The sequence below is a fragment of the Eulemur rufifrons genome, chromosome 3 (genome assembly GCF_041146395.1).
Source record: "Eulemur rufifrons isolate Redbay chromosome 3, OSU_ERuf_1, whole genome shotgun sequence".
NCBI classification, from domain to species: Eukaryota; Metazoa; Chordata; class Mammalia; order Primates; family Lemuridae; genus Eulemur; species Eulemur rufifrons.
In genome coordinates this window covers 76229786-76373964 of record NC_090985.1, presented here as the reverse complement: position 1 = coordinate 76373964, position 144179 = coordinate 76229786, and the positions used below count along the sequence as shown (strand labels likewise).

General features: G+C 37.8%; 1 protein-coding gene and 1 pseudogene across 1 annotated transcript; one reads left to right on the top strand and one right to left on the bottom strand.

The window, feature by feature from the left end:
* Positions 1–31882: 31882 nt before the first annotated feature.
* On the top strand, positions 31883–32001 carry LOC138382005 (5S ribosomal RNA; annotated as a pseudogene).
* A 13277-nt stretch (positions 32002–45278) lies between these two features.
* Positions 45279–142932, bottom strand: MRPS28 (mitochondrial ribosomal protein S28). The gene is made up of 3 exons (XM_069465512.1): positions 142683–142932; positions 120344–120525; positions 45279–45658 (listed from the first exon to the last, which is right to left on the bottom strand). Exons 1-3 carry the CDS (start codon positions 142881–142883, stop codon positions 45490–45492), a joined length of 552 nt encoding a protein of 183 aa, XP_069321613.1. The 5' UTR covers positions 142884–142932; the 3' UTR covers positions 45279–45489.
* Between the last annotated feature and the right edge of the window lie 1247 nt (positions 142933–144179).

Sequence of the window (144179 nt, the reverse complement as noted above, 5' to 3'; positions counted from 1 at the left end):
ACCCCCGGAAAACTCCCTTCACCAAATGCTAGGCAGGTGGGCACCATGGCCACAGCTCCAGGGGCCTACTTGGAACATTATATTCAAAATCATCATCATCAAAAAAAGAGAGAGAGTATTTTGGCAGCCCAAAACATAGACTCTCATCAAGTTTAATACAGAGTTATCACAGAGACAGGCTTTATTTCAATTCTCGGTTGGCCATATTCTGATCTCTTTGAGGCCTTTTTGGCACCCATTGATAACACGCGTAGTGTTTCACCTGGAATTGCCTTCCTTACGCTGAATTCGTTGCACCAAGAAGGCTAATTTACAGATCAACATTTTCTTAAGCATGAAGATGATTTTAAAATAATAGTAACTAGGGCTTTGGCTTATACTGTGCTTATTCCAACAAAGAGCAATGCACATCTTTCATAATCATTATCTGGCACTAACTGATATGCAAATCCCCCTGCCACCCCCGGAGTGCACAGAACTGCATGCTGACAGCTGTGAGTCATCAGACATTAATGTGGACTTAATTTGAACTGGTGCTGGAGGTAGTGGGCACAACCCAAATTAGACATGTGGTGGGCGTTTAACCACAATATTACCAATTCCCATTCTGACATCTGACAGCCCTTAATAATTAACTGCATGTAAATGGTCAAACCTTCCCTCCCTGTTGGACCAGTTTCCAGCTATACCAGTCTCTGGATTGTAATTGCTAGTTGGGGCTGTCGATTGCGCTTGAGACAAATCATAGGCAAAAGATCAGACACTTTGGGAGCCCTGTGTTCTCTGATCTATCTGCCTTTTATTTGGACTGGAAGGTCTCCTCAGCAGCTCCCATATGCTTCCCCCTTAGAAAGATATAATATTCACTCTGGATAATAGGGAAATTGATTATGTTTTGAGGCCCAATTGGAGGTTTCTGTGATAGGACTTGTAGTGCTCTTTAGAACACACCAAGTAAGCATGTTGCCCCAAACTCTCACTTTACCTCACCTCTTCTGAGTCCTCATTTTTATCTCTCTTCTCTTCCTCCTCTTTCAAAAATACCTTATTCAGACTTGAGCCCCAGAGTCACAGGCTGCACTTCTTTTGGATTCTCCATTGAACAATGATTAGAGAGCTCTGAAAATCAAAGGGAAATGTCTCATGAAAGAAGTGACCAAACCCAGAACTATAAACCCAATATCTCTTGAAAAAAAATGATACCAACTTCAAACTTGGAAGCTCATAAGCAAAACATTCTACTGTTTCTGCTCAGCCAAGCTGAAGTCCTAGAGCTGGGTTCATCTTTCTTGAACAACACAAACATTCAATTGATGACTGAGGAGAGTATGACTGTCCACAAAAAGATCATTATACCTATTAGTAAAGGAAACCTTGACTGAAGATGGGTGCAGCCCACATTCTGTAGCCCATATTTCACATAGGAATTAATGATACAATTACATTTGCAATCAAATTTTATACAATGTGCATAGAAAAAAATGACTTTTACTTTTGCATTATGGATAAAAAAGCATTTACTAAGCAAATAAATGATATAAAACTGCTGATAGAATTTGTAAAACAAGTAGAAGCAGGAAGTTTCCCATGTTGTGAAGTTCTTTGATGTGCCATTTAAGTACAATTGATATGGTGATTATGAAGTTTGTTCTCATTTTAGTAAAATAGATCCCTCCAAAACTCATCCTAAATAATATTTTATTACTCTAATTGGATGCTTTCCAAAGCATTAAATTTGTACTTGTTTTTTAAAATTCAGGTTGGATTTGCCCAAGTTAGGCTACAGCAATAAGGTTTTATTGTGGAGCTGGAGGATCTGTCACACCAGCTGCTAGGAAATACAGTAAGGAGCCTGATGCTATGTGTTAAGCAGTAAATAAGTAAACAATTAACATGGCTGTCAGGCCGTGCCTGTGTTCTTAATCCTGTATTCCCCTCACAGGCTGAGTAAGCATGCTTGAAGTGTCAGCCCAGTTATAACCTAATGGAATAAAAATGAGTTAAGAGGGAACAGGAGCAAGAAACAAAACTGCATTAAAGAGAGAGAAAAAAAGAAAGAAATGTTCTCTAAAAATCATCGTGTATATTTGTACTCAGAATGCAGGAAGCAAACAGATGTGAGGGCCCTTGGAACTTAAAATATGGCTGTGTCCTGGTCATCTCTCTGTCACAGAAAAAGAATAAGCCCTTTCAAAGCCCTGGTCTGAAGGAAGAGCTAACATCAAACAGCCTCAGAATAACCAGGAGATTAAAGCCTGAAGCTATTCAACTTCCTGCCTCCTAACTAACTAATCTCCTTAGAGATGGAAGAAGATGAGGGGCCGCCATTGTACCAGAAAAGCTTTCCAGATCAGAAGCAGCAGCGGTGTGGTCTATCGGCAGGAGCACAGAACCAGGAGTGAAAGGACTTGTGCTGCTGCCCATCCAAGGTCAGCTCCCCTGGGACCCGGGGCAGGCCCACACATGTCCCCTCTCTAGAGGTTAATGCTGACCATCTCCCCACATGGCTGCCCTGCCAGTACACCTGACACAATGAGAAGCACAAGAAAGGCTTTCTGGCAGAGGAAGAGCTTGGCCTCACTTCAAGGGCTCCTTGCAGCCAGTACCTCCTAACTGTTCTCCTGACCACTTGTGTGGCCAAGGGCACCTCTAACATTTGCGTGTTCCCTGACTCCTAACCATTCCCCAGGCTGCATCGATAACTGCTAGTTTCTAAGCGCTCCCGGGTCCTGCCAGCTTCTGGGTCTGGCTCTCCCTTTGTTCCATTCCTAGCCTTGGCAGTCCCTAGTCCTGGCCTCAGATATCCGCCATAATTCACGGTCTTGGAATGGCAACACTACTTTAACTAGAAACCTTAAAGTATTTTGGAAAATGAGTGAGAGCAGATATGAGAGGGTAAAGCCACTTCCACAAACCAGTAATGCTGACCACAGCCCCAGCCTTCTGTTATTTGATGAAACTTAGGAGAAACTTTTCAGAAATTTTTAATACCACTTCTCCCCACCCTCCTGCCAAAAAAATCAGGTATATTTCTCATTCAGTCTTACGTTCATAAACATAGTTGACCAGCTTATGAAACTGGGAATATTGTTAAAATTTAAACTAAAAAATGAAGTATGTGTAAATACCTTGCAGTGCCCTCAAATACTCACCGTATCACAAAAAGTAAATTACACTATTATCAGTATTAATATACTCAAATCCATCCAAAAGGTACTAGTCTACTTAATGAAAAAATAATGATTTTTAAAAGCAAATACGTCATCAAAATCTAGCAGTACTAATCTAAGGTAAACTTACTGTTGGAACCATGAGAATAATTATATTCTGCCTTCTACATATATTGTATAGTTAAGATATCCTGACCTTTCTGTCTACCATCCCCCAACTGATTCCATGCAAAGTCATAATATTATTTCTACCTATTGTTCCTCCAAAGAATAAGAGATACATAACTTGAACAGTAATGCAGAGATTACAAATATCCGCTAAGCAACTTTTAGCACAAGGTGGTACAATGCATGCCTGTCAACTGATGAATGGATGAATAAATGAATGAAGGAAGGAAAGAAGGAACAGATAAATAAATGAAGACTCAGCTCTTGTGATTGTTGCTGAGAAAATTCTAAATCAGAATCTGGTCGATTTTTCTCACATCTGGTAGCTCAGAAGACTTTCCTCAGTCTAAGGTGGCATTTAAATGACAGTCCAGAAATGTTTTCAAAGTGAAAAGAAACATATGATTCAGGTTCTTCTTAAAAGTCAAACTGGTTTGACCAGGTTGGTTCTTCTCCTCCTGTGCACTTGACTGCTGGGCTCCTTGGTGCTGGGACTGATTAGGAGGTGTGAGCCATCGTACTGGAGCCACTTTTGGTCACAGTGCCCCCGAGGGCAGCCAGGCTGTTTCTCTAGGCAACCAAAAACTCAAAGAACTCAAGGAGGCAAACTCTTGATTCTATTGCAATACTTTCAGAAACAACAGAAGGCTTGTCTTGAAAATGTCTTTGGTACTCAATTGTATTATTATTATTATCATTAAAACTTAAGATTCAGTGGCTCCGAGGAGAGCCACTGAATGATCAAGATCCCCACTTCCCACCTCATAAGCGTCATTTATGAACCCAAGAAAGCAAGGAGGGAGCTCAGAGCATGTATTCATTTTATTAGACACCCTGAACCAGAGACTGGTAGCATGGGGTAGTGGAAAGAGTGCCTCAACGCTAAATGAAGACACTCACGGAAACTCTTCCAACTCTTCGTCATCAGCCAGATCTGTGAGATATACGATAGTTCCTGCTTTCCACCAATTCCCATTTGTGGCTCTGTTTATTCCTTCTGCATAATAAACAATTAGATTTCACTTCTAGTACTTTTGCCCACAGATTCAAAGATTTCCACCAACATACAGATGAAAACAACAGCACAAGCACTAGCCAAATATAGTTAAGATTATACCTTAAAATAATACAATTTCTAAATTGTGTATAAGAGGCACATTTTGGCTATAAGTGGATTACATTACCCCGCTGTATCCCTAATAGAGGGTAGTTGCAAAAATTCTTAGATCATCAGAGCTGGTTTGGAATCCCAGTTCTAGGACTCACTATGTGATCTTGGCTAAGTTATTTAACTACTGTATACCTTAGTTTCTTCATTAATAAAATGGAGATAAAGCCTAATAAAATGGAGATAATGTAAAAGTATGTATAAGGATTAAATGAAAAATGTATAGGAAGAGCAAAGAGTAATATTGGTACATGATAGGCATTTAATTAATACTACTTACTATGGTAAGTATACTGAAGGCTTTGAAAAGAATCAAGTATGAAGCAGATATAAGATACTGGTAATATCATCAGCTTAGGTTTGGGGAGCAAGCAGTGGGAAAGGGTTGCAGTTCTGAATTTAAAAACAATCATATAAGTATTAATAATAACATAGGGATACGCAGATAAATCAAAGAAACAGAACAGTCCAGAAATAGATCTACATACATATAATCATCAATTGATTTCCAAACCAAGGTGCTAAGTCAATCCAGTGGAGAAAGATAGGTATTTTTAATAAATACTTGTTGGAACAGCTGAAAATCTATGTGGAGAAAAATAAACTTTGATCCCTATTTCATTCCATACACAAAAATTAATTTGAGATGGATCATACACCAAAATATAAAACCAATAACCATAAAGTATCCAAAAGAAAACATAGAATATCTTTACAATCTTGAGGTAGATGAATATTTCTCAGACTGGATACAAAAACACTAACAAAAAAATTATAAGTCAGACAATAGGAAAATTAAAAATTTCTGCTCCTTAAAAGGCACCCTTATGAAAATGAACAGACAAGTCACAGAGTAGGAACAGTAATTGCATACATAAATCCAATAAAAGAATTATATCTAGAATGTATAATAAACTCCTATAAATTATCAATAAAAAAGGCAAACAATACTTTAAAAATGGACAAAAGACTTGAACATCACAAAACAAAAATATCATTGGCCAAGAAATACATGTAAAAATGTACAACATCAATATTCATCAGGGAATTGCAAACTAAAATCACAACGAGATACCATTTCATACCCACTAGAATGGCTAAAATAAAAAAGGCTGACAACACTATTTGTTGTTGAAAATATAGAATACTTGAAACTCTCATACCCTGTAAGTAGAAATGCAAAATGTTACAACCACTTTGGAGACTGTTTGGGAGTTTCTTATAATGTTAAACTTACTTCTGACCCTATGAACTAGCAATTTCACTCTTAGATATTTACCCAAGAGAAATGAAAGCATATGGTTCCCAAAACAGCCTTATTATAATAGGCAAACAGTCCTCCCAAATGTCTGTTAATAAGGAGAACGAACAGGAGAAGGATAAATTGTGATACAGTCATACAATGGAACACTACTCACAAAAGAACAAACTACCGATACACACAGCAGTGTGGATGAATCTTAACAACATCACGTTAAGGAAAAGAAGCCAGATACAAAAGGGTACACGCCATCTGATTCCATTGATACGAAATCCAAGAACAGGCAAAATGAATCTCTGGTGACAGAATTCAGCAAGCGGTGGTTGTGTTGGGAATGAGTGCATGGGGAAGGCTGGAAAGAAGCATGAGGGAACTTTCTAGAACAATAGAAATGTTCTATACCTTATTTTGGATGGTGGTGGCATGAATGAACACAATTGTCAAAACTCATCAAATTGAGCGCTGAAGATCTGTATATGTTAATATGTGTTAATTATACCTCAACTGAACATACACAAGGCCAGGTGACTCAGTTCTTCGCCCTCACAAAGTTTGCAACAGAGTTATAGACAAAAGGTATTGCCCCATTTAGATTATTAGAGAAATTAAATTATATTTAGAAAGTATTTGTGTAGTCTAATTCCTTCAAACACAACATGTCTCCAGTGAAGCCAGTAAAATCCATGATCTGCACAAGGATTTCAAAGCATAAAGACTCTCTTTGGACTTTCCTTCCCTCCGATTTCCAGTGGGTGACTGCAAAGGACTCGGCAGGTGGTTGAGAAGGGGGTCACACTCCTCTGGCAAAGAGCCCTGGATTATTAAGTTCTTCCTCCTCAGCCTTGTTCACCTTCACTGTTTATTGTTTTGTCTTGTTTATCTGCGGCTGCCAGCCCAAGGCAGGCTCTTGTCCTCTTTGTATTCCCCTCGGGGATTAGGCCTCACTCAACACTCCATAATGTTTTCATGACTGATTCTAGAGCCCTCCCAATATGGCTAACGAAAACAGCAACCCTCTCCAACGCTCGCACTCTTAATCCTGGGACCAGAAAGCAAAAATCCAAATTATTTTTTCCCTCTCTGTTTTATTCTCAATGTTAGCTTTCGAGGTTTGCCTCCTAGGGCAATCATGCTTTTTAATTTGTGATGTTCTAATTGATAGTGACGTTGGCCGAAGCTTCAAAACCAGTCAACAGAAACCATTCCTGGCTCCCCGGGACAACGGGTAGAGGGAAGTGTCCTGACACAGTTCAGAAAAACTCAGTGGGGTGCAGGGAGGGAGAAGCCAAGAACAAGTCCTTTATTCGGGGCATTGTTTCCATTTCTAAACTATTCTATCTTGTGTCCTCTTTTCACTCACAAATGGAATATTGTTCCCTTTCTCTCTGCCAACAGACCCAGAGGGGAGTGGAGAGGGGGAGTTTAAGAAGTGGAACAGGGAAAGGGTATACGAAATGGTTTGTTTTATGAGTTAAATACATAGAAACGAGAGAGGGAAAAAGACCTGCTTGGTTACATTGTTCCACCCTCATTTAGAACAGATTAAATCTCCTGGAGCAGCTGGAGATAGTTTGCAAGGAAAGAGCTAGCACGTCGAGCTCCCCCCAACCTTGCTTGTGTGCTCCCCATTCCGCAAAAGCACTTAATATGTGTGATTAAAGGTAGAAAACGACCTAATTGATAATCCTCTGGAAGCACCATTCGGTGTTTGTGCAGGTGCTGCTGCCGTTCCACCCCTGATTCCTTAAAGTCAGCGGGGCCTTCCCACTCGGAGACGAAATTCCCGTCTTGCCTTCCACGTTGCAGTCTTTTAGAGAGGGAATCCTTGGAGTTTTGTAGTCATCTGACTTCCACAACATCCATATCAGGGCATGTTTCAGGGGCCAGATCAAGTACCACCTTGTTCACCAGTCCGCTGACCACCTCTCTTGTCTGCACCCCTTGGAAATTCTCTTGCTTTTCTTTCTCACTGTCCCTGTGCTCTACTCCCTTACAGCACTCAGAATTTTTAAGCTTGTCAAGCTCCTTTTCTTCCTACAACACCCAGGTGAAGGACCGACTTATTGGTGAAGTAGTTATCATCTCCTCTGGTTAGCCTGGCCGGTGATTTCATCACGCTTCATGTGTACTTCCGTAAAGCAATTATTTCTTGTATTGTAGGCAGTTATTAGCTCCTTTGTCTCTGAGCTCCAGGAGGGCAGCAACAATGTCCTACCTCCTTGTATATTCAAAATGATCCCTTACGCATAGAATAAAACAGAAAATAAACACATGTTCACTGAATTTCACTATTTAGAGGTCACTATGGACCTTCTGTGTATTTTTACCATTAGCATGAAAGTGGAGAAGTCAGAAACGATACTACAATGAGTACAAGAGTGAGAGGTATGAAGAAAGTAGCAGTGGTAAGTGTGGACAACTCTTTTGAGTAATTTGATTACAAACAAAGAAATAGAAATAGAAGAATAAATGGGGGTAGAAAAAGGAATCACGATAAAAGTAAGGGCTTGGGGATTTTTGAGAACTGAGCACACCTCTGGGCGATGAAGAGGAGCCAGGGGAGAGGGAGAAACTGAAGACAAAAGAGAGAAGTCAGGTAAAAAGGTCAGAGTCTGGAGGGAGGCAGGAGCCGCAGGGATAAAGAGTGCAGATGGACAGTACATTTGGGACAAGAATGAAACGCCACCCATTCTGGGATAACAGGGCACAGGAGAGGGGGAAGAAATGAAGAGGAGGAAAGAAGAGGAGATTAATGAAAATACAACTAGGTGGAAATAAGTAAGGGAGAGTTTCATCCTGAAGTTTCGTCTTCTCAATAAAGCGGCTTCTCCTGGAGTAGGGCTCGTGGAGGGAGGAAGGGCTGGGGGAGCCGGTGGCAGGAAGAGAATTGTGCAGCAGCCACACCGCTTTGTAAAGTTCCTGCTACGCCCCTTCTCAGCTATCCTCACCTGAAGTGCTCCCCCAGTCCGTATTAACTGAGCAAATATTTGATACAACAGGAAGAGCTAAACTAGCAAAACAGACAAAATTAAGAACTGAAATCAATAGATTCAGACTGAACCAGTAATGAAGTAAAGTAAGGAAAAGTCACCGTGAGGTCGCACTTGTTACACTGGCTGTCCTAAGGCATAAGCAGCTCTCCGGGACAGCCCTTCGGAAGCTGTCCATACTTCCAAGTCAGTCACCAACCAGCTGACTTAAAATCGACTGAGGAAAAGCTATCTAACCCTCTGCTATACTAGGTCCTATAGTAGGCCTGGGAGGGAAGGGGTCTTCTGACCTCAAATAGTACATGGAATAGTGACGACCCAGTGGCAGGTGTCTTTCCACTCATTCAACAAAGTCCAGGTGCTACCACGGGCCAAGCGTCTTGCCCTTGGTGCTGTAGTCATACACAGTATGTGCCGAGACAGATATGAAGCAAATACCAATAACTTAATTATAAACTTTATAAATGCTACAGAGAAAAAGCTGGAATGCTAAGAGAACATATAATAGACCTAGCCAGAGGGAGCAGAGAAATTCTCCCTAAGGAGTCAAAGGATATTGAGGAATTATCTAGGCCAGGTGGTGGGAAGGACCTTCCAAGCAGTGAGAAATCTGTGCTGAAGGCCCTGAAGCAGTAGAGAATGGGGCATTTGAGAAATTCAGAGGACGCCAGAGTGGGTGGCACCCCCACAACAAGGGGAATAACACGGCAGGGTGAGGATGGAGAGGCTGGTAGAATTGACCTCAGGGAGCGCTCAGGAAGCCACATTAAGGAGTTTTGTTTTTGTTATCCTAAGAGCAAGAAAACTGATGGGTTTAGACAGATTCAATTTGCACTTTGAAGAGATACCCTTTTGCAGAGTGGAGAATGGACTGTGGGGCGGGCATCAGGACTGGATGCTGAGAGATCAGTCAGGAGAGTATGGTGGAGGTTCAGGGTGAGAGAGGAGTGTGGCTTGGAGCGGGGCGTGGCACGGGGGTGGAGAGCAGCAGATGGATTGGGAAGGGGTTCAGGAGGGAGAACAGACAGGAGTAGAGATCAGGACATGGGGGAGGAGGGAGGAGCAGAGTCACCAAACAGCAAATGAGTGGGCAGGATGCCATCAACTAAGAAACATGAAAGGAGGACCTCCTTCTCCAGCCGGGAAGTGGACGAGAACCAACACGAACATCTCGTGCTTGGTCCCTCCTCCAGCCCTGGAAGCACAGTGAGAACGCAGCTCCCTCGGTACAAACGCTCCCAGTAGCTTGGTCTGTGGCAATCGAAAGACTGGGCAATTTTGGCTCGCACGTGTCCTCGTGTGCTATCTGACAGGGTTTTAGTCTTTCCTTCCTTCTCTCCCTGCCCAATATCTCAGTCTGACAACAGGAACAAATAGAACTCTGTGATTTGATTTTTTTTTTTCTGAGTTCTCAACAAGCCTCTTTACATAATCTTCAACAATAACCGGCCTTTGAGTGTCTGTGCACAGGCTGTACTCAACGCTTGGAGACACTGATCTTCCATGCTGAGATGAAAAGATAAGCATTTAGTCTATAGATAAAGCATTAGGCAGCGAACACAGCGTTGGCAACTTTTAATGCCCTCTGTTCAGCCATTAACAGTGCCAGGCCTCCGGAACTGCCTGGGCTATCTTAATCCCATTCACCTACTGTAGCTGTTTACTCTTGGCCCTGAGTTTGACACCTAACACAGCATGGAACAGACATACCACCAACTTCTGCTCTCTTTAAGAGGGCAAAACAGGGATTCAAAATTCAAAAGGAGCAGCAGGTCAGATTCTAATCCTAAGAAGGAAATATTCCTGCTGTGTGAAAACATCAGGGCAGCAGTAGACACTTCATTCGCCCCACCTAAGAAATCAGCACAGCCTCAACCCTATGCCTGAGTCTGCAGGAGGTTAGTGCTGGGTCCTTGTGGGTGCCCTAAACCAGCACTTGGCCATGGAATTCCAAGAGCAGACACAGTGAAAAGAGTCCGATGACTCATTTTCTAGTCTCAGTCCTGGTACTAATTAGCCAAGTGACCTTGAACAAGTTATTGGGCCTCAATTGTCTCGTGTTTCCTCAATTGGGATGGAACAGAGTGGAATATCTCAAAGTTCAGTTCAGCCTTCATTGCCTTGGCAGAGTCTAAATTACATCTAGATCCATATGTTGCCTTGGGGAGGGGGTCTCATTTTATGAATCATCTCTTGCTTCCCAGCTATATTGCCTAGGCAGAGGAGTCACTACTATTTCATGATGTAGAGTTCATGAAGGGTGAAATGAGAAGGGAGGAATGTCTGCTTATAATTTATCATTTCTGTCTTGACAAGGGCAAGGCCCTCTGTCTGCTTTGTTCATCATCGTACAATGCCTGTCACATAGTAGGTGTTCAGTAAGGACTTGTTTGAATGAATGAGTAAATGTTCAGTAACAGATTGCTCTATAGGGAAAGTACGAGGCTCTCCTTCTCTCATAAAAGGCAAGGTGAAGCCTTAATGAAAACTAAAATTTCAGCAAGGAGAAAAGAATTCTTTATTTTCATGGAGAGCCTATGTTCCTGGACCACAAAGTACCAATTCTATTTGCAGAACACGAAGCACTGTCTTGGTGTAGAGCTCTATGCTCCTCAAACTGGGGTCTAAAGCAGAAATGTGTTGCAATTATGTGAAATTTTCATGAACATCAGTTTTTCTGGATAAAATAAAACTATTATTTTCATGTTATGTTCATGTATGTAACACCTACAAAAATGTAAGTGTTATGAAGTAGAATGCAAAATTGGCATGACTTTGAAAAATAAGAAGTTGAGACTTCGAGGTCTTGTGGAACAGTACAGTGGAGATAGCAGGGGACTGGTGTGAGACCAGGCGTCCACTCCAGCCAGCCGGCGATCTGACTTTGCAAGAGTCACTTTACCTCCGGCTTCTGCTTCCTCACTTGTGAGAATGGGCTTGTCTCTAATACTTCTTCCAATCTTAAAATGCTCTGATGATGATTCCACAGGAAATAATGAAAACTGCTCTCTCTTATCAAAGGAATAAAGACTACTCTTATCTGGTTGTAGCTCTGACATATTTTATCATCGCTCTGACTTCCTCTCCATCCTCAGCAATGACTTTTACTAACGATAGAAGAAGGTAGGAAATCTCTAAGACCGGATACTCTAAGATACTGCATTTTCCATTTCCTCCTCTCTCCCCCTCCCTCCCTCCCCTCTTTCTCTCTTCCCACATATATGATATTATATGTAACATATAATTATGTATTTATATAAAATAACATTACAGTATACAAATATATGGTATATATAAATTCTTCCAGTAACCCAGCTAACTTCTTTGGCTACCACTTCAGCAGAGACCTCTTTTCTCCCATCACCAGCATAGTTCTTGGAATATTGCTTCCTGACTGTCTTGCACGCTTACCACTCTACGAAAGGTCCTCACTTCCTTTTGCTAAATGCGAACAGTTTGATCCTGTGGTTTCTGGGGCAATCCTCATAGTCCTCCTACTTCCCTTAGCACGCCTCTCTACAGAGCCTTGGGCAAATTGAGAACAGCATCTGTATTTGTGGAACTGAATTCCTGAATGTCCAAGTGTTGTTTTATGCTCAATGTTATTGCAAAGTAACCCTACTCCTCTTACTGAAAAGCTTTCTGTTCAGGAGAGATAACCCACTTTGGCCAAATTGAACTTAGAATAAGACAAAAATGGCTGAAGCAAAACAAATCTACTCCCTTTTCCTCCCCCACCAAAGAAAAACCCTCTAGGGATGATAAACTTTCACAAATTCAGCTAATAGCTTCTCTGTATCCCAGTATCTGTCTATCCCAGTTGAATCCTAACCATGCTTCAAGGCCCCTCTCAAGCACCTGCTCTTACATAAAGCACTGCAATTGGAAATATCCTCATCCTCTCTGCTGTGGGAGCTATGTGTACTTGGGACTCTTCTGGAGCTCATCTCCCTCATGGAGTGTATTACAGATATTGACAATCCTACTCAAAAATAAGCTCCTTGAAGGGCAGGGTCACTTTATTTTCTTTTCTATATGTACTAAAGCACCTAAGAGACACCTATAAGTATTAAATTAATGGCTGATCACTATGGTTTCCAAAGGATGTTTCAGTGTCAGACCCTGGTGAAAATGTAATCACTGTTTTTCTAGAAGAGTCTCATATCTACTATCAAAACAAATTTAGTCTAATAGATCTTTTTGAGTCATCTCTTTGATTTTGAGGAAGACCATTATGAGTAATTACAGAACTGCCATGAAGTGCTACGATAATCCCCAACTGTCAGAGTTTACTGGTCCTAAAACACTCACCCATTCAACAAATATTTGTTGAGCACCTACTATGTACCAATCACTATTCTGAACACTGGAGATACAGCAGTGACTAAAACAAAGTAAAAAAAAATTTCTTCCCCCATGAAACTTGCATTCCAGAGAAGGGGAAATAGATAATCAACAAAGTAAATAACCATGTGATATAATAGGTCATAAGTGCAATGGAGAGAACTAAAAAAAGAAAGGGCATGGGGAATGTGGCTGAAACATAACAAAACTCCTCCCTCCTCCTTAGGACTCTTTGAGAAGGTGACACTCTGAGGAAGTGAGGAGAGCATGGCCAAGTGCAGGAGGGGAGAGAACCCAGTGAATGCCAAGGCCCTGAGGGCAGTGGGCCGGGTCAATCTAAGGAAAAACAAGGCCAGAGTGGCTGGAATGGAGAAATTGATGGAGAAAATAGTAGGAGTGAGGTTTGGGAGCTAAGGGGGTGGTGCTCAGGGCACATTGGGCAGGGTCTTTCCAGCCTTTCTAGGGATCTTGGTGTTGACTCTGAGTGAGATGGAGCATTTTGAACTGAGCGAGGAAGGACACAATTTGACTTTGGTTTTAAAGTGATCACTGTGGCTTCTGTGTTGAGAAAGTCTATCAGGGAGCAGAGGCAGAAACAGGGAGACCACTTAGGAGGTTCTCGCAGTCATCCAGGTGAGAGATGATGAGGGACTAGTCCAAGGTGATAGAAGTAGAGGTGGTGGGAAGTGGTTGGATACTGGATCCGTTTTGAAGATAGAGCCCAAAGGATTTACTGTGATATCAGAAATGGGGCGTACATGACAGAGAGGGGTCAAGGGTGACTCCAAGATGCTTGGCCTGAGCAAGTGGCCAAATGGAGTGGAGACAGAAGGCTGTAGGAGGTTGGAGGTGAAGGGAATCAGAAGTTCATTTTAGGAGACACTAAGTTTTGTGATGCTGACTGGACATAATAATAGAGTGGATATTAAGTAGATGGTTGTATGTATACATGTCTAGAGTTCTGAAAAAATTCAGACTAAAAATCCAAATTTGATATTAAAGCCATGAGGCCCTATAAGGTCACTTAAGAAGTAAACGTAGAAAAGAGAAGATATTAGGTGTTAAGGACTGAATCCTGGCTCCTCCAACTTTAAGTTGTAGGGGAACTGAGCGATGAAAACATGCTTGCGTATCTTTAACCTATTTCTAAATTATATTCTCCAACTCTCTAACATTCAAGAGGCTCTTGTAGAGCAATCCTTGTGGGCTCCTTTTGCACTAAGTCAACAGCTTCTATAACTGGCAGCTCCTTAGCTATATTTTTTCTAGGAAGTCATCTCAGAACCAGCTACTAAAATTGTCTATTGGGTTTATGGGCCCTATATGTTAATCCCACCTTCTCTCTTTTGCTTTTGAGGAAAAGGGTAGGAGGAATAGAGAGGGGGCATTACTTAATCCCTTCAATCATATTTCCCAGAGTAAAGCTGTTCTGCAATGCTCAACTACAAGATGCATGTTTGAACACCAAGATATGTAAGTTATCTTATCCTGGCAATTAAGACACTGTTCACTTTTATTTAGAAAGATATAAACAGGAAGCGTATACCATTGGCTGGATTCTTCACAGATTACATGGAAACCTTGAGTCCTGAAACCAGCCAAGCCAGAAATTCTCTTATTTCAAAGGAGTCCTTCTAAAATTTATTTTTTCATGTGTTTATGCCTGACTTTTGAGGTTTTAGCATCATGTAATTTTTTTAAATATGAAAATTATATTAAATAAAAGTTTAAGCTATTGTTCGACTGCTGCCAAATCCAGCCCCACCACACGCTGGGAGGAGAGAGAAGTGGGAAGCAAATGGTAGTTCTCTTTATTTTTGAAGTATGAATAGTTAAAATGTTAGTTCATTTGATGAACAAACACTATTATCTGGAAAGACATCATAGGGAATGTAGATTTTCTTTTTGAAAAAAGGGGAAATTTGATACCATGGGTTAAGTGCTTCCTAATTTTCTTTTTCACAAACCTGAACTTTGTGTTATTAACCTTATTGTACCTCTCAGAATTTCTCAAACTTCTAAACAAAGGGTTAGAAAGTACACAACTACAAAAGGCTCCAAATCCTTTTTGTGTCAGAACACAATACCAGCTGTTGGTCCAATTACATAGAAATATTCCTTCTTCTCTTTGAGTTGCAGAAAGAACACAATCATGTTTCTTAGCTTGCACCTATGTTCATCAGGCAGCTCTAGCTTCATTTTAAGCAACTTAGTAATAACAAATGAGACACCTGCAGATACCTGACTCAATTTCTAGATTGATAAAGATTGAGACTTTGAAAAGTTTGAGTGCTTATTGAGAAAGGGGAAAGAAAAGAATTCCAAAGTTCTGACACTTCGGAATTTCAAAACATAGTCCATAAATTTATAGATGTCTGAAGACTTCTGTGCCTCCAGACCTTGGAATGAATAAGCCAGTACAAGCAAATGGAATCCCATTCCTTTGGGAAGGTGTATGGGAGTAGCACCAGCTTAGAAAAACAGAGATCTGAGTTTGAAGACTAGCTCCATCACTTTTACTCCTTATATGTCCAAGGGCAAGTTACCTTATCTCTTTAAGCTTTTAGCTTCCTTGTCCAGAAAAGAAGATAATAAATGCCTTCCTCGTTGGATTATTGTGAATATTAACCAAGATAACTTAGGTAAGCACCTAAAACAGGGCTGGTGCTCAACAAATGTGATACCCCCAAACAGCAGTGCAGAAAAATAAACTCAGCTGCAGTTACTGGAGAAAGAAGATATTTTGAGTGTGTTTTGAAATAGACATCATCTATTAGAGGGAAAATTCTTTTGTCAAGTGATTAGATTTGTATCATCCTTTCTCAGAGCAAGAAAAGCCTTGAGGGTTTTTTTTTTTTTTTTTTTTAGAGACAGGATCTTGCTCTGTCACTCAGGCTGAAGTGCAGCGGTGCAATCATAGTTTGCTGTAACCTCAAACTCCTGGGCTTAAGTGATCCTCCCACCGCAGACTCCACCCCACCACACACACCTCTACCATCACCCCTACCCCCATAGCTAGGATTACAGGCCTGCGCCACCATGCCCAGCTAATTTTTTATTTTTTATTTATTTATTTATTTATTTTTTTTTGGAGAGACCAGTCTCACTGTATTGCCCAGGCTAGTCTCAACTCATGTGATCCTCCTACCTCAGTCTCCCAAAATACTGGGATTACAGGAGTGAGCCCCCATGCCCAGTCATTTTTTCCTTTTAAGTTAGATCTCAAATAAAAAATTTTCCATGTATTTGCAAAATCAAATATTAGAATCAATTTTGGAAACATCCATCAGTTACCCTTGTAATTGAACTAAGCCAAATGAAATCTTAATGTCAGAATTTCATTTTTGAAGCTGTATTTCCATTCACATAAATTCTTTTCCTCTTTGTATGGTTCAGGAATAACCAAGTTCTTCTGATTTCTATATTGTTGTAATCTCTAGAGAAACTCAGATATTCTTTTTCTCATATTTGTTGGACCATAACCAATAGTGGCCTGATGTGCTCTATGTACTTCTAGCATAACTTTCCATGTAATCCTTGTGGTCAGTTCTTAATTTGCATTTCCCAGATATTTTCCATAAAATATCAAACTGCCTCTCAATTCCTAATGACATACACAGACAACCTGACCCAAATCTAACATGTCTAGAACTCATGGTCTTTACCCAGCCTCCTCTGGATTGGGATTTCACAAACTAAGCAAAATCAGGCCTTGATTCTTCTTGGATAGAAAATCAGAGGGAAAAAAAGATGTAAACTGAATTATTTAGTGGATGATAATCTTTCCTGCAATCAGCACTGAACCAACCACCCCTTGTAGTCTGAGGTTTAACTGGAGGGCATGCATTGGAAGGGCATGTAAAACTAAGGTGCTATTAGTTTTTCCTATTAAAACACTTCATTTATCTAACATTCTGAGGAATGAAGAATTCTACTTATATATTTCACAATCAACTAAAGCTTATTCCCCTAAGTGCTAAAATTTTCTATTTTAAATAAAAATCTTTGTAAAAATTACTATCTACTCACTTGCCTTTCTAAACACAGTGCAATCAGCATAATTTCACCTTGTCTTAAGGATGCAAGTTGATTATTATTGTCATTTATATGGTGATATATTGATGACTTCAAGATCTTTTGTGCTGAAGAAGAAAGTTTGCTCACACACGAAAAGGTTCCATCTGACTATTTGTTTTTACAATTATTTGGCACTGCCTTTTTGAGGTCTTAAACTTTCTTTTAGGTAATCAGTTACAGTCAGTACTCTACCTTTCCTATTCTAATGATATATTGTGAGATGGATAAAATAAAAATACTATTAGAACTGTGTTTCAAAAAAAAGCAAATGGGCTCTGAGTAGAAGCCTCTGGGACTCTCCTAATAATAAGGCATATAACTGTACGTGCATGGCCCTCTAAGGCTTTTATTTTTTTAATGTTTTCTAATTCGATAGTTGTGTATCTAAGAGTGAAGGTTGGAGTCATTTGAGTGAGGTGCTACCTCACCAGAGCATTTCCTTACAAAAGAACATGAAGTATCTAGTTTTTGTCATCTCCCAGGCAGTTTTATGACAAGTCCCACTCTCCTGTTTTTATTAATGGGAACAAAATCAGAAGGAAAAAGGACAAGTGAAGTGACTTATTTAAGACCAGCAATAATAATGGTAGAATCAGACCCCAAAATTCCACCTTATAACTTTTCTGATCAATTCAGTAAACTCAGAATAATCTACTTACAGGACTTGTACTCACCTGGAATTTCAAATGAGCAAGTTTTATACATTGAATGCTATCACGATGCTATATTTACTGATATCTCTAAATGATTAGCTTTCATAAATGGAGGGACTGAAGGAATCCTCACAGAAAGAGAGGATAGAGCTTAATCAGTTGCCTTAAGGGACAAGTTGCCTCACGGTGCCTTTCTCTGCCACTTGGAATTTGGTGATCTGAACCGGGTTTAGGCTTTTAAAAAATGAAAGTTACTTCCAATCATGCGGCCCCTTAACAATATGTAACAAATGAAAGGAGATAGGTGTTTCTCGTCAGGTGTCTATAATCCTACCTTATACATACAAGGCATTGAATTGATTTATTTGATTTTTAGGACAGTAAAATCCTGCATACAGATCAACAGCCCTTCTAGCCTAAATCTTCGGAGCACAACGTTTTTTGTTAGAAGTGAAGTGGTATCTATGACTAACAGATTTGGTAGGCTTTATTTTATTTTTTTTTTAAGCGGAAGCGTGAACCACATAGGCCATGCAGGGGAGTACGTAAAGGCATTATCAGCCCAGAAGTTTCTGCTTTACTGTTGGACACTCTGATGTGGGAGCTCTGGGCTGTGGGTGGGCGGGAGGACCCCGGGTTACAGGAGTGGGAGGGTGGCCGAAAGCAAGGGAACCGCTGACTGCCCTGCTGTGACCCTCCCAGGCTGAGGGGAGTACTATCAGAGGGTCTCATTGTACCCAGCCCCACACTAAACTGCACATATTGGACAGAGAGAATTGGTTAACTCCTTGTTGTCCACAAGGAATAAGGTAGCATCTTCTGAACTATTAGTTTCACTCAGTGCAATTATTTATCTCTTACATTAAATTTTGTTCAAGTCCCTTACAATTTGCAAAAGATAGATATCTGGATATGGGCAGGCAAGCAAAAAAAAAAAAAAACCCTCAAATTTCATTTTGCTGCCCTTGATCATTCAGTGAAGTCTTCTGAAAGCTAATGTGGCACAGAAAGACAGAAAAATGTGAAATTAAGACAGTGCTTTCATCTGTCAAGCTTTCGGGGTTTCCCAGCCCGGAATTTACCTGGCTTTAATAGTTTTTAAGGGGTTGGCTTTTATTGTGAACCCAAATCCCGCCCCACCTCCCCGAACGCACACGCATACACGCAGGCACACGCACATACACACTGAGTTATACAACGCTGCCAAAACAGACAAGGAAGGGAAGTCGAGATTAACAGCAGCGAGCAGGGTGACGATTTCAGCTAGTTGTGTTTACACAGCGTTTTCCTCCAAGAACCGCAGAGCCCTACGCAGATGCTATCTCACTAATCCTCAATGGGGCTTTCTCAAAGCGCCTTTATCCCGGCTCTGTCAATGGAGAAAGTGAGGCCGGGCCGACAGAGGTGGTTAAGTCCTCGGTAAAGCTGGAAACATAACCCCGGGCTCCTGACGCGCGGGCCATTGTCCTTGGCGCTCCACCACGCCACCTTCCTGTCAGGTGTCTGGCTAGCGGGTTAGCCGATCCGCCGGTCAGGGCGCCTCCTGCCTACGTGCAGCGGCTGAGCCGTGGAATGTGGCTTTTCCTTGTCGAGGCTCAAATTTTTAAGTAAGAGATTCAGATTTTGGCTTTAAGTGGAGACAACTCGCTCTGGTCACAAGGCAGGGTGGGCGGCCTGGGCCCACCTGTCAGGATCCAAGCGGGGCCGGGACCCCGTGGGGTGCGAGGTCGCTGAGGGGGAAGCCGCGCCCTCGTCGGGGGAGGCAAGTGCAGGGACGCGCGAAAGGGAAAACCCATCCTCATTTGTTAAAAAAAAAATAAATAAATCTTTGTTACACTCTCAAATGCCACTGGCACATTCCTTAAAAGAGAGAGAGGATAAGATGTGAGAGAGGAGGAAGGAGAGTGAAGAAGAGAGGAGAAGAGAGGGGAGGGGGAGGGGAGGGAGGGGGAGGGGAGAAGAGGGGGGAGGGAAGGGAAGAAGAGGAGAGAAGAAGAGAGAGGAGGGGAGGGGAGGGGAGGGGGAGGGGAGGGAGGGGAGGAGAAGGGAGAGAAAAAAGGGGAAAACGGAGACAGAAGAGGGTTCTGAGAAGTGACGGGCGCTTGAACTTGGCCCCCGGAGGACGGGCGTCCTTCCGCAGCTCGCCCCGGGGGGCGCGCGGGGGCGCCCCCGCTTTCCCACGCCGTCAGGGGGGAGGAGGTGGCGGCCCCGGCTTTGTGGCGCTGGTTTTTCACACAAGCGTCCGGCTCGCGGCCGCTCGCGCGGAGCCTCCCCCTCTCCGCCCCGGCGCGGGCGCCCGGCCTCCCGGCTCAGCCCGCCGCCGAGCAGACGGCGCGCCGCGGTAATTGGGCACAGGGGCCTTTTTCAGAGTCGCTCAGTCGGTAAATGAAACGTCAGCTCCCCTGTGATCCCGCGTGTGTGGGGCGGCGGCGGCTGCCGAGCCGGGGCGCGGGGCCGGCCGCAGCCGCTGCTCTTTCCCAGCCCCGGGCCCCGCGCGGCCGCGGCCTCCGACCGATGCCCTCCCCGGGGCGCCGCGGGGGCTCCTGCCCCCCACCAGAGGCTCCTGCGGTCTCCCGCCCTGGTGCAGCTCGTCTGCAACCCAGAGGTCTAGACGAAACCGTGGGGGAGCACCCGAAACAGTCTTCTAGATCAGACCTAGGGAGATAACTAAACTAAATTCATCTTGTTAATTACTAGATTTCTCCCTCTTATTGTATGTGCAAGTCCAAGGGGACTTTGCCCCCATTCAATCAGACGCTGACCCCTGCCTCTAAAGTCCTGTCATCCGAAGCCATCTGAGCAGGAGCACTGATCAACCCAGCCTGCTCTGGCCTGGACCACTTCTCCCGGTTCAGGGATCAGTAAGTCGCCAAACACTTCCCGATTTATTCCCGCAGGAGGCCCTGAGAAATGGCTTCCTTCCCCACTGCCTTTCTTCTCCTCCAGAGAGGGAGCTTGAGCTCTTGGGAAAGACGGGTCCTTGCCCCTCTCAGCCTCGCTCATTCCTCCCCGCTAACCGGGTCCCCGCTAGCTGCTGTGACAGCTGGATTTTCCCACCTGTGCGGTGACCCGGGAAACAGGGCGGCAAGTAGGCCTGGGGGACTCCCGGCTCACCCAGGTGGAGGTCCCTGCAGACCTGTGCTACCTAAGGACAAGTACAGAGCAGCGCCACTTGCTTGATGCTTACCCTGTGCCTTCATGATTATCTTATTTGCTCCTTACAAAAGTCTATTTTGTGGGTAGTCAGAGAAGCTTAGGGAGATTCAGACACTTGCCCAAACCACACAGCCGCTACGTGGCAGGTCTGTCTGACTCCATGTTCTCGAGGGTTCCTCAGTCTGGGGGTAGATCAAGTCGGATCGATATTGTGTGGTAAACAGCGGCGCAAGTGACAGAAGGGCAGTGGGGAACTGAGAAGGCATTTTACTCTTTGTTAGAGACTGTAATAGTTTAGAAATCCAGTTTGCAGAAGCGACATTCCCATTCTACTGGAGGGACTCTGCGTTAGCTTTTACATCTGAGAGACTTCCTCACAGGCGTGAGATTTCAACCAGCGTCAGACAATGCTCACCAATTTGAGACCCCCAGCTGTCATTCCTCACTCCTGGGACTTAGATTCAGACTCTGTGTAAAACTCCTGCTACGGGAAAGGCTAAAAAGGCCATACAGCTCCAGAATTCAAATCTCTGGGAGCTTCGACAGCAGCAAACAATTAGGTATTGATTCATGAGTTGATATTCATGGAAATGGGGTAGGAGTAAAATGAGGAGAATGAAAGTGATGCCCTTGTTGCTGCTATAAGAATAGTTTTATATTTTTAGAACAGGTGACTTAATATTCATTATTGTGCATATATCATAAAGTGAAAATTGATGGCCTCTTCAGGGTCTAATGCCAGGAGACCATCTTCAAGATGAAATTGTATCGCAAGGCCTTCTGACACTTCAAAAATAGACTTATTTCAGGAAAGCCAAAGAAGAGCCACTTCATAGAGAATTGTATTTGAGAAAGATTCCCTTGTAACTGGAAACTATTTGTACAAATATTTTTTCGGGGTTAGAATCGTTTATTTAATAGAGCAACTTCAGTTCAAGCTAACATCAGTGGAATGCCATTTTGATATGGTTTTTCATTTATTTCAAAAAGAAGTCCAGAGAAGCTGGATTAATCAGGAAGCTGATTATGTTTCTCTATATGTGAAAAAAGAATAATCCTATTGAGAAGGCTTACCTTGGTCAAGCCTATGGCCAACAGAAGCAATGTCACTTTCTAGTGACATCTGTGTAGGGTTGGTTGGTTGTGGTAAGGAGCTAGGAACGGGGACTGCCAAGTTCTAATAAAATTCCTCTCACACCTCAATCTTGCAAAAGAAAAACGATGCACTGGACTCAGAGTGGCCAAGCACAACAAGAAGTGACAGCCACAGAACCGGCCTAAAGAATTGCCTCCTTCTTCCAATAAATCCTTCAGTCATTTACATCATAGTATGAATTTGTTTTCCTTTTAAATGATGAATGGAATCAATACATTTTTTCCATAGTTTATTCTTTTACAAATCACTAAATGTTTCGTAGTAGATAGTGTTTCTTTTCATGGTCCATGGCCCCTCTGAAAGCCTGTTATTAGATCACTGGAAGGTTCGATGGGATGGAGCAAGAGGTGAAAGTAGGGATAATTCTGGTTAATTGGGCCTGGCTTCCTGGACCGCAGGCCTGGGGTTGGAATGGGGAATTGATGGCAAGAGGATTAGGGCTTCAAAACTTCAGTACTGAAGGCACTTAGTGCTCAGTAGGGAGGGGAAATAAGATTTCAGCAGATGGAGAAGGGGCACAGAAAGAGAATCGGTAACCAGACTTAATTTGCTTTATGGTTTAAACAGATTAGGTCCTAGGTACTGGCAGCCACCTCATATGCTGACCCCAGGACATGGCCCACTCGGGAGGAAGGCTCATGTGGACCATCATAACACTATTAAGTCAGAAATAGATGTTAATAAACTGCGATTACTGCATATGACTGAGACGACTATTGCTCAGAAAGAATTAAGACACTGAATGCTAACTTATAACAATTCAACTTTCCTAGGTTCCTGGGCTATCTACAACTCCTAGGTTTATACATTTATCCTTTGTTTCAGCAGATAAGCCATATTAAGCCACATTTACTAAAAAACTTGGGCTTTATATTTTTCATTTTAAATTTTTTATTTTTAATTATTATGGGCACATAATAGTTGCATATATTTGTAGGGTACATGCGATGTTTTGACTCAGGCATGCAATGTGTATTAAACAAATCAAGGTAATTGGGGCATCCATCATTTATTTCTTGACCAACAACTACGGAGTAATTACCTAAAAAATTTTTTATTATGGTGAAATATACATATATACACAACATCATGAAATTTACAACTTCAACCATTTTTAAGTGTATAATTCAGTGGCATTAAGTGTATTCATGTTGTCGTGCAACCATCACCACCATCCATCATCAGACTTTTTCACCCTGTACAGAAACTCTACCCATTAAACAATAACTCCCCATTCTCCCCTCCCACTGGCCTTCGGGAACCACTGTTCAACTTTCTTTCTGTGTGTATTTGACTGCCTGAGTACCTTTTATAAGTAGAATCAATACAATAGGTATCCTTTTGTGACTGGCTTATTTCACTTGGCATAATGTCTTCAAGGTTCATCCATGTTATAGCATGTGTCAGAATTTAATTTTTAGAGGCTGCATCATACTCCAATGTATGTATATACATTTCATTTATCCATCATTAGAAGTAAGTACTTTTTAATAAGCACAGCAGTACTTACACCTAAAAATGACACTGTCCTTCAGAACAGAGCAATTCAGAAGTTATACCCTTACTCAGTGATGACTTACATCACGGGCTGAATTGTGTGCCCCCCAAATTCATAAGTTGAATTCCTAATTCCCAGGACCTCAGAATGTGGCTATGTTTGGAGATAGGACTCTTCAAGAGGTGATTAATTAAAAATGAGGCCATTAGGGTGGGTCTTGAACTAATCTGACTGGTGTCCTTTTAAGAAGAGGAAATTTGGACACACAAAGAGACACCAGGGATGCTCACGGATCAAAGGCCACGTGAAGACACAGTGGGAAGGTGGCCATCTGCAAACCAAGGAGGGAGGCCTCGGGAGAAACCAAACCTGCTGATACCCTGATCTTGGACTTTATGCCTCCAAAACTGCAAGAAAATAAATTCCTGTTCTTTAAGCCACCCAGTCTGTGGGATTTTTGTTATGGCAGCCCTAGCAAACTAATATAACCTAATACAAAAAAAAAAAAAGAAAAACATTTTGGGTGCTTTTGCTGGAATTGGCTCAGAATCCATTCAAGCCCATGCAGCCACTTCAGCCCTGTCATTTTACAGTCACAAACCGTGCTCAGCTCGATCACTGGCTTTTTTCATCATATTTGGCTTTAAATGGCTTTTGACTCTTTAACAAAAAATTAAATCCTCTCTTAAAGGATAAAATGCCTTCTACTGAGAATATACAATGGAATACTCTGCCAACTTTGAAGACAATTTTGAAAGGAAATTGCTTTGAGCAATAGCGGCAGAGTTGAAAAAAAGTATTTTGTCTACCATGGTAACTTGCACTGAAGAAGACAACACTCATTAAAATAAATATGCTCCATTATATTTGCTAAAGAATCCATCACTTTACTTTATATTACTGCCTCTTCTATCTAAATTTAATGTGTGTGCATTTTGGAACTTGCCTCCCACTTTTTTCCCCCCTGCAACAGCTCAAACTCTTCAAAGAGCTCTATGACCTGACTTTAAACCAAAGCTGCAGAGCCTTCTGTTTCCATAATCCGCAGCTGGGTTGCTTTGATACTTTGGTCAAAAGGATGAGCTTTCAGTGGGGCTCAGGTTCACAGGCAAGCTTCAGTGCAGCCCTCTGTCCCCTGCCCTCAGCCGGAGCAAGGAAAGGTGAGGGTCATAAGGAAAAGACTGCATGACATGGAGAAGGGAGCAAGTCCGAGGAAGAACTGAGTGGGAATTGCGGACCTCAAGTCATTATAAGCACTTGGTGGAGGCTTAACTTTTGTCAGATACTTTCCAAAAAGCTTTCAACTACATTATCTTGAGAAGTTATTTTAGAAAGAAGAGGTAGGAAGAGGAATCATGGTCACTGTCATAATTGTGTCAACCTCCAATTTTATCGAGGGTCCTTGTCTACAAACATCCCACTGGAAAAATTTCAAAAATGACACTGACTAGGAATCTCATCTATTTTTCTAAAAAACAAAGTCATATTCCTCACTGGGCTGAGCTCCTGAGGACAGGGTCTGTGCCGTCACTGTCTTTACATATTCAGCACAGTCCAGGGCACCTAGCAGGTGCTCTAACTGTTGGAGGGACGACCTATAGCTTTTCACCAGGGTTTCCTTTCCTGTGATTCCAACGTCCACTATCCTCTGCTGTGCTGCTCATTTCTGTCCCATTTCCACCTATTTCCCCTCATTCTCTAGTCCTCATGTTGAAGTTCAGATTTTTAGTAAAACGTCGTTCATGGCCAGAACAGCTTTCATCTTCACAACAGCTCTGAATTTGAATTTGTAAGGTGGATTGGGGGCTACAAAAAGGAAATGGATGCTGTGTAAGCCTGAGTTTGAGTCCAGTGCAAATGGCCTTGGACTGGGACTGAAGCTCTCTGCCCTCCCCTTGTGGACCACTTCTCCAGCAGGGAAAGAATGGCATCATAGCCAAAGGAACCAGCCATCATAGCTCCTTTAATCTTTGATGTTACTGGATTCTAAGGTACCCCTTCAGACTGCAGATGGCTCATAAAATTAGGTTAATGCAAGAGAACTCTTTGAGTTAAGAAAAAGAAAATCTATTACATGACGACAATCACTTTAATCAAAATGAGACAAAAAACCCAAAATGGGCCGGGCACGGTGGCTCACGCCTGTAATCCTAGCACTCTGGGAGGCCAAGGCGGGTGGATCGCTCAAGGTCAGGAGTTTGAGACCAGCCTGAGCAAGAGTGAGACCCCGTCTCTACTAAAAATAGAAAGAAATTATATGGACAACTAAAATATATATATACAAAAAATTAGCCGGGCATGGTGGCGCATGCCTGTAGTCCCAGCTACTCGGGAGGCTGAGGCAGTAGGATCGCTTAAGTCCAGGAGTTTGAGGTTGCTGTGAGCTAGGCTGACGCCATGGCACTCATTCTAGCCCGGGCAACAAAGCGAGACTCTGTCTCAAAAAAAAAAAAAAAAAAGAAAAACCCAAAATGTCCGTGAAAAGACCTGATTTGTCTTCCCCTGTCCTGGAGCTCCATGGCTGGTATGAAGTCGAAACAACTTGTCCCATTGTCCAACCCCAAAAACATGCCTTATACAAAAACTATTATGTGTGGGCAGGGACCAAGAATGATACCCCACACCGTGGAAGTAGTTTGAACTCCTTATTCTTAGGAAAATATTTTTCCAGTGAGCCTTACTGTTCTAGCAGGACACTGTGTGGGCTTGCAGGTGGGGGCGCCGCTCCCTTTGTGGACACCAAAGCCCTGAGGAACTTCTTAACCGTGCCTGAACTTGGCAATCATGCCTACTGGGAATGAGCTTTCTTTTCTGAGAACCGAGGAATGCAATATGCACAATTTACCTTTTTTCTCAGGAGCTATTTTATTCCTCATTAATGCCGAAAGAAAGGGCTTATAAGGGCCCTTGACATGTAAACGTCTAATTAGAAAACTTTCAAAGCTGACACCATGTAAAACGTTCACATTTTATTTAAAAGAGAAGAAAAAGAAAAAAAGAATTTATTGTTATACTGCTAAAGAAGTCCTCCAATAAAATGAGCTTCTTATTTGTACATTCCACTTAAGCTCAGCTAAGCCTGTTGCTCTCATGCATTAAGTCAAATGTTCTCATTAGGAACAGTCCTTCCTGCTGGCATTTATTCTCACTCTTATTGTCTTTGAGCCTGACATCAGCACTTTTATGCAGATAGATTATTTGAGAGGTCATCCTGGTGAGGAGGGGGGAGGGGGACGGGGAGGAGCAAGCTGGCAAAGGGGGAAACACGACTGTGGGAAACTGGCTTGATTCTGCTGGGACCACCTGAGAGGCCCGCAGATGCCTTCCAGAATTGTCCCTTGAAAGGCAGGAAGCAGGTCCATGGATCCATCAGCTCCCTCCGCATTGGTCAAAAGTCACCCTCAGGAGTGTTGACTTCCTGATCTATGCATATACTTGGGCCAAACCAGCCGTCCTCAGTATCTGTGATGCCCCAGTATAGAAAGCAAAAATATGTGATGTGTTAGTTATCTACTGCTGCAGGAAAAAAATCACCCCAAAACTTAGTGGCCTAAAACCACAAACAATTACTATTTCACAGTTTCTGTGAGTCAGGACTGCAGGAGCAGCTGGGAAACTCTCACTCAAGATCACTCATAACGTTGCAGTCAAGATGTGTCAGCCCGAAATTCACCCAAAGGCTTGACTGGGGCTGGTGGATCTGCTTCTAAGTTGGCCGATGCACAAGGCTGACAGCAGAAGACCTCAGTTCCTCACTGGCCATTGCTAGTAGGCCTTATTTACTGTCACGTGGGCCTCTCCATGGGGCTGTCTGAGTGTCCTTACTGCATGGCAGCTAGCCTCTGCAGGAACAAATGATCCAAGAGAGAGCAAGGCAGAAGCCACAATGTCTTTTGTGACCTAGCCAATAGTATGTATGCTACTGGTCACACAGACCAACCCTGATGCAGTGTGGTAAGGGACTACACAGGAATGGGAATGGCAGAAAGTGGAAATAATTGGGGCCATCATGGGGGCTGGCTACCACCACATGTGGTGTGTGCTTAAGGAGGCACTATCAGCACAAAATGTACCGAAACTTACACGGAACTGTCGACCCCAACATGGCTGAGATAACACATGAGGCCACAAGGATATAGGTCACAGTATTCCAGATGCCTGTTTGACCTATGCCTCTGTCAGGCCTCCCACCACTCAGACGCAATCATTTCCTTGGTTCCTCAAGTTGAACGAACACAGGAGAATGTGCAATTAAACAAAGGTCTCAGAAAGTACTGATGTGCAAAGCTGATCTAGAATTCTAAAATTACAAGCACAATAGATGATCTGAAAATGGCATACATCTTGTATTGATTAAATCATTCAGAAAGTTTATTTCTTAGTTTTCTTTTACTCTCAAGCTGCAGTGGACAGGCTACAGAAGCCAACAACACACAACTGTCTGACTTTTAATAGGGGAATAGAACAGGTCAGATGCTCCAGCTTTATGTAACAGAACAGACATCCCCCCAAAGGAAACAAATCTGTGTTAAATATTGTCAAAATACAAAATATATAGAAATGAATCTCTAAGTATAAAGGTTTTATGTGGGAATAATATACAAGAAGTAGTATTGCAATCCAGGACATACACACAGACTAGGGTGGCCTCTCTAATAAGTCTGGGAAACAAAGGAAAAGGTTAGAGTCTGTTGGAGAAAGAGAAGGTTGTGCAAGTTGTTTTGAAAGAAAGTTTATTAGCACTAGCAGCATTTTATAAGAGCTGGTGAGTTCTGGTTGGCAAGTGTCAGTAGTTGCTAGGTAAGATTTATAATCTTGGAGTTACAGTTAGGCCCTTGTAATTTTTGACTGGGCTTGTGAGACGGTTTTTGAAACACGCAATTGTTCTTGTATAAGTGACTATCTGTCCTTGTGCTGCTAGCTGCAGTTTGGAAAGTGTTCTTGTGATAGTTCCTGTCATCAGGCAAATCATGCATGGGAGCCCTCCTGTCATGGCCTTCCCTGGCTCCATTTGCTAGAGTTTGACACAAGTGACTCTATTTGGAATAGTACAACTCTCACAACATGAATGTTAATCAAGTGAATTCATTACAAGGACAAGATTCATTTTGGTTTAAGTCCAGTTAACATTGCAACAGACTCCTTCAGACTGTCAGGGCCTTAGAGGATGTTGAACATACGCCTCAAATCATGACCGCAGGGTGACTGCTTGGGCTCCAGCTCCAGTCCCTGACTCCACTTTCCAAGCAAGGGCAGGACACAAGGTAGGAGTAATGTGTATATCAGGGAGGAGAAACCCCAGAACCAGCCAGCACACTTCACATCAATTTTTTAAATCAGAACAGTGGCATATGGTCATTCCAAGTTGCCAGAGAAGATGGGGAGTTTTTTTCTTTTTTTTTAAAGCTGGGCATCAAAATTTGGTTCTGTTAATAAGAGAAAAGGGGATGTTAAATGTTGGTTGATTGCATGAAACCCAGGGTTTGTTTTTTTTGTTGTTGTTGTTTTTCAAGACAGGGTCTTATTCTGTTGCCTCCATTAAAGTGCAGTGGCATCATCCTAGCTCACTGCAACCTCAAACTCCTGGACTCAAGCGATCCTCCTGCCTCAGCCTCCCGAGTAGCTGGGACTACTGGTGCATGCCACACACCCTGCTAATTTTTCTATTTTTTGGAGAGACTGGGTGTCACTCTTGCTGAGGCTGGTCTTGAACTCTTGGCCTTAAGCAATTCTCCCACTTTGATGTTGCAAAGTGCTAGGATTACAGGTATAAGCCACCACACCTGGCCTAATCCAGAGTTTTTTAGCCTAGTCTATGGGTGGAAATGCTTTTTTTTACTCCCATCCGCAAGGCCAAAAGAATCAAAGAGACCTTGAGCCCCCAGACCACCAGCCATTGGTTAGCTCTGTACTTGCTGTGTGAAAAAAAGAAACCCCTCTGTGGCTTTACCCACTGCTGCTGGGTTTTCTAGTCCATGCAGTGGAACTCGGTCCTTCACGGATACAGCTCACAAAAATATTTTTAGATCATTTTGTTGCATTGATTGTTAAATTTAAACATTTTTCATTATCTTCAAATCAGTGGTTGAAAGGTTGCCAAATTTGTAAAAACCATCACTATTGATCTTCTTCTGAAAAACTAATTGCCCCACGATAACGCTGACACTTCTGAACATTGGTGGTTTTTTCCAGTCCCTTCAATTGGCCAAGCTCTCACGCACCTTTGAGTCTTCATGTATGACAGGCCCTCTGTCAAGATGCCACCTTCTGTCCCTACCCCACCCCCAATTTCCCTGACATCTCCCTGCAGAGGCTTTCTCTGACTCCTCCGCTCTCAACCAAGTCACTCAGTTACTTTCTCAGCAAACAACCTTTTTCTTCTGGAGCTTACCAAATTTACACGTACATGTTTCCTTTGAAGGGTATGTGCGTAGTATCTGTTCCCACACTGAACTGTGAGCTCTGTGACGTCAGGGGCTGTGTTGGTTGTGTTCATACCTGTCCTCCTGGTGCCCAGAAGAGAAGAGTGCCAGGTAGAATGTTATGTTCACACTGCCCTTCAAGGATCCCCTGCAAAGTCCAAGTGGAGTGCTCTTGTTCCAAGGATATGCAGAATTTAGAAACTATTAGAGACGATGTCCATACTGGATTCTACTAATTGAAATGTTTAAGCTTTTCTATTTGTTTCTTATTTTTTATTATTTCTCATTGCAAGCCCCTGGGGAACGGGAATGTGTCCAGGGATGGCGAGCTCTACAAAGCAGTCTGGGCAAACTTCCAAGCTGCCCAGGCAATCAATAGTTTCCAGGGGTGACAGGCCAGGTTCTAAAAACTCTCTTAGTCACCCTAAACAGGAGAAAAATACTGATTGTCCACAGTTAAAGGTGAGAATCTCTTAAAGCTTTCTCATATAATTTTTTAAGGCCTGCATTTCGAAGAGGTAAATACAGACTGGAACATGTCTGTTTATACTCTGGTGGCAAAGCAGGCATCTGGAGAGCATTTAACTGTGGTGATACTTTGCTCCCAAGTGAAGGTTTTGTTTGTTACAACATAACATGAAGTTATTTGGTTTTCAGAAAGGCACCATTCTCCTTCTGAGTTCTACATAAAACTGAAGGCAAGGTTTCAAGACAAGCTATTTTGAGGATATTAAAACATGTACCAACCCAAATGAAAAGAGCAGGAAAAACTGGAAAGAAATCCAACAAGTCATAAGAAAATTTGAAAATATAATGCCTGCTTGGAAAATTTATTACTGTTTGCTGCTTAGTCTATGTCCTTCCTTTAAGCACCTACTGCAGTGGAAATGCCCAGTAATGACTCCTGCCTGTCCGGAAGTCTTGTTAGTCTGCCCTGTCTGGGGCTGAAAGACAGGAGGCAGGACGTGGGTGAGAGAGATGGGAAGGCCGAGGTCAGCCGGAAGCTACATTTCCAGGCACAGCTACACACTGGGGGGCTGAGTAGTCTTAATAAAAGCAGGTGGGCCAGAGACAAGGGATCTGGAATGTTCGGGTGCTTATATATCCAGACTACTCCAGTGTCAAAAGAGTCAGGTGGAAGGAATTTTAGTGAATAAATAAATCTCTGACTCAACAGTGATTTAATTCAAGGTAGTGATTTTATAAGCTGCTCCATTTTCTACTAGAATTAGGATATAATAAGTAAGATTTATAATTCTCAAACCATTTAATGCTCTCTGTTCTTTGAGAGCATTATATCTTTATGTAAAATGTATTTAATAAATAGATAAATGAATTACTAAATAAAATGAATTTAAAATACTATATGAGGAGGGATAAAAGTCATCTTGTCTATCAGTTACTCATTATTTGAGAGATACCTACTTTAAGAGGGGGAACCAGTATTTATATATGTTTTTTCCTGGTTTTTAATGTAACCTCAATATACCTAAAACTACTGTAAGAAAATATATTTTTAAAAATTGATAATACTTCTCAGTGCCTATTAGACAAGAATTTTTGAAAGGTTACTGGTAAGTTATCCACCACAGAGGTAATCCATGATAAAGAATTGACCAGAAAACATCAGGGACATAGAATTAATAAACTAATAATTAATAGTTAATTAAACTAAATTAATAATACAGATTGTATAGTTTCATACTTTCTATATCCCTGCAATAAGGGCAAAAGGCTTAGATTCAGAGAGGAGATGTTGCCTTTGCCAGGGACAGAAATATTTTCGAACACTATTCCTATTGGGAAAAAACCCAATGGGGTCTACAGCCACACCACCCTGAACATCCCCAATCTCTTCTGATCTCAGAAGCTAAGCAGGGTCGGGCCCGGTTAGTACTTGGATGAGAGACTGCCTGGGAATACCGGGTGCTGTAGGCTTAAGAATTAAAATTAAGGCCGGGTGCAGTGGCTCACACCTGTAATCCTAGCACTCTGGGAGGCCGAGGCAGGAGGATCACTCAAGGTCAGGAGTTCGAGACCAGCCTGAGCAAGAGCAAGACCCCGTCTCTACTAAAAATAGAAAGAAATTAGCTGGACAACTAAAAATATATATAGAAAAAATTAGCCGGGCATGGTGGCGCATGCCTGTACTCCCGGCTACTCGGGAGGCTGAAGTAGGAAGATCGCTTATGCCCAGGAGTTTGAGGTTGCTGTGAGCTAGGCTGATGCCACAGCACTCTAGCCCGGGCAACAGAGTGAGACTCTGTCTCAAAATAAATAAATAAATTAAAGAAAAAAGAATTAAAATTAAAAATAATTAAAATAAAGAATGAAGTATTTAAAAAAAAAAAGAAAAACAATGGTGCCAGAATACCCAACAAGAGGTCATGACCTTATATGTAAATTCACTTTCAAGTCCACCAAAACAAGGTGTGCTGTGGCCCACTCGATCTACTTCCTGGGGAATCAGACTTGTAAAGCTGAACTTGAGGTCAGAAAAATGAGTAATACCCAGCATACAGCCTCTATCAGTGCCAATAAAGTGTACATGACCGTTCAAAAATCTTTCTATTGTTGTTGCTGTTTTAACTACAACTTGGAATGGACATAGCACAGATCAGTTCTACTTCTCTGTTCTGAAGTCCTAATAGCTAAGTAAATGAATACATCCTTCGATTTTTCCCGTGAAAATATACATAGGAATTCTGCCCCATACTGGAACTTGGAGTCTAACTGGACTTCTTTCATAGCTTGCATTACTTGTATTTTCATCTTTAGGTAAATAGAGTGTTTCGCTGGTCACGTATGTCACAGCTTAATCTATGGGGCGTGGGCCAGAAGAAACACAGATGGAACTAATGACAGTTTTACTATGCGGACAGTGTGATACTCACTCTGTTTGAGTGACATTGTTTTGTGTATATACATGGAGGAAAGCTTAACAAGCCGTCATTTACTATGACAATGGGGGCGTATGAGTGGTTCTCAAACCAAAGAGCAGAGATTATCTCTTTGTGAGGACAAATTTGATTAAGAGGCATTCCTTGTGCACTTTTTGTGGTACTGAACAGGGAGCCGGATGCTTAGTGTCAATGCAACCATCTTTTCAGTACCCTTGAGGAAAAAGCTGCCTGCTGACACTTGGGTAAACAACATCTACCAGTGACAGAAGGAAACGTACTCAGGCAGCAAAGCAATGGGCATTGAAAGGCCATGAGACCTGTATGCAATTCATAAAAGAACCAGAATGCTCAACAAGAGAGTGGAATCCTGTGCCCTCCCCCTCTTCAGTTTCCTTAAACTCCCCATAGCCTTTAGACTCCAGGAATTCTTCCCAGGTTGCAATGACTATAGTGAACACTCTAATGTTTCTGCCAACAGAGAAGTAAAAGAGCGCGGTTAACACAAAACCATGAGACATCCTTTAAAGTAACACACGTTCGCTCCTCCGTCCCTGCCTGCAGGCCAGCAAAATGCCAGACATGGAGATACAGGTCTAGCAAGCAGCTCTTTGCTAGAAAATTACTGGGAGAGATGAACCAGACTCAGATGAATACTTGAAATCTGGATACACAAAACCTGTTCATGTAGTGTAATCTTTTAATTTTTTTCTTTTTTTTTCCTTTTTTTCTTTTCTTCTTTTTAAAAAAGAAAAGGGAAATCTTTTCATTTCTGTTCAAAGCCACTAAAACAAAATGGGGTGAACCATCACTTAGATACTCAGAAGCCTGGAGATGGAGTGGAGGAGGGGACTGCGGAAGAGAGGAGGAAAGAAATGGGAGGAAACCAGGGGATTATTTGTACCAATCTCACTGCTGAAAATGTCTGCTTCCTACTCTGGGGATCAGAGTTTGCAAAACATTTTATCTTTCTCTGTTGACAAAGGATCTTGTAAAATGATGGTCACTGAATCAACTAAATTACATTCAACAAACATTGATGGGTATTCTCTATATCTTTGACGCTGTGCTAGATACAAAAAATGAGCAAAACCCAATCCCCGCTGTTGAGACTTCTACAGTTTATTAAGAAAGTATACAATAACTCCCTAGGAGATGGAGCTACCAAGTACTAATTGGCTTCAAAGCAGAAGTAATCCATTAATTCAACTATCTGTCTATCCATATATACTTACTTAGATACTTAAGGCTCTAGGAGATTGTATCAGGACACTCTTAAAGTTGATTTTTTAAAAAATCCAAGTTTTTTCTTATTAGTTTTGTCTTCTCTTCTAAAACCTTTAATTTCAGTGATAGACTGGGATTAAATTAACAACTTTTAACATCTGAAACCCAGCTGCGCTTATGGAAATAAGGGACAAAAGGCTTTGAAATAGAAAATAGATATCCCAAAACTCATCGTTCTACAATTCTACGAAATTGCCCTAAACCCTTTTTCAGACTACTGTAAAACAAGCTTATAAATTAGAAACAGAAAAGTACACCGATACCAATATAGGTGACAGTTGACAATAGAGAAAAGAGATGGAAAATATTGAAAGCAAACAGAAGAAAAGAAGAATAGTTATTGAGAGTCATCTAATATATAGGCAAAAAGCTCCCTCAGTTAGATTAAGAGCAACCAGTTAGACAAGCATGGGAATTACAGGAAGAAGCAGCTACACTGACATAGTACAAACTATTAGTTGATAGCAAGGGAGCTTGTAGGAAACAAGTCAAAAAATTCCAAGAGCACAGTGGTCAGAGCACAGCTAGCAGCTCTACCCACCTTAATAATCCCTGGGAAATCACATCATCATGAAATTGTTTTTCATAATGGTGGCCCTGAGTCATCAGGGAAAACTTTAAATCCTGTTCACTATTCTCTATTTTAAAAAGCAGGAAATGTTTTGGGGCCAGGAGACTACGTAATGCCGTTTAGAGTTTTTATAGGCAAGCTTTGGTTGTGTAGACGTTTTACATATTCCCTAGGAACTGAAATCTCTCTGATTAATCAGGGGTTTACAATGTTCTTGACCAGTAAAATGCTCTTTTAAAAATTTTCTCTAATACCTATTGACCATGTTAACATGTCATTAGAAAAAATATATTTTCCATATATTCCCACAATTATTTTAAAACACTAAACTTGGCTTATTCTGGGGAAAGCATTTTGAGTAGAATTTATGTAGATGGAGAGGCAATAGGGAGGAAGCTGACAGCATAGAAAGAGCATGAAGAGTACGTGGCGACGTGGCACGCTCGCTAATGCTACCTAGGGCTGACTGCACAGAGGTTTGCTGGTGGAAGGCAGACAGAGGCAGGACCCCGCAGGTGAGTCGTGGGGTTGGGAGAATAGAAGAAAAAGTGGCCCCCAGGCCTCCATCTGTCGTTCTTCAATAGTTGGGAAGATGACAGTGTTTTGTCCCAATAGGCATGTCCCGTTCAGGCCCCCCACGTCTGTGGATAGTCCCTGTGTCTTTCACGTGGAGGAAGATGGCACTTCTCTCTGCTGTCAGCTGTCGCCTTTATTGGTATCAAGGTGCTTTTCTGTTTCTAATTTACAAGCGTGTTGTGAAGTAGTCTGAAAAAGGGTTTGAGGGCAATTTTGCAGAATTGTGGAACGATGAATTTTCAGATATCTATTTTCTGTTTCAAATAGGAAATACACTTGACAAACAGACTCTTACAGAGGTGGGAGAGAGAATGCTTAGCTTTCTCTGGGCTCCACTTTCCTGGGCCTTGACTGGGAGCTGTATAAATAGGCTTGAGTGTGCTGTTTGAGAGAGCACCCAGGAAGAGCAAAAGCTGGTCTCTGTCTTGGGTTCTAGAGTCCCATAAGGATGAGCAAGGCTTATCTAATTAACTAGAGTTCTTAGTGACAGGCGAGTTCTGTGTCTGTGTCCCTTTAATAACCATGGAACTTTGGTAGAGTCTTCTCGCACCCGGCACCCTCTTGTCCAGTGGTCACCCAATCCACGTTGCAAACATCCATGACTGATAACTTCCTACCTCGCGAGACAGTCTTAGGAAATTATTTAGAAGATACTCATGTTAAATTAATTCATCTTACATGAATAAGACTTTAATTTCTGGCTTAATGGAGGATCCAACTTCATAATCACTCTCCTTGCTCTTTATGGAATAATGTCTTTTCTGGTTTTTCTAGTTCTTGCTTCTACACCTATCAGTAACATTAAAGTTAGATTATGTGGAGGCTGATGATAATGTGCAGTTGGTAGATTTTCTACAACTTTTTCTGGTCCATCAGTCACTTTGAATTTTGTTAATACCTGTACCAGAGGGTGAGTGGGAAAAGGAAAGGTGTTAACAAAGATTCAAATGACTAATGAACCAGAGAATTTTTTTTTTTTAGACAAAATTATAGGCATGGGATTATCTTAAATTGTCATCTATTTTGTGGCTCTATTTTAAAAATTTACTAGTATATTGGGCATCACTAAATATATCTAAAAGACAGTTATGCAGCAACATAACTCAGACTTAGCATTATTTCTGACCAATAAAGCTTGCAGCATTTACCCACAATCCTTGTCTCGGCTGTCTGCTTGAGTGGAATTCCCACTCCTTTTGGTATGGTTTTGGGAGTTGGGACATCATCTTTATCTACTGGCTTCTGTGGTATTGACTGCATCTAAAATGAAAGATTCTGCATTTAAATGTTGCCTGGAAAAAACACAATATCTTGCTTTCTTTTATTCATTCATTTAAAGTAATTATTGCTATCACAGTTTCATGTGCATTTTTCCCAAACCATAATGATTTGAGACTTATAGAGTATGGTAAAACAGTTGGATTGTTTTGTCAGGGAGGCAATTTTGTGAAGCAAATGGTAGTAATCTGAGCCACTTTTTGGTTTCAAAAGACTTCATTTGTTCACAGGACAATTTTAGGCTCCGTACAATTTCTTACCTGGAGGCTGAGAGCCTATGTTCAAAATCCCACTTCCCACCTCCCACATGCAGAGTGCAGGTATGAGTACTTAAAATAAGACACAGTCTTCTGCAGAGTTTTCCTTTCCTACCTCCTTTGGCTCAGCGTGTCTCTGAATTCTTTGTAATTAGTTTAAAAGAAACATGGAAAAAAAAGTTATAGTCTTTTGAAATAAACTACATGTTTCCCTTAGGAATTTATACTAAAATGTGTATTTATTTTTAAAAACCAAATGATATGAATATAAGAAATGCAATACTGCGTCAGCCCAATGGTCTAACCAGCCTGTGGTTTCAGAGTTTCATAGTACTCCATTAATGCTGGCCTCAGAAGTTTTGGGATGTATTTCAAACTTCCTGGTTTCCTTTAATACTCAAAGTTGGATTTACCATTCATAGATTCATCTAAACTTTTCCTGAACTTATTTATATCTTTAGCTTATATGAATGATAGAAATAATGAGTCCCACAATGGCAGGGTACTATGCCCCGTCTACCATGAGACTATAAAAAAGGTGTTACTATAGGGGAATGAAGACTTGTGATGGATTACTCAATCTATCAAGTTGTTCTTGTGGTCAACTATTCACATCCCTTCCATATGCAAAACTCTTTCACCCTCATCCTGTGAGCACCTTCTCACACACACACACACACACACACACAGCCTCATCTAATCATGGCATCTGTGGAAAGTCCAGGATCTTGTGATCCACATCAGGTCCAATTGCTGCTACTTTAATCCAGAGACCTATGAACTGAATAGAAAGTATCTACCTCCAACATACCTTTGGTAGGCAGCTTCTAAGCTGGGCTGCAATGGTGCCTCACCTCCTGGTATTTGTGAGCTTGTCTTACGTAACTTGCTTCCTACCAACAGAATATGTCACATCAGGCTGGGCGCGGTGGCTCACGCCTGTAATCCTAGCACTCTGGGAGGCCGAGGTGGGCGGATCGTTTGAGCTCAGGAGTTCGAGACCAGCCTGAGCAAGAGCGAGACCCCACCTCTACCAAAAATAGAAAGAAATTATATGGACAGCTAAAAATATATATAGAAAAAAATTAGCCGGGCATGGTGGCGCATGCCTGTAGTCCCAGCTACTCGGGAGGCTGAGACAGGAGGATCGCCTGAGCTCAGGAGTTTGAGGTTGCTGTGAGCTAGGCTGACGCCACGGCACTCACTCTAGCCTGGGCAACAGAGTGAGACTCTGTCTCAAAAAAAAAAAAAAAAAAAAAGAATATGTCACATCTGAGATTAGGTTACATAAGATAGTGACTTTTGCTGGCTCTGATTAAGCAAGGTGCCATGTAGAGGAGGCTCACGTGGCAAGGAACTGAAGGTGGCTTCTGGTCAATTACCAACAAGGAATTGAAGCCCTCAGTCTAACAGCCTTCAAAGAACTGAATCCTGGCAACCATGCAGGTGAGCTTGGGAGTGCATCCTTCCCCAGCCAAACTTCAGATGAGCCCCCATCCCTGACTGACAACTTGAATGAAGCCTTATTACAGATCCTGAATCAGAGAACCTAGTTAAGCTGTGCCTGGAGCCCTGACTCACAGAAACTATGTGGTAATAAATACATGTTGTTTTAAACTACTAAATTTTGGGGATAATTTGTTACTTAACAATAGATAATTAATTGGCAAGAGACAATCAGTACATCTAATGTACAATGGTGAAAAAAGGACAAGATAACGGCAGTAAATACTCCAATCTGAAAAAGTAAATAGGCACACAGCAATCACTGGCCCACAGCAATTCTGAAACCCTATTAGGTAAGTGTCATGGGAATCCCTGTTATGAACTAGTTGGGTCCCTCTACCCTAAGGTAGGAATGTTCCTTGATTAGACCCACTTCTGCTTCACAGAGGTAGCTCTCAAATCCATTTGTCTCCATTTTTCTTGGCTTTGTCTTCTCAGAGGCCTTTCCCATTCCATCATCCTTCTTGCTCCTTTGTGAAGTGAACACTGGAGAATATAGCGTTGTTGTTGCTGAGCTGTTTCTTTCAGAGCCCTTCTTGCCTGTAGAGAGTTGAGGTCCAAGGTCCTTTTACACCATGGACAGTCTCAGACTCTTTTAGCCTAGACCAGAAGCACTTTTGTCAATATGTGTCTTTCAAAAACACTGTGTGCTTTCTATTTATGTGATTCCCATGAACTTCATATCCCAAAAAGCACATCCATGATCCTTGTTGAGATAAACCTTTTCCTGTCTCAACTTAATTACCACAAATTTGGGCATATTCAGGCTTCTGGGAGACTTTGCCCATAAGATTTCTGGAAAGTTCTTTTGTCCATCTGAAAGAGTCTATGAGACACACCTTTGTTCTTTCAGAAGTCTTAACGACAGATGTTACTGCTACATCCTAGACTTGATCTTTACCCTGAGGCCATGTCTTACTGACAGCACCATGGATTTCACTTTTGCTTGAGGCGTGATCTTTTCTGAGTTCATCTATTTCTTTAGTACCTTATTAAATGCAGCTTATGATTTCAACATTCCACCTAAAACTTCTTGCCCAAATCTTTGTTAATTAGGTACATTTTTTGTCTTCCAAGTTAGCTCAAGTGACAGTTTTACCAAGCGTTTTGCTACTACATATCACGGGCCACTATTTTTCTTATTTCCTATAATAATTTCTTTTCTGTTTACCAACCAATCCCAGAATCAAGGCTACTTCTAGATATTATTAATAATTTCTATATCAGTAAGCTATCGATGCTTAACAAACAACCACAAAAATGTCAGTAGTTCACAACAGTAAGTATTTGTTGCACTCTCTGGTCCATAGATCTGGAATGGCTTTGCTTCAGGCTGTGGGTCCACTGGGCTTGGTCTAGTTTGTGGGTCTCTGCAAAAAAGCAAGACCAAACTCAAAAGCATATTTTAGCTTCTGTTCACATCACAGACACTAAAATCCTATTGACCAAAGCAGGTCATTTGGCCAAGTCCAAAGTCAAGGAGAAGGAAAGTATATTCCACCATCATGAGATCATGTTGAGAATATGAATATACAATATCACTACATTGGAGGAAAGAATTGGGATCAATAATTCAACCTATCACACTAAGTAAAATTTTGTTTGAAGAAAGGTTTCTATGCCTAAAAATGTTTTAAATTTCTGGCCAAGATGATTTCTAAAGTCTTTTCTAGTTTGTTTTTGTTTTTTTTTTTTTTGTTGTTGTTATTCTCTTTTCTAGTTTTGGGAACACCATGGACACAGAACATTTGCATGGGTAAGGGGTAAATCAGCAAGTGTAGAAAGAGGCCAGTCCTGTTTGGCAAGCACTTGGGTGCTTATATATTCCACTAAGCACCTGAAAGGAGGGCAGGGAAGGCAGAATGAGGATGCTGCACAATTATCTAGAGTATCCAGAATTAACCCATTATTTATTATATCACTTTTTTTTGCATGTCATAAGCTTTTCAGGCCAGATGGACTCATTCCATTGTAAGTTCAAAATACATTCTATTAATGTACGTTAATGTTCACATTAGCATTATACACAATAGCCAAAAGATGGAAACAACACAATGTTCACCAACAGATGAATGGATAAATGAAACATTGTGTATACACACAATGGAATATTATTCAGCCTTAAAAAGAAATGAAATTCTGATACATGCTACGATATGAGTGAACCATGAAAACATTATGCCAAGTGGAACAAACCAGACACAAAAGAACAAATATTGTATGATTCCACTTATATGAGGTATCGAGAATAGTCAAATTCATAGAGACACAAAGTAGAATAGTGGTTAGTAGGGGCTGGAGAGTGGGGAGAATGGAGAGCTATTGTTTAACGGTTACAGAGTTTCAGTTTGGGCTGATGAAAAGTTGCGGTGAGGGGTAGTGTTGATCGTTGCACAATGTGAATGTATTTCAGAAAATTGGACACTTAATAAATGGTTACAAAGGTGATTTTTATGTTATATATATTTTACCACAATTAAAAAAAAAAACATTTGCTTCATAGAAAAAAATATACATGCCAAAGCTAAATACGAATAATTAGGATAATCCAGACCACTGTCCCTCTCCACCATAATGAGTAATTAAAGAGTTGACCACAGTTCATAATTAAATCTTAGGCCAAATAAAAATGAAATTGGGAAGGGCAGAGAAACTCTTATGACATATATTTCAAAGAAAATTAGGCTCCTGCAAAGACATGATAAACCTGTTATGACTGAAAATTCACTTATTTCAAGTTTATATTCCTGTTCAGAAAACCAGGAGGCAAATGAGAACTGTAGCAGCCTTTCTATGTCAGCACTTGTATGTTTGGGAATTGCAGTCCCTAGGAATGCATTGTTCAGATCTCCCTTTAAGAGAGGCTGGCCCAAGGAGTGCAGTTTGTAGACAGCCTCCAGCTGCTGTACCTTCAGCATCCACCACAGTGTTCAGGCTGACGTGACACTTCCTGGGCATCTCTGGTGACTGAGCTTGGTAGGGACAGGAGATTTGGGCCATTCCTGCCCAAGAGGGGACTCTTCTAATGGGCAGTCTTTGCTCTGGCTCTCCCCATTAGCCTGCTGAGAATTTCTCTGAGCTGCACTTCCGTGTGGACTCTCTTCCTCCCCCCAACCCTCCTTCCTTCACAGGTATCAGGTCGACAGCCCAGCTTGGGGCTCTCCCGTCCACTCCTGCCCCCCTCCCCTTTAGCCTTCCCAGCATTTCCCCTAGAAGTGCACGGCTGTCTTGATGTCTGCTTCCTAGAGCTGGCACAGAAACATTGTGAGGCAAATTTTGTTTGGTGTGATGAACTGACTTATAAAAAGAGTAATGACTTGATTCAAATACTTGCTTTACATTAATATTAAAAGGATGAAGACTGTTCTCCAAAAATTGGTTCTCTAGGATATGTCAGCCTGGCTGACTTGAACTAGGTGATTGGAGTTTGGGCAACTGATTTCTCCAGGTTAAGTACAGCTGGAGGCCTCGTGGATGTTTTCCTTAAGGCTGTTAATGCAGGACATGATGCACCAGAACAAAGAAGTGAACCAAGGAAGAAGGGAGAACAGGAAACTGAAATAGGCTGCAGATGGGGACCATGGAGTCAGAGCACTGGGAGAGATGTATAGCTGCGCTCTGGGTCATACTGGGAAATCAATCCCTGGCCAAGACCTCTTACTTCTTATGTATGCCTGGTGTATTAGTTTTCTACGGCTGCTCTAACACATTACCACAAATTGGGTGGCTTAAAAACAACAAAGTCATTCTCTCATAGTTTAAGAGGGCAGTCTTAAAATAAAGGTTCCCTCTCGGGGGCTCAGAGGAAGAATCCGTTCCACACCTTTCCCCTAGCTTCTGGCGGCTGCCGGCAATCCTTGCATTCCTTAGCTTGTGGCAGCGTAACTCCAATCTCTGCCTCACTCATTACATGGCATTCTCTCTGCGTGTCTGTGTCCAAATTGGCCTCTTCTTATAGGGACACCAGTCATACTGCAGGCAGGACCCACTTCAATTCAGCATGACCTCATCTTGACTGTATCTGCAAAGTCCCTATTTCAAATGAGGTCACATTCACAGGTTCCAGGTGGACATGAAATTTCTTTTTGGTGGGGGGGGGGGAGAGATATTATACTGTACAACTCAGTACACTTGGGCAATTGAGTTTAGGTTAAAAACAAATGAGCCTTGTGATGGGAAAGAATTTCCCGGTGGTGAGCCTTTGAAAATAGGAATACAGGGTCTGGCTGCAGATCTGAAACATCAGAAGGTACAGATTGTCTTCTTTCCTGACCACCCTTCCTCCACAATTAAGATGATTACTTCATTGATACTCTCCTTGGCTTCCAGTCTTCAGAACCCCGTGAAATATCTGGCTTAGTGCGTTTGTGTTTGTGCATTTGCCCTACTCCTTTACCACCCCACCCCACCCCACCCCATCACAACTGTTTTTATAGAGGAAGGCAGATGGCAGAGTCCAAATGCTAAATTGCCAGACTCATGTTGGGGTGGGAGACAGCTACATTGAGTGGAGGGGGCAGCTGCACCATTGAAATGGAATGGGGGGAGGAATTTAGGTTCTTATTTCTCAGCTTTTACCCAATTCTCTTTATGTTGATCTCCCCTAGCATTTCACTCCTAGATCCTGAAGTCCCTAGTACTGCCAGTTCCAGAACATTAAGAAGATTCTGCAGTAAATCAGGGTGGTTTTAGATTTTGCACCACCAGCTCAGAATTTTTCTCTCTGTTCTGCTCCAGATTGCAAAATTGTGTTGCTGTTGTCTCTTTGCCTGCTTGTTTTTCTCATACTTGAGATTTTTTTCAGTGTGGATATTCATATGTCTATCATCTACCTATCCATCTATCTATCTTTCCATCCATCCATCTCCCTTCATTGCAGTTTCAATGAGGCTTTGGAGGGAGTGAAGTTAGATGTGTATAGTAATCAGACATCTTAACCCAGAACTCCAGATTTAAAGTGATACCAATCAATTTCTCCTATAACGTTGAGTTGCTCAGTGCAGAAATGAAGTAGGTACACAGATTTCATCAGGGTTGAAGTTTTTCCAGGTACGAAGGGAGCAAGGTGACAGGACTTAAGGGTGCTTTATTTGCAAGGGAGTAATTATAATGATGCACCCCAGACTCTAAAGGTAGGTAGGGAGGGTAGTGAGAGCATGAAGGGGATGATGAGTGAAAAAATTGGGAGTCAATGGATTGGAGTCTCAAAGATTTTTGAAAAAGTGCTCAATTGGGTATACAAAGTTAAGGGAGCAGGAAGGATAGTGAGTAGAAGGCTGGAAATTTAGATTTAAGACTTTGGAGGGCTACTGATTTTGGACTTGAGAAGGGTGGTGTGGCAGACTATTTTTCGAAGATGGTCACAGTATTTCACATCCCATTTGGCCTTCTACAATGTGACAATGCCACACCTCTACTATTAAGAGCTAGAGTCTTATTCCTTCCCCTTGAATCTGGGCTGGCCTTAGAACTTGTTTATAACCAACTGGGTGGAAGTGAAGCTGTGTCATTCTTAGGCTAGGTCAGAAAAAGCCATGTAGTTTTGTGCTGGCTCTCTTGGAAAGCTTCCTCTTGAGGAAGCTAGCCATCATGTGAGCAGTCTAAGACTGAGACTACCATGTTGGAGAGGCCACGTGTAGGGGCTTTGGTTGATAGTCCCAGCTGAACCTAACCTTCCAACCACCCCTGCCAAAGTACCAGACACGTGAATAAAGCTGTCTTGGACTCTGCTAGAGCAGCCAGCTAGGTACCTATACGTGACTTCAGCTGACACCATGAGGAACAAAAATTGCCCAGTTGAACCCCACCTGAATTCTTGACCTACATAATTCATGAAGTATGGTAAAATGTCTGTGATTTGCAAGTCTTTCTCATTCAGATCTCTCTCCCATGAACTCCAGACCCATATATCCAACTACCTTCAGAACATCTCTACTACTAATAGCATGGCTAATAGCATCTCAGATTTAACATGCCTCAAATTGAGTTCTGGATACTTCTCTCAAGCTTGCTCTTCTCTATCTCAGTTGAAGGCAATTCAGTTCTTCCAGATTCTCAGGCCAAAAACCTTGGTGTTATCCCTCACTCCTTTCTTTCTCATACTCCATATCCAATGTTAGGAAATCCTATTGGCTCTATTTCCAAAATATATCCAGATTTCAACCACTTCTCACCACCCCACTGCTACTCCTTGGTCCAAGCTGCCATCGTCTCACCTGGATTACTGCGACGGTCTCTTTACAGGTCTCACTGCAGCTGCTCTGTTCATCTTCAGTCACTCAGCAATTTACTCAAAGGGATCCTGCTAAATGTCAGATTATATCCCTCCTCTGCTCAGAATCTTCCAATGACCCTCTGTAAATAAATGCCAACCTATGTTGCCTCCTTTGCCTCTCTGCGTTCATCTCGTACTCCTCTTGTGCTTAGCTACAATAGCTTCCTCCCTGTTCCTTAATCTGGATAGGCACAGTCCTGTCTCAGGGCCTTTGCACTGCCATTCCTTTCATTGGAAAACTCTTTCTCAGAGACCCACATGGCTAGCTCCCCACTTTCCTTGAGATATTATTCAAAAGTGACCTTCTCTGTGAGGTCTTCCACTGATAACCACACCTAAATTTCAACCTGCCACTGGGATACCCATTCCTTGCTTTCTTTGTCTCCTCAGCATGTATCATTGTCTAATATACTATATATTTTACTTATTTATTGTCTAGTTTCCCCAGTTAAATGTAAGTGCCACAAGGCAAACAATTTTGTCTAATTTGTTTACTGCTATTTAGACTAGTGCCATGCATATAAAAAACCCTCAAAACATATTTCTTGAATGACAGAATTTCTCAGCACAGTGTATACTATCCCAGTCAAAGGAGAAAAAAATGGGCAAGGGAAACAAAAAGGGAGGAGTGGACACAGCCAAAGAAAATTCTAATAAGAGATATAACTGTAGCTTTCATTTATTGCATCTTCATTCAATCATTTATTCACAATTTTCTAATTGCATTCTTGAATATCTGTGTTCAACAAAGGAGTGAATCCACTAAGCAAAGTCCATTTATTTTTCACGATGTTCCTCTTTTGATTTTGAGTCTTTATTGTCCTGAAGTCCTAAGAGAACTGCATCAGCCTCTAGTATAGTTGTATCTGTTGTTGCTCCCAGAAACCTAGACGTAAGTTCAAGATCTAATAGCCGCAGACGGACCCTGGTTCCTCTCTGGTATTTCCTAAATAGTAAGGAAAAAAAATTCCATTAATTCTGCATATCATAACATGAACACCTAGTTTAAAAATGAAATTCAAATGCTCTTTTTAATTTGTGTTGGCTCAAGATAAAGAAGTTAACAGTAGTATCTGAGAAATAGTTGTATTCCACATAAAAGTAATTTGGTTGTATAAGAATTTTCATCTTAAAGTTACCTTTGAAGATTTTATAACCACAATAAAAGTATACTCCAAACTGAAATTCAAACAAGTCAGTTCTTCAAACTGGCATTCACTTTAACACATCATTTATTTTTAAAGTTAAAGAGTATCAAGGGCAAAAAAAGTTTTCAGATATATTTTTCTTCCTAAAGTTAAAATATTCTTTTAAAGTAAAGTAAAATTTTACAAAAGCAAAATGGAAAAAAGTCTAAGCACGAAGTATGCAGTATTTGGGATTGACTGCACTGTTATTAAAATGTAGTGCCAGTTGGATGAACCTGGAGGTCATTATGTTTAGTGAAATAAGCCAGGCACAGAAAGACAAATACCACATGATCTCACTTATATGTGGAATCTAAAAAACTTGAACTCTTAGAAGCAGAGAGAATCACAGCCCCCATGGTTACCAGGTCAAAGGATATTGGTCAAAATTTCAGTTAGATAAGAGGAATAAGTTCAAGACATCTAGTGTACATTATAGTGATTATAGTTAATAACAATGTGTTGTGTACTTGGAAATTGCCAAGAAAGTAGATTGTAAGTGCTCTCACCACCAAAAATGATAAGTATGTGAGATAATGCATGTATTAACCATTATTAGCCTGAGTTAGCCATTCCACAATGTATACATATTTCCAAACATCATTTTGTTCATAATAAATATATACAACTTTTAGTTGTCAATTAAAAAAGTAAATAAATTAGGAAAAGAAATAATGCCAGCAATAACATCATGATGACCCAAGTTGGTCAATAAAATATTCAAGTTTTTTATAATACCAAATGAAAACTGATATTCACTTGCCTTTCTGACTTAATCATTTATTTTAAAAGTTTAATACCAACATTATAGAAGAGCAAGAATGAAAATACTGCTACTGATTAAAACCCACAAATCTTTAAAGATCTAAATATATACTTTAAATAATGTAATTTTGAAATGAGAATAATTTTATATGAACAGAAAATGAAGAAACAAACTTCTCAAAAAAGTCACTGGAAAACAATTTTGGTAGACAATTAAATGAACAGTCGCCACACAATGTTTGATTAGATATTCTGAAGGAATTTATAAATGGTCCATCAAGTAAATTTTAGGCTATTCAGCTGTTTTTAAAAAGTTATTTTTTTCTGATTACAGAAATAAATGTCTTTTTGTAAAATTTGGAAAATAATGAAGTCAATGACTTTTTCTAGTCATTCTCTATATATTTACATACACGTATTAATACATATGTGTATATCTGACAGCATGGGTCATATCATCTGTATTTTTATTTAAAAAAAATTAGAGGTAGCCTCCATGTTACAGATAGAAAAATTATGGTACATGGAAGTAAAGCTACTGGCCTAAAGCCACATAGTGGTATAAGAGGATTTACAGATTCTTTTGCTCTTTCTTTTCTTAAGTTTTCAATTACCTGTGACCTCTTGCAAGAACAGTAAACTTAATCCCTTTAGGAGTGGTAAGAATTTATCGCCTCACATAGTCTTATAATGCCTTTACTATGAAATAAAATATAAGCCATGTTGCTGCCATCAAACTCATTATTTTAATTACTCTCCATTAGAAAAATCGTTACTTTCAGTGGTAAATAATGAATTAAATTATCAGGAAAAAAATCTCCACAGCTTCACGCAATGTTATTTTTTACATCTTCTTTTTAATTAGAAAAAAAATCCAGATAGTTTTTCAGAATTCTTCTATTTCATATTAAAATCCCAGAATACTGTTGTCTTGAAAGGCAAATAGGATGTCTCCAATGAGCACATTCAAAATGAAAATGGCCTGTGTTTTTACTGCTTGGTGTGTTTCTTTCAACTTCAAGTGCTTGCTTCTGACTGATCTTTGTGAACTCCAGCCTAAATGGATTCAATCTCAGCCTTTACCAGGACTGCTCTCTTCTACCGTGCAGTTTCTCAGACCATATGCTGCAGTAAACGAGCCTGCATGTCTGAGCTGTATAGGAAAAGGGCAATTAAATCTGGTTTTGCATTTCTGCATTAAGGACATGGTTTAAAGACTTTCCTTTGGAGAGGTTTTTGACATTCTTTCCACAGACATTCTTTAACATCTGTCAGTGCATGCTACTGATGGTTCTCATAGACTTAAAATAGAGAGAATCTCTCTGACTAGTTCTTTGATATAAATATATTAAATAATACAAAGCCGACAAATACAAGGCTTGGATTCAACCTCAGTATCTAAAGAGAATATTGTGAGGAATTCTGACTTTGCTAGTCAAATTAGCTGTCTTGCTGTAATCATAATTCTCAGAAGTTTTAAAATAGTTCTTTTGAAATCATTAACTATGTTTTCATCCCAGTAAGTTAAAATCTTTAAGATTTTTTTCTGACTTTCTCAAAGTTCCTTAAAGTTTTAAGACTATAAATTTTTCTTTTTCTCTTTTTTTAAGAGAAAAAAATTTCTAATGGTTTAATTAACACTGATTTGTTTTTTCCAATTCATATAAACGCTCACAGTCATTCATGCCGATTTGCATGTGAAGCCAGCAGCCATGTCCCTGTGTGTGAGCATGTGGGAATGTGTATACTTTGGTCTTTAAATGAACTGTTTGGGCCTCAATTTCCTCATCATTAAAAAGCACAGGGTTAGAAAAGACCTAAAGTCTTTTGTGGTTGTATGACTTTATTCTACTTTCAGAAAATGTTAAGTATTTGTAAACTGATACAGTGTAAATCGATATTAAGTACAAAACTGATTATACATAGACACAAAATATAAAATTTTAAGCCTTTTAATTAGCTATGTAAAATATTATGACCACCTTGAATGTTCAATTAACAAAGTGAACTCTTACATACAGACTACTTGGTGTATTTCAGATTTGCCCCACTTTTTCAAAGTACCATCTGCCATGTTTCCTTGACCTGTCCAGTCTATTGCTTCTTTCTGTTCAATCTGTAAGATGCCTATCAAAAGTCTCTCATTTTTTTCTTTTGATTCCCTACATGATCATGAGCATGCAACATTTCATAACCCCTAACTGGTTTCTAGACAATCTGTTGAATTAGTGGCCAGTTACTTTAAATACATACCTGTCTGTTTTAGTATTACTCATACCTGTGTTATCTGTATTGTCTCATCAAGCACAACACCATGGTTAATAAAATAAAGGTGACAGAGTGCTAAGTTCCACTCCTCTCCAATATTTCTACCCATCATTATTATAAAATTTTAAATACAGCACAAATCTTAAGTCCTAACTTATTATCTTGGGTCATTAGAAGACATAAGTTGGAAATGAAAATTATTATAACCATAATTTCTGATACCTGAATTTTCATCAAAAGTCCTTTGAAAATAACTAATGATTACCACTTTAAAAATACTATTTAGTATATAGAGTACACCTATTGATTAGGCCAAAATAAACAATGCATATAACTGACAATTGGAAACTTACATGCTCTCATGGCAGTGAGTAAAAGGTATTGTTCATAATTCTGAATGCACTTCCTCAAACTGCAATCACCCTGCATAAGGATTTTAATTTTCTTCTACAACTCTAATGTGTGAATGTATGATTTTGTTTTTCCCTAAAACCAGGTTCTATTTACCCTTGCCCTGCTAGTATTTTGCGCCATCACAAACAGAAGTTTTATTTCTTGTTCAAACACTGATTTATTTAAAAAAATATAAAAATGGAGCATTTTAAAATGTCCAGTAAATACCTTCACTTTTTAATAATGTGAAATATGCATATAATATATTACATGTGACATCAATAATGACCCTTATAATCTTTTCTTAGTTACAAAATAAGATGTGTCAAAAAATGACGGAAAGGAAAATCCTATCACCTGATAGCCATAGCAAGTCAATTTTGATTAAAAATCTAAATATTTGTTGCTAGTCAGATTATGACTAAATACATATGGAGGGGGCAAAAAAAAAAATATCCAAAGGAAGTAGTAGGAATAAATGCTTTCAGACACCTGAAATATGCTGACTAAAATTGGGAACAAACTTGGCGCTAGTATTATGGCACCTAAGCAAAAAGGAATATATTTTGTAGTATGCAATTTTCATTTTATGAGAGAAGAAAATATATACATTTATTGGTAGAGACAAATTTTAGCAGTGTGGGAAAATTTGCCTGTGACTGAGTAAAAGAAAACCTACCTTTTCTGGGCTGTTTACTTATTTGTAAAATGAAGGTTATATGCAACAACTCACAAGGTTGATACGAGGCTTAAAGCATTATAAAGTGTGAAAAGTGAATGGCACAAAATAAATACTCAACCAACAGGAACTATTTTAAAATTCATTACATTGATACTTATAAAGTACAACAGATAACTGAAAAGATAACTTCAAATATAATTTTATTAAAGATACTAGAATACTGTTCAAATGGACAAGTCTGGTAGCGACCTTCCACGTACATAAAAGAAACAACAGGATAACAAAACTCACTGAAGGCGTTGAGTGTGGGGACTTGGGGCTGAGGGAGGGGGATAATAAAGTCCAGAGATTACTCTATAATTTACAGGGACAGACTTGGTGTCTCTACAGGGAGTAAGGGCTGGGAGGCATAACAGAATAGCCTGTGGAAGCTTTTTAAAATTTTTTCTTGACTTTTGGAAAAAAAAAAACTGATACCTGGGGTCTAACCGAGGCCTGCTCCATCAAAATCAATAGGGTACAGTTGCAGATTCATGCACATTTGGGACAAAGCTTCCCAAACAGATCTGGTCCTCCTGACCTCTTCAAAACTCATGGATTAATGAGTTCATAAGTTATTCTCTTGAGCGTTTGCTGCAGTTGAATCCCAAGTGGTTCGCGGTAGTTTTGGGCAAAGCTGAATATTGCTTAATTCAAGCCTTAATTTCCCTAACAAGTGAATGCAGTATAGACATCATGTAGAAGTTCAAACTTAGAGCTACATGTTTTAAATATCAAATATGAGAGGAGCAAAATTATTTTTCCATTATGAAAATTCAAGAGGTTAATATGTGTTTTCATCTAAACAAAAGGTTGAATCATTTTAGCTTGGTTATATAAGGTTTATTGCAGTTGAGTTTGCACTTGACGACTAAAAGATGTGTGATTTTCAAAATCACTTGCACAATGCTCAAGAACCTAATATTTGCTAGCATACATAAGTGGAATTTTAGCTTGACAATTGCTTTATTGGCAGGTGTTATCTCATAATTACCTCATCCCTAAACCATCCTAAATAATGTCCTTCCATGGTAGAACCTATGTCTCCAGATTCCTACCTAATTCCTTGTACTTTTGACTACATTAAGAGAACAGAAAAGTTCTAAATTTATTGTACCACCTATTTCCAGTTTTCTTTTTTCTTTTTTTCTTGTTTCTGTCTCTCTGAATTAGTTATCTATTGAATAAGTACTGTAGAATTTTCAACAAACACCTGTTCAACACCTATATGAAGTAAGGGAATACCAGTAAGAAATAAAGAAACTATCCCCTCTCCCTCCTCCTCCCAACCCCCAGAGGCAAAAATGGAGTGAAAAGCCATCCATATTCTGCCAATTTCTCAGTCTATGCATACTTTAAAAGGTCTGTCCTCACCTCTGTGCCTTTTCAACAAGAGATGAGACTTTATCAGATACCTCTGGAAAGCCAAACACTTAAAAGAGACTGTTATCGCAGTAGCCTGTGTAGGCTGGCAACGGTCAGAGAGAGGAAAATCTTTCATAAAAGAATCAGACCCATGCCACAGATTCCATGCAATCCAGACTGTTTTAAACAGCCTCCCATAGGACAAAAACCAGTGTCAATGAGGGGAGGGGAAGTACAAAAGGGAGAAGAAGGGGCAAAGGGTGGAGCACAAAGACTCCCATCTCACGCTGACCAGGGTTATGTTAGGTTGGTTTTAAAAAGACCCTCAGAGAACAGAATAGAGCTTATGACTTGACACTTAGAGGCCCTAATATCTGCCCTTTGCATCCTCAAATCTGAATACATTGAATACTCAAGTTCATGCTATTTATTAAAATCAGAGGGCACTGAAGTCTCAAAGTTTCTGTGAAATTAAAACTAAAAAAGAAAATCGACTATGCAAGTACAGAAAAGCAAGCGGTTTAAAGTCGTTTCATGTAAGAAGGTGGTTTTAGATCACTGCAAGCTCAATTAAGAGTCAACAATGCAGTTTTGCTCCCCTAAAAAGCTAATGTAATTTTAGGCTGAATTAGAAGTATATATTCCATATAATGATGTAATTCCACATAATAATCCCAATCTCCTTTTACTTTTCTGACCATATCCAGAATATCGTGATCTGTTCCAGGCAACACAATTGGAGGGTCACTGATCAATTAGTTAGAGTCTATCCAGAAAAGGACGGTGAAAGAATCTTGTATTATGTTGAATGAAGAACTTAGAGAAAGGAAGGTATTCAGCAGGTTGAAAAAAAAGTAGAAAGAGGCCCTTGAACTTATCTGAATTTGAAAGGCTTTAATATTACAAAGGTGACAGTATTTATTTTCTGTGACCATTCTGAGTGCCTCCAAAAAGCAGAAATAAGACAAATGGGCAGAGGCTGTAGGATGACAGACTTAGCAGATTTCAGTATAATCTGAGGAAGAACTTCTAACAGAGCTGGCTGGAAAGGAAATCAGTTGTTTTACTTAATAATGGCAGAAATTACATGGAATTTACAACATGGATGACCACTGTGGCAGTGATGGAGTTTGAATTCGGTAAGGGCTGAATTAGATGACTTTCAAGATTCCTTTCGTTTCTAAAATTTATGAGTCTGTGATTCAGAAAGTCTATTAGGTCTCCTACGTCAGGAAGCATGAAAGCTGGAAAGAAGCTTGAAAAAAGAACAGCCAAACAGTCAGAAGGTAGGTCAGCTGTATACTAAAAAATTTAAAATCTGATTACCTTTCAGTTTACCTTTCGTCACTAACTCCTTCAGACCATGAAGCACAATACTCTCATTAGTGACTTACCACATCCATAGGCGCCTTATTTCCAGATAGCAATATCCATTACCATGACTAGCTTATTCATCTGGCTCAAACCTGAAGCTAGAGATGACTCTGGGTGTGACTGCTGGCTAAACAGCCGGTTACAGCCTGTTTCAGATAGAACCGCCACCTAATTGACCAGCCAACACAGATGTTTTACCTCTTATGTTAATCACTTCCCTGGGTAGCCAACTCCTAAATTACCCTCCTCTAGTATACAAATGATAAAGAGACCTAAGGAGTTCAAATGAAGCTACTTTTTTCTGTTATCTACATTCCTCTTTAATAAATCTGTCAGTGTGGCACTTTTGAACTTCTACTTTGTAGCACTGCACTACACTATAACACAGTAGGCATTTGATACATGCTTGTAGAAAATTACAGTAAACACGTATTTTCAAATGCTACTTAAAACATCTCTGCAACTATTTCTGCAAACTAGGGGACTGAGATCTTTGGACAAGTCTGCATTCCACCACTGTCATATGTGCTCCTGAACTCACCTTCCAGTCTCAAAGCTGCATTCATTTATTTTAAATCCTGAGGAGGAGCATAGGTGTTGACAGTGTGTTACCCAGAATGTTGCAAGTATTCCCTGATCTTTGGGACAGCCCTGTCAAAACGGGAGTGTGACTACACAGTGACCAGGGTGCTTTTGCTCACCAAGCTGATGATATTTTTGCTTCTGACCTGAGAAAAGAAATTGCTTCTGAGCAGACTGGTATCTCTAGGGTGACTTTGCTCTAAACACTAATAGAGTAAAATATTGTCAAGAATCAAATATCTTTGGAATAAAATTCTGCAAAAAAAAAAAAAAAAGAAAAAGAAATATTACATGCCTCAGAATTTGAATTAAAAAAATTAAAGCATCTATTTATGATTTAAAGTTATAAGTAAAAGGTTTTTTTGTTTGCTTTTGTTTTTATTTTGGTGGAAGTAGGAGGTTGAGGCAAGTTCCTTGGGATAAGATGACATTATTTTAAATCTTTTACTACCCAGAAAACATCACTTGAATAATAATAATAATATTCCAAAAGTACAACATAAGGTATATTTATAATATACTAATATACTAATATAATATACTAATATAATATACTAATATAATTTATAATATACTAATATAATATACTAATATAAATATCTCTGAACAAATTCTTATGCCTTTAAAGTAAAGCAAAACAGGGTAAAATAGTACCTTAATTTTTTTTCTTCACTAAGAAATTAGTAGTTCCTAAAAAGAAATCCTAACTTTGATGTGCATTCATTTCCTATCAAATTCTGTATTATAGAGGTTATCTGCATCAAGCTTTCCTTTCCCATGTAAATGGACTTCCTAAATCAGTGGCTGCAAAATGGGAAAAGATTTCAAGATCCTAGAGCTTTTTAACTTGCCAAGAAAAGATGAATAAAGGAACAATAGAATTCTATCCAGAGAGCATATATAATGTCATGTTAATAGGTAAAGACAGCCAGTTTATTGGTTTACTGGTCAGAAATAACTAAAACTAGGATAACAAACTGACAGTGTTTAAGAACAATTCTGTTCCCCAATATACTCCTTTTATGTGAACAATATGTAACCTTGGGCAAGGTATTTAGCTCCTCATTATTGTAAAATGGGAATCACCATAATTCCTACTCATAGGATTGCTGAGAAGGTTATATGAGATAAATGTATATAAAGGACTTAGTAAATGCTCAATAAAAGTCCAGTCAGGCAGGCCTTGATTTACCAAAGAAATAATTGAGGTACAGAACAGCTACTCTCTGTCATAACTAATGTAGGTCTGGCTGTGAGGTTTGCCGGGGCTGCCAAATTGACTGGCAGGAGGGTTGTCTCCTGTTGGGATTAGACAGTGGCTGACAAAGAAGTTTTCGAAGATGTTGTGTTCAAAGAACTTAAGCTTAACTTTGACGGGTATCAATTAGCTAAAGGCTTCTAATCTACTGGCTAAGCAACAGCAGCCGGACTTTTCAGGAAGTGTGTTTCTAGGCCCAACAGGCCTTTCTGTTGACAGCAGGAACCAGGTGACTGAGGATATGGGAACAGAATATGAGCCCTGAGGGAGATGGGCCCCACAGGAGTACTTGCCCTAGGCCTGAGGCTCCAACCTGTCAATTTGTTCATTGGTTCCTTCATTCATTCACTTATTCATTTCACAAATGTTTTGTAAAGGCCCACCTGTAGCAGGTACTGCTCTAGAGGCTGGAATAACCAGCAAATAAGAAAGATAGGGTTCCAGTACTCTTAGAGCTTACACTGTTTTAGGGAGAGAAAGACAATAAATCAACAAACAACCAAATCAAATACTAGTAAGTGTTATGCAGAAAATGCAAACAAGGTGATATAATAGAGAGGGACTAGGGGACATTAGACTGGCTGGTGAAGGATGGCATCTCTGAAGAGGGGCATTTAAGTAGAGCCCTGAATGACAAAAAAGGAGCCAGCTAATGCAAAGATGGGGGCAGAGCATTTCAGGCAGAGGCACAGTTAGTTCCAAGGCTCAAAGGCAGGGAAAAGTTGGCATGTTTAAAGACCCAAAAGAAGGCCAGTGTGGCTGGGGAGTACTGGGTGACTGGGGGGACTCAGAGGTCAGAGAGGAAGGCAAGGAAGCAGGCCAGGTATGGCTTCATACCCCCAATGAACAGTTTGGGGCTTATTTTAGGTGCTCTGGAAAGCCTATGGAGGGAAAGCACATGATCGGATTTCTGTTTTTAAGACCACTGTGGCTGCTCTGTGGAAAACGAACTGTAGGGAACAAGGGTAGAAAGACACTGATAGGGAGGATGATGTGCTAGTCAGAAAACCCATCCACGGACAAACGCACCGCAGTGAGAGCGTGGCTATGCTGGCACACCACATTCAGGCTCACAGCAGCCAGATCTAACCCTACTGACAGTACTGTCTGTCTTGGTGAGAATTCGCTAGGCATCATGGTAGAGCTGAGCTTAGTCCTTTAATATTCGGTATTCTTCTTGGTTTAACAAACAATTCATTTGTGTGTGGAACTACCTACTTCCTGTCATAATTGGCATAGGCCTGGCTGCCAGGCTGTCTGGGGCCAGCAAACTGCCTCTGCAGGATTAGATTCTCATGAAGGTAAACAGCAGCTGACAAAGTTTTCAAAGATGTGAGGTAAGATCTGGGGAGGCAGGACCATTTTTGCTTTCTAAAGCAATGTGTACTGCTACATTTGTTTGCTTATGTATGTGTGTATTAGTCTACTTGAGTTGCTATAACAAAATTCCTCAGAGTGGGTGTCTTTTAACAACAGAAATCAATTTTCTCACAGTTATGGAAGGTGAAAGTCCAAGATCAAGGTGTGGGCCAACTCAGCTTCTGTTAGAGTCTCTCTTCCCAGCTTGCAGAGGGTACCCTCTCGCTGTGTCCTCACATGGCCCTTTCTCAGTGTACGCAGAGAAAAAGCACCTCTTTCATGTTTCCTCCTCCTTTTATAGGGCCACCAACCCCACTGGAGTAGGGCTCCACCCTTATGACCTCACTTAAACTTTATTACTTCCTTATAGGTTCTATCTCCAAATATACTCACATTAGGGGTTTGGGCTTCAACATATACATGGTGGGGGAATACAATTCAGTCCATAACAAGGTGTTACTGTCATATGAATTCCTATTTGTGTTGAGTACAAGCAAATGTTTAATTTATCTGAAACACATATTAATCACTCATTATGTGCCAAGCAGATATTCAGGAGCTGATGAGTAAGTCTGTGATCTTAAGGAGTTTATAGAATCTAGTATGGGAGATGAATGATCATAAAGAAATGTTGTTCATTATACTAGAGGTATATGTAAATGTAAAGAATTCTATTAGGAAAGAAATATCAGGAAACTCTACGGAGAAGAGCTGAAATTTATGTTAAATTTTATGGAATGAGTAGGAATTCACCAGTGAGGCAGATGAGAAAATCCAGATCCACCTCAAAATATAACCTCTATGAAGAAAGTCTTTCTCTGACTACCCCAGCTTGGAGATATTTATCCTTTTACTAAGTTTCAAGAATAATTACCATTTAACAGTTCATATGGCCATTAAAAAAGCAGTGCTCTGAGATATGGCTCCCATTACTGTCTTGAACCACTATTTAAATCTTTTGTTATCAACTTTTAATGATTACATTCCTTGTTTACTAACTAGAATGTAGGTTTTTTCTGTGATGAATATCTGATGAATCCTTCAATACAGTAGTAGCTCAGTAAATGAATGTTGCCTTGATTGAATGAAATTGAAGGATGTAAAAGAGAGTGTTTAGATGTGAGAATTAGGAGATTTATAACCTAGTTCCAACTCCTCACTCAACAGGTTATCACTAGTTAATTTCTCTGGGTCTCATTTTTTTTTTTTTTAAAAGAGATGGTTGAGGCCGGGCGCGGTGGCTCACGCCTGTAATCCTAGCACTCTGGGAGGCCGAGGCGGGTGGATTGCTCAAGGTCAGGAGTTCGAGACCAGCCTGAGCGAGACCCCGTCTCTACTAAAAATAGAAAGACATTATATGGACACCTAAAAATCTATACAGAAAAAATTAGCCGGGCATAGTGGCGCATGCCTGTAGTCCCAGCTACTCGGGAGGCTGAGGCAGTAGGATCGCTTGAGCCCAGGAGTTTGAGGTTGCTGTGAGCTAAGCTGACGCCACGGCACTCACTCTAGCCTGGGCAACAAAGTTAGACTCTGTCTCAACAAAAAAAAAAAAAAAAAAAAAGAGATGGTTGAGTAAATATCTATGGTTCTTACAAGGTCTAAACCTCCATGAACATATTAGTTTGATCTCTAATTCAACAACCCCACCTAATTGATCTTAAAGTTTCCTGCTTCTACTACTTTTTATAGTCTCCTTTCACTTCCTGTTCAAATTTTACATAAGCAATTAAAAGGCCATACAAATTCGTTTAGCATTATATTTAACATAAAAGGCAGAAAAGAGAGACAACTAAAAAACATTCAATTATCAGTCCTTAAAGTTTACATTCTAACCTTAAAATACAGCTAACATCTAGGTTAACATCCAATACAGCACAGCTAATTGTTCTATTAACACTTGTCCTGGTGAAAGACCAGGAAAGATAATACTGGCAAGCCAATTAAAGAATACTCATCTTTGCTTTCTATCGATTAGACTTACACATATGGTTTAAACATTTCACAACACAGCATTTATATTTAAACGATAAACACTCCAGATATACACAAAGAGGCTGCTAAAATATAAAACATGTAAATCATGTATTTTCTATAACAGTTTGTAATAAAACCTTATCTTAAATGAACAAGTGGGTTAAGAAGCAACTCGATTAAAAAGATATTTCTATAAAAGCTCTGAAAAAAACTAGTTTAGCAATTAACCAAAAAAAAAAAAATAAATGGTTCCATTTGAAAAGTGGTTACAGTTCTAACTTTACAGTCACAAACTCTTTTGTTGAATTACATTAAATAAATTGGTTGTTAAAAACTAGTGCTTGCAAAAGTAATTCTGATGCCCAAGTGTGGGACAAGCTCCATGACCACAAAACGATGCCAGTTCTACCTTTTAAATAGAGTTTGCCAAAATGAGTGGGTTATTAGCCAGGCTTGGCTGAAACAATCCATTGCCCACAAAGCTACTTTAATGTACTGTCTCTATTGAAAATCACAGTAATCCAACAATACATTACGATACTTTCCCATCACTGCAGCAATTCCCACCACAGGCAACACTTTGTCTCCAACAAAGAAGCCTCACATTCTACGTCTGCAAAAACCCCAATCCTGACTAGTACTGTATGGCTGCCAAGAGGAACATCTGTGTGCTCGACAGTACACAAAACTGGCTCTTTTCTCTTTTTCTTTCTTTCTTTTCCTTTCTTTCTTTTCTTTCTTCTTCTTCTTTTTTATTTCCTAGACAATAAACTATGTGATTGCCTGGTAAGGAAATGATCTTTCATTCCCTTCCTCTTCCCTTTTATTTGTTTGTTTGTTTAACACAGCAGACAACTACATCTGCCATCTACTATTAAGTCCAAACCCCGAAAACACAGTAAAGTTTATTTTTTGATTTCATATGAACTTAGACTTGAGATCAGCTGAAGAGTGTTGACTTTAAAGATGAAGATCCCTAAAGGTATATTAATAAAAAGGAGTTATCCAATTGTGAGAATATTCTAGAATGTCATTTATGTTTGTAGAGTGATAAATCCAAATAAAACACTAAAAAATGGTAACATACTCTCAAGAGTAAAACACTTGTAAACTATATGTTCCCTGTAGAATATTTACAACATAAGCTAGTAGAAGAATATCACATTTTGGTATTTTATACTAAGAAATACTTTTCTATCATGTACACTTTCACCTAAAAGTAATAATTTGGCTTAAAGAAGTAAAAGAAATTGAGACATAAGAGGCAAAGGGACAAAGATATGACTAGAAATTTACCAGAAAAAAAACTACATATTATAAGCCAGTAACCTCCATCTGTTCCCCAGACAAAAGAAAAAAAACCCTCAAGTTCATTAATGTTCAAATAAAAGCAAATTAAATCTAAGTACTTTTACTACCAATATGGTTAATACAAAAAAAGAGTGCCCATGATTGCAAAGGAATGAACTAGTTGGGATTTTAAATTAGTACTACCTTTCTAAAAGAGAATAATTTGGCAATATGAATGTTTATACCATTTGGTCCAGCAATTCTACTTTTAGGATTTTATCCAACACAAGTGAGAAGAGATAGGCAAAAGGATATTTACTGTACTTTATTTAAAATGGAAACAATTTAGAAACAGCCTAAATATCCAACTACAGAGGGCTAGTTAAATAAGTTATGATACATATCTACATGGAATACTATACACCAAAAAAATTTAAGAGACTGTAATAAAGAAAATGTTCACTATGTTAATAAATGAAAAGAGATTACGAAATATGACATATGATGGTAACCCAAGTTTTTAAAAATCTGTGCTTGCTTAGAAAAAATAAAAATGTTAATGGTATTATCTCATGGTAGTGCGATAATATATTTCTCTATTTTATAATAACATGCTCTTAGTTTTATAACAAGAAAAAAATCCTCCCTGCATTATTGCCTCTTAGAATAGATGATAAATTTATTATCATCAAGGAGATAAGGGGTAACTCATTTCTTCTCAAAGATACATGGACATTTTCCTGGGTTTTCAAAAATAGTTCCCTTGAAAATCACGTAAAATTTCACTTGAAAGCTATAGTAGAGACAAATAGGAAGAGGTGGTCAGTACAATAATTTAAGGAACTAGGAACAGAAAAACTCTTAGATTTATCACTTTAAGTTGTAGTAGGCAATCACAAAATTATAGCTCAAAAAGTTTAATGATACAGTTATAGCTTATCGGTACTGGTTTTTTTGCCCTAAAAAACCAGACCATGTTAAATGTACCCCTAAATTTTAGTAGATTAAAACAATACAAATAACAAATAACTAAAACTTGTGTATTTGTGTAATTATGTGTGTAGTTATTGGTAGAAATGAACTAAACAGAAAATAATGATGTTTTTCTTCTTTTAAATCAAAGACGATGCAGACTTTATTTTTACCTTTCATGGTGTGACATTACCCTACACTACTTAATTGGATTAATAAGATTACTTTTTGGTTTTATTTTTTATTTATTTATTTTTTTGAGACAGAGTCTCGCTCTGTTGCTAGAGTGCCATGACATCAGCCTAGCTCACAGCAACCTCAAACTCCTGGGCTTAAGCGATCCTACTGCCTCAGCCTCCCGAGTAGCCGGGACTACAGGCATGCGCCGTCATGCCCGGTTAATTTTTTCTATATATATTTTTAGTTGGCCAGATAATTTCTTTCTATTTTTAGTAGAGACAGGGTCTCACTCTTGCTCAGGCTGGTCCTGAACTCCTGACCTCGAGCGATCCTCCCACCTCGGCCTCCCAGAGTGCTAGGATTACAAGCGTGAGCCACCACGCCTGGCCTCATTTTATTTTTAAAGAATGAAAAGGTATTCTCTGATACTTTACATTTAATATGTTTGTAAAGCAACTGTTAAATAAATTAGAGACACAGAGCTGTACTCTATTAAGTGACATCAGTTTACTACATGGTATTTTAGAAGGATCACTGGAAAAGTGATAAAAAGTGTTCTGAACTAGATTTCTCCTCACTGTTTACAAGCAGAGTTCATGTTATATTTTTAAAGAAGTATTTTTCTAGAAGCTAATTAACTCATCTAGTTTTGCGTGTGTGTGTGTGTGTGTGTTCACTAGTATAAAACCAAATGCTATTCATAAATAAAATTAAAGGAAGAGCAAACTCAATATGTGAAGATCTGTCAACAAATAATACAACTTTTAAAGGATGTATAGATGCCTTCTTTAATTCTGAATAAACATTTTGCAGGGGAGTGCTTACTTATCAAGTGAAATTTGAATGCCATATTACCAAGACACAGGTGGAGGGCATGCTCCTCCTATTAACTCCTGCTATTTACCACACATTGTGTTTTATACTTTCCATGTTATCTCACTTATTCTCACACAAACAACTTTCGAGGAAAGGATATTACTATCATCATTTTCCAAGTGAAAAAACTTTCCTAAAGTCACACAGCCAGTAAATAGCAAAGCTGGGATTCAAACCCCGTTCTGATTCTAGTCTGTACTCTTCTACTATGTTATGTAGTCAAGAGAAGTAGATTATTAATTGAATGCTAAAATTAAGGGATACCGTATAGTTGAAGTTTTAGTAATGAATGTCATCAGATTAAAAAAAAACACCTTACTGTTGTCAGTGGTTTCCCTCCTCTCAAACACACTGGCAAAGTGCATTTTTTAAAAGAATTTAGAGCCAAATCAAGAGTTTGACATACAGAACTTATACCTAACTGAACAACTGTGTTGTAACTCTATTAAAAAAGTACATTAAGCTGTCAAGTTATGACCTAACTGACACCTAGAGAAGTCAGACTATAGGCCCAGAGGTATAAATGGGTTTTCTGTTCGGGGAACCCTGATTTGATCAAGCAAATAAATGAAAAAGGAACACAAAATTAATCTTTACCTACATTAACAAGTATTTGTCAAGTAAAACCAAACATTTAACATAAAATCTATACGTGCAAGAGTCCTTGGATGTGCCGAGCTGGCTGTGGAGGGGGAAGGAAGGTGGCAGGGTATCTGTGGCAACTACTGCTTCAACTTCTAGTCTGCATCAACGTGCTAGCAACCATGAAAGATCAGGCCAGTTCCTTCCAAATTCCTTAAGGTTAGGTTCAGTTATCTCACCCAGCTTTTACTAATGATTTTCATCCTTCCCTTCAAATGATTTTGCTTACATTAAAAAACAAAACAAAACAAAACAAAACATCTTTAGTGGCTGCATCACTTCTTACAAATTTGAAAGCAGGACAACATTCCTTTGACAAAGTCAATGCTTGCTGAGGGGCATACTGATTCCTTAAGTTTCATTATGATGCAGTCATGCAATCAAACATTTTCTAAGTCATCATTCAGTTCATTATTATTTTTTTAATCTTTTGACTACTTTTGTTTTTTTTTAAAGAGATAGGGTCTTACTCTGTCACCCAGGCTGGAGTGCAGTGGCCCAATCACAGCTCACTGTAACCTTGAACTCCTGGCTCAAGTGATCCTCTCCTGGCTCACCCTACTGAGTTGCTGGGACTACAGGCATGCACCACCATACCCAGCTAATTTTTAAAAATTTTTATGTAGAGATGGGGTCTTGCTAATGTTGCTCAGGCTGGTCTCAAACTCCTGACCTCAAGCGATCCTCCTGTCTTGGCCTCCCAAAGTGGCGTGGCGAGCTACCACGCCAAACCTTACTTGACTTTTTAAGGTTATTATGAACATAACTGCATTTTAAAATTTACTGCACAAGTCATGTTGTAATAAAAAACAAAATAAAACAAAACAAATCAGCCTGGTCTCAATCATCATTAAGAAAATCTGTTATTAAATATTCCAATATAGAAGTTTCTCTTAAGGAGTATATCTTTTAGTTTTCTGGTCTCTTTCCACAATGTTATCATTATTCTTCCTGCTGCCCTGGAACTTACCTCAATTTCCTATATGGTTTTTAGAAGTAAACCACCTATAATTTCCGCTTAGCTGGCACAATAAATAATTTTATTAAGAAACACATATCAATAAGGCTTGATGAAGCTCTTTATGGGGGCCAGAAGCAATGTCTTCATTTTTAGTAAGCATTTGAAATACTTATGTGATGTGTTGAAGGCTGATTTCTTAGGCCTCATCCCCAGATATTCTGATTCTTTACATTTGAAATAAGATTAATGATTTGTATATCAAGCAAAAATCTCTGATAAAAAGATGCCAAGTTTTAACACAGAGGTTTGGTGGCCACTGTTTTTAGAACTCCGTATTATTTTCAGGTTCTGGAGAGCTGTCATTACAAGGGCCTTATTCATGATAAATGAGGCATTACTGTACACATCATCTGGTGCTTTGGTTTAAAATTCATTGAACATTTTTTCATAATTCATATGCTAGTAAAATGAACTCTCTTACTCTTCTAGGAAATAAGAGTATGGTGATAGCTGAGAAGAAATGATTTTTAAAGTTTCTCTTATAAATTTTGCTTTTGACATTAGACTCACAGGATGTCTACTGTTCTTTCTAAATTTGATTAAGTGATTAAGAAGTCCTGCCTTTATTGCACAGCAAAAGAAACTATACAGCAGAATCTTTCTTTTTTTTTTACCATCTCCAAAGGTGGCTTGTAGCTTTCCCACAGTATCAGGTTGCTGGTCTAGGTAGGTACACACACAACCTAGGTGATAATTCACTTAGATTTAAACTACTTTTTTTCAAAGCCAACTTTTCCAAACAATGCATCATCTACATTTTAAATGGTGGGTGAAATTCTATCACCACTCCCAAAAAAAGGGACAAGGATGTGTATTGTACTGGACAAAAGAAATGGAGAAAAGTATTGACAGTACAAGCAATCTATAGTACCCTTGGGGTAGAAAGAACTGTTGAAAAGTTTTCTCACACATGAAAAAGCAATGAAGCACACAACATTATTTTTACTTCATTATTTTTTGGGCCTAGGTATTGAAATACCTGAAAGGAAGCCATCACTTTTTTAATACTTATAATCCCTTTTTCCTACCAATAGACAAATCAGTGATATAAGCCTATGCTTAAAAATAAAATTAAAATTTTAAATCAGATTAGTGAGACTCTAGTCTCAACCCTAGAAAAGGTAGGTCTTTAAGAAAAGGTGAGAGATAAAATCTTAATCATTTGGAAAAATATAGGAAAATCTTCCAATCTTCTAACACTTCCTTGATTCCAAATGTGGCAGTATAACATCTTGATCTCCATTTATTGGCTCAGTCTCCCTCTATTTTTGCAGATCATCAATGGAAGAAAGATGTCCCAAACAGCACAAAGATGTAACTATTATCCTCTACACCTTCTATTATTCTCTGTATAACACAAACCAGACAGGGGTCTTCAGCTCACTTCCCCCATTTAAGCAATTATTGATAAGAAAGATGTCTGCAGAACAAAACAAACTAAATATAGTATCAAAATTATATTCTCAGGGATCTCTGAGAAGTCACATAGTCAAATCTCTTGCTTCTAGTCCTCCTAAATCGACATGCTGCTTATGAAATACAGTTCTCCTAAAATTTTAAACTGAATTATTATTATTATTTTGTAGTCAAATTAGCTTGCATGAACTCATGAGCTAGAAATGAATTTGAGAAGTTGGGTTTTAAGTGTTGAAAAGGTAAGCTCCCTGCCAAAGATATGTCAGTTGCAATGAAAGAGAAAACTGTTTCAATAATTTATTCAGCTCTAAAGGGAAGCTAAGCATGTATATCTTCCATTGCATTATCCATCATAAGAATTTGTGGCTTCAATATTGTAAATGAGGGAGAAAGGGATTAAAATGAAAAACGATTTTTATGTTCACGATCCTGCAATTACTGTGACCAGTTGCTGTGGAAGAAGATAAAGCATAGTATGTACATTTAACTTATTTTAATGTGGTCAGATGGCAAAGAAATTTGTTGAAAAGGTTAAGGAAGCTAAATCAGATAATGCACCTGGAGATCTGAGACTCAACTTAGACCCCCTAGTAGCCCACAAAGTTTCTTATTGAGGGGACAAGACATTGGAACACAGTGACTTCAGGGTAAAAAGGAGAACATTTCTGATTTGCTCAAGGAGGTCCAGTATAACCTTTTAGACCAAGAGAAAAGTGGATTAATAGATGGCAAGCAAGACTGCATTGATTCTCCACTGCCAATCCAGGCTGCATTCAAGGGAATGATACATTTGGAAGAAGCACAGCCCTTTCAGGTAAAAATACTTACAATTTCAACAGATTCACAAATTGTCATTAGCATGAACAATACTTTATAGCTACCTAAAGATAGCTAAATTTTAAGAACTGACTATCCTTAAAGTAAAGGCATGACATCTCTGGGATTTTGAAATTGAGTCTCAAAATCTCCGAATTATCCCTAAATTTTTGGCTAAATGCCCCAACTTCAGGCAATGTTGGTATCTATCTGGTTTCAAAAACTCATTTCTTTCATAAAATTTCTCAAAAAAAAGTTGACAGGATCAGTTCTAGAAGTCTGGAGTGAGAGCAGTTACATGGTCAATATGAAATTACCCAACATTTCTTAAAAATACCAGTGTTTTCATTGACTCGATTAAAACTGATCTCTGGGCAACACTGGACTAGTATTTGTGTACTTTTATTATTTAAAGTTAACTAAACTGGTCTTGAGATTGCTTTTAAAACACTAACTAAAAATTAAATATTTTAAAATTATCTAACAGGCTATTACAACTATGGCTACTATAAGAAAAAAAACTCATGTTGTCTACAGATAAAAGAAATTTTGCATATGTGGTCCATTTTAGAATAAAACAAACAAAAAAACTCCACACACAATTGTATGTCCTTGCCCTAAATCACTCAGGAAGAGGAGATTCTAAAAGATTAAAAAAAAAAAAAAAGTTGCAGCAAAACCAATCAAAACTACTTCAATATCCTTCCATTAATTATCTATATTTTTAGGAGGAATCAATAGCCCTATTTCACCCCAAGTGACCAAGATCTAAAAGACACCCTCCATTCATTGTCTTTTTCATACTTCCGTTAAATTTTGTTGTTAATACCAAGCACTCTTCCCCCAGCTGTGAAGTCAGTCTAGCAGCTGCCTTAGCAAACCATGCCAACCCTACACCAATACATAAAGACAGCTGCCTTGCCTGTCCTTACAGATGAAAGAAGAGTGCTAAAAGCCTAGAAAAATCTTTAGTACTGGCAATGGCTGTGAAGGCAGCTGCTTGCCTATCATACTGCTGTAAAGCATGCTACATGACGATTGCTACAAGAGACGACGGAAAGAATGAACACAACTAATTTCTACCAATAACACATTATATTTCCAAATTGTTCTATCACAAAATATTACATTGTTTTTCATACTTTAGTTTTAGATTCCTTAGCATTCTGTGTGAAGAAGCAAAACCTCACCCTTATATAAATAGCCCTGATTTCTACTTTAATTTCAATAAATAAAGCAATAAAGAATCTTGAAGATTTGTATCCAAAAATTCAAGAGTTACAAACAGCAATTGATTTTTTAACAAGAGCATTGTTATAAAGCTTCAAAATAACCTGAAAATCACACCAGGATACAACTGAATTTGAAGCAGACAATAATTTGATAGGAACTAACAATTGTAAAATAGAGTGTTTTTGTGTCAATAAAATGCCCCTCTCTGAGTAGTCAATATGGATTAAAAGTCTACATAGAGTTTATAAGCAGAACTGATATTAATATTTCTCTTTTAGGAAATGTTTTTACTTTAGTAAAAAACAGTGTATACGTGATGATTATGATGCCTGCAATTTACTCTGAAATACTTAAAATACATTATGCACTGGGATAATGTGATGTGAGCTAAAGTAACAAATATACAATCTAGGGAATAGTCAACTTTAGTCGCAATAAACATTCATATTCCAGAGGTGGCTACTGTAAGTGCCTCTACTATCTTGTATTTCTATGGACAACTGATCCTTTGCTAATTGCCATATTGAATATCAGAAAAAATTTCATTGGTGAAAATAGTGAGCTATAACTAGCATGATGAATATTAAAAATGGGGTCCCATTTGTGAAATAAAAAGCATTTAAGAAATAAAGGCAAGCTAAAAAGCATTTTAAAGACTTCGCCTATCCTTTCAGGAATAGAGCCTGGGAATCCATTAGAGCATGGGTGCTTTTCCCTTATGCATGATGCCTTCCTTTGAATTGAATATTCTGATATTCTGTTTGAAACGTGAAGGATTCTGTTTGGCTGTCTGTTGGTGGGTATGAAGGAAGCAGAATTCTTCCTTAAGTGACACCTTTTCTGCAAGGTGTTAGTCAGAGCCCCTCTGAGGACTGAGAGATGGGGTTTCCTCATGTTACAAGAACTGCCTGTGCCTGCTTGTTAATATTTAGTTACTAAATTTCTGCATGTGTGTCCATATGTGCAGCAGAATTTGGTCTGAGATTTGCTTTCATTATAACCTAATAATAAGACTGCAAGAAGTAGCTAGTCCTTATCTTCTTCAAATGGCTACCAATATTTACCAAAAAGAGCCTAAAGTAGGGCATGAGCACACTGGTTCAGGTCCGTGTGGAATAGTAGAAAGATATGTAGAACACTTAAGAATAATCCTATTTAAAGCTACAATCTCTCCAAATACAAAATTTCAAATTCAACATGACTATCACTATCAAGAGGCATTTAAAAAAAACATCAAGTTAGATGATCTGAATAGGATCATATGACTTTACACATAAATATATAAAACACATTAAGTTTCAATAAAGCTGGAATGTAACTTTGCAAAGTCCTAGCAACCTGGTCACATAAAAGGCCATTCAGAGATCTGTTATAGTTTATTAGGGGAAAATATACATATATAACTATACTGAGAGAACAACTAAAGGGATGTTGGCAAGAAGTCTAATCATGAGGCAGTATATTTATAAACATAAGTTTACTTTTTAAAATCCCAGGGTGAAAGAACTGAGAAGGATAAACAGCCCTGAGTATCCAGCTATGTATACAATGCCTGGATACTTTCTGGACAGCCCTCTTATATAGGGAACTTGGCAGATGATAGAGATAGCATTTTAAATTTGTGGGAAAAAAGAGGAGCTATTCAATAAACCATATTGGGAAAACTAGCTTTACACCTGGAAAAAAGATTAGAGCCCCATATCAAGCCACACATAATGCAAACTATAAATGGGTACAGGGTTTCCTTTGGCGTAATGAAAATGTTCTGAAACTGGACAGTGCATGATGGTTATAAAACATTTTGAGTGTACTAAATGCCAGTGAGTTGTTCACTTTAAAATGGCAAATTTTACATTATGTGCATTTTACCACAATAAAAAAAAATGAGTAGCAAATACATTACAGAAACTAAGAAAAATCAATCTTTGAACACATTATACAAAAATAGGGAAAATATCTTTTTGACCTCAGGGTAAGAAAGGCTTTTCAAGATAAGACACACAAAGTACAACTACTCCAGCTACAAAACAAATCATCCTAAAACTCAATGGCTTTAAACAACAGTCATTTATTGTGCTCAAGAATCTGAAATCTGGGCAGGCCTCAGCAGGGACAGCTGGTCTCTGCTCCATATTATGTCCACTGGGGTGGCTTGATTGAGGCTGGAAGATCCACTTCCAAGATGGCTCACTTACATAGACAGTATGTTCATTCTAGCTGTTGGTTGCTGTTCACATGGACCTTGCTGCAGGGTGAGGCAGCTTGGGCTTCCTCACAGGATGGTGGTTATATTCCGAAAGCAACCCAAGAGATAGGAAGTGGAAGCTGCTAATTTCTTAAAGCCTGGGCCCCTAAACTGGCACAATACTTCCTCTGCTATACTCTATTGTTCAAGGGCTCATACAGTCAGATTCAAGGGGAGATACAGACCTCCTTAACGGGAAAAGTGTCAAAGAATTTGGGGGCCATGTTTAAGACTACCATAATAACTCATAAAGACGGGTACACTTGACTGTATCACACTTGCATGACAAAGTCACTATAAAAAAGGTGAAACATGAGATAGTTTAAAAAGAGGTAATTTGTAACACATGTAATAAAGAAAATCCAGAATAAAGAATTATAAATCAATAAAAAAAGATAAATAATCAAATAGAAAAGTAGACAAAGAATATGAACAAATTATGGAAGAAGAAAACTAACTGGCCAATAGACATATGAAAAGATATTCAACATCACTTTATAGTGATTAGGAAAGAGCAAATTAAAATATCTCATCTGTAATATTAGACTATCAAAATACAATAAAGTCTTAAAAAAAAATCCAAAGTTTGGTTTGTGAGAAAATGGGAATTGTCATAAACTTTTAGTGTTAAATGGAATGATCAGAGAGCAATTTGGCAGTACCTAATAAAATAGAAAAAAATATATATACTCTTCCACCCAATAATTAATCTCCCAGGTAATATATGGAAACAAATGCATGTGTCCCTGAAGACATGTATGGAATGTTAATGCTCATAATGTTCATAATAATTAAAAACAAGAAACTATCTAAATATTCATCAATAGGGAAAAGTATAAACAAAATTTGGTGTACACTTATAGAGTGAAATACTATATAGCAGTTAAAATGAATTAACTAGATCTCAGTGTAGATACTCAGATTTCAAAACCACAACGATGTGTCAAACATTACAAAATGATATAAAGTAAAACATTTAAAAAAACACATGTTCTATTTAAGTAAAACACACACAAAGCAATACCATATGTTCTTTATATTCTTTATGGCTATATGCACATACAGTAAAAATGTAAAAACTTGAACTATATATTCATATTCAAAACGGTCGTTGCCACTGGAGAGAAAGGTAAATGGTACGGGGGAGTTAAGCAAAGTGAATATACCAGAGAGCACTGACTGTCACCAAAGATTTGTGCACCCTCTTTACATGTGCAGTGTTGCTCGGAGGTGAAGGATTGTATTTCCCAGTGCCCTTATATCTAGGAAGGGTCACGTGACTTTTTCTCACTAATGGAATATGACCAGAAATGAGGCATGTCACCTGAAGACCAAGAAACTCAAGCAGTGGGAATGCCTTCTACAATCTCTTTTTCCATCAGCTTGATACACGTGAACACCGTGACCTTGGAAACCACGTGTCAAAGACAGTGGAGCCATAAAATGGAAAGAGCCTGGGTCTTTGTATTGCCACATGGAACATCAGCCACCAACCAAGAATAGTCACATGGCAGGGTTATATGAGTGAGAAATAATGTGAAGCCATTAGAATTCCAGGATTTATTTCAGCTAGCTTCACCTACTTGTACAAAAGGGGGTTTCAATATTTTTTTAAACCTATTGATTTCTATTTCTTTGATTTAAAAAAAAAGTCTGAGATTTTTTTAAAGAGTCAATGCTTGTTAATTCTAGGTGGTAGACACTTAGGTAGCTGTTAGATTATTTCCTGTAGTTTTTACAGTTCAAAAAAGTTTTTATTAAGAGAGTTTTAACGAAGTTGGCCATCCCTCTAACATTTTAGAGGAATGCTCTATTTTTACTACAGTTTACGCTTTCTTTGTGGCATGCTCCTAAAAAGTTATGCTCCCCTCTGCTGTGGCTAACCCAGTTTTCTCCAGACTGTAAATATGTCAAGGATTCAACTCAGTGCATATGTGCAGCTCCAAAGCTTTTTTCCTGTCCTTCCATGTTTATTTAGATAAATGTAAAACCTCACTAACTGTTAAAATAATGAATGACTTCAAAATTTTCAAAAATATATAAGGAATTTTCAAAGGTATATAAAAAGGCATGAGAAAGTAAAAGAGTAAGCAAGTCCACACAAGTGATCCTGTGCAAATTAGGAGAAAAATAACTAATATTTACTAAGCATTTAATATGTGCCAAATACTATTATAAGTCACTCTTATAAATATTAACTCATTTAGTCTTCACAACAACCCTACAAGAAATATACTGTAAGGCTCCACTTCATGATAAGAGAGATATTGCTGAGAAACCTTCTTAAAACTACTAAATCTGTGTTAGGGACAAATCCAAAAAGATCTTACACAATTTGAAGACCAAATTTTGCTTATCCAAGGTTCTTAAAGTGGAAATCTAAAAACCCTCCTTAATCCCAATACTCCACATAAAACAACAATTCCACTGCTTATTATTTTCTAAATATTTGTGAACACATTTCTTCTTCTATATCCCAAATGCCACTGCCCAAAGTTAAATCATCAAAATGTCATATCTTGACTGTGGCAATAATCTGTCACCTCTCTTCGGAGTTCCTCTCACCCTTCTGAAAATCATCCATCTGAAAATCAGCATTTCTTGAATCACTGTTTTAATACGAGCATGCTTAAAGTAAAGAGCATTGTAACATATGTTCTTTTCTTGTTTGTACTAATGAAAGTACAAACAAATCTCCTAGCCAAAAGAGTCTGAGTTATTTAACTGAAATCCACTTTAATGTTCACTGTGAGGTTTAAAATCTTATAGAAAAAGAACCAACTTGCCAAAATTAGAGTTAGCTATTAAAAATATCACCCACTACATATTAAGACACATCTTCTCTGTTCAAGACATCCTACTTGGGAAAAATCTCTAGAATGCCAGACACCATTATATTTCCAACGGTCATCTCTGAGTGGGACGATTAATTTTCTTCTTTTAGCTCTTGTGTAATTTTTAAATTTTCTACAGTAAGCTTTATAGCAAGGAAAAAACACTTAGCAAGTCACTAATTCTAGATCTATAAAATGATTACTTTTCTAGTGAAAATGACAAAACCTTTTCTGTAAAGCATCATTTCAATTTAAAATTACAGAATGTTCTCTAATTATGAAAAAATCAGCATAAGTAAATAGATAAAAAAGAAGACCAATAACTTGGTACTCTTGTACTTTAATAACAAGAAGTACCACTATAGCCAACATATTTAGAAAACATAAGAAGCATACAAAGTAGAAATGTTTTTCATAGCCTACAGATAATGATTATTTCTTTGGAAAAATCCCAAATAATCAAAGCAATATTATTTAATATAAACCATAAATCTAGTAAGGTGACTGTATACAAAATTTACACACAAAAATCCAGCAGTCTTCATACATGCAAACATGAATTAGTATGAAGATGTAGTGGAAGAAAAGACACCACTGGTATTAACAACAAAAAGGTAAAACACCTTAAAATAAACAAAAAATATGTTTAAGAGCTTCATGAAAACCAACCAGAAAGCCCTTTAAAATCCTGATCTATACATCTTTCCCTTTGCTAATTCCATACTGTTTATTATCATAACTTTATAATATGTACTGAAATCAAGTAAGAAACAATATTGTTTTGGCTATTTTAGGGCTTGCCTTTTCATGTAAATTTAAAAATCAACTTGCCAATTTCTTAAAAAAAAAAAAGCCTACTAGGATTTTCATTGAGATTACTTTGAATCTATGGAACAATATGGAGAGAACTGACATCTTAATATTGATTCCTTCTAATCCATGAACATAGTATCTCTCCACTTATTTAGCTCTTTAATTTCCTGTTGTAATGTTTTGTAGTTTTCAGTGTAAAGGTCTTACATATCTTTCATTAAATATATTTCTTTTCATTTTTAGGGACAGGGTCTCACTCTGTTGTCCAGGCTAGAGTACAGTGGCATGATCATAGCTCACTGAAGCCTCAAACCCCAGGGCTCAAGTGATCCTCCCACCTCAGCATCTCCAGTAGTTGGGACTCAGCATTGAACCACCAAGCCTAATTTTTTTTTTTTTTTAGAGATGGAATCTCACTATGTTGCCCAGGCTGGTCTCCAACTCCTGGGGCTAAAGTGACCCTCCTGCTTCGGCCTCCCAAAGTGCTGGGATTACAGGCATGAGCCACCATGCCTGACATATATTTCTAAATTAAACCAAAGTTACATTCCCAGGATAAACTCCACGTTCATCATGATGTATTTCCCATTTAAAAAAATTATTTTTAGATTGCTATCATTTTGTATAATTATTTTTGGATTGTATCATTATGCATCCATGTTCATAAGACAAATTGGTCAGTAGCTCTCTTTTCTTGTGACACCTTTGTCTTTACCCATATAGTTACCTTAATAAATAAATGCTTTGTGCCATCTGAAGTAAAATTTTGAGTTTTGAGGCTTTATTTTGTATCACACTAGCCAACTTTTCAGATGTCTTTCAGGACAGATGTTAACCAATGTCAAATGAATAAATCTCTGCTGCTACTCATCTTGGAGTTCCCAGTGTGAAGTCAGAGCTTATGCCCTGTGACTTTCACTTTGGGACTCATATTCCAAACCACTGTATTTTCTCTGGTCATGGTGTCAATAGCAGGCATTGTTGATTCCCAACCTAATATCTACTCCTCTCCCCCACTTCCATTTCCTTCTTGTTGACAGAGCCCCATTTTGTTCAGGAAGCCACCATGATGTTTTTCAGGGGAGGCTGGCTGCAGTCCCAAGCCCAAGGAGAAAATGAGTGTGAGACGAGTGCAGGCACTCAGAACCTCATGCACAAAAGGGCCCTGTGCTTGGGGTATATATAATACTCTGTGGTCACTGACTTGAACTTCTTAATAATTTTATCTTTGCATTTGTGTGTATAAGTGAAGTATGAAGGGACAATGAAGCATGCACCTATGGCTTGGAATCCAGGCTCACATGTAGTCCCGACCCTTCAGGACAGGTTCTCAGCTACCAGGTTAAGGGTTGGGCATCACTCTGCAGAATCCCAGTGCAAGGCAAGGGGGTGGCCATTCCAGCCCCAACCTGATCATGCCATGGTGTGTTATGTGGGCCATGCAGTGGGAGCCCCTCATCCCATCCATGATATAGGTATCTCCGTTTATTCTGGCACACAGGCAGCAATCCCTTGGGTTGCTCTCCACTGTGGTTCGGGATGGTGGGCCCATGAGAAAAGAAGATTAACTTCCCTAGCCCTGGCTAGGGCCCTGAATTTTCATTTTGCACTGGGCCCTGCAAATTGCGCAGCTAGCCCTGGCAGACCTTGGTAAGTCTGAATTAATCATGGTGGTCTCACTCCCATCAATGACTGCTTTGTAACCCAGAATGTGATGTAATTCTGGCCAATACTATATGAAGGAATATCTGCAGAAGAATTTCTGGAAATACATACAAGAAATAGATGCCCCTTTCCCACATCTATAAATTGTTAATTTTGGATACAATGTCTAGCATTTTTACTGCCATCTTGCAACCATGATGGGATCCAGCCTGAATACAAATCCAAATGGGGAGGAGAAAGGCTAGTTTAGAAAATTACAAAGATGGGGATACAGGGCTCTAAACACAACACAATTACAACTGCCCTACCTCTAGATTCCTTGATATGTGAGTTAATATATTTACTTATTATTTAAGACAGTTAAGGTAGGGTTTGCAGCTGAAAGCCTTCTAAATGCTGAAAGTATCTGGATACATGTCATAGTGTACTTTTCATAGGAGTAATACAGATTTCATAGAACCTATTATTAACTCTGGAAAATAATGCCCATTCCTTTGAGATGCCTCCCAACCTCCCTTTCCCTAAGTGTATTTTATGTATTACACAGCCCATATGTTAAATTAAATCATTAAAATAACACCCCTTTCCAAAATTTTTTTAGAATATTTTCAGTGGTTTCCTTCATCACAGATATATGGAAACAATTTTATTCATATTGATTGAGATGTATTATGATAGATTTAATATAGGCTTTAGAAAGAAAACTAAGTTTCTAGTAAGCCTACTTTCTCTCTCTTCCTACCCTAACCTTCCAAAATCAAGCTCACCATGGAGCTGCATACTATATAAACGGAGAGTAACAATAAACATACAAATACATTGAGAGTAGAAACATCACCACACTGTATATGACAAAAGAATATAATTAGACAGTTCTCGTGTAGAGGCAGAAATGTTCTTCTAATGACAGCATTCTGGTGTCAAGATCTATGCCCCCCAAATGGGCTCGAACCTCATCTCCACGTGGCTAAATAACCATCATAGAAAGCAAACCAGGAGATGCATCCCTGTTCTCCCTAGCTGAGTCCTTCTCACCTCTTTCCATAAGGGTCCTTATCATAGGGAAGAGTGCTACACCCTCAACAGAGCTCCTCATTTCCCATGGGTAGCTTCTCTGCTACACGGAACCAGCTGTTCAATATGCCGACTGGGCCTCTCTTGAGAGCTGCCTAGTTCTGCAAAGCAAATGGTCTTTTCCTGGATAATAATAACGAGAAGACTGGGTAGTAACATTCACAATTTGATAAATCTGTGCTAGGTAAAGCATCCAAGAGCAGGTCAGGAACAAAAATGTCATCTGATTTTGGGAAAAATCATAATTTCTTGCAAAAAACAAAACCAGTAAAAGCACAAGATTATAACATTTTCAGAGATAACTTTTGCTAGTGAGAAAATTAATTAAACATTCTTTAGAAGCCATGGAGCTGAAGTCAGCGCACTGACTAACAGAGCAGCTGTCAGTGCAAAGTGGGTTCCTGTCCTAATCCTGTTCTGACCTCAGAGTTGAGCCTGAGAACCTGTCAGAAAGGTGCTCTCACAGTGGAAGACATCAAGCAGCAGCTGCCTGAGCTCAGCAGGCTGCAGCCGTTTTCTCTCTCTTTTAAAAAATACAATGCTACTCTGGTTGCATATTTCATGATACAAGGGTGTGTACAGTTCTCATTGTTGCTGTAGGAGATAGTGAGTTTTCAATTTGATTAGTACATGGCTGTCAAAGGAAGTGGGGGGTCTACCAGAATCTCTTCAGAATCTGGAGCTGAATCTGTATAAATGGGTGTACATAGTGATAGTTACAGTCACAGTTATAGAACTTAGTTAATAGTACTATACTTGCCCTTTTACCAGAAGTTAAAAATTAATAGTCATTGATCTTATTTGTACAACCTGAAACAAAACTGACTTTTAAATTTTCTTTAAGGACAGTTGAAGAAATAAAAAAACAAAACAAAGGTTGAGGGAGAAAAAGCAAATCATACATATATTGAAAGAGAGAGATTGACAGAGATAAAAATAGAGATCATTGACTTCGAGAAGCAAAACAGAAACACACTAATACTTTCTTCTAATTTTGTGATGGCCATTTGTACAATAGTACTGTACTGGGTAACATCTCCCCAGTGGCAATAGTTCTAATTGTTTCTCTCTGACCATTCCCTTTTATACTTAGGGGATGGCGATGGGAAATTTATGATGAAGAATAAAGGAATTGGTGAGCTCATGAATTCTTCCTGCTACAAGTACACAAACCCCCTACAATGCCTGCCCTGGGCCTATTTCCCAGGTTTTGCTGCTATCTCCCCAGGATTGGCCATTTCTATTAATTCACAGACAGCACTGCTATTAAAAACATCTCTTTGTGGGTTTGCTTCTTATATCATTTGATACTATAGATGTATGATGGTCAGTTTTATGGATAAACTTGGCTAGGTTATAATACCCAGTTAATCTGTGAAATGCTAATCTAGGTGTTGCTGTGAAATTATTTTGTAGATGGTGCTAATATCTACAATTTACAATAACCCTAAATAATGTTGAGTGGGCCTCATCTAATCAGTTGAAGGCATTAAGAGCAAAAACTGAGGTTTCCTGAAGAAGAAATTCTGCCTCAAAACTGTAGCATCCATTCCTGCTTGAGTTTTCAGCCTGCCCTGCATATTTCAGACTTGCCAGCCCCATAATTGTGTAAACTAATGACTTAAAATTGGTTATCTATAGCTGGAGCTATAGTTCTTTGGGCTCTGTTTCTCTGGTGAACAGACTGATACAGATAGTAACACCAACTTTTCTATTTTGTGAACGGAAACCTTAAATCCTCCAATCTATGCTGGGCATTCATTGGGGCTGAATATTGATTCCAGGTACCTTAAGGGACTCAGGAGCACAGACTCAGGGAACTTGGTCTCATGGGGACCAAGTTCACTACCTAAAACTTTGATTAAGGTTTGAACCTTTCATGACTGCCAGCTTTCCTTATAGTAGTACCTCAGCTGGATTTTCCCTTGGCTAGAGATCTGCACAGAAGGCCCTTTCCTTTTTGCTCCATATCTTTTGCTACATTTGATTCTAATTAAAGTAAAACGTGTGTGTTTCTGTGTGTATGTATATATTTGTATGTATTTTGTGTGTGTGTGTGTACTTTACTTTCTTGAAAATACAGTAGGAAGATACATATAGCAAAACCTTGATTATATAAAAACCTTAGAGGATGGGGCCCTCTGGTTAAATGAAAGTCCTAGGTTGCTAAGAATTTGGCTCCTTTCTTTGTTGAGCATATTTAAAAACAGAAAAGAAGGGGAAAAAAGCAAATAGTAAGATGTTGACTTAAACACAAATATATCAGTAATTATATGAAATGTAAAAGGACTAAGTACTCCAATTAAAAGTCAAAGATTGGCAAACAAAGCTCGAATAAATGCTATTTATGAGAGTCACACTTTAAATAAATATAAGACACAGAAAGATTGAAAATAAATGGATTAGCAAAGCTATACTACTTGAGCACTAACTAAAATAAAGTTGGTATAGTCATATTAATAAGAGACAAAACTTCAAGGCATGAAGCATTAGTAGAGTTAAAAAGGAACATTTCATAATGACAAATGAACCAATTCACCAGGAAGATAAAATCATTCTAAATTTTTAGGCACCTAGTAATATGTTAGTAATCTCAAAATATATAAAGCAAAACCTGACAGAACTAAAAGGAGAAATGACCAAATATGCAAACCAACTGGGATATTTTATCAGCAACGAACATAACAAGCAGCCAAAAAATAATAGGTTTTTGAGGATTTCAACACCTGAACACAACAATTAACAATACTGCATACTGGTATATACAAGATACCACACCCAACATGTGAAGAACACACATTTATTTTTCAAATGTACAGGAAACATTTACCCAAGCTGACCACATGCTTGGCCATAATGTAAGTTTCAACCAATAAAACTATAATATTTAAGATAAAGTGGTATTGGACCAAGGACATATAAACAAAACAATGGTACAGAATAGAGATACCAGAAACAGAGCCACTCATCTATAGGCATTTAATTTCTGAAAAACACAGCACTGCAAAGCACAAGGAAAAGGACAGTCTTTTTCATAAATTGTGCTAAATTAACTGGATAACAATATAAAAAAGTGAAATTTGACTTCCACTTCATGCCATATACTAAAATCAATTCCAGGTAGATTTTAGAGCTGAATATAAATGGTTAAACAATAAAACTTCTGGAAGATATAAGACCATGTCCTATAACTTCAGAGTAAGGAAAGAGTTCTAGAACTGAACACAAAAAAGTACTACATAAAAAAAGATGAATACATTAAGCTACTACACTTCTGCTCATCAAGATGCCATTAGAAAAGTGAAAAGACAAGCCATAGAGTGGAAGAAAATACTTACAACATATGTAACCAACAAAGGGCTGCTATCCAGAATATATTAATATAAAGAAATCCTACGAATTAATCTTTTTTTTAAAAAAAGAAAATCCTATGGAAAAATAGGCAATGACAACACTTTTCTGTAAGTAGGCATATACATAAAAAATGGCCAGTAAACATATGGAAAGTTCTCAACCTCAAGGAAATGCAAATTAAAACCATAACAACATAACACCCCACCAGAATGGGAGTACTTAAAGACTGATAATAACAACTATACGAAGTAACTGGAACTCTCACTCACTCCTGGGGAGAAGTATAACCCCTATAGCTTCTCTGGAAAACTGTCTGGCATTATCTTCTAAACATACATATACCCTTTGACCCAGCAATTATGCATATATATACATACCCAGCAATTATACATATATATACACACATACACTCATGGAAATGTGTACAGATACACCAAAAGGCAGGTACAAGAACAGCAATAATAATCAAAATAAAAAATAACCCAAAGATACAATGGAATACCATCCAGTGACAAAAATGAATATACTACTGCAATATGGCAAAATTAATCTATGGTATTAGATGTCAGGATAGGGATGATCTCTGCAAAGAAGAAAAGAAATAGTGATTGGGAGGGGGCTCATGGCGGGCATCAGAGGTACAAGTATTAAATCATTTATTTCCTGTTTCTTGAGGTGGGTGGTGGTTACACATGGGCATTCACATTGGGATAATTTACTGAACTGCATACTTAGGATTGGTGTACTTTTTTGTATGTATAATATTCTTCAATTAAAAGATTTTAAAAAGAAAAAAAAAGATGAACTGCCAAACAAAACAAAACTAATAACTACTCCAACCAAGTAATTTATGAAAACAAAACTATTAATACCAAGTGGTTCTCACTCAGGGTTTTTCCCATGGTTGCAGTTAGTTGCTAAGGCTTCCTCAGACACAAACATGGCAGGTGATACTGGATGTTAACTGGGGTCTCAGCTGGGCCTGAGACTTCCTACATTTGGCCTCTCCATGTGGTCTGGGCTTCCTCATACCTTGGTGGTTAATTCCAGAACAGAAAGAGCAAGACAGAAGCTGTATTGCTTTATAATCCTAGCTCAGAAATCATGTCACTTTCTCAGGTACTTCCACCACATTCTTATGTGTTAAAAGTGAGTGAATGAAGCAAGCTTATATCCAAAAGGAAGGGAATTAGACTCCACTTCTAGATGGGAGGAGCATCAAAAGGATTTGTAGACATGTTTTAAAATCACCACAGTCTGATCCTGCCTCTCACAAATTATTTACATTCTTCTCATAAGCAAAATATTAATATGTTCATTCCCTTCTCCCAGGATCCCCACAAAGTCTCATTTATTACAGCATCAAGCTAAGGCTCAAGGTCTCATCATCTAAATCTGTGGTTCCCAACCCCCAGCTGCAGCCCTGTGTCAGTCGTTGGCCTGTTAGGAACTGGGCCACACAGCAGGAGGTGAGCAGCAGGCAAGCAAGCAAAACTTTGTATTCACAGCCACTCCCCATTGCTCACATCACCGTATAAGCTCCGCCTCCTGTCAGATCAGTAGCAGCATTCGATTCTCACAGGAGCCGGAACTCTACTGTAAACTGCACATGTGAGGGATCTAGGCTGCGCACTCCTTATGAGAATCTAAGGTGATCTGAAGTGGAGCTGAGGTGGTAACACTAGCACTGGGAAGTGGCTGCAAATACAGATTATCATTAGCAGAGAGGTTTGACTGCACAATAAATTTAATGCACTTGAATCCATCTGAAACCATCTCCCAACCCCTGGTCCATGGAAAAGTTTTCTTCCATGACATTAGTTCCTGGTGCCAAAAAGGTTGGGGATACCTGATCTAAATAAACTCCAGGTACAGATAAGGCTCCTTGAAAATGGTTCCATGGGAACAGATCATGGAGTACCATTCCTCTTGATATCAAAAGCTATAAACTAAAAAATAAATTATATGCCTCTATACACATCCTCCTGCAAACATACAATGCTGGGACAGGTACAGGATAATTGCTACAGACTCTCTGTTCCAAAAAGGAGGAAACAGAAGGCACATAGTAGATTGTGTCCCATAACAACTCTGAAATCCAGCCAGTCTTACCAGTTGCTTGATTAGGGCTTAGTCCTACAGTCTGAGAATGATACCCTGGGGCTTTTTTCTGTCCTCTGGTTCTTGGTTCCATCCTCTGAACTTCTCTTCATTTTCCATAAAATGTAGCCTGAATTTTCAAGTAAGTAGTAGTTTTCTGTCTGTTTCTTCCCCATCGAAATCCAGGGGTTCAAATACCTCTTCATTTGAGAATGTTTCTATCCCTTTTAGTACAGCTGGCAGTGTTTCTTCCACTAGAAAACTTTGTGGGCTTTGTATGAATCATATTAGAATTAAACCAAAATCACATCCACAAATCTTATTGAGATAAACCCTTCTCCTCCTTCTCTACCTTTTAATCTGCTGTAGAATAATACCTTTATGAATATTGAAAGCTCTATCTAATGAAAAAATATCTGAGGCACACCCTTAAGATCTTCAGAGGGCCTTTTGTCTGTTTGAAAGAGCCTATGAGGCACCACTTTAAGTCATTCTGAGGTCTTGACAAAGGGTCTATAAGGCACCACTTTAAGTCATTCCAGGGTCTTGACTTCATCTGTAGACCATGTTTTCCTCACTGCACCCTTGCATTTTATCTTTGTCCACAAGCTGTTGCCTAATTTTAGAATCATCTGCCATCTGGAATGATGATTCTAGGCTGAGAAGAAGAAGAAGAAGAAGAAGAAGAAAAATATTTATATATATATTTGAGACGGGGTCTCACTCTGATGCTCTGGCTAGAGTGTAATAGTGTCATCATAGTTCACTGCAACCTCAAACTCCTGGGCTCAAGCAATCTTCCTGCCTCAGCCTTCCGAGTAGCTGGGACTATAGGCATGTGCTACCCTATTCAGCTAATTTTTCTATTTTTCATAGAGATGGGGCCTTGCTATGTTGTTCAGGTTGGTCTCGTACTATTGGCCTGAAGCGATCCTCCCACCTCGGCTTCCCAAAATGCTAGGATTATAGGCATGAGCTACCATGCCTGGCCAAGAATGAGGAAATAAATTTATTTTTGAACCCAGCAAGTCCTGGCTGCTTTATATTTAACATCTTGTGTTAGCCCATTTCTCTTCTCTCCTCATTTTATTTAAGCAGGTAGAAGAAGCCAGGTAAGTACCTTTAACCTCTGCCTGGAAATCTTCTTAGCTAGATCCTCTGATTCATTAGGTATAGTTTCTATTTTCCGTATTATTGCAGGTGAGGATGTTGCCAAGCTTTCCTCCACTATATAATAAGAATAGCCTTTCTTTCAGCTTCCAATAACACTTAAGTCCACACTAACAGTCTCCTCAGTACCCTTCAAGCCTGGATGGAAGCCAATGTCACATATTTAGTTTATTTTTATAGCAGTATTCCACTTTCACGTAATAAAATCTGTGCCAGTTATCTATTGCTATATAAGAAACAACTCCAAATTTAGTGACTTAAAACAAAACAATCACATAGTTCATAAATCTATGATTCTAATCAAATTTCAAAACAAAGGTTTTGGTTGGAACAGTTGTTCTCTGTGTATGGTTGACATTCTGTGGGTAAAGGTGACAGTTTTTCAGTACTTCTTAATTATCACTGCACAGTTTTAGAAATGTTTCTGAAAATTAAGAATAGCTAACATTTATTGAGTGCTACTAAACCCTTCAGGCTTGGATTTTTCAAAGGCAAGCAATACAGCAACAAAGCTGTTGGAATGGGACTCAAGAATTCTAGCCTTTTGGACGCAGTTTTCTGGACATTAGTTTCCATGTCTAAAAAATGAAAGGCTGGACTAAATATCTCTTAATTCCTTCTCTGCATCTACATTGGGTGATCATAGTGATCATACATTAATGAGATTAAATAATGAAGGAACAGTTCTCTCAGAGTTCGGCGTTTCTCCTGCTGTTGCTCCCACCCTATGCAGTGACCTGAGCCACCTGGAGTTCTTCAACAGTCTATGCTTGTTTTGTTTGCTCTTCCTTTGCCCTTGTTCCTTGGTATAGCCTATTCATTCTCTTTGCTTAGAAAGCCTTCATCTTTCTGGTACATTCTCTTTTTTTTCAAACTCAGACCATAAGTCCCATTCTAGAAGATTCTTCTAGAAGAATCTACCTAATATTCTGAGGTAGAGCACTGTACTTACTTTCCCCATCCCCCGACATCTGGACTGCTATTTAAAAAATGGTCAGACCCACAGACCAGTGGAACACAACAGAAAATCCAAATATAGAACCATCCTCATATAGTCACCTAATTTTTGACAAAGCAGGAAAGAATATACTCTGGGGACAAGAATCCCTATTCAATAAATGGTGCTGGGAGAATTGGTTAGCCACTTGTAGAAGACTGAAACAGGACCCACAGCTTTCACCTCTCACAAAAATCAAATCACCGTGGATAACAGACTTAAACCTTAGGCGTGATACAATCAGAATTCTAGAAGAAAATGTAGCAAAGACTCTTACAGACATTGGCCTAGGCAAAGAATTTATGAAGAAGACCCCTAAGGCCATCACAGCAGCAACAAAAATAAATGAATGGGACATGATTAAATTAAAAAGCTTCTGCACAGCCAAAGAAACAGTCCAGAGAATAAACAGACCACCTACGGAATGGGAAAAAATTTTTGCATACTATACATCAGATAAAGGACTGATAACAAGAATCTATTTAGAACTCAGGAAAATCAGCAAGAAAAAATCAAGCAACCCTATCAAAAAGTGGGCAAATGACATGAATAGAAACTTCTCAAAAGAAGATATAAGAATGGCTAACAAACATCAAAAAATGCTCAACATCCCTAATCATCAGGGAAATGCAAATCAAAACCACAATGAGATATCACTTAACCCCAATGAGAATGGCCTTTATCAAAAAAACCCAAAACAACACATGTTGGCGTGGGTGTGGAGAGACAGGAACACCAATACACTGCTGGTGGGACTGCAAACTAGTGCAACCCCTGTGGAAAGCATTATGGAGGTATCTTAAACAGATTCAAGTAGACCTGCCATTTGACCCAGCAATCCCATTACTGGGCATACACCCAAAGGAAAAAAGGTCATTCTGTAACAAAGACACGTGTACTCGAATGTTTATAGCAGCACAATTCACAATCGCAAAGATGTGGAAACAACCCAAATGCCCATCAATACATGATTAGATTAGTAAGCTGTGGTATATGTATACCATGGAATATTACTCAGCTATAAGGAATAATGAAGATATGACATCTCTATGGTTCTCCTGGAGAGAGTTGGAACCCATTATATTAAGTGAAGTATCCCAAGAATGGAAAAACAAGCATCACATGTACTCACCAGAAAATTGGTTTCCCTGATCATCACCTAAATACACATCTAGGAACGACACCAATCGGATATCAGACTGAGGTGGGGGAGGAGGGGATGAGGGTATGCCTACACAATGAGTGCATTGCACACCGTTTGGGGAATGGTAACACTTGAAGGTGCTGACAAGGGAAGGGGGGGTGGGGAAGGGAGGGACATATACCTACATGATGGGTGCAACGCGCACTACCTGGGGAATGGACACGCCTGGAGCTCTGACTTGAGGGGACAGGCGGTACATGGGCAATGTATGTAACCTGCAATTCTGTATCCCCCATAACAATAAGATGAAATAAAAAAAAAATGGTCAGACCTTTATGATATCATGTATCATATGGCCCCATTTTTGGTGTGCTTTTGTTTTTGTCTGTCTACCCTACTAATGGTGAGACTCCAGGGGACAGGAACTATAATCTGGTCATCTCTGCATGCTTAACATATGAGACAGTACCTGGTATATACTAAAACACCCACAAATCTTTGCTGAATAAATGCATTTTAACTCTGCTGATAATGTGGTTCAAGAACATACAAATGTCTTTTAAACAATCATCTTTTAGGGCTATACAGATTGACATGTTACAGTGTGGGTATTATTATAAGCTACTAAAATGAAGCTAAGCTAATGATTTAGTCCACATATAACTTATATTTACTACACTAAAGTGGGATACATTGGGAGAGATTAACTATAAGCATAAAATATTAATACTTTTTTAAAAATCTATAATATTTCCCATTACTAAAACTCCTTTAACAGTTTTATTGAGATATAATTCACATATCATAAAATTTACCCATTTAAAGGGTACAATTCAGTGATTTTTAGTATATTCTGAGTTGTGCAGCTTTTACCACAATCCAATTTTAAAACATTTTCATTACCCCAAAAACCCTATACCCATTAGCAGTTACTCTCCATCACCCCACTCCTAACCCCTGGCGATTATTAGTCGACTTTGTCTCTATGGATCATTCTATTCCATACATTTCATATAAAACGAATCATATATGGTCTTTTGTGACTGGCTTCTTTCATTTGGCATAATGTTTTCTGGGTTCATCCATGTTGTGTTACAACTTCTTCAGCTTTTACAATGTTTTCAAAAGTAAGGGCTAGAAGAAAAACATGTTATCACTTTTGAAAATCTCCCCTAAATGGATAGAATACTATGAAATGGGATTCCTGAGTGAAGGAGAAAATGCTGAGATACAGAGGAACTCAGGGCTATTTAAAAAATACTTTTTTTTTTTTTTTTTTTTTTTGAGACAGGATTTTGCTCTGTTGCCCAGAGTAGAGTGCAGTGGTGTCACTGTAGCTCACTGCAACCTCAAACTCCTGGGATCAAGTGATCCTCCTGCTTTGGCCTCCCAAGTAGCTGGGACTACAGGTACATGCCACCACAGCTAATTTTTTTTATTTTTTGTAGAGATGGCATCTCACTGTTGCCAAGACTTGTCTTGAATGCCTGGCCTCAAGTGATCCTCCCACCCTGACCTCCCAAAGTGCCAGGATTACAGGCATGAGCCACTACTCCCAACCTAAAAAATAATTTTTATTTTGGATCTTATTTGGTACATCAACAATTTTTAAAAGATATTTACTAAGAAAAAAGAGTCACTAATCAATTTTGCTGAGTTTTTCTTTAATGAAAAAAGGGAAGTCTGAGACTTTGCCAATAGGCATATATCAAGATAAAATTGATTTAGTGAATGACCATTACCGTGTTATTCTACTGTGTCCACACAACTAAAATACTGACAAATGTGATATGTGCTCAATGCTACAAACACTGCATTTTGTTAGTATGAAGAGTCGGGGTGAATTTTTCTTAGATCTTATAAGAAATGTTTCATATTTAACCCCCAAATACACCAAAACTAGTTTGGATTTGCTCAACTCACTTGAATCAAACAAATCATACAACTGAAGTTAATAAGAAGTCACTCTGAATCTTGTACCAACACTGTCTTAAGCATAGACATGGTGTTACAATCTAGTTTTGGAGGCATACATGAGTTAAATAAATAATACAATATTGTCTCTAAATGAGTGACAAAATAAAGGAGTTCAATATATATATGCAGCTAGAACTACACAACAGATTTTAAAATGAAATTCTTCCCTCTCTCATATGGTGAGCTTATAAAGCATTACAGTGTACAAGATCTATATTATTTTAACTGCAGCAAAGATTACTGAACTAATGACATCCTATTGTTAACTGACTTTAATTGTAGCTGTAAATCAGCTCTAAAATACTGTTATTAATTTTCTTATGGAAGTGAAGTAGTGCTATATTAAGTAGTGCTTCAAAGAACAGGTCAGACAAGCTCAGGGCTGGAGATCTTTGTTATACAAAGGCTATAAAATATGAAAAAAAATTCAAATTGTTATTCCCAGAGAGGTATTCTACCTATTTTTAATAGTTATAGAAAAATTGGCTTTTCTAAATAAAAAGACTATGATGAAGCTTTTTCTAAGAACTGAAAGATTTTATGTTATATTTTTGTTGTGTATATATACAGTTTTTAAAAGTTGGATTTCATTCTGAAAGATTAAACACTACTACTTTAAATACAAGAGAAAAAACGAGGTTTCTGATGTAAAATGGTTTCCCCTATCTGAAATACTTTTACACAGAAAAACTGTTCAGTAAATAGAAATTCAAGCACATTTATGACATCAGTTTTTGGTATGAAAGAAAGATTACCATAGAAGTCTTAGTTCTAAAAACCTGAGTTATGAACCATCCGAACAGCAAATATATTTATTTTAGCAAATAAGACAAGTAGAAAATATTAGGTTACAATCCTAAGCCTTTCAGATTTGTATACTTCACAAAACCAGTATGTATGTTTTAAAAAATAATACATTTATAACAATGTTTTATTTCAAAAGGTCATAATCTCATGAGCCAATATTAATTTTATCAATAAAGCACTAATACAATATAGTACTTTCCCTTTTTTGAAAAAGCACAGAGGCTAAACATTGACTGATTGAAACTTCTTAATACAGCCAAATCTCCCATGGATCATTCCCAAACCTCAAATCCTGACAACACCCTTTACAGAGAAGACTGCTTTCTACACAGTGCAGTCTCAGAGAGACCACAGGGCTTTCCTCAGTGGGCTTAAGGGAGTCCCTCCTGAATGAAGCAAAGCACTGTGCAGTGAATCACTACAGAAGTCGTGCTTGATGACAGGTACTCTTGCCTCCTTTTTTTAAAGAGACAAATACAATAGAAAAGCTGGATGGGAAAATGCCTGGCTGCTTTGTCCCTTGTCTGGACAGCCTCTCACTTTCCCACAACAGGTAGGCACAAGCACAGACTGCTGCTGAAGGCTCTAGACCTTGCCAAGATGCTGAAACACACTGGTTTCTGCGGTTGTCCCAGGCAGACCCATTTTCTACTGATCCTGGCTCTGCGCCAGAGCCTAATTAAGCCACTGAGAATACTGGATGGTTAACCCTCTGTGCACCCACCTACAATTATGTGCAAAGCACTTCCATATGTTTTCACTTTTCCCAAAGATAAAGATATGTACCAGACTGTCCCAATGTACAGCAGGGCGAGTGCAGATGGGCACGTGCAGGTACTCACAGGCTAGCACTTACACGTACTTACTGTAAAGAAAGAGAAGCTCGATTCGATTGCTAAGGCTAGCATTCAGGAAATCCTCCAAAATATATGTGTGGTTTGGTTTTATTAGTTAGGGTTTGGAGAAAAGTGCAAAAGAATTTTAATCATGCTTAATCTTAGGGAAATAATTTTCCATTAAAAGAAAAAGAAAACAAGTATTTGGATCACAATGTCTGTTGTGAATCCTTTTTACCATATGAACAAAACATTATAGAGCTTTTGAAATTCCCAGAGCCACTGCTGTTCATTAAAAAAAGAAAGCACCCTTTTAAGATTTAGGTGCTTTATCTTTTACAAAATGAAAAGATCAAACATAAAACCTTATTTGTAAGCAAGGCAATAGTGTCTCTGGGTTTCTTGCTAAGATCAACAGCAATGAGGATGAATGAGGGGAAGCAGTGACAATGGTCAAAATGGGTGAAAGGAAGCTCTCTGTTGAGACCAGCCTTCCCTGATTGCAATCTTTAGACCCAAGGCCCATAACTCTGTTTAACTACTATATCCTGAATAAAAAGTTAATTCTACTCTAATGAGAAGCAAGTGAAGTTGCATGATGAGAGAACACTGAGTAACCTAATTGAGCCATAATCTGATATCACAGAAGATCTCTATTTGAAGATAATTTAAGATTATCTAAACTGGAATTCAGGAGATATGCAGGAAATCGATTAGTCAGGCTAATTATTTTCTCTTTTTGAGAATAGGGTATCCCACTATACACAGCACATAATTAAGTAATCTTTTCTCATTCTATATTCCCTAACAACAGACACCTGCTACAGATGTTCAGCTTCCAACTTCCTGTTAACACTGATGCAATTTTCAATGGACCAAAGTGATAGGAATCACTTTTCAGCTATCTAAGTGTCAAATTCATACTCTCATTTTATCCCAATAGTTTTTTTTCTCCATTCTTCTTGTGCTTCAATTGCTTGTACTTACAACTCCTATTACTCTGTAGGAAAATAACATCAAAATTGACTGCTTTCCCTAAAACTATCGTGGATACACAGGAATATTCCTATCTGGTGAAGACAGAAAATTTCACACTTATACACCACCACAGTATGGCCAAAACAAAAGAGTGGCTTAATTAATTGCTGGCCAAGAGCCATGTTCTTTCCAAATCAGGGCTTCTGCAAGATGGCATATGGTTTCTTATTTCTTACAAATATGAAAAGCCTTTTGAAGTGACTACACTTGGTATCTGTCAAAATAATTCTGTATATGAAACAACAGCACTGAAAAATGAAAGAAGATATTTTTGTAAAAAAAAATTTTCCCTAGAAGAATTTGAAAATAGTTTTCATCTCTAAGGATTAAAATAGTGACTAGCATGCTGAGTAAATATTAATTCCATATACTGTTCCACGTAGAAGATGCCAAATTTACTTAGAAACATTAATGTGAAATATTATTTTTAAAGTGGAAGGAATAGTTCTTCATTACTGATCCACACTTTCAAAAGCAGAACATATTTAGCATTTAATTTTTTAACATGTTATTTATTGTATTAAATTCAATCACTATGCCATTTTTTTCAGAATTGTGCTTGTAGTGAAGATGGTTAAAAAGAAAAAAAAAGGCATTTAACCTGAGTTTCCGGAGGGAGAAAGTTTTATATTATTCATCATTGTATCTCCAGCACCTAGGATGCAGGTGGTGATGCTGCATTGCCATCCTTTGAATAATCACCACACGTTCCAAGAGCCCAGTGCAACCAGCCCTAGCTCACTCTGAGAAGTGCAAGGCAAAGGGCATGAGCTGAGCCCTGCTTCCAGAACTCTGGTTCAAAAGGCAGGATAACCCAGGTCAGTAATCATCCTGAATTTCTTATTAAGGTCCCAATGGGATTTGCAATTATCTACTTGAAGAGACATTACATTCAAACATTCAAGAGACAGAAAGTGTCAAAACATTACAAAATCTTCAAGTTACAAGGTCTTAAAACTTTTCCTCTACATCCTCTATCAGTTCACCATGATATACTTTATACACTAGTGACTGCATGAATTAGAAAATGCAATGCAACAGGTATTTATTTTTAAATTGTACTTCAATAACTAGCACAGAATCCATCACCTACTAAGTTTTTAATAAATATTGTTAAATACTGAATTGTGAAGGTGAATGAAAATAGAGAGTGCTCAAGTGGTAAAAGGATTTTCATGGTTAGTTGGAACAGATTTCTAAACATTTTTCCTTTTACTAATATAAAAATAGTTCTCCATAGGACGTGGAGGATATGATGTACTAGGACTATTTTATTCACAACTTTTGTTCCTTGGACTACTGAAAGAAACTAGACAGGATAGACTTTATTAACATAATTGATAGCCATAAGCTTCAATTCACTGTGATATACTTGCCATGACTGGGGAGTGCAGACCTCTCGCAAATGCCGTCCTGCACTGGGAGAGCATGGCAATGAAACACAATGGATAAAACCCTTAGGCAAGCAAACAAAATTAAGTTATGAGAGGCAGCCCTTTCAAAGTGACTTAGTATGATGATGTGATTGTACAGGACAGAAACATAAAATTATCTTTACCTTACATTACTTAAAAGCTAAAACTGAATCAAGATTATTCAAGCTGGAGTCATAGAAAAGCACTGTTATCGAAGAAAAACATAAGCAAACATCTGTGGCAGAGGCTATTTTAAAGTATCCACCTTGTTGATCATCCAGTCTTCCTAATCCATGATCTATTTTCAGTTAAAAATCATTAAAGTCCAGCATATACGAACCTAAACACAGGACAAAAAAAACACATTTTTTTCCATGGGGGCGGTAACCAGATGTCAATAGCTGCAGCTGTGACTATATAATTACCTGTTTGCATTAACGTAGACCACAGTTTAGATTTAATAGGTCAGATGACAATGCAGCAAAATGCATTTAGCCTATGATTACCCCTTTCCAAACATTCTCTCACTCGCAACTTCGACCCTGGGAACATAGCAGGCACAGACTTAGGTCAATAAGAAACACTGGCCAGCACAATAGGCCTTGCCTCAAACAGCGCTGTTGACAGACACCAGCACAAAGGAAATGAATAGAGTCCCCCTCAGTTCTCACACAGAGCGAAGAATGACTCAGTGTACTGCTGCTTTGGTGCTCTGTTTGTACAGTGTATACAGCTTTTGTCCTCAGCCACTGTTCGCAGCTCAATGGGGGCTAAAGAGCCTAGGAAGTGCAGGCGGAAGAATGCTCCACACTTGTCGCTGTGGCCAGCAGTTGTATCCATGTGCACATGACAGGTCAAGTGAGAACTGAAAGTCACTACATAAAACTACTCTTACCCAGCTTAGATGAGTGAAGTAATTTTTGAGTTAGAATACAAATAAGGCAAAATAGAAAAGTCAATATCAGTTTATTAATAAAGTTACTGACTGAATTATTGTTCTTTTGTTTCTTTCTTTTCTGACATATTTCTCTTGTTGCCACTTATATAACCTTTTTCAGGGGCTTGTTTTGGGCACAAAGAGAAATCAGGATTGGCTCAAAGTAGGGAACTAAAGTAATATAAACCATTACTCAACAGAGATTGTTGGAATAGGGACAGAAAGCAGTTGAGGAGGCAAAATCCAGGGAGTGGGTCTGAGGCATCAGCAGGGCTGGAAGTGGCATTTGTGTGTGTGTGTGTGTGTGTGTGTGTGTATGTGTGTATAAATATATTGTCCCAAGCACATACACATCTCTCTTTACTCCTACTTCCCTAGGTAACAGGGTATAACAATAAATAGCTAAAGCTAGGAATAAAATAGAATTCTAAGACAACTCAGTGGAAACCATGGACAGATAGCTTCCATTGGCTTAAAATGGTTTGCTTCACACTAGCCAAGAACACCTAGCTAGAGCAAGGTGCAAGCTCAGGTGCTAACTGAAATGTCATCTCCCTAAGCCAAAAACACCTTGGCAGAATCACATTTGTATTTACATGTTTTGTAATTAGACTGTGTTCAAATTTTGGTTCTACCAATTACTAGCTGTGTGACCTCATATAACCCTCGGTGTCTTAATTTTCTCATCTGTAAAATAAGATGTCCAATCATTTCTTTATTCAAAAAATAATTATTGAGATAATAATAGCAACTACTTCATTGGTTACTGTGAGGATAAAATAATAATACGTGTGTGATACCTAGAAGAGGACCCAGTACCACATAAGCATTCAATAAATGTTACCTATAAGCATTAGCCTCTGTTGCTACTATGACACACTACCACAATCCTACAACCACTACTAACATAACCACCACCACCACTCCTACAGTAAAGGAACTGCCATATTCATGACTACAGGAAAATTCTTACAGATGATCAAGATCACTGATTATTGAGTCCATGAGGATATCCCATGTAGCCAGAGGCTGTTTTTGCTCGTCTCTAGGAAATAGAAGAATTTAAGTGTCATGGATGCTGTACATGTGACACAGCCATATGTAATATACACATACCTATTAATATTACAGCTTTCAAAAATGTATATGATTTGACATTTTTCCCAATCTAAATCAATGTACAGCCTAATAATTATTCTTAGGGGGAAAACAAGAGCAAACATTATTTAACTGCTTCCTATTTTAGGGCTAGATATCTTCTAAGTGATTTATTTCTGTGGTCCTCAACCCCTGGGCCATGGACTGGTACTGGTCTGTGGCCTGTTAGGAACCAGGCCACATAGCAGGAAGTGAGTGGTAGCAGGAAGTGAGTGGTGGGTGAGCAAGCAAAGCTTCATCTGTATTTACAGCAGCTCCCCATAAGCTCCGCCTCCTGTCAGATCAGTGGCAGCATTAGATTCTCACAGGAGTGTGAACCCTACTGTAAATTGCGCATGTGAGGGATCTAGGTTGTGCACTTCTTATGAGAATCTAATGCCTGGTGATCTGAGGTGGAGCTGAGGCGCTAGCACTGGGGAGCAGCTGCAAATACAGATTATTATTAGAAGAGAGGTTTGATTGCACAATAAATGTAATGCACTAGAATCATCCCGAAACTATCCCCCAACCCCTGGTCCATGGAAAAACTGTCTTCCATGAAACCGGTCCCTGGTGCCAAAAAGGTTGGGGACTGCTGATTTATTTAAAGTACTATTATTTTTACAGTGAAGAAATTGAAGGGCAGGGCTTTAAGTAACCTGCTTAAGATTACACTGTTAAATAAGCAAACCTAGGTAATTTGACTTCAGGTCTTATTATAAATATTACACTATATTGTCTCATTAATATTCCTATGAAAGCATCTATAACAACTTGCTAAGTAGTATCATCCTTATTCTCATGCTTAGGAAAGGAAAGAAGTCACTGCCTTAGGAAGTCTGGCATAAAATCAAACCATATATCCACAGTAGCCTCATAAAAGATAATACATTATGAATTATAGTACATATTAACATATGTCCTTTTATCCTTTTTGAATAGGCAGTTGCTGACTACATCTAGTTTAGTAGGAGTCAAAAAGTAAAATGCTTTATTTAATTGCTTTCATAAATCCTCATCACTATCAGCCATAATTAGTTTCATGCTTATGAATTTTATCTTACATGTTAATTATATCTGCAATGATTCTGAGAATGCAAAGTTAATTAATGAAAAAATAACAGCTTTGAGGGTAGATACTTAAAACACATAAGTGATTCCAAAAAAAAAAAAATTCCTATTGTTTCAATAACTTTTAGAATGCCTCCCCTATGCTTAAATCTCCTATAGTATTGGTCAATAGATCCTCAATACCAAGCAAGAACAATGTCAGAAGTTTAAGTAAAATTTTGAACTTATTTTAAAGTTCATTCCATATGGCTCTAATTTAATTTATTCTTCAAAGTCTGAACTTGTAAACATATAAAAATATTCATGAACGATCTTGATTATACGCAAATTTAAAAATAAAAGTAACAGACTTCCATATCAAGCAGTATGTTAGAGTGAATAAACTCACCAAAGCTTCTGCTAAAAAGTAATAAACATAGTAGTTAAAATACCAAAAACATTTTCTTTAATTGTATCATTAAGTCAGCAGTTCAGAATTGACGATAGGCAAAAAAAGAAAAGAGAACTGGAACTCAAAGAATAAATATAGCACTGAAGCTGGGTTTTGCAAACCTTGAGTTTCTTTTAACATTATTATAGATACAAAAGGTCATTACATAATAAAAAGAAGAAAGTTACCTAGAATATGAAAATTCTAAACTTTTATGAAAGTAGTAAAATAGCCTCAAAACATAATAAAAGCAAAAATTAAAAGGATTATTAGAAGTAAAGACAAATCCACTAAATAGTGGTTTTATAAATGGAACGTTCACATAAATTGACCAAATACTTGTCACAAATGGAAGTTTTAACAAATTTCAAATATTGGAGTCACTTTCTCTGACCCCAATACAATTATACTAGAAATCAATAATTACAAATTCTCATTTGTTTAAAAATTTAAAATATATTCCTATATAACTCATGAGTCAAAGAAAAATAATGGAATTTAGAAAACAGCATGAAAAAGTACACGAAAAATTAGCAAAGTTGTTCAAATGTACTATATAATAGCATGATATATACTAAAGAAGCACTATGATTCTTTTTTTTTTTTTTTTTTTTTTTTTTTGTTGAGACAGAGTCTCACTTTGTTGCCCAGGCTAGAGTGAGTGCCGTGGCGTCAGCTTAGCTCACAGCAACCTCAGACTCCTCGGCTTAAGCGATCCTACTGCCTCAGCCTCCCGAGTAGCTGGGACTACAGGCATGCGCCACTATGCCCGGCTAATTTTTTCTATACAGATTTTTTTTAGTTGTCCATATAATGTCTTTCCATTTTTAGTAGAGACGGGGTCTCGCTCAGGCTAGTCTCGAACTCCTGACCTTGAGCAATCCACCCGCCTCGGCCTCCCAGAGTGCCAGGATTACAGGCGTGAGCCACCGCGCCCGGCCTAGCACTATGATTCTTGTGAATTAATTTATTTAATAGCCTACAGTTTGTCTGGCTTTAGTGCTTTTGTCATTCATAAAAAGCATACTTAATTAGCACAGTTTATAATCATGTATGCTATGCATAGAAATGTGAACAATAATTTCTCATGATAAATCTGTTCTATCTCACTTTATTCTTACTAGGAATCCTCTGGCTGGGCTATTCCAAGGTATAAATCCTTTTTTAAAACTGCTGAGTAACTGCTGAGTAATTGCATACATTCATTTAAAAGCAATTTTGATTCCTGAATAGGTCCCATTTTCTCTATATTCATAAACTGGCTATAAAAATTGACAGAAATCATTTGAAAAGAGGTAGAAAAAAACAGTAAAAATAAAAACCCTGAATTAAGTGTTCGGAGATATACTGGATATATACTTGTATTTAAAAATTTGTGTTGGAACACATACCACAATGTTTCCCACTCTAAATTGCTAATTCTGGTAGTGTTCAATCCAAATGCCTAAGCTGACTGAAAATATGAAGGCTTGACCTGCATTTCAATCATTAAATCTAAGTATGTTGTCCTAAGGTCAAACACTTTTCAAAAATGGCAGGCCTGGTATGGCTGATAGCACATCCTGGTAGCATATCTTTTGACAACAGGCAAGAAAGAGAATGACAGCAGGAAGTATTGCTATGTGGATACTGACTTTTGGCTCCCAGAAAAATTGAGAAGCTATAGGCCATAAGAAACACAGGCACTGATATTCATTGTCGTATTCTCATATTCTCATATTTTCTCTTCTCTCTCTCTCTCTCTCTCTTCACCCCGCACCTTTACCATGTCTGTGTGATTCCTCTCTCTGGATCAGCTATCTCTGTTCTCCAGTCTGCAGAGCATATAATGTGGCTACTCAAGGTCCTTAAATTTGTAAGTTAAAGCCCAGACATGAGAAAAGACTAATTCTTTTTCTCTTGTTCCCAATTCCAGGGGAAAGAACTTGGATTGGTGCCACCTTAGATCAGGTGTCTACTCTGGCCTAATTAGCTGTGGCCAGGTAGAAAAGGCCAAATAGTTCCAACATGGCTGCCCAAAGACCACTGCTTGGGTGGTGAGCAGTAGCTAAAGGTGCTGTTTTGAGTAGGAAATGGCACAGGGCAGGGAACCTGCAGCCTTGGGGCCACATGTAGCCTTCTGGATCAGCAAGTAACATGTGCTATGCATGAGTGAAGTGCTTTCTGATAGAATCCTTACACCACCCTGTGTCAAGCTGGATAATCAAAGTGGAGGTTAATGCCTGGGCTTCAGGTAGGGGATGGATGTCATTTGGCCTTGGATAAAGGGTAGACAGTGGGTTTTCCCAAGTGGAAGACTGTACCACAGGGAGATGTGTGGCTAGATGTGTGACACCCAGGAAGCTGTCAGGTCACATTTGAACAGATGCTGCCAATTCTAACTCTCACATAATTTAATATATAATATTTATATTATCCTGAATGTACAGATTTAAATAAGTAATAGTATGGCAAAATGATTTTGCTCTTCTTTCAGGTAAAGTATGATTATTCACCCATTTGCTTAGCCTATAAATCCTAACATAATTCTCTCTCTCTTCCCTATCTCCTTCCTGTTTATTTACCTATCTATTTGTACTATGAAATACCTTTTGAATCAGTCCCCTCCACTCCATCAACAATGCCATATTCAGGCAAATGCACATAAATACTTTATGTGCATTTGCCTGAATCCTAGCAAATGATCCTCAAATATTAGCTCCCTGTTTAAGAGTTATTCCTGTCCCTTAGATTATGAACCAGTCTATTATATTAAGCCAGTCAATTTAAGGATTCCCCTTATTAGTTGTGGTACCAAAAAATAAAGTTAATTTAACAATATAACTTATTTAATATCCTCAACAGATGACTGAGGATGATATATTAAACCTATTTTTTTAAGTTATTTATGTGAGAAGGACCTAGGTTATCTTTTTAAGTCATTCACTAGAGAGGCAGAAACAATTTGGGAATCTTAGATATCTATTTGAATTACAAAGAAGAAAAGAAATATTAAGCCAAGTTTTGGGCTATTAAAAATGTATAGAGAAAGAACTAAAAAATCTAGAAAGAAATCTTAAGGAACAAAATTTCCATTACTTATAAAATGAAAATTTTAGCCAAAAACATATTCTAGAACTTCTGCAGGCTTTCAAAATAACTAGAAACAGTACAAAAACTTTTTATAAATCCTACCTTTTCTCTAATTACTGAAGTATTATCTAAAATGGAAAAGACAGAGTAATAGAAAACCTTGGTCATCTGCAACAAAAGGAAAACAAATTATGGTTAACCAAGGTGAGAAGTAAATAGGAAAACTAAATTTGTGCTCACATATAAAGTAACATCTTCTGTAATGTTGTTACCAGATGCATTCTTATCTATTTTTTTTACTTTGCTTCTGAAATATTAGCTATTAAGGAGCAGTTGAAACAAAATATAATAAAATCTGGTAATAAGAGTCAACTCTTTTGGGGAATACATTTTTCATTGGACCCACCTTCATACATTCATTCATTCATCAAGTATTTACTGAGCACCTACTATTTTACATGCTGGAATAAAGGATTTAGTCAGGTGTGATGCTATTCCTATGGAGCTTAACATGTGAACAATCTCTACATTCCAACAAGTTCAGCAATACTTTGTATACTTATACATTGCCATAACAGCACATGGCTCCACCTGCAAATTATCACCATTAGTGACTCCACAAAATAAAAACCTATCTTGTTTCCATATCATCAAACCTCCAGATTATAGGTTTTTAACCTAGGTTCATGGATACCTAAAGGTTAATAGGTATGCTGGGGAAAATCTGTGAACCCCCTAATATTTCATGCAAAATGTGTATATGTATATATATATATATATATATATGTGCAAATTTTCCTACAAAATGTGCTTTCAGTGTATCCTGAAGTGGGCCCAAGTCCCCCAAAAGCATTAAAAAAAAAAAAAAATCACTGGTCTAGGTATAGGACATTCTCTAGCAATTCTGTCCTACTGAAAAGGCTGCTGCCATATACCAACACAGACAGAATTTGGCAAATTCCTTATCTGACATTTTATAGCACAATGTTCAACAATTTTACCATCAACAAGTTATGTTTTGCTCATCTAAATTCTGTCCTCTAATGTTTTGAGTACCAACAATCTAGTCAGTCTGTTAGACAAAGACTTCTTCCAAAAAAACTGTTTATAGAACTTGGGCTCCAGCAACTCTTGCAATATAATCCTTGCGCATTACTGAACCACAGAAAAATAACTCCTTAATTTGTGGTTAGAATAACCACTGCAGAACAACCTACAGTGGGTGGCATAAAACTATCACAATTATAAAGTAACCAAGCAAATAATATACTACGTTTCTAAGAGATAAAATGTTATAAATCCAAAACATACATTGCTATAAATAAAGTCTGTGGTTATTTACTGAGATACTCTAACATTGCAGTGACAAGGGCTACTCTTAGCATGTTTTATAAAGAAGTAACTCAAGCTATTTGACAGTAGACTCAGTGGCACCACATGTATTGTTTGGGCTAAGAAATGAGGTGAACTGCACTGTACAGTAACTTTGGGAAAATGCCGCCTTTAATATAAACAAACAGTGGACTTTCCTTTAGAAGCCATGAGAAGGGAGAGGAGGGCAGTAGGACTAGTACTACTAAATCAGCACGCCTGCAATTTGGGAAACCATTGAATAGGAGCAATCAGTGTGTCTAAATGCATATTTGTTGACAGCTGTAATTAGATCACTTCCCCAAAATTAAAATCATAGATTTTAGAGTTGGGAAGGCTTTTAAAGGCCAACCAAACAATGGGGATTCAGGACGGACCATGACTTGCTCAAGTCCACAGACCAGAAAGAAATTAAGTCTCTTGACTCCCTTATCATGCTGCTTTTCTTACACAGAAAAGTTTTTTAAATTAAAATACAATTCATATGCCATTCAATCCACCAACTTAAACAATTCAATGGCTTTTAGTATATTCACTAAAAACAGTTGTGCATCCATCATCACAACTTTTTAACATTTACATCACCCCCAAAAGGAACTCTGTATCCCTTAGCCATCACTCCCTTAAGTTCCCCTTTCAACTCCACATCATTCCATCCCTAGGCCACCACTAATTTACTTTCTGTTTCCATATACTTGACTATTCTGGATATTTCATATAAATGGAATCATGCAGTATGTAGTCCTTTGTGATCAGCTTCTTTCACTTAGTATAATGTTTTCAAGATTGGGCTATGTTGTACTATATCTCGATAACTTCATTACTTTTTATGGCTGAATAATATTCCATTGCATGGATATATATATATATACAGCCCTCCACATCCCTCCACATCTATAATCTTCACATCTATGGATAGAAAATATTTCAAAAAAAAATTTAAATAAAACAATAAAAAATACTAATAAAAAACAACTATTTACATAGCATTTACCTTGTATTAGGTATTATATAAGTAATCTAGAGATGATCTAAAGTATACAAGAGAATATGCATAGGTTATATGCAAATACTATGCCATTTTATATTAGGTACTTGAGCTCTTCAAATTTTGGTATCTGCAGAGGTCCTGGAACCAAGCCCTCTTGGATACCAAGGGACAACTGTACCACATTTTGTTTATCCACTCATCAGCTGATGGACATTTATACTGTTTCTACCTTTTGACTATCATGAATAATACTGCTATGAACATTTGTGTACAAGTTTTTGAGTGGACAAATGGTTTCATTTCTCTTGGTTATACACCTAGGAGTGGGACTGTGGGGTCATATGGTAACTCTGTTAAACCACTTAAGGAACTGCTACTAAACTGTTTTCCAAAGTGGCTGTATCCTTTTACATTCCCAGCCATCAGAAAGTTCCTGCTTTTAATATCATAACAATTAATCTGATCATGAATGCAAATTCCTTAATTTCTGCTAATAGGTAACTCAAGAAACAAACAATATTGATAAATACATTTTTTAAAAACCGCACACTACTAGTACATGAAACTCAGATTCAAAGTTCAGAACACAGAAAGATAGCTTTAAACTGCTACTAATATTTTTAAAAGAGTTACGGTATAGAAAACATTCCCTTTATTGTTGAAAACATATCAAAATATTACACATGGGATACTGATATATGTCAAACATTTTAAAATATTGGGAAATCGTACGCATGAATAAAAAAAGGACAACTGAATGTTAAAAAAACTAGATTAAAATCTATCACCAGGTGATATCTACATACTCTCAGTCACTGGAAGGAAAAAACCCTACATATAAGATAGAAAATTGACAGGTATCCAACAGGGCAAAGTAAATGTAGTATACTGGTTTGGAAGAGAAAATAAAAGCTAGCTTCTATAATCATATAATAAAGAGTTATTGTCCGAATACGTTTATGATAAGCAATTTGGGGAACACTAACTTTATAAACTATGAAGTAAACTGCATATTCTGGATGGTAAAGGGTTTTACTTCTATTTACTGGGTGTGCTGCCTATGCATTTATTTTATTTATTAATTTTCCTTTTAGAGACAAGGTCTTGCTATATTGCCCAGGCTGGAGTGCAGTGGCTATTCACAGGCACAATCATCGCGGACTATAGCCTAGAACTTCTGGGCTCAAGAGATCCTCCCATCTCAGGCTCCTGAGTAGCTGGGAGCCACCACCCCCACAGGATGTGCTTTCTATATAAGAAGGCTGGGGCAAGTTATCCATGAATAGTAAGTGCAAAGTGGAGATTAAAGGAGAATTTGGCCAAGCATCACTGACTCCCATGGGTGTTTCTGCCAAGGAGAGAGTCCAGAACTTTGGAAACAGCAGCAGGTAAACAAGTGGCAAGGGGGAATGTGCAACCAGGAAGAGCAAGAGAAAATGAAGATCCTACAAAGATACATGAAGGTGGTGCATAGAAATCTGAAATTTATTACATTTCAGCACTAGCCATTTTGTCCTGTCTTGTCAGTAGTTGTTACAATTTTCCATAATTGCCTTTAGTTCACCATTACAATCTCTGGACAACGGTGGCTCACAAACTTTTTTGACAGTACCCCAAAGCGAGAAACACAGTTTACATCAAAACCCAGCACTCAAAAAGAGTTCTTTGTATTAATATATACCCACACATACACACAAGTGATATGTTTCCCCAAATGATATAAGTTTCCCCAAAGTATTAATTAGTCTTGCTACATGCAGTGCATTCTAATATTTTCTATTCTATTTCACAAAAAAAAAAAAAAAAAGCTAAGAATGGCCTAATTGTGATGTGCAGTTTACCAAGGACATATCCCAGAAGAAATGATGATGATATAAATAGCCAACACTAACTTCAGATATGGGCTGGCAATGACAATGACATCACAAGTGTCACCTGGCCAATAGCAATTTCAAAGAGGTAAGACAAGCTGAAATGCAAAAAACTGTATGTCTTATGGACAACAAAATAAGGTAATAAAGATTAGCTCATGAATATTAGCAATTATTATTATTATAGGAGAGGGCTGTAGGAGTCCTGATTTAATTCCAAAATAAATGTCAAGTAGTTTAAAATAAATTAAGAACAAAATATAAAACTATAAAATACTAGAAGGAAACATAAGCCAATATTTTCAGGGAGGCAATGGCCTTTCTAAGTATGACATACAAACTAGAAACTATAAAAGAAAAAAATATGTCAAATCAGTTACATAATAGAAAAATTTTGTGCAGCAAAAGTAACCAACAATAAACTGAATAGTTTTAACAGTTATAATAAATGGCATAAACTAGTAAGAAAGTGATAGATACAAAAGACTAACGAACTAGAATAGGCCAATGAAACTGTAATACAAAATTCATTTAAGAAAAAATGGCAAAATGTTCACCATTGCCAGTCATTAAAAATGCAAATTAAAATAACATAATATTTTTGTCTATTAGATTAACAAGATGACAAATAAAATGATAACACCTAGTGTCAAAGAGAAAGAGTTACTTTGGAAATTTGGAAAAATATATAAATCTTTAAAGAACGTACATCCTTTCCAGTTCTTCCACTCCAAACATTTATCCCAAGCAAATAATCAGATAATCATACCAAGATTTATGTACAAAATTGGCACTGAAGTGTTGTTTATAAACATAGTAAAAACTGGAAACAATGTCAATATATATCAATAGGGGACTAGCTAAACAAATTATAGTAATGGAATGCTATGTAGTCTTCAACAATCATGCTATGACAAAGTTAGCTGGCTCTCGTGGCTATTAGTTTGGGGAAGGGGCCAGTTATAAAGTGGTATTCAAAGATATGATTTTTTGTTAACCTTTTTTTTACATCTATATGACATATTTTTGTTAGGTGAATTTATTTTTTTCCTTTATCTGAATTTGTATTTTGCAATCAGCTTTAATTACTTCTGTAACAAAATGGTATTTTTCAAACAAAAAGATAAGCAATAATATCAAGAACTCATGTACCTAGATCAGGAAGGCACTAGAATCCCTATAGATAAATAACCTAAACAAAGAAAACTAACAATTAACAAAAAAGAAAATGCTGTTAATAAACAGACATATGAAATGTTCAATCTGTTTACATAAACCTGGAAAATATTAATAATCCTTTAAGCCTAGTTATTCTATTTACTCTGTCATCAGGAAATAATCCTAGAAGCCTAATCCATGAAGATGTTCGAGGCTGTGTCCCTTAAAAAGTGAAAATGTAGAAACATACTGTCTAATAAACAGGAATGCCAAAAGAAACTGTGATATATTCAATGATACATAATGCATTCTTCATAATAAAAAAATGCTATGCTATAAAATTAAATGCAAACCTCAATATTCACAACTATAGAGAATAAAATTAAAATCATATTATACACAAACAAAACAAAAATGTGTATCTAGCTGAAAAGACTGAAAGGAAATGTACCAAAATGACTGGCGGAGCTATGATGTTTTAAAATTTAAATACTTAGGGAATTTCCCATAGTTTCTTTATGAAAATGCGTTACTTTTACAACTTGAAACAAAAAAGAAAAAATAATTAAAAACAGAAATACCAATATAAGTACAATCTTACTAATTTGGCTTGATCGCTAAAGAATATTAGCTTTGATACTACAGTCATTAATATGTAGAATAAATGATTTAAAACCTTCAAACATTAAATAAAATGAAGAAACGAATAGGATTAGTTAGGTTTGGTTTGGGCAATAAACTATTTTTATAATAAACAAAAGAATATATAGGAAAAAAGAAAACCTGCATAAATTGAAATTTATACATTTTCAGTAAACCATAAAATTTTAATGTAAAAGAACACAGAATTTGATATTTACAATAGATATATAAATAATTCTTTTTCCTATTTTCTTTTTTCTCATAAAAATACAGCTAGAAATATTTTACTTGGTTAATTATCCAATTCAAAAATATGAATGTGAAAATAGAGCTATACACATAGCAATGTAGATAGACCACATCACAATGTAGTTAGTTAAAAGGACACATTTTGGAATTCAGACTAGAAAGATCTACATAGGAACAGTCCATTTATTAGTAACTGCCTGCTTATGGTCTACAATGGTGCAGTTGAATTTACCTGTGATTAGCTAAACGTAACTTTATAACATCTCTGGTAAAGTAATTGGTTAAATATAAATTGAAAAGTGTGGTCTAAGGTAAATGGCAGCTTATATTTAATGTATTTAAATTATTTTACAAAAGATTATTTATTGTGACAAAAAGTTGTTAAAATTTAAAAAATGATACTTAGAGGTATGGCTTTTTTTTCCCTGATAAACATGTAAATATTTTAAAAGAGGTAGAAAGATAAGAATCTGTCATAAATAGACAGACTGCTGAGGATTTCGCCCTCATGATGCTGGATCAGGCTTGAAACCAAACTCTACCATGATACTAGCTTACTGACTTTATATAAATTTCATAATTTCTCTAAGTCTTAGTCTCCTTGACTAAAATATGTGAGTAATGTCGCCTAACTCAAAACATTACTGTATTTATCCTTTTTCCTCTATAAAATTCAATATAGTACACCTCAAAAAAGATAATATAAGAGTAAACTATGGTTAGGTATTTTAGAACTGAATAGAGAATTTGGATTATGACCTTAATTTCATCCACTCTTCACCCCACCCTCATCTCTACAAAAACAAAACAAAAAATAAATATACAGTTTCCAAGAACTGTGACATAATTTTATTTTCCAGAAAATGAAATCTGTGGATAACCACCCCTTAGGAAATAAGCATGGAACAAACTCATTTAATATGAGTTAAAACATAATAATTAGAACAGAAAGAGGCAAAAACTCATTAATTATGAATTCTAGTTTTTTTTCACTATATAAAGTTGAAAATTATCAGAAATTCCCTGAAACAAACATATTTTAGTCATTTCTAAGATAAAGAGCATTTAGTCACCAATTTTTTGTGTTGTTTTATACCTTTAGTTGAAGAGAGGAACACATAACCTATACTTTCAAACTATAGCCAGCCTAAAAAGGTAAATAGTTTTTATTCTGAAAAATACAAAATTTCAAGAAGAAAACTGTACCTAAGTAGATATTGGATAACGTTCATTCAAAATGTTTGTAACTCGGGTGTCTTTATTCTTTGCGAGACAGAATTGGAGAATTAGGCCTTTGGAGGGAGATACACCAGAGTTAGAATTCCAGCCTTGCCATTTAATAGTGCCTGGAGCTCAGGCAGTGGCAGAGTCCACTGGCTAGGTAACACAATAGTTATTCCCAATCCCCTTCTCCCATGCAGCAAGTACAAAGAAAAATGTTAAATGCTGGTTTTCAGAGCCTTCCCTGCAACTAGGGAGAGGGCCATGTTCTACCGTCTGACCAAGGAAACATAAACTGAAGTCTGGGAGCAGTTTCCAAAAAAGCTTTTGTTTCCCTGATAAAAGGGACAAAGAAGCTGACTCCACCCTCCCCATTCTCCTCGTCCCTTCAACACAGATTTGTGGCCTGTAGAATCAGCAGCCTTATAGCACTCATGACTCAAGAAGCACCAAGCCTGATGTTGATGCATCAAGTGCTGATGTTCTCAAGCTGCTAAACCAACCCCAGAAGCCACCAACCTCCAGATTCTTGTGCAAGAATAAGACTCTATATGTTTAAGTCACAAGTAGACAAGTTTTCTGTTATTTACAATTGACACAAGTCTAAATGACTTCTGAGGCTCACCTTCCTCATCTATTAAATAGATACAATGCTAGTAAGATGTACGTAAAGCACAGCATCTTCTGTGTCACACCAACCATTTGGGGTAAGTACTATCATTGCATCCATCCAAAGACAAGAAAATTGAGACTCCATGAAGTTAAGAAACTTGCTCAAGATCACACAATTTATTTAGAAATATAGTCAGGATTCAAATTCAGAAATCTTCATTCCAGGGCCAATGAGCTTAAACTACCATTATACTTAGAAAAGTGACTAAACATAGTAAAGAGTTAACAGTAAATAACTGTTGCTATAATGATTATGATAATGCAGACAACTATGAAGACAAGAACAGGTAGAAAATTTCCTAATTTTCTACTCTAGAAAATAGTAAATTCTCATTTAATCCAACCTTAATTTTATTTTTCTTCTTAAAACTGAAATGGCTCTCTTTTCTTCACTGAAACAGGAATACTGTTTCATTGAAGGTTAATTTTGTCCCTTTAGAACACCAAAGGAAAACTAAGAACAGCATATCTCAACCAATAATGGAAACACCCTACTGTTAGCTAAATAATTTTGTCACTCCTATCAAAAAAAGTAAGCAACAAATATTTATCGTGAATTTACATTCTGTAAGGCATTATGCCAGACATTTAAAAATTATCTTCCCCCAAATATGTAGCATGTTTATTTCTTCAAGTGACTTAAGATTTCTTTGCAGGGAGAATTTCATAACAGTTCTAAAAATGAGGAAGTTGCTGCTGCTGTTATTAGTTGTCAACACCGTCACCATCATCATCACCATTACTAACATACAACTTATATCACAAACCAGCATATGCTAAGCTTTACTTTTGAAATGTTTTGCTTCAAACTTCAGATGTTTTCTTCAGTGAAATAACTCAAACAGAGAGCCTAAAAAAATTCATGCTGAAGACACAATATTTGAAAAACAAGCTAAATTCAGAATTAAAGTTTCTAAATAAATTATATTCAGGAAATAGGCAGGCTAAAATATGTACAATTGCAATTAGGAAAAGATACTTAGTTTCTGGAATAGATTTTGAGATTTAAAGAGTTAATGTTTAGCTGCTAACTTTTAAATTAGTTTAACATATTATCTTTCTAGTAAGTAAAAAATAAATGTAAAGGCCAAAACAAAATGGATGGTGAGTAAAATAGAAGCTTTGAGGTAAGACTAATTCTAGTAAAACTGCTGAGTCTCAGGCTGGGCAAGGTGGGAGTAAAGCAAGGTGGGAGTATCTCTTGAGGCCAGAAGTTCAAGACCAGCCTTGGCAACATAGTGAGACCCCATCTCTACAAAAACATTTTTTTTTTTTTTTTGAGACAGAGTCTCCCTTTATTGCCCCGGCTAGAGTGAGTGCTGTGGCGTCAGCCTAGCTCACAGCAACCTCAAACTCCTGGGCTTAAACGATCCTACTGCCTCAGCCTCCCCAGTAGCTGGGACTACAGGCATACGACACCATGCCTGGCTAATTTTTTTTCTATATATATATTTTAGTTGGCCAGATAATTTCTTTCTATTTTTAGTAGAGACGGGGTCTCACTCTTGCTCAGGCTGGTCTCGAACTCCTGAGCTCAAACAATCTACCCGCCTCGGCCTCCCAGAGTGCTAGGATTACAGGCGTGAGCCACCTCGCCCGGCCTACAAAAACATTTTAAAATTTTTAAATTTTTTTTTAAAAATGCTGAGTCTCAAATACGTACATTTACAGCAGTATACTTTGGAAGCCAAACAATTTCAAATCATATGATCCACAATGAAAGAGGTATCACATGACAAATAGCTGATACCACCATTTTTATAAGAGTACAGTATATAAAAGAAAATGCTTTCAAGGAAAAGGTAAGATTTATTTGCTTAACAAATTCAAAAATAACACATGCAATAGCATAAAATCTACATGAACATTATAATATGCTCAATGAGTACTAATTAAGGATCTAATTATACCTACTTAATATCTAATTTGCATTTTTAAAAAGAAACAAAGTATTCTATTTTAGGACCAAAATTAAGGTTCTGAATTAAAACTTTAAAAGATAGCTAACTGTAATATATTTATAGGAAAAAATCTTTTCTTAAAAATTAGAACAAGAACAAAGCATCATATTTTCAAGTATAGGACTGTATTGACCCTGAATGATTCCTAATTTACCAAAGAAAAATGAAGTCTTTATAAATGAAGACTTACAAATAAATGTCATTTATAGACACATGAAGTGTTTTTCAATTACTATAATGTGGTTTTAAAAATAAGTGAGCTCCAAAACAATCCTTTTAAACAATTCTGTTCATTAAATTAGCCTGGACTCATGGGTAAATGAATTTTTACAGAACATACTGAGATAGAGTAGGGTTAGACAGAACCTTGGCCTCTTGCCCTCCACTCCATGTTCTTCCCGTTACTTGCTTTGCTCAACTTCCTTGTCCATGCCAAAAACTGCTGTATCTCCTCACTACCATTTTTATCCTCTAAAATTTTATAACGTATGTCCTAGAGTAATGTACAAAAAGAACAGAGAAGTAGAAGGAGAAACAAGAAAATGAAGGGATGTGACAATTTCAGAGAAGGGAATAGCTAGCAGTGTTGAATAATACACAGCACTTGAGCAAAAACTCTTCGCCAGGTGACCAGAGGTCACTGACAAATTTAAGAAGGTGCTTTCAATTAGTATAATGGTGAGGGCAGAGCCTGGTGGGCTGAACTGAGAAATTTAGAAAAGAAGGGGAATATTTGGGAATCGGAAAAGTAGACTAGCTTGAAGAGGAAACAAGCTAAAATGTTTCCAATTTTATCAAATTCTCTAAAAAGAGACTACAGAGCAAATTTAAGGTAGCAAATAGGAAATCCAGGGACTATTACGTTGAATCATTTGAAATGTCAGATAGTCAACTATTTTTGACTTAAAAACAGGAATTTTATATGGTTTAAACTAATGTACAAATGTATTTTCAGGAAAGAAGGAGATAAGGTTATCTTCTAAGGAGGTGGAAGAAAGGAACAAGGTGCCTAAGAGTAGAAAAAGTAAAGTAATAAGAAATCTACCAGAAACAAATGAAAGAATTTAGAGAGCTCTGGTTGAAGTTGAATAATAGGAACCTATAGTGAGTACACTTCACAGGTTATACTACTTCTCCAAAAGAATGCTGTTATTTCTACATTTGCATTTCATTTTAAGAAATTCAGCTGTTCTGCTCTAATAGGATGCCTGAACATGAACACTGCAACATTTCTTCAAGGCAGTCAACTCTCACTTAAAGTGGTACAAAAACAAATCCGCACTGATGTTATTGCCTTTGTATTTTGGTTTTTTGTTTTGTTTTTGCTGATAAAGGCAGACAATATATACACTTAAAGCCCAATATGAACTTGCTAATTCCGGCTCTACTATTATTCTATAGCCTAATTTTTCATATTTCCAATCCCATGTCATCAAATGCCTACAGAAAAGCACAACGTGTCTATAAAACATAGCTCCATGTCCTGCTGTATGAATAGTTCCTCTACCAACTTCCCTAGCCCTGTGACCTTATTTTTCTAGCCACCTGGGCTGGAAACCTTAAGCATCAGTGACCAAGTCCTATCAGTCTTTCTTTGAACAGCATCTCCTAGCTTTCCATTCCCATCTCTTCCTACTCTAGTCTAGCCCCTAATCAGCTCCTGCCTGAATTACAATAGTCTCAGAACCGGTCTTGCTGTGTCCACTATATCCACACATCACTACTAATGTCAACATCCAAAAACACCAATCTCCAAACACCACTCTTCTGTCTCTCCACTGTCATAACATTTCAGTCTGAAATTCAGAGTTTTCTATAAGGATCCTAGCCTATCTAGCAAAGCAAATACTTTACCACTCCCTAAAACTTCAACCACACCGTGGAATCTTGACCACTGTGATCATTTTAAAATACATACACAGAAAAAGGGAAAGAACAGATTAGAGGAGGAAATAAGGTGGAGACAAAGAGAATGATTAGGAGTAAGTCACTGTAGCAAACCCACGGACAAGATGTCAATGGCTGGAGAAAAGCCCCAATGGTAGAGAGAACAGGGAGGGGAGATTTCAGTGATAATTAAGAGGGAAGATTGATAAAAGCTGCTGACTCACTGAATGCAGGAGGAGGGTTGTAATAAGGAGAACCGTCTATTACAACTCTCAGGACTAGATGGCTGGGTGTATGGTAATTCAATTAAGCAAAATAAAAAATATAGTATGAAGATTTGTCTGGAATTAGTAAGGCCTTCTTGCATGAGGCATAAATAACTATTTAAAAGGGGCGTCAGCAGCTTGAAAAAGAGCTTTTGCCATCAGTGGGTTTCGATTACTATTGAGAGGGAGAGAGGTGGAGGGGAAGGGGAGGAAGGGGAGGAGTGAAAAAGCAGTATAGGCTTTTATATCCCAAGCTAGCTCTAGGAGTGGTAAAGAGTAGCCACTTGATAAATGTTTACTGAACTAGCCCAAAGCTACCAGTAGTTTGTTCAATGAATAGATAAGTAAGGAAACAAGGATTTTGGATACCCAGAATCATAGCAGGGAAGAAAAAATAAAGGTCATCTAGGAAGTACATAGAAAATCTAGGGTTAAGTAGTGCCTAATAATAGTAATATTAGTGATAAAAATATTTTTAACATTGAAAACAAAGAGGGAAAGGTGTTTTTATTTTCTTAAATCTTGTTTTGTCACATATTTTATGTTTTTCTAAATAGCTATTACATATTCAGATTAAAGTTAAGCTTTGTTCACAAAAAAATAATAAAATATGTACATAAATTTTGTATACATGAGCCTGATTCCCCTCCCCTTGAGTGTGGGCTGGGCTTCGTAACTCACTTTTAACAGAGTATGGCAGAACTGACAATGTGTGACTAAGTCATAACAGGTATCACAACTTCTTCCTTGCTCTCTTAGATCACTCACTCTGGGGGAAGCTGCTATGTTGTGAGGATGCTCAAGCAACCTGATGGAGAGGTCCCTGTGCCATGTTGGGCTCCTGCCAACAATTAACACTAACTTGCCAGGCATGAAGTGAACCACCTTGGAAGCAAATCCTCTAGACCCAGTTAAGTCTTCAGATGATTACAGCCCTGGACAGTATCTCGACTGAACTTCATGAGAGACCTTGAGCTAGAACCGTCCAACTAAGGCACTCCTGGATTCTTGGTCCACAGCAATTGTGTGAAATAATAAATGTTTCAAGCCACTACATTTTTTAAGCAATCTGTTGTACAGACACAGATAATGCAATCACACCAAGATCATTCTCAGTTCTGTGCTATTACTCACCATTTGCCCCAGAGGTGTCCTTCTATTATCTATCTCCCAACACCCCTTCCCTATCCTTCAGAATCTAAAGTCCATCTCTTTGGGGAGGTACTTTTTTTGTTTATGACACCATCTCAACTTTCATTTCTCTAGCTTCTCTTTTGAACTATGCTTGACCACATCATTCAGTCACTTGTTTATAAATTCTTCTGTTACTGTGCTATATAAATATATACATATATATGTGTATATATATATCTTTCCTCCTAACCTAAAGATTTCATAAAGTCTTTAAAAATTGCATTAAACACACTATAATTAAGGTACTCAATAAATATTTGCTGAGAAAATTAACAAATTCTCTCTGTCTCTCTCTTTCACATACATCCCCCCGAAAGTATATTTGAACAGTATAATGCAGTGGTTAACAATATGGACTTAGAGAAGCTATATTATCTCCTGTCTGCTTACTTACTAGCTGCTGTCCTTGCGTAAGTTACTTAAAATCTTTGTAAGCCTTAGATTCTTTAGTTTTTTTTTTAATAAAGATTCTAACAGTATCTACCCTAGAGGAACAAAAATGTTAAAGAAAATAATGAATGCAAATCTCTGTAAAAAGTGTCTGGCATAGAGAGCACTCAACAAATGTTAGCTATTACTGTTCTTATAATTAATCACAAATTACAAAATACATGCTGAAATTCTGGGTCCCTAAGGGTCTCTAGATGTTATCAAGTGGTAATCTAAATTAATACAAAATTCTGTAATTTTTAAAACAGAACTCAGACCTTCTATTAAGATAGCTTTTAATTTTTCTAAAATCCATCCACTCTTAAGTACAGCCTGAACCAATTGTAGGAGTGCAGCCTTGACTTTTTCTCCTCTCTGTCCTGTTACGATATTAACTTCAAAGCTTTTGTGGGAACACTTAATTGCTTGCATTCCTTAACAAGCAGCCACCAAAGTAGTTTCCAGATTCACTTTTGACCTTTACAGTCCTGGCAAGGCATATAAGGCAAACTTCCTTGACATATAAATTTAGACAATCTCTGGACTGATATAGTTGTACATATGGAATACGCAGCATGAAGCAAATCAACTGTGCACATCAATCAAAATAGAATCCAGTTGAATAGTCAATCCAATAGAAAAAAATCAACCGAAAAGAATTTTGCTATGACATGTATCTAAATAAGAAAAAAGAAACGAAAACCCTCCAATGCTAGTCACACTCTGAATTATATGTTTCATGAACTCAGAACATTTCTAAGATATTTTATAATTTGATCATATTTAAACATATAATTTGTATTTGAACATATTAAGGATTCTTACTAAAAAGTTAAATATAACAGATGCTCTTTTATCTTAAAACGAAAACTCAGATCTGCGAAAGAAAAACCAATAATTTTAAATCATCCATCTATTTAAAAACATGCATACTTTTTAATTGTGTTCCATGTCTTCTGAAATAAAAAGACCCACTTAATTCCAATTCTTATTTTTCTCTTTCCCCCACCAATACACCTCAAAAACTTTAGTTTTTCAAACGTGCAATATACATTCCACTCTTTATTTGACCCTACATATCACACAACCTGAAATAGAAACAAAGACTGGGAAATTAGCTTGTTTATTCCACCTTAGTGTCAAACAAAAGTACAAATAATATTCAGTGCACATGCTAGTTACCTTAGAGCTGCCAATCATGCTTGTTTTGAAACTCTTCGATTTTCAGAGTTGTCAATCATGTGTGTTGTGATAGAGATGCCAGTATAGAGATAATGCTTTTAAAGACACAATTCTCATTAACACATTAATAAATAAATGAGCTTTACTTGTAAAACTGGACTTCAGGATTTTACACAGATGTTTTCAACTCTTGAAAAATTAAAATATAACTTAATGAAATGAAAAGATTTGGAAGATTTGGCTCTATAACCAAAGCAGTAAGCATAGATTAACCACAGGGATTTTATATTTCAGTAAAAAGAGAAATGTTCCCTGACAGATACAAATCAGAAGTATTATGACCATGAATGGGAATGAGAGAACCAAATCAATCTAAATCTGTGCATTTTTTGTTTTTAAAGTAGGCAAAAATATCAATACAATGCATCCCCCTTCTCCACCTCCTTATTACAACCCAACTCACTATCTACCTAGTCATTCACATCTGAAATAACACACTATTCACAACTTTTCCCTCTACCTCACAACCCACAACTACTCAGTCACCAAGACCTTGTACTTCCTAAATTGCTAATGAAAAGTCTCTCCTTACCCCACTTAGACTTAATTCACATTCTCATCATTTCTTTCTGGCAGCTTCCTTACTAATTCCCTAACTCTAGCAACATTCTTCCAATATATGCACTCCACCTCTGCCAGAATGATCTCACTGAAACACAAATTTGATCCGTGTTACCTGTTATATTTTAATGGTTCTTTGCCACATTCAGAATAAAGCCCCAATTTTTTTAGAATGATATATAAATTCCTTAAAAGTCTGGCTTCTGCCCATCTCCCCATTTTCCCATCCCCCATCACTCCTCCTAAACATAAGTCAACTAAGCCATTTGAGTTCCCAGCAGAAGCAGGCTCTCTCACACTTAAAACTTTGCAAGTCCTGCTCTCTTACCTGAAGACACTCTCATTTCCTGCACTTAGTACCTCCTACCCATCCTTTACAACGCAGTTCTGTTAGTTCCTCTGGCAAACCTTTGACACAAGCTGACTGAACCACTGACTCCCTCTTCTCCATTGCTATAGAATACAGTAAATAGAGCTTACATGGTGTTATATATTTATTGGTTTATTTCTCTATCCTCCTAACTGAATCAACTTTCTGAAAGCAGAGACTGTCTTTAATCTGTACATCACTATCATTAAATACATATTAACTGTTCATTAAAAGCTTGCTGACTCGAAAATTGTACCATGTCCAGTTTATTTAAAATTAAAACTAATAAAATCAACAAGTTATTTCTTGAGACTGATAAAATGTTTTACATTCCAAGGCAACCAAACTAACTGAGGCCATAAAGCAATTGTTTGGGCTTAACAATTTACTCGTGTACTTACAAACTCAAATTGGCACCCTCTCAAACAGGAATTGGGATCCAACAATCCCATGTTATTTTTGCTGCTGTTCCTACTGGAGGTGTTAAAATCTCAACCATGGTAAATGCTTATGTCCAAAACACTCAGCACCTTGATTGGTTCAACAAACACTGTTCTGATATGTGACAACCCCTGTCAAGGGCATCAGTGAACATGCAGTCAACACAGGCAAAACCCCAACCCAGCTACACTTCACTTATCAGGAAGTTAGTTATCTGGTGACATCACGTAGCTACAGAACCCAGCGAGAACTAAGTAGGAGTTTAGAAGATATCAAAATACATGCTGAAGTCCAAGCACTAAAGTACATGTACTTTTCTTACAGAAGAGGCTGCTAAGCCCTTACTCAAATGCCAGTTATTCTTATTTTAAGCACAAAAAAACTTGGTGACCAATTGCCCAAGTAGTGGCACACTGGAAGAAGAAAATTAAGAGAGTTGAAAAAGCTATAAAAAGCAGAAAAGGAGAGCTGACGCCCAAAGGTGAAGCACAAAAACTACAGAACTAGGGGGTTATGTGGTTATGAAGCAATAATTCTATATGTTTTTATTATGATACAGTATAGAAATTCATGTTTATAATTATGACCCTGGGTCACTAAAAGAAAAGGTTAAATTACTTGAGGCCTAACTAGGTTCAAAGAAAGTAGATGATACATTTTATTTAAAAAACCAATCAAAGAATTAAAATTAAGTATTACATGTAGAAATAGCCAACTTTCTATTATTTACAGAATAAACTTTTTTGAAATATATCATTCCCAAATAACATGAGGCATGCTGACTTTAGGCAACTAATCATTGTCAAACATTAACTAGTTCCTGTGAGTCTCACCATAATTATAATACAGACCCATTCCAAAACAAGGACTGGACTTGCAATAGTTATTTATTGGTGATAATACTTTTCAAACACATTATACTGTTGTGTTAGTCTGTTTGAGTTACTATAACAAAATACCACAAACTGGGTGGTTTATAAAAAAGAGAAATTTATTCCTCATAGTTCTAGAGGCTGGGAAGTCCAAGATCACAGCAGATTCAGTGTCTGGTAAAGACCCAGTCCTTGTTCACAGATGGCAGCTACTCTCGGTGTCCTCACATAATGAAAAGGGCAAGGCAGCACTAATCCTATTCATGAAGGTAGAGCCCTCATGAACTAATCACCACCCAATGGCCCCCCCTCCTAACAGCATCACATTGGTGATTATGTTTCAACAAATGAATTCTGCGGGGACACAAACATTCAAACCATAGCAAGCTTGGATACCATAACTGAAGATATAATAGACTACTTACCATTCTTTTAACAGACCTCCACAGAGCTTCATTATCACACTGCCTTCAGGGTTCCTGATATGAAACTACTTCATGTGTGAGACTGTTACAGTAACACTTGAGTTACTATATGTTGTATGATTTAGACAGCAGCATAGAAGGGTGAAAACATTCATGAGCTCTGGATATACACAGCCCTAGGTCTAAATCCCTGCTTTGTTAATTACTAGTTGTGTGACTACAGCACATTATTTATGCTCAGAGACTCATTTTCTTCATTTGGAAAATGGGGATAATATCATGTACTGTCTATGTTTCTTGTGAGAAATAAATGAGACAATATACATGAAATGCCAGTATAAGTTCAAAAAAACCCCATTATGACTATTAGAAGGAAATCAGATGGACTCTGGAAAAGAAACAATCTTAATTCACACTACAACAAATTTTGTGAAATTGTGTGCTGTATTAATATGACAGAAGAAAAAATGTTTTAAAAAAAAGGGGGTAGGCAGATTCCCAAGATGGGAAAAGTGCCTTGTATTTTTAAATCACCGTAGAAGCCCTCTGACTCATAGAATAGTTCATGGGAAATCAGGTCAAGATTAAAAGACTCAAAAAAAAAAAAAAAAGTACACATATACAAAGTAAAAATATTAACTTCAAGCAAATGAATGGTAATATACTAATATGGGGTCAAGACCTTCTCTCTCAGTAGGCATCTACTCACTGGAGCTCTGCATCGACTTCCTTACGGAACAATACCTACGCTTGGAAGGTCTGTGATTGCCAGGGTCAGTTACATGAAAGTAGACCAAGAAAAGAAAGACATTTGGAAAGCAATACCTTCCACATTTTTATGATTTTTCTTTCAATCTTTACAACCTAATTCAATGGCAATTTCTTTAAAAGAAAAATTATCTTTTATAGAGTCTATCCAAAACATTAACATTAGCTTTCATAAGAATAAAAACCCTTTCCATACTCATATTTTATTAATTTATATGATATTCAAATAAATTACATAATATTAATAATATAAACAGATTTTGAAACAAGCACAATTAGTTTTTGCTAAACATATACCTCAACAGGAAGAAGCAAAAGTGCCCAGGAATAGTACAGGATTACTAATCTCTAATGTTTGGTATGGTATTGGCATCAGTCTAGTCAGTGGGCTTTATAGAACAAGGAGAGACTGTCGATTAATTTGGTAAATCAGTTAACTAAATGATAATTGCTAAAGAAGTTAATGCCAGAGTCATTCTGATTTGTCATATGTGATTTTTGATTTCAAGTCATAAGCTGATTTGAAGAAAAATACAATGGTTAAAACTTTCGAGACAGGTACTACAAGTAATATCATAGGTCTCAACTATGCCCCCAAATCTCTGAATTTACTTACAATATTTCTATTTTGTAACTTACTGTAAGTAGATCAAATTACTATTGCTCATGCTTAAATATTAATACAATAGCTTAGATTCTGAATGTTACTATTAATGTAATGCCTTTCTAGAATTAGTTTCTTCCCTTAAGTGTTTTTCAAACTTTTTTTTTTTTTTTGCAGAAATACCACACATTTTAAACAAAATGTTCCCAGAACTGTAATATATAAAACAGATAAATGTACAGTGGCTCTAAAAGTAGGACCTAATACCCCCTTTACCCTCAGAATAATCTCTGATGCTTTTCTGCAAAACTCTAAGGCTTTTTGGTACAAAACTTGAAAAGTAGTTCTTTAAACTATAATCCAAAAAATGACAACTAAAACAAAAAAGTTATAAAATTTATTAAAAGGCTATTACTTAGCTAGTTAGAATATTCTGTTAACCAAAATGATTTCTGATACTTACCAGTTGCTGTAAGTCTGAAATGCCATCAAACTTATTTATTAAAAGCAACAATGACAAAATTAAAACCTTTGGCTAAACTGTATATTTCATTAAATTTTGGTTATTTTTCATTATATTTAATCTTTAAGTTATAAAGTAGAAAGTATTCAACTACATATAAGTCTGAATGTAGAGGGAAAAATGGCTTTCTAAAGGGATAAAAAAAGGAAGTAAGGCTGATGAATGATGCACAAATGATGTATCTATGTCTTATTTATAGGGATTTACAAACTACCAAAGCAGGAAGATCTGCCATTACTGAGATTTATTTAGCCTTCCAAAATCCGCTTGGTCAGAGGTCTGGCATCATGGAGTTCGAGAGCAAACATGTGTCCAGCCCAATAAACTGTTCTATTTAGTCATATAATCTAAACTTGTAGGAAAAGGGGAAGACCAGAAACAACCAAGCTGGATCTCATTACTTCCTGGATCAGTGTGTCATCCTTCCACCAATGATGAAAACAATAGGCAAACATTTGAATAAAGTTAAGTTCCCACCTACAAATTTTGTTTTGGATACAAATAGAAGTAAAAAGTAACTGAAACAGTAATTATGCTGGCCTGACACTTCTGTACAGTATTTTCAAAACATAAATGACAAAAAGCTATAAAAAACCTAGAGGAGGGTTTTAAAAAGAACTCAGGTATTTCTACATGTGCCAATCAAGAGAGATGATAAATATTCTGTGAAAAGTATAAATCTTCATTTCATGATAGATTAAAAACCAGACTATAAGGAATTTGCTAAAAAATAGTGTATGCAGATTTAGAGGTGGAGTTGCCATCTACACAGCCATAGGGTTTGGATATATGGTATGCAGGTAGGGGAAAAAGGGATCAAACTATTCAGGTTAAATCTTGGCTGAAGTAAACTACTCTCTTGGGTACACTGTTATAAATAACAGCACCAGCCTGTAAGACCAGAGAGGAACAGGGCTTAAACCTTGACTCTTGCTTATCATTAAAAAAAAGGAGGGGAGAAAGGAGGTACTTAGATTGCATTTCAGACCTATAGCACTAGAAGTAGAGGCCAAAGGCCTTTTTTTTTTTTACTACTGTTATCTTCCACTCACCAGACATTTTGTCACCATATTATCCTTTTCTACTTGTGTAATTACCAATATTTTAAAGTGATTTATGTACTTGTTTACTATCAGTCCTCCTTCCTCCATTAGACTATGCATTTCATGAGAGCAGAAAACTAGTCCTTACAACACTGCCTGGCAAACTGAAGAGGTCTAGTGAGTGTGTGTTGAATGAATAAATAAATGAATGAACAAATCAACTGCTGTACCACTTTGGCTCCTCCCTTTTCATGATTCTCATTCATGAATGTATTGATTTTGTGAGTATGGTGGAAGTTTAAGTGGGTATTTGTGAGTATGATGGAAGTCTTAATTGGGTGACAGTAATTGGATAGCGTCCAGCAGGTGGTTCAATAGAAGCAGGAGTTGAGAGATAACTACTACAGATAACTATAAAACAAAGCAGTATAGGCATTTAACAATCTCAAGTACATTAAAAAAAGACTATAATATAGTAACTGCTCCAAAGACTAGAGAATTTATTTGCAAAATTACTATGAGCCACCCCCCTCCCTTCAAAAGACTTTTGTTAAATAGACTGCTTCGCTGGTGGGGAGAATGAATGAAGATGGAGGTTTTAAGCAAAGAATAATTTCCATAATAGAATGTGTGCATACATGGTGTATGTATAGTTTTAAATAAAAAAATTAAGATTTAGTAAATGTTGGAACAGATTCTAGTATTTAACCATTTAAAGCTATACTATACATAAAATAAATTCAAATCACACTATAGCACTCATTAGAGAACTACTTAATCACAAACACTGAAGTTTAAAAATCTGTGAGTAAGGCATGAGAATCAAATTAATAATTCTAGTTTTCTTAGGCATTCTGAAATACTATGCTAGGGAATATGACATGACAAAACTTATGTTTTAAAATTTTAATTAAATGAGAAAAAACAGCACAGATAAAAGAACATCCACAAAAAAAGAAATACTATTAACAAAATTCCATCCTCAAATATAAAAAATATATATATCACTAATATTTGCAATTTATAATAAACTTCACTAAGCAGGTGAACATTTGCTGAGAAATAGCTCAGCAGAGTTGTCTGTAAAATACATCTTTTTATAAAGTTAATACCTGATTCTCTTGGCTGCATGTTAGGTCAACTTGTAAGAACAAGATAGCCATTGCAACTGGTAGCATGATGAAAAGTTTATCAGGTATAAAGAGGGACTAGAGGATTTGTGTAAAATAAAACAGCACTTCATTTTAAAATTACTGTTATATTTTCTATTAATGAAAAAATGATCTGTGATAGCTTCTGCTGAAAGTACCCAAGAGCTTAGGATGTCTCTCTTGAAAGATAATTTATAGACCACATATCTTTGCATTTGCCTCCTTCATAAACACTCCTCAACAGGAATTCTTCAGGGATGTCATTGAGTCACCAGGATTTCAATAATAACAACACAACAAGAATAACAATAACAATAGTAGCACCTGTTTGTTATATGCCAGTTGCTGTTCTAAATCTTTCCATAAAATAACTAATTTAATTCCTCCAATAACCCTTTGTACAATAGATATTGATTACAGTATTAAGATCTGGAATGACAGACACATCCTACTTAGAAATTTTGTTAGGTCTTACTACTTTTAACTAAACTTATATGGTTATTTGATATACCAACTCAAGTTATGCCTGAGCCATTACCTCTCATGCCAGAGAGTTTAAGAAGTCCATTTTCTCTTCCAGGTATCACCTAGCTTATACCACTCACTTGGTTAAGACACTGTTTAGTTTTTGACTATATGAGATAGAAGTGTGTTAGAGCCAGCTAATATCAGCTTGTGAGAGCCCACTGTGCACACATCTTCCTAACTCTGCATTTAGTGACATCATGTTGGTAACTTGAAATTGACTGTAGTGGGAGTATTTCATGCCATAGAAATTGGGAAATCAGGGCGTTTTTTTTTTTTTAATCAGAGAGCTGGCTGTTAAACATTTACTCATACATCACTGATCTGAGGAAATGTGTATTTTGTTAAGTTTGATAGGTCCTATTCAGATTCAGGTAGAATAAGTTTGTGTCTCCAAATTGGGTAAGCCCAGTTATCAACTACCTTTAGACATCCAGAGCTCTCAGGAAAGAGGCAACCCATTCCCACAATTGCTTTCCTAGGTCTAGAGTAGATTCCCTCCCTATTCATTTCTACAATATGACTCATTCTCAAACGTCACAAACTTCCTAGTCACTGTAAGTCATCCTATCTAACACACCATTGATTACTAGAGTCACCATTATTTTATATACTATTAAGAAGAAAAAGCACAGCTAGTTCAATTGGTATACTATCAATTGTAAGATGCATCCTACAAGAAATACTGAAATCTAAAAATTGTGCACATTAAAAACTGATAGAGAAAAAGGTCATTTCTATTTTGTTTACTATTGTTTTCCCAGCTCAGAATCTTAGTTCAATATCTCATTTAATCTTGATAGTCTACTCCCAGATCTCCCACCTTAGTGCTTTCTCCGATGCCTATTTATATTAATAAATATCTCTACCTATGCAGACTACTAACAGAATGGATTCTCTCTATATGATAGAAAAAATAATAATCCTAAAAATAGATGCAAAATAATAAGAAAAGAAAAGATAAAGAATCAGAATTTGGTGGAGTAAGAGAAAGGTGCATGAAGAAGTAGAAAGGGGAGGCTTCTCTGAGAAGCACAAAGAGACTGTGGAACAGAGAAAGGGCAAAAAAGGTTACAGGCAAAATGGCCTGAGTAGCATGTATTATTTCAAAGTCACTTTTAATTTTATGTTATGGAATGGTTCATTATCAGGATGAACATTCAAATCTTCCCAAAAACTATTCTTACTGCTTTGAGAAGACATGAATATGGCCTAATGTGAATGGCGAGTCTTTTTAATGCACTTCAGACTTTTCTTCCAACAGCATTATCAAGAGAAATAAACATATTTTCTGTCTTTTCAAAAACCACCAACATCAAACAATACTGAGGTACCTCAACTTTTAAAAATAGTCTTAAAGCACTTGGAAATGATTTTACTTACTCTCCGTCCACTTCTGGTCTTGTACATACACAGTGAAACTTGCCACCAAAATCTATATAAAGATCATTCTCCACAATATGAAAGATTCGTCCAATGACTAATTTATCCTTGGCAGGTCCCATCTGTGTAAGAGGAGAACGTCTCAGCAACGATGCAAAGGATTCCACATTTTTTGGAGAGTCCTAAATATGAAAAGAGATATTTATATACATATAACTCAGCATAAAGGTATAATAAAGTCTTAAATGGGAAATTTTTTAAAGTCAAATTTTGTACCAATAATTTAAAAATTTATATGGAATTTTGCTTTAAAAATCCAGTTATGCTCCTTAATTTCCTCTACCTCTCTTTTCTTCCTGAAGAGGAGCTAAAGAAAAGTAGCTATCTGGACTTGGTGGGGGATGGCAGGGATGTGGTGGTCCAGAGTGGGGTTTCAAGAGCCCAAGCCAGGTAAAGAGAGTAGGAGAATGTGTATACAAAGCCTCCCAGAATGGGGTTGGGAGTGGGAGGTGGAAGATGTCAGAGTCTGAGCACATGAGGAGGGCATCTAAGCAAGTGATCAACTTTATTCTCAATTCTGACCGTCTGCAAAAAATGCTTTCTATTAATAATTAAGGTTTAGTGAGAGTGACTATTTTTAATACAAATTTAAATATATACTAACATAAAAATGATTAAGGGCCATTCATCACAGTTAATTATCAGTCTAAACATGAGTTCCTGTTATTTTTAAACAACTTGAATTTGTTATAATTTTCTCCTTTTTCCTAAAGTAAAATTTCAAAGGAAAAATAGCTTCTTTAATTGTTTTGTGCTACTTACTCCCTAGGAGTCTTTTTACATATTGGATTCACTTGAGGCATGACTGAACATATAGTCTGATTACTCCTTTTTTTTCTCTTACAAAAATTTTTTACAAACACATGATTTTTCAGAAATCCATGAACATAGATTTATGCCTTCTATTCATCTTTAAATCTGTGTATGGTGAGGTATGTGTGCACTTTGGTGCAACATAAGGGAAGTACTAAGTTTCTATTTGTGAGGGCTAATCACAGAAGAATATTAACATTTTGACCTACCTATATCCTGTATTTGGAAATTCAAGGGAGAATTTTTATTAAGAGTTCAAAAGTGTATTTACTTTTAAAACTACAAAACTATATTTATGACTTAATTTTAATGCATGTACTACTCCAAGGATCACAAACTCAAATGCCAGGGCAGGTGGGGGCTTTATAAACAGAATGTGCCCAAGTCTAAAAGGTGTAGCCACTACTCAGTTCCAGCTGCAGTTGCAATTCAAGTCCAGTTGTTGTCACGTTTTAATTTTCCAAGAAAAACCAGAAATCCATATATTAAATGTAAAATTTCCAATTTTTAAATGCTCATATGCTTAAAAAAAAAAAATTTCCATCTTACAAAACTGGCAAAACACATTCCCGTGTTGAATTTGGCCCATGAACCACAAGTTTATGACCTCTGCCTCAGGGAAAAAAAAGTCAAGACATTTGGCTGATGTCGACTCCCTCAGGTGCTGGAGGGAGGGTATGGTGATGCATTTATTTAGTGGATTGAAACACATTGGGAAAAATCCTTAACACAGAAGGGTCAATCTCAACCAAAGACAAGTCAATAGATTTAGGTACCAACTAGAACTGAAAGGATAGCCAGGAATGCATGCCATGAGTCATAATGCTATTTTATTACTCCACAAAGTATAACATTAAAGGTCCTTAAAGGATCACCTTGAAAAAATAGTTCTTTCTTGCAGAGAGCCAAGGATAAAATATGCCCTACAAACTCAATACAGACACAGCTATGACTTGCCCTCCAGAGGTAGTGCAAAGAGAGTAATACTGAGTAAGCCATCCCTGACAAGAGCAGCAACTATGATCCTCTGCTGGGAGCCACTATACCAGCCACAGCAGCTGCCGCTAGAGTAGCTGAGAATAGCACTGCTTAAGGAAAGAGCAGACAGATTATCAACTTGGGTGTCTCATCCTGCTTGTAACCAGGTTGGGTCCTGCCTACTTTTCCCTATGACCTGTTTTCTCATTACTCCACTTCTGTGGTTGATATCTACCAGGCTTCCTCTTTTTTCTCTTATCCTTTTTTTTTTGGAGCGGGGGACAGGCTTCCAATTGAAGCCATAAGCTAATTAAAACAGCCTTAAATGCCAGGAAGATTCAGTAGTTGATTCAGTAGTTAAACATTTATTGGATATAACTCAGCCATCACTAGGGCCTGTTCCTAAAATAGTACTATGATTTCCTTTACAATTGTGAAGAAAGGTTTGGGGTTAAGATTAGGATGATAGTAAGTAGTATTTCCCCCTTGGTTTTAGAAAATTATTTAGTGTTCCCAAATGTTTAAAAGGATTCTCTTGAGATTTTTAGTAAGTCTGTTGTGAAATATTTATTACATTATACACTTTATAAAATTATAAATAATTATTTTTTAAAGGCAACTTTAAAATCTAGTGGAAATAGAATGCTTGCTTTCTCTCCCATTATTTTTGCCTTTATTTTGTTACATTTTGCAAGGGAAGTCAGTATGTTTTCAGTGAGTGAAATGACTTTATTAAAAATATAAGACTCCTAGATTAACACCTGAATTTGCTTTTAAATTGTATGCTCATTATTGCATTTGATGTTTGATACTGCAGTATTGATTTCTGGAACTGCTTCAAATAATCAAAGTCTTCCTTCAAAAATCATAGTCTAGAACCATCTCTGAATTCCTAGGGCATAAGCCAAGATGCACTCATTCACTTGTCAAGGAACTTCTAAAAATAATAAATGTAGCAACTCCCCCAATACATGTTGACTACAGGGAGTCCTGTTTTTAAAGTGTCTAAACCAACACTGTTAGCTCCTCTCATGCTGATGCAGACTACAGAAATTGTAAGCACACTGTCACCGCTGGGTGTGTATCATGGAGCTCCGTGTCTAACCCTGGAAAATGTTACAATAAAGCTTATTCATAGAGTTGTCATAGGTAAATCAAGTAACTTGGAGTTGACTGCTTCCTTTAAGAGCTGGTCATAGAGCTCAGATTTCCTGTTATTCTGCTGTACTATTTTCTCCCTTTGAAGCCTGAAAGTTCAACAGGACTGTCTACGTAGCAGATATATGGAACAGTACCGCTTTCATTCATTCATCAAACATATGTTGAGTGTTGACTGCTTATCATGTACCTGGTTCTGTTCTGGGCCTTGATATGAAAATATGTGAAATGGTAAGGGAATACAGAGTTAAACCAACATGACAACAGAGATTAGAGTTCAAAAAGTTGCTGAAAACAACTGCTACCCACACTTAGGTCTTGTACCGCAGGCTAAATAGGTTAGACATCTTATAAGCAGTAGGGAGTCAAAAGAAGTTTCTAATCAATGAGGTGACAGTACTTGTTCTTTGTTTCAACAAAACAAAACACAATGCTTTGGTAGCACTATGCAAGATGGACCAAAGGGAGAAAAAAAAAAGAAAAGAGAGTCAACCGTTGAGAGTCTCTTCCAATTAGCTAGGATAGAGGTAATAAATGGCTTACACTAGATATCTGCACTCCCCTGTTCACTGCAGCACTATTTACAATAGCCAAGATATGGAAACACAGGTGTCCATCAATGGACAAATGAACATAGAAACTGTCATAAATATATATATTATACATGTATATGTAAAAATAATAGACTATCACTCAGCCTTTTAAAAGGAAGTGATCTTGACATTTGCCACAACATGGATGGACTTAGAGGACATCATGCTAAGTGAAGTAAGCCAGACACAGAAAGAAAAATATTGCATGATCTTACTTACAAGTGGAATCTTAGGGAAAAAAAGATACATAGAGACAGAGAATAAAACCGAGGTTAACCAAAGTTGGGGTTAGGGAGAGGAAATGGGGAACTATAAGTCAAAGGATACAAAGTAGCAAATGTGTAGAATGAACAAGTCAAAAGATCCAATGTATAAAATAAGGACTATAGTTAATAATAGTGTTTTGCATTCAGGATTTTTGCTAAATGAGTAGATTATAGCTGCTCTTGCCACAGGAGGGAAAATAAGTAACTTGTGTAAAATGATGGCTATGTTAACCTGTTCCACTATAGTAACTATTTATATATATATCTTTTTTTTTTTTTTTTTTTTTTTTTGAGACAGAATCTCACTTTGTTGCCCAGGCTAGAGTGAGTGCCGTGGCGTCAGCTTAGCTCACAGCAACCTCAAACTCCTGGGCTCAAGCAATCCTCCTGCCTCAGCCTCCCGAGTAGCTGGGACTACAGGCATGCGCCACTATGCCCGGCTAATTTTTTCTAATATAGATTTTTTTTTTTTTTTTTTTTTTTAGTTGTCCATATAATGTCTTTCTATTTTTAGTAGAGACGGGGTCTCGCTCTTGCTCAGGCTGGTCTCAAACTCCTGACCTCAAGCGATCCACCCGCCTCGGCCTCCCAGAGTGCTAGGATTACAGGCGTGAGCCACCGCGCCCGGCCTATATATATATCTTACAACACCATGTTGTATGTCTTAAATATACACAATAAAATTTATTTTTTTTAAAAAAGGGCATACACTGAAGCATTGGTCATTGGAATACAGAAGAAGGCTACAACATTTACCAAATAGTACAGCAAAGCCATGATACCCAAGTGGCTGCAGAAAGTGAGGCAAAGGGGGAGGCATGGATGAAAGGGAAGAGTAAGCAGAGGTAAGAGAGTAAGCTTAGTTGTGCAGGTATTAGGGTTTATAATATAAACCTATGTAAAATTTCAAAGAATGTTGGCTATCTGGCAAATATTTAAAAATAACAGTGTGCATATTTATATACAAACGTAGATTTATATACGTTTATAGTAATATTATATAGAGATACAAATCCCTCAAAAGAAAAGCACCAAATGCTATCTGTAATAATGTCAATATAGAACTATTTTCTTCTTCATACTATTTATTATAGAAAATCTAGAATACAAAGAATATGTATTACTTTAAAATTTTTAATATACCTTAAGCATATATATGTATATATAAAAATAACTTTTGTGCATATGAAAAAATTTAATATATAGCTTGGAATAAGGGGCTACTGGTGCTAAAATAAACATGAGACATCGACTAGTCCAGCTACTTCATTTTACACAAGTACCATATATGTTATTCAAAGCTACATGGTATGCTGAACAGTGGTTCTTAAATAAAAGTTGCTGCAAAAGATGGAAAATAGATAAAAAAAAATCATAACAAACTTAAAGGAAACAGTACAGCAGAATGACAGAAATACTTAGGACACCTGAGTTCTATGACCAGCTCAGCCAACAATAGCTAAAACATCTTGAATAAGTCATTTAACTTCTTTGGATCTGTTTTCTCAATTGTAAATGAAAGGATTAGATACCTATAAATTTTCTTCCAACTCTAAATTAGTAGGAATTCTTAAATATTCTAAAATAGAAAAAGGATTTTATAAAGTATTACACATTAAAAATGTGTAACCCTCATCCTACCCAGCTTCATCTTTTAATTTAAACAGTAACAACAAAAATAATGAAATGGTATATATACTTTACTTCATATTAAAAAACCTTCAACATGCATCTTCTCTGACAAGTAATTTTAAAATGACTCACTTCTATTAACTGTGCTATAATAACTTTTGTATCTTCAATAACCAACAAATGTTATGCTCATAACAATGTTCTTTTATTAAAATAAATGGATTAGTGGTTTAAGATGGCAAAGTACATTTATCTCTCTCCCTCTTGAAATCCCATTAAATGATGGCAAATGAATGAAAAAAATATAAAAATTATAAACCCTCAATATTGAGGAGGACAGGATGGAAACCAAAAGCATACAAATACACTTCCTAGCGGACAGAAAGCATGTAGAAGAGTGGTAATTAACAAAGCAGAGTGAAGGAAACTGCAGGAAGGAGAAAGCGATGAAAAAAAAGCTAGTTTATCCTGAAGAATTCCATAAAGGTGCGGGGCTCAGTTATGCCAGGAATAATAGAAGGCTAGATGAGAAGACGAGCTGAAAACAAGGGGAATAATTAAAAAGAACAGAGGCAGGGCAGTCAATCTTCTGTGAAGTCCAAAATACCTCAAGTGCATGATACCTAGTATTAAGGCATTTATTGCCCTGATAAAAATATATATGATTTTTTTCCTCTTCTCTAAAAGAAGGGAATGAATTGTCTAGAGAACTAAGTTTGCAATAGCTTGTTATGCAGCAATAGATGACTCATAGAAGCAGTAAAGAATCAAAATGGGCCGGGCACGGTGGCTGCCTGTAATCCTAGCACTCTGGGAGGCCGAAGAGGGTGGATGATTTGAGCTCAGGAGTTTGAGACCAGCCTGAGCAAAAGCGAGACCCCGTCCCTACTAAAAAAATAGAAAGAAATTATATAGAAAACTGAAAATATATATAGAAAAAATTAGCCAGGCATGGTGGTGCATGCCTGTATTCCCAGCTACCCAGGAGGCTGAGGTAGGAGGATCGCTTGAGCCCAGGAGTTTGAGGTTGCTGTGAGCTAGGCTGATGCCATGGCACTTTAGCCCGGGCAACAGAGTGAGACTCTGTCTCAAAAAAAAAATAATAATAAAATAAATAAATAAAAAAAAAAACAATCAAAATGACAGCTGTGCAGCAAGCACATAAACAATTAGTGCCGACTAGAATAGAAGGGGAGGCTCCTACAGGAAGACTCTGAAGTCTGGCCACATAATTCAGATCTTGGCTTTACCACTTCCCAGCTCTGGGGCTAAGCACTTAATACCCTGTGTTTCTGTTTACTCATTTTATAAAGTGGAGTTAATACTAATACCTATCTTACAGAGTTGGTGTGAGGAATAAATTCATGACCATACCTAAAACACTCAAACAGTGCCTGAAGGTAAGCACCCCCAAAAGTTAGCTTTTAAAAAAAAATTAATCAATTTCTTACAGACCCAGTCACCATCAAGTTTTATAGACACCATCACCATTAGTTTTATAGACTAATCTAGTACTTTTCAACCAGGACTATTTTACCCCCCAGGAGACATCTGGCAATGTCTGGAGATGTATTTGATTGGCATGACTAGGGATGCTACTGGAATCTATTGTATAGAGGCCAGGGATGCTGCTAAATATTCTACAATACACACAACAGCTCCCTCATCAAAGAATTATGTGGTCCAAAATGTCACCAGTGCCAAGGTTAAAAATCCCCGGACTAACAGGACCCAGCAGCATGTGGTAGGCTAGGTGTCAGAGCAATGCAAGTTACGTTAAGGGAGCTCTAGGATGGCAGAAAAGGCAAATCATTAAGGGAGTGAAATTCTAGGATGTTAGAATGGCTGTCAAGTGGTTCTGGACCGAGTACGAAGGAAAGTAGACCTGGAGAAAAGTTGACAGACTGTTAGAGAAAAGTATGAAGACGAGACAGGCACTGTGGGCGCACCTGTAGTACCAGCTACTTGGGAGGATGAGGCGGAAGGATCACTTGAGCCTAGGAGTTCAAATCCAGGCTGGGCAACATAGTAAGACCCTGTCTCTAAAAAATAAAATTTAAAAAAGAAATTGGAGAACATGATGAGGGTAAAACTGTGGTCCAAGAAACAGTTTGAGAATTTGAAGATAAGATAGTTCTAAGGGATAATGATGTTTTACAGCTGATGGGGAAAGCTTAAAAAAAATAAGTAATAATGATGTACAAATTATGGTATACCTGCAAGTGAAAGAAAATGGAAATGAAGGTCTTAGAATATGATACTGAAAAACTGTGTGGTGACTTCTGGTTTCAGCATGTAAGAAGATAGAAGTTGCCATGTCTTCTCAACAAGTAAAAAGCTGAACAAACTGAAAAATCAACAACTCTTCTTAGATCTATCTGAGAGATAGGAAGGTCACAGGGCAAACTGCTGCCCCTAAATTTGGAGAGACAAGGCAGAGAACTGCTGGTTGAAGCAGAAACCCCCAAGCACAAGCCTCTCTGGGAACCAGTGACGAGGTAGGGAATCCTACTTATAGGATGGAACTATAACTGCTGAATTGCTGGAGGCTTAGTGTGGACATGTCTGAAAGTTAAAAACTCCAGGGCGATCTAGTCATTGAGGGCTCCTACATTTTTATGAGTTTTATCTCCAGGAGCTCAACCTGGTTCTCACAATGAATACAGGGGAAAAATCCCCATGCACTTCAGGCAAGGAGAGGGGAAACGGAACCATCTGAAATACACCAGACTCGGACAAGGTCTGTTCTCAGGAAAGCCTAACCTGCTGGGGTTTTATCAGAGCCTAGTGACCTGGGGGAAGGGAAAACCCAACTCTAGCTGGCTCTACCATCCTGTCCCATCAAAAGGGAGGAAACAACTGAAAAGTTCACTGTCCTGAGGCTCACTAAAAGCCTGAGACCTGCTCAGAGGACTATAGAAATACCTTTCCTCCCCCAACACCTTATCACCATATTACTAAAGGCCCATTTACAGCAATTCCTTTTACCCAGCAAATCATGTCCAGCTATGAAGAGAAAATTACAAGACATACTAAAAGGCAAAAAATAGTCTGAAGAGTCAGTAAACATCAGAACCAGACTTAAATCTGGCAGGGTATTGGAATTATCAAACCAGGAATCTAATACAATGATTAAGATGCTAGGGGCTCTGGTAAATAAAGTAGACAAGATGCAAGAACAGATGGGCAATGTGAGCAGAAAGATAGAAACTGTAGGTAAGAATCAAAAAGAAATGCTAGAGATCAAAAACACTGTAACAGAAATGAACAATGCCTTTGATGGGCTTACTGGTAGACTGAACACAGCAGAGGAAAGAATCTCTGACTTTGAGGATATCTCAACAGCAACTGCCAAAACTAAAAAGCAAAGAGAAAAAAAACTTAAAAAAAAAAAATCCAAGAAGTTTGAGACAACTACAAAAGGTAAAAGCTGCACATGAGAATTCCAGAAGGAAAAGAGAGAGAGAAAGGAGAATATTTGAAACAATAATAACTAAGAATTCCCCCAAATTAATATCAGACACCAAACCACAAATCCAGGAAGCTCAGAGAACACCAAGCAGGATAAATGCCCAAAACACTCCACATAGGCATACAGTATCATTCTCAAACCATAGGAAATCAAAGATAAAGAAAAATATCCTAAAAGACGCTGTAGGCGGGGACATCTTATCTATAGAGGAGCAAAGATAAGAATTACATCCAACTTCTCCTCAGAAACCACATAAGCAAGCAGACAGTGAAATAGCTAAAGTGTTAAGTGAAAAAAAAAAAAAAAAAAGCCAACCTAGAATTCTGTGCCCTGAGAAATTATCTTTCAAAAGTGAAGGCAGGCTGGCTGTGATGGCTCACACCGATAATCCTAGCACTCTGGGAGGCTGAGGCTGGTGGATGGCTTGAGTTCAGTCAGGAGTTCGAGACCAGCCTGAGAGAGTGAAACCCCATCTCTACTAAAAATAGAAAAATTAGCATGGCCGGGCGCGGTGGCTCACGCCTGTAATCCTAGCACTCTGGGAGGCCGAGGTGGGCGGATCGTTTGAGCTCAGGAGTTCGAGACCAGCCTGAGCAAGAGCGAGACCCCATCTCTACTAAAAATAGAAAGAAATTATATGGACAGCTAAAATATATATATAGAAAAAATTAGCCGGGCATGGTGGTGCATGCCTGTAGTCCCAGCTACTCGGGAGGCTGAGACAGGAGGATCGCTTGAGCCCAGGAGTTTGAGGTTGCTGTGAGCTAGGCTGACGCCACGGCACTCACTCTAGCCTGGGCAACAGAGTGAGACTCTGTCTCAAAAAAAAAAAAAAAAAAAAAAAGAAAAATTAGCTAGGCATGGTAGGGTGCACCTGTAGTCCCAGCTACTCGGGAAGCTGAGGCAGAAGCATCACTTAAGCCCAGGAGTTTGAGGTTGCAGTGAGCTACGATGACACCACTAAACTCTACCTGGGATGATAGAGTGAGGCTCTGTCTCAAAAAAAAAAGTGAAAGAGAAATAAAGATTTTCTTGGACAAACAAAAATTGAGGGAATATGTTGCCAGTAGACCTGTCTTGCAAGAAATGTTTAAAGAAATTCTTTAGAGAGAAGAAAAGTATAAAGGTCAGAACTCAGATCAACATAAAAGAACATCAGAGAAAGAATAAGTGAAAGTAAAATAAAAACTTTTATCCTTCTTATTCTTAACTGATATAGCAGGTAACAGTTTGTCCATGATAAACAATTTGTTAGTGATAAAGGGAAGATTTAACAATCCTTAATGTGTATGTGCCTAACAACATTCAAAATATACGAGGCAAAAACTGATAAAACTGCAAGGAGAAATAGATAAATCCATTATTACAGCTGGAGACTTTAACACCCCTCTATCAGAACTGGACAGATCTAGCAAGCAAAAAATGAGTAAGGATATACTTGAACTCAACAACACCATAAACCAACTGGATATAATGAACATCTATAGACTAATTCACCCAAAAACAGAACACATATTCTTCTCAAGCTCACATGAAACATTCACCAAAATAGACCACATTCTGGATGATAAAACATACCTTAACAAATGTAAAGGAATAGAAATCATGCAATGTCTGCTTTCAGATCACAATGGAATTAAATCAGAAATCAGTAAGAGAAAGATAGCTCAAAAATCCCAAAATATTTGGAAAGTAAACAATACACTTCTAAATCACAGGAGGGTCAAAGAAGAAATCTCAAGAGAAACTTAAAAATACTCTGAACTAAATGAAAATGGGAACATAACATCAAAATTTGTGGGATACAGTGAAAGCAGTGCTTAGAGGGAAATTTACAGCATCGAATGCATATACTGGAAAAGAAGAAAGCTCTAAAATCAATCACCTAAGCTTCCACCTTGGGAAACTAGGAAAAAAAGAGTAAATTAAATCCAAAGTAAGTAGAAGAAAAAAAAAAATAATAAAAATTAGGGCAGAAAGCAATGAAGTTAAAAATAGGAAATCCATACAGAAAAATCAACAAAACCAAAAGCTGGTTCTGTGAAAAGATCAATAAAATTGATAACCCTTTAGCCAGGCTAAGAAAAAAAAAAAAGAGAGAAGACACAAACTACTAATATCAAAAATGAAAGAGAGGACAGACATCACTGCAGATCCCATGGACACCAGAAAGATAATAAAGAAATATTACAAACAACTCCATACCAATAAATATGATAACTCAGATTAAATGGACCAATTTCTTGAAAGACATAATCTGCTAAAACTCACACAAGAAGAAATAGACAACCCGCATAAGCCTATATCTATTAAAGAAATTGAATTAATAATTTATTTACTTCTAAAACAGAAAGCACCAGGTCCACATGGGTTCACTGGTGAATTCTACCAAAACTTTATGGAAGAAATTATACCAATTCCCTATAATCTCTTTCAGAAAATAGAAGCATAGAAAATACTTCCTAATTCATTCTATAAGGCCAGCATTACCCTAATACCAAAACCACACAAAGACATTACAAGAAAAGAACACTATAGACCAATATCTCTCATAAACACAGATACAAAATTCCTCAACAAAAATATTAGCAAATCAAATCCAGCAACATATAAAAAGAATTATACCACAACCAAGTGGGATTGATGCCAGGTTCAGCATTTAAAAATCAGCTAATGGGGGCTGGGTGCGGTGGCTCATCCTAGCACTCTGGGGGGCCAAGGCTGGAGGATTGCTTCAGCTCAGGAGTTAGAGACTAGCATGAGCAAGAGCAAGACCCTGTCTCTACTAAAAATAGAAAAATTAGCAGGTCATGGTGGCAGGCACCTATAGTCCCTGAAACTTGGGAGGCTGAGGCAGGAGCATCACTTAAACCCAGGAGTTTGAGGCTGCAGTGCACTATGATGATACCACTGCACTCTTCCCGGGGCAACAGAATGAGACTCTGTCTTAAAAAAAAAAAAAATTAACGTAATCCACCACATCAGTCAATTAAAGACGAAAAATCACATGTCCATATCCATAGTTGCAGAAAAAGCACCCTATTCATGATAACTCTCAGTAAACTAGGAATAGAGGGGAACTTCCTCAACTGGATAAAGAATATCTACAAAAAACCTACACCTAATATCATACTTAATGGTGAGAAACTTGAAGCTTTTCTACTAAGCTCAGGAACAAGGCAAGGATGTCCCCTCTCCTCACTGCTTTTCAACATTGTCCTGGAAGTCCTAGCCAACACAATAAAACAAAAAAATAAAAATAAAAGGTATACAGATTGGGAAGGAAGAAATAAAAACTCTTTTTTTCACAGACAGCATGATGATCTATGTAGAAAATCCAAAAGAATCAACAGGAAAACTTCTGGAACTAATAAGTAATTACAGCAAGGTTGTAGGATGTAAGGTCAATATACAAAAGACTACGTGGCCAAATTATTGACAGAAGTCATGAATGTAAATGCTGAAGTCAATGAAAAGGGTAAGTGTGAAGAGGAAAAGAGAAAAGCTGTGAGCCAGATGCTGAAGAAAAAATGGAAAGAATTGAGAAGATTTCTATCAAGGAGCCTTTTAAAAGTATTTCCAATAGAATAGTAGTCTGAAATGGTACAGAGAAACAAGAACCAAGATGACTCCTTTTCTTTTCTTAGTCTTGAGACCCATCACAACCTATACTAGGGGAGGCCAAAAGGGAAGCAGTATTATCAAGAGAAATCAAGAAAGCAAGCAAGAAATACTTGTAGAGAAGGTTAAAGGTGAGACTTTATAAAAAAGACATAGGAGACATGGGGCCAAGGAATACAAATCTACACAGCAGGCCTGAAGGAAAGAGGGTCAGGTTGTATGAAAGAGTGCTAATCTCCATAGGAGGAGGTAACCTATAGGACAAATGAAGAGAACACTGGAATTTCTATTTTTTTATTTCACCTTTAAAATGTTTTTGTTTTAAAATGTATACAAAAATAGCATTATAGTACATATATATTTTTAAAGTAAATATTAGAACATGTGCTTAAAAATTTCTTAATGAAAGGGCATGATCAAAAAAATTTAGAAATCTCTGTCATAGAGGTGTAGGCTAATAGGAGAATAATTATGCTAGGGAAAAATACAGTTAAAAAGAAGACTGGATAATCAGTGCCTTTCCCCCACCCTACTCCTCATATGTGAGCCAAATGCTGGAGGGGAGAGTGGGAGACAGACACAACCTAGGACCAAGGGATACCTTTAAGGTTTCTAATAAGACAGAAGTTGTCTAACTAAAGGCTAAGGTACGCAGGTAGACGTGGAACTTTACTTTCAGCTATTCTAGCTTTCTTGGTATTCCACACAGCACTGCTTCTAACCAAAAACATCATTTTACAGGAAAATAACATGGGGTAATGGGCTCATGCTTTTGGTCTTACCAATGCTGGGCTCAACAGACTAGTGAAATGATCCTTTTTTTTTTTTTAAAACTAACGTTCTATTCTGAAATCATTGTAGAGTCACATGCAATTGTAAGAAGTAAAACAGAGATCCTCAGCACCCTTACCTAGTCCCGCCAAGGGTAACACCTTATAAGAGTATAATATATAATATAATATCACAACTAGGAAATGGATATTGATACAATCTACTGATCTTACTCATATTTCACCAGTTTTACATGTGCTCACTTGTATATTTAATTCAATGCAATTTTATCATATGTATAGGTTCTTGTATTTGCCACCACAGTCAAGATACAAAATAGTTTCATCACCACAAGGATCCTCCCTGTTGTCCTTTTATAACTCCCTACCTCCCTTCTACCTCTCTCTCATCCCTAACTCTTTAGAAAATACTGATCTGTTCTCCATCTCTACAATTTTATCATTTCAAGAATGTCATACAAATGAAATCACATAATATGTAACCCTTTGGGACTGGCTATTTTTTTCATTCAGCATAATTCCCTTGAGAGTCATTCAAGTTGTTGCATCTATCAATTAATTGCTCATTACTTTTTATCGCTAAGTAGTATTCCCTGGTAAAGATGTGCCACAGCTTGTTTAATCATTCACCAGCTGAAGGACATCTGGGTTGTTTTCAGTTTTTGGCTATTACAGTTGAAGTTGCTATGAACATCTGTGTACAGGTTTTGATTTGAATGTAAGTTTTCATTTCTGTAGGATAAATAATCTACTCTCTGCCCCAGTGACACCCTGCTCCCAGTGTGCACTTATCTCTCTTGGAAAAACCCAAACATCTCAACTTTTTAGCCCTGGCTGGAGGTCAGGCAACTTGCTGAGCTGCCAATTCCTGGATTGAGTCCACTACCGATTGCCTGGCAGTTGCCAACAGCAGAGTCCCTAAAGCTTTAAAAAGGGAGGCAAAACCCAAACTGAATACGACTGTTTAATTTTATTCCCAAATCCCCACAAACCAGACTTGACTCAAATATGTTTAGTTTCCCTTATTTCCTCTGCTATTTAATGACAATAGATAAAAACAAACTTAAGTGCCATAATCATGTTATAAAAATGAATGCAATCAAAAGAGAAAAATTTGACATATAGTAACCTTTTTTAAAAAAAAACCCAAAACCTAAATATTAAAAAATGCAAGTGAGATTTCTGAGCAAAAATGAAAGTTAAGAAAGATCTACAAACAGTGAAAGCTAATGCTGACTTGGGAAACCATAACAGTCTGATTAGGTATGATCAGATCATATGACCATCCACAAAACAAAATATATACAGAATATATGTATCTCTTCTTTTAAGAAATGTATAGTACTGCTTATAAGCATATGATAAGCATTGACAAAAACCTACTTTCTCCAGAGAATTCTATTTACTTCAATTTATTCTTTCATTGTTTTTATATTAACTGGGCATTTCCTCAAAATAAGCTTTGAAAATGTGAGACCCCACTGTGAAACTAAACATTTCAGAAGATTTTTATTACTGACTCAGAGATAGCTCTCCTAGAATTCTGGAAGGTAACAATAGGCTGGCATCATGGTTAAAACCAGAAACATTTTTCAACATTTCTTTACATATAAAATAGTTTTTAAAACACTAATATAATTTTTAAAGTTGTAACACTGGTAAGAAAACAAAGGGTTAAGTAAAACTATATAATTTTGCTACTACAGTATATGAATTTAGTGGACTCAAAACTTAAACTAAAAGGGAATTTTCCTCTTATATGAAAATAAATAAAAGTCTATATTTTTTATTTGTTCAGTATTCTGAAAGGACTAAACATCTGATTTTAAATAAGCTTCTTCTGAAATATTCTAGTATTTTGAAATAAAGTATCACTAAGAAATATTCATGAAAAAGTGAAAACTAACATTTTAAAAAATATTTGCATGCAATCTAAGCTAATTTCTAAAATAAGGTGAAATCAGTATTCTAAATAAATAAGCTCCAATAGTAAAATGTTCTACTGCGTGACTCTCAAAACTCTCTGAAAACCATTTTTTCAACATGATGAAAAGTGATATGCCCCCCTCTACTGTTAAGAAATAGTAGTATTCATGAAGCAGAAAAACCAATTCTTTGCTCAACTACTGCCACCTTGTGACTATGAGATGGGTTATATGCTATGGCACAGCTGCCAATCAGTTTAACAGATTTCCACAAATCTATATTGTCTAACTGACATAAGAGGGATTAAGGTTTCAAAATATTTTTGAAAAAGGAGAGAAAAAGGTATCTGACTTAAAATATATCATTAGCAAACATTTACCAAGTCTTCTATACATAAATATGTGCGCGTTAGTTACAAAAATAAATAGGACTTGGTCCCTACCCTAAAAAAAAAAGAACTAGGTGAAGAGATCGTCATAAACCATTATTAAATTTAATGAACTACTACTTTTAAAAGAGAAGTAAATAAGTGAGCATGGAATAAGAATGGAACCTACAACCTCCACATAGAACAATGGCATTACAGGTCATTTAGATTTGAGTTCCCTTTAACTAGCAACCTCAGTGAAATATCAGGATAAAGATTTCAAGATTCACTGCCCTTGATTAAATTCCTGGCTACAGGTGAAAGTTCTTCATAAGGGAAATTTACCGGGGAGGGCTCCTACTGAACATCATTTATTTCTGGGGTCCACATATATAAGTCTGTACTTTAAGGGACCGTAAGAATTAAATCAATGGATAAAACTTGAACTTTCTTCACCATATATACATATTTTTAAATCCAATAATAGGCAATCTGAGATGTTATTTTTCATTTATAATTATTCAACCATCAAACTAAATTTTATTCCAACTTATATCAACAAATGTATATTCAATCCCTACTTGTGTGTAAAGCATCGGATGTACAAGGGATGAAAAAGAGTCGAATAAAAAATGACCCCTCATCTCCTGGAACTACAGCTAGAACACAGGATAAAGTAGGTTCACAAATGACTTTAATATAACTTAGACGTGCAGGTATACCACAAAGGTAGTATAAAACAAAGCCTCAGGACATCCAAAAAGAATTTCACCTAGTTGGTGAGATCAGAAAGGCCTAATAGAAGAGGTGATTTTTACAATGGAATTTGCAGGCAAGGAAGCTAATTCCAGGGTAAAGAGTAAAGAAATAATGATTTGTTTAGGGAACAGCCAGCTTTATCTTCAAAAATATTTTTAAGCAGAAGCCATTTTACAAATGTAATCTTACATAGAATCCCAATATATACATCGTAAATGTATTTTGTTACTGTAAGTGTAATTTATGAGTTCAAATTAATAGCATTCCTTTATTATGAAGTAACAAAATATGAACAAAGTTATGATAAAAATCAAAAACTGAGGGATAATAACCCCAATTTCCAATCTTTTTTTTTTTTTTTTGAGACAGGGTCTCACTCCATCACCCTGAGTGCAGTGGCATCATCATAGCTCACTGCAGCCTCAAACTCCTGGGCTCAAGCGATCCTCCTCCCTCAGCCTCCTGAGTAGCTGGGACTACAGGCGCCCACCACCATGCCCGGCTAATTTTTCTATTTTTAGTAGAGATGGGGTCTCCCTCTTGCTCAGGCTAGTCTCTAACTACTGAGTTCAAACGATCCTCCAGCCTTGGCTGCCTAAAGTGCAAGGATTACCGGTATGAGCCACCAGGCCTGGCCACCAGTTTCTAAATTGTGTATCTTGTTTTGGTTGACCAGTATCAAGAAAATCTACCTATTATGCCCCTTCTATTGATTAAGGGAGTGAAAAAACAGGCATTGTACTAAGTGGGAGTTTAGCATAAACAGGCTATATCTATCAAAATTCAAATTGTATATATACTTTTACCCAACACAGATCCTACAAATATACTCCCATTAAGTATGTAAAAAACATAAATGTTCACTGTAACATTGTCTGTGGTAGGCAAAAAAACAGGAACAACCTAAAAAGCTCATTAATGAAGGTCTTTCTGGTTACATAAATTATGCAACATCCACATCATGGAATAACAACCAAATATTTTTATAAAGAGGTATACATAATGATAAAGTAAAATACTCAAAGTCATATATGCTAAAGTGAAAACAGCAATTTTCAGCAGCAGCCACTAAAATATACTAAGTGCTTATTAAATATCAGGCACTTATGTTAAGTGTTTAAACAATGATTCATTTAATTTCATAATCCCATGACATATGGTTTCCTTTCATAAAAAAGGAAAAGGAGATACAAAGATATTAAGTAAATTTTTCAAGGAAGCAGCTAGTAAATTGTAGGAGAACCAAGACTGAAACCAAGATTATCTGAATCTAGAGTTTACACTCTTAAATAGTAATATAATTCAAAATAGTACTCATAGTATGAACCAATTTGTATGTTTTTAAGTATATATGTACATATATAAATATTTAGCTTATATTTATATGTATGTATACATAAAACTCTGGAGATATGCTAAAAAAAAACACTCTCCAGCCTTCAGAAAGTGAGAAAAAGGGAAAGGGAGCTTTTACATTTCACATAATAACCTTCAGTATTATTTAAATTTTCTTTCTAAAGTAAACATGTTACTTTTATAATCTATAAACAATTAGCTTAAGCCAGGCGTGGTGGCTCAGGCCTGTAATCCTAGCACTCAGGGAGGATCGCTTGAGGTCAGGAGTTCGAGACCAGCCTCACCAAGAGCAAGACCCCGTCTCTACTAAAAATAGAAAGAAATTAGCCAGGCAACTAAAATAAGAAAGCCAGGCATGGTGGTCCACACCTGTAGTCCCAACTACCCAGGAGGCTGCGGCAGGAGGATCGCTTGAGCCCAGGAGTTTGAGGTTGCTGTGAGTTGGCGTGAGCTAGGCTGACGCCACGGCACTCTAGCCCAAGCAAGAGGAAGACTCTGTCCCCCCCCCCCCACAAAAAAGAAAGAAACAAACAAAACAAAACAAAAAAACCAAGTAGTTTAATTTTTTTTCAAAAATCCTAATCACACAAATAGTATTTATTCATCTTATAATCTCAGTATATTCTTCAATTAAATAGATTCAGAAACTTACAAGAGTGAAGAGTTTTTTTACAAGTTGAATCCCCATTAACACCTAACAATTGCTCATATTCCTCATCATAAATATGTTAGGAAAGCACAAAAAACTTCCAATAAACACTAAAATTAAAACTAATGTGGTAGTTTCAGTTTTCTTATTACTCTTACACTTATTTTTACTCAAGTATTACTCTGGAGAGGCACATCCCTCTGACATACTCGAGCTTGTTCTATTCTCACTTGTATAACTGTGAGCAGTCACACATAGATCACAATTCAAAGACAGACCAGGTGTAACTGAAGTTAAAATATACACTATGTGTACTACTCATTCATTCACACATTTTGGCAAATATTTACTGAGTGCCCACTATCAATCAAGCACTGTGCTAGGAGCTGGGAACTTAACAGAATAAGAGAGACAAGGTCTCTGCCTTCCTGAAATGTACAATCCACTGAGGGGGAAAGTCAGAAAAAACTTTATTCTGATGTGTCACATGTTACTCTCACACTATAAATTAACACACTAGTAATTACAAATGTTCTTAAATTTGGGATTAAACAGAATGACCTGTGCAAGGTTTTTGTTTGTTTAGTTTTGGATTCTTTGACGTGAAAACTTTGATTTTATCTTTTCTTTGAATGGCACAACTCGACCTCTAGTTGAAGCACATACCTACTTACATTTTTAAATAATATCTTATATGCATTGTTTCAAAAAAAGAAACTTTAAGGCAGGGCACAATGGCTTATGCCTGTAATCTCAACACTTTGGGAGGCTGAGGTGGGAGAATCGATTGAGCCCAGGAGTTCAGGGGTTACAGTGAGCTATGATCCCACCACTGCACTCCAGCATGGGTGATAGAGCAAGACCTTGTCTCTTAAAAAAAAAAAAAAACGAGAGAGAGAGAGAGAAATTTTTATAATTGTTTTAGGTTCACAGCAAAATTGAGAGGACAGTACAGAGATATCCTATACACCCCCTGCATGCACACATTCATAGTCTCCTCCATTATCAACATCCACCACTAGTGTGGTACACCTATTACAACTAATAAACTTATACAGCTTGATAAATTAGAGTTTATCACTGGGCTGGAGGCAGTGGCTCACACCTGTAATCGCAGCACCTTGGGAGACTGAGGCAGGAGGATCACTTGAGCCCAGGTGTTCCAGGCTGCAGTGAACTATGACTGTACCTCTGCACTCTAGCCTTGACAACAGAGCAAGACCCTGCCTCTAAAAATAAAATAAAGCTTATTACTAATTATTTAAGAAAATAGTGGGAGTTCATTCAAAGGACTGTACAGTTCTGGAAACACCTTCATGAAACTATTCCTCAGAAAGCAGAAGGCTAGAGGAAAAATCGCTGGCTGGGGCCACATAAAAGCTAAAATGTACTGAGTAAAAGCTTACTCTGCACCAGTCACTGTATGGAGAGCACTTTAAATGTATTATTTCATGTAAACTTCCCAGTAACTACAGTTAGAGTATTATCTCCACTTTGAATAAGAGAGCAAACTCAGATAGGCTAAATAAGTTGCCCAAAGTCACTCAGCTAGAAAGATGGATCCTGGCAGCCTGGAACTGAGCCTAAGCTTTTAACCTCTGTGCCAGGTAGGGTCCTGAATGATGGCAGGCCTCTGATGCCATGACAGAGAGATGTACTATTGCATATTTAATCTTGCAGGCAGTATGAATAAAGGTTTACAGGATTCTCAAGGAAAGAAAAAAAATCGCCTCATAAAGTCTGAGGTGTCCAATTGTAGACAGATAACTTGGTTGGCAGTGTGTGCGATGACCCGGACCAGGGAGCAACTGGAATCAGTGGTTATCAACTAGGAAATGGTAAAGGGGTCCATCTAACCCTACATGCTTCAAAGCAAATTTGTTGAAGGGACACTATAACCGAGCCTCCTGATACTTTCCTTCTCAGGGAATTTCCATTGGTTTAATTTCCATTAAACCAAGATGTCAAAAAAATGTGAACAAGAAACCGGTGAACCCACACCATAAATGAAACATATTTACTTCCATCTAGTAGAGTAACATTTTCCCAACTGTGCTAGGTGGAGAACAACTGCCCAGGCAGACTTCAGTTAGAGCTAGACTGAACAAATCTAACGGATGTGCTGGGGCTGACAGGAAACACCCCAGTCTCCTCCTAAAAAACTGAACAGCCCAATTAGAACTGTCTTAGGAAAGAAAAGAAAAGGAATACTGGTTACTCTTAAACTCCTTGGTTGTTTCCTTCATTAAACAAACATTTATTACTGATTACCACGTGAAGCTGCAAAGTATGAGAGATATCTTTGAGTTTCACTTACTATACATGTGATGCTACAATTTTCACTCTTGCCACAATTAGTTCAGTAATTAAGAATTATTTTCTGGGGGGTTCTGCAAGTGCTTGGAATATGGTGTGCACAAGAGTGGAGTGAGAGTGAGAAATGTTAGAAGGTGAAAAAGGGGGAAATTCCTTCCCTATACAAATATCTGGAGGAGCACTGAACTATATCTACATGTTTCCTACCTTATTGCTCTTAAGCCTCAAAGCACTATGTCATGGATGAATCTAAAACCTATGCCCTTAGGTGGCTTCAGATCAGTTATAGCTATTCTGTTGAGATTTTATGATCTCTCCTAGTATGGTAGACAGAATAATGCCCCCTAATGATGTCCACATCCTAATCTCTAGAATTTGTAAATACAAATTCCCCTTCCATAGCAGAGGGGAATTAAACTGCATGTGGAATTAAGGTTGCTACTCAGCTGACCTTAAAATAGGGAGATTATCCTGGATTATCTGGGAAGGCCCAATGTAATCACAAGGAACCTCAAAAGAAGAGGGAGGCAGAGGAGAAGTCACAGGCCTCCACAAGCTGAAACAGGCAAGGAAACACGTTGTCCCAAGAACCCATAAAAAGAAACACAACTCTGTCAACACCTTGATTTTAGCCCCATGTCTCACCACATCAGACTCCTCGCAACCCTAAAAAAAAAATAAATAAATTTCCTTGTTGTTTTAAGCTACTAAATCTGTGGTAATTTGTTACAACAGAAAATAGAAAACGAATACGCTAGACTTCTTCTAATCCTCGAGTTTTAGGAAAATTCTGATACTAATTACTACTAAAATGACCCTATAATACAGGACATTGTCAGTCTTAACTGTTTGGTACTGCTCCACAAGGAGATAAACACAAAAAATGAGTTTATTTTTATATAATTCAATTTCCTGTCTTCTGAATCTAGTATTAAAAAGTACTCAGGTTTGTAGTCTAGTTTATTTCATCCTCTTCATTTATCTATAATTTTATGGTATTTCACAAAAGCATTGGCTGAGGCAGATGGAAACTTTATTTTTTAAAAAAGAGATCATTTACAGAAAAGGAAAGTGAAACGCTGACACGTTAAACCATTTGCCCAAGTTCAGACAGTAATTCTCTCATTCACCTAGCTATTGAATTAATGTGTATTAAGAGGCTTATGCGACAGACACCACGCACCATGGTGGAGTGACGGTGTACAACACGATCGAGCAGAGCTCTGCCGCTCCCAGGTGAGTCCAATCGCCTCCGAATCCCAGGAGTCGCCCTAGACCAGCTCAATGGCAGCGGTCTCCATTGGTATCCCTCCCACCAGCACTCGCCCCAGGAAGAGGCGCGCGAAGGAGTGTGGACAGAGCCGGTCCAGCACGTGAGTAGCGCATAAAAGTACAACCAATGGAAGAAAAACACCAACCACACGCTCTGATCCTAGTGGCCAGCCGCTGGGCCACAACACGCCCCAAATCCGCGACCCTCCCGGGAATCCCGCAAACGCTCCTTGCGCGGGACTCCGCCTCGACTCCCGACCCCGCCCACCGCGTCACTAGCGTAGCTCCTGGGACGCCTCAGCCGCCTCACCTCTGCCTTCCGCTGTAGCTCCGAGTGCCGCTCCAACGCACTCGCGAAGCCGCCTGGGCGGGTCTTAGGCTCCTTAGAATCGGAGCTCTCGCTCTCAGAGCCACTCTCAGTGCCTGCACTCCGAAAGGGCCTGGAGAAGAGAAACACTCGCAGAAAATGGCTTTCGGCAGCCACAGCACGGGTCCGACACAGGGCCGCCATGACAGCTCCACAACCTCTGACCTTTGGCCTTCCCTCCGCAAGCGCGCGGGTTACGGGGCGGAGCGACAGCAGGCCCGCCCACCTGCCGCCGCGCACTAATGGCAGACTGGCTTGGTCCGTGTGATACGGCGGGGCAGAGAAAGCACCGCACGGCGGAGGAGACTTAAGCTGAAATTGGTGGGTTAAATCGCTGGTGGCAGGAGGGCCGCTAAACTTTGCGTGGGAAGCGCTTTTAACTTGCAGGAATTTCGCTCCCCCAGCCCTGGGCACCCGTTGGTCTGTTGCAGCTTCTGGTTATGTGACGCTTGCTGCTTCTCGCCTGGGTATCTCCCCTAGGTGACCGCCTGGCTCGCTCTCTCAGGCTCCTCGGGTCTTTACTCAAATACGAGGTTCTCCTTGCTCACCTATTTAGAATTGGAAGCTCCCGTCCCCCCGTACACACTCTGTGCAGCTCCTGTGTTTTTCTCTATACCACTTAGCACTTCCTAATTTGCCATATACTTTACTTGAAATACTCTTCCAACTTTGTAAACTTTGTGAAAACAGGAACTTTGCTCTTGGATCCCTGGCACCGGGCACATGGTAGGGCTCGAGAAATATTTGTGAAACCTTGGATCCAAGTTTGTCCTTCTTTGCCACTGCTGCGGCCAGTCCATCCATGTTACAAAACTAGTCTTTCTGAGACGTTTTGTCACTTCTCGATAGCTACCATCCCTTTCTGCTAGAGAATTAAGAAGTTTCGGAATGTGCCCAAATATTGCACCACAGGAGACCCCCACACTCACTCATTATGTTCTTCCACTTTTTTCCCCCCAATGGTAATTCTCAGAATTTGCATACCCTTTTCAAAACCGGGCCTAACACCATACCTGAGGTGTTTACGAATTAAGTTGTCCATCGTTTATCTGGCAGTTTTATATTTAACCGCAATTAATTATTCTGGGGACAAGTGACACACTCCTTCCAGTTCATCTGCAAGTACTTTGAGATAAGGAATTTTTATTTATGACCAGACTGTTTGTTTGTTTATATATTTATTATTTTTGAGACAGGATCTTGTTCTGTCTCCTGGGCTAGAGTGCAGTGGCATCATGATAGCTCACTGCAACCTCAACCTCCTGGGCTCAAGAGATCCTCCTGCCTCAGCCTCTAGAGTAGCTGGGACTGCAAAGCCCGGGGACCACCACACCCAGCTCATTTTTCTGTGTTTATTAGAGATGGGTCTGGCTCTTGCTCCGGCTGGTCTTGAACTCCTGGCCTCCAGCAATCCTCTGGCCTAGGCCTCCTAAAGTACTG

Bases quoted from the DNA above. Each gene is read 5' to 3' on its own strand.
- MRPS28 (XM_069465512.1), bottom strand. From the start codon at position 142,883: ATGGCGGCCCTGTGTCGGACCCGTGCTGTGGCTGCCGAAAGCCATTTT. The intron at 120,526-142,682 runs GTGAGGCGGCTG...TTTCATATTTAG, and splicing joins AGCTACAGCGGAAGGCAGAG to GACTCTCCAAAAAATGTGGA. The intron at 45,659-120,343 runs GTAAGTAAAATC...CTTACTATTTAG, and splicing joins AGACCAGAAGTGGACGGAGA to GAAATACCAGAGAGGAACCA.